This window comes from Anoplopoma fimbria, chromosome 19 (assembly GCF_027596085.1).
Source record: "Anoplopoma fimbria isolate UVic2021 breed Golden Eagle Sablefish chromosome 19, Afim_UVic_2022, whole genome shotgun sequence".
NCBI classification, from domain to species: domain Eukaryota; kingdom Metazoa; phylum Chordata; class Actinopteri; order Perciformes; family Anoplopomatidae; genus Anoplopoma; species Anoplopoma fimbria.
This window is the reverse complement of record NC_072467.1, coordinates 476,135-614,243: the sequence shown is the minus strand read 5'-3', so window position 1 is coordinate 614,243 and position 138,109 is coordinate 476,135. Positions and strand designations below refer to the sequence as shown.

Below are 138,109 nucleotides of genomic sequence, written 5' to 3'. Positions count from 1 at the left end.
AAAAAGAAGAGAAAAATGTAAGCTATTTTTTTCTTTCACTATGGCAGAGAGTAACATTCTTTGACGTCTCAACAGAAAGCCTTGTATTACAGCACTTGCTGCCAGATGCCTTGATAGAATCAACCATGTCAAACAGGAAGAGAAATAAATGCTTCATTGAACTAGAGCTTAGCTTAGTGATGGTGGGAGGGAGGAATGGTGAGAAAGAGAAAGGGAGGGGCGAACAGGCTGCTGTGTGGGTGTCTGTGGGTGTCAGTACACTAACGCAGGGTTATTCTCAACCCTCGGTATAAGCACTTTCTTGGATGTGTAGGGAATAATTAGTGCGCCTGGCCTAGATAGTCTCATCAATGAACATCTAATCTTCTAAAAAATAGGAAAGAATAAAAGCTGCAATCAAGGAAACCAACGATTTTGGTAGCCGACCTGGTGCCAACAGTTGCAGCTGGGTACAAAGCACATGTTTGTGTTTGTCCTCTCAGGCTCATCTTTCGGCGCCAAGTAGAGTATGACAGGATTTACATGCAGGTTTCTAATCTTTGTAAGCGAACCTGTTTCGGGATGTAATTCACATGGTATGTCTTTTGATTCGGATTAGTCTGGGCAATCCTCTTACCCGTGGCTCAGTATAACTTATCACTGACAGGGCCGTCTCGTGGAGCAGTGCAAATCCTCATATCCACCCCTCCCAGACTTCCAACTCTTAATTCTAATCTGTCCAAATCTGATCTGAGACTTTAACTTCCAAATACCTTTTGAAAGCCAGAGCTCAAGTGAAGTTCATGCAAGGGCTTTGGATTACATAAATTGAGGTTAGGGATTTCCAATCTGGCCTTATGTTTGAGAATAGAGCGGGACTTGGATGTAGGTTGTCGTAGCAAATCTCCTGCATTTTTTTTTACCAATTTTCTCTTGAATGTTGAATCTTAAATGAAGGGATCATCACTCATGTTCTAGCCAATATCCTTTGGTAATTGATATTGCACCTTTTTGTATGAATTTACATAAAATAAATCTTATTTTATACCTCAGAATATTCCTTTTTATAGCCCTTATTTTGTTAATTTATATTTAAAAAAAAAAATTGTTCAATAGAAAGTTTTCTTAATGTACTTAAGCATACTTTACGCGATGACGTGCGTTGACGTAAAAATACCATAAAATATTTAAATGTATGAGTCACATTCCCGATCCTTTAAGGTTCTTTATAATTCAATAAACAGGATTTAAAGTAGAGCAGGCATGCTCCACTTTTTCCGCCTCAGCCTGAAGGCCACAAACGGGCTCTTATTAAACGTTGTAAGATTATGCCTTAATCTCACTGAACACATGTTGGGTGGAATAAAAGCAATTTTATTTCTGAAACAGTGCTCCACACAGCTCTCCCTCTCTATAAGCTTATCCCAGCTTCTGCTGTGGAATGAAAAGTCTTGTTGGCATGCCAAAGCCGCTGTGTGTTTTTAAGAAGGCTGCGAGGTCAAGGTCCTAATTGAGAGTTATAACCCGTTAATGTACCTGTGCCCGACTTGGACTGTACCTGCAGCCCAAAGACAAACTTGGTTCCCAGTCGGAGAGGATTTGGGTGCCATGTTTTCTGCTCTTGGTGAGACAGTGGTGTGAAGATGACGATAAGCCAAAGCTCTAAATCCCAGACTCAGCTGTCTTATCTGGAGCTGCTGGGCCGTGTGGCATGCTTTAATGGAGGCGGCTCGCTGTCTGAGCTTTAGCTACAATCGCATTAAGATTCCCCTTCACCTCAACTACGCTTGTTTGTTGTCAGTTTTTGATTGAATCTTGTGAATTAAGGTTTCATCTCTGTTCAAGTCACCCCGCGGTTTATTTCTTCTGACTGCTGTGTTCCCAGGAAGGAACAGTCTAATTTAATCTCTTATCATATGAGAGAATACTACAACTAATAACACACTAATACACTGTGTAAGACGGATTTGCCCTTTCACCCTCTTTGTTTGCTGCAAAGGAGAAAACCTTAAGAACCAAAAAAGTGATCACTTATTTTCTGCACATGAAATGAATTCCACTTTTACATCAAACAAAACACAACTTCTTTTGGCGCCTAATGACAGGAAAATGGCTAGTTAACAAGCTCTTTGAAAACAATACTGGGCTGTTATGTTGAGTGTTTTGCAAAAAAAAGGAATTTGCATATCCGCTCACTTTTTTTTTTTACCTGTCACCTGCAAGTGTGGCATTTTATTCAGAAGAAAAAAAGAATCCTCTTACAAGTTAAATTAAATGTTTATACAGGCAGCACTGAATTCATTAATGTCACATATACACCTTATATTTCAATTCAGAAGATTTTGGAAGTAAATTATAATGTGATCATGTGAATGAACGCTTGAAGGTTAAGATACAGCAATCCATATGAGAAACATACCTTAAATGTACACAAAAAAGTGTTTCTAATCGGAAGCTTCCTTTATAGTCAGATGTTGTCCTGACGGTAACATTAAACAGACATTAAACAAGTGTGTTTAATGAGTTTGTCTATTGTCTATCTTACCCCGTTAAGTTTATTAGTCTTTTTAGCAATAGACTTTTATAATCATTATATTTTGCCGTTGTTACCAGCCCGTATCTCGAGGAAAAGGTTGTACATGAATAATCATAGTAAAGCTGTAAATACTGCCAATATTCTCTACCTATTAAACAATTTGAATAGTATTGTGTTAATCATAAGACTAGGGGGGATAGGGTAGAAATGATTGGTTGATTAATCAATTAGTAGATTGGCAAAACATTTTCTTGACCGGTTACAGCTTTTCAAATGTGAGAATCTGCTGCTTTTCTCTGAGAATATTGTGAATTGAATATCGTTGGGTTTTGGCCTGTATGTCAGACAGAACAAGATATCTGAAGAAATCACGAATGACTGTTATATTGTGATGGTCATTTTTTACCAGCTTCAGGACATAGACTCTGTGTACAGGGTCATCTAGCTGCCCCTCACAGCCATGGGGTCGCATAGAGGCGGGCTGGATTGACCTTGTTTCAAAGTGATAGCCTGGCCTGCCGGTACCGCTGGCATTGTTGTGCTTTTGCTATTATCCTCCCTCTGTTTATCCCCCCCGCCACCAACCCACCCCCACCACACACACACACACACACACACACACACACACACACACACACACGCACATGTGCACGCAGCACACCCATACCCCCAGTGAGTCCCAGTCTGTTTACTCAGGTGCCTACTCGCTCGCTGCAGTGATGAACTCCTGTGCAGACTTTAACACTCCACTGCCTCTCAGGCAAATGCCAAAACAAATCTTGTCATAATTAGCAGTAATCCTGCTCATTACCGGCTGCTTAATTATCCTATTAATAGCACTTCCTGGGAGAGCTTGTTTGCTACGCAGGCAAATGTTTGTTCCTAAATTAGCAGACAAGAAGACAGCTCCATTGTTCAAACAGCAGCTTTGACAAAGCAGAACAGGCAGGATTAACAGCAGACAGAGCGGGCCACAAGCTCATCTCCGCTTGGCGCTGACAGGCAGGGAGGAGGCAGCCTGGGCCAACAACAGCACTCTTATCCTGCAAGCTGCTGTATAATCTACATAGTCAAGTACACACACACAATCAGCACAAGCAACTTGTCATATCAGAGCTGCAGTGTGCTATGAAATAAGCATGAGTGACAGGAATTGCACAAGCTACAGGTGCAGTAGGATTAACGGTAGTAGTGCAGTTAATATGCAATGTTTTTAAATGTGTCTGACGCTTAGTTTTTCATTGCTGTGAACGGAGATAAAGCCACTGTGTTGTCCTTAACAGGATCCAGTCAGATTCCTCCGACCTGAGAGCCAAGAAAGAGCATTACTGGAGCACCCCGCAGACAACCACCCCACTAACCTCATTACCTTGCAGGTAACAAGACACTAATGTGGACTTACAAGGCTGTGTGACTTCCAAAGGGAGAGTTGTGCCTACTCCCAATCTTGTAAGGCGATAGGCTCATCATTGTAAAAATGGAGGTATTAGTGAATTGGATCTGTCTCATCCATCCAGCCTCCCCAAGTTCCCAAACAAGGCTCCGGAGGAAAGCTTTTAAAGTAAATAAGGCGAGTGTTCAGAGGGAGGTGAAGACCAGCCACACAGAGCTATGCACACTAACCTAAGCAGACCCAACACCTCACGCTCCAGCAGGCCTATACATTATAAATGACCCTCTCTCTTCCCCCCACGCACCAACCCCCTGTACTGTATACACAGCGTACCATAGCTGGAATAAGCAGAGCCCGGTCTGTGGAGCCCCGCAGCACTGTCAGCCCATTGATGTACAACACTCTGCCCTTTGTTCCTTGTACACAAACACACTTTCCACATGAATATTTCACAGGAAATGTACTCCGTGCTTGTGATTTAAAGCCTTTTCTTGTTAACAATGCTGTTTTCTCTATTCTGTTGCACTGAATTATGAAGGCAACTTGTCAGAAAGAAGACATGCCCATTAGATTATAATACTACTGGAGATAAACGATTACTGGCAAGGCACATGTGACTTAATCCACTGTGCCACGCTGTGTTCTAGTTCAAACATTTCCCCTAAGGTTGCACTCGCAGCTATTAGTTAAAAGCACGGCGATGTGTTTAACGTGGTGTGCATACAGTACGTGTGAGCGGGCATTTGTAATGTGTGTACACATTATGCACATATGCATATTATACATTGCTTTATTGTTCATGCATTTTTTTCTCAGATCTGTTTGTCGGAGTGTGAGAAAATGTACAGCCAGTGATGTCGCTTGTTTGTTCTTGTTGTCAGAGAAAAGGCAAGGATCAATGGATTTTCCTTGCAAGAGTGAAACATGACAGACATAACGAAAGCCTTTCATGAGAAATGAATGAATAATTCATAAGGCGCTCGCTGTGCTTTGTTGTGTCTCATACAGATGGGATTACAGAAGGCTAGATCTTGGAAACATATGAAAGATTAATTTGTGATCTGGGACACTGCTTGCTTACAAAAGGACTAAATAATGATTTTACTGAGAGTGGCAGGGATCTTGGGATGGGTGTGATATGCACATGGGGCTGGACACAAAGAGGCTGCAGAGAACACGGCACGTGGAATAATGCAACCTGACAGATATTCAAAAACTTTGTGTAAAAAGTGAACTCCAGCTTTCAAATATTTCAAATATTTCTCTCGTTACTTTGATTAGTTTGTTGTGCAATTCAATGAAAAACTGAAAGACGTTAGCGTTGAATCAGCATTGTTAATATTTTTTTGTATTGATCCTGTATTGATTCAGGCAGGTCAGACACATAGAAGTTTCAAAAAAAAAATCCGAGCTGCAGCGATTTGCTGTCTTGCTCAAGGACACTTCAGTCGGCCGGATGCTTTTGAATCCAGGCCGTCCAACTGAGGAACCGACCTCATATTAGCAGCCTGCAGCCGAAGATTTAACAACAGTAAACTGGGTGTTCCCGTCTTCATAGTTGCTGAATGTTGCATTTAAGGGTTGCCTGAAAATAGCGCTTGTCTTTTTCAAAAAGAGCCCTCCAATATTTCACCAGGGAGCACGAGAAGCTGTTGTCTAGTGTCTCCCAGATGGCAGAGACTTGAGGGCGGCACTGCTTGTTGTTTTTGATGTGCTGTGCATATACAAAAACAAAACATCTGGAGCCGCCATGTGGCCTCTCCATTTGGCCAACCCCATACCTCCCCGAGCCAGATGCACCCAAACAACTGTGAGCTAAACAGCATGAATGATTCATAGCAGAGTGAGGCGCAGCTCACACCAGAGACCTGCCTGGAAATCTGAAAAAGCTATGAATATGCACGAGACATTAAGCCTGCTGGGGGGATGATTTGTCAAGTGATCTGTATTTGACCAATATGGAGAAAAGCTCCTGTGGTTTTTCTGATTAAAATATGAGAAATTTAATGTGCAATTGCCAGAATCATTAAATTATTATGACGTGTCAATGGAAAGCAAGGTGCTATGGAGATATAACTGTGGCGTGGAGCTGGATGGCTTCCTGTGTCAAAGATAAGCAGACAGTGTGGAAGGAGAGGGATTCACACCTGCTCCATGACTCAGTTAGATCAAACTAAATTAGATTCTAAATTGGAGACACTTTGCATCTGATATCAGACCATTTATGCAGGAATCTATCTGTGGAAATAAAATCAGTCAGACGGCTGTGGAGAAATAACATGCGGTTGTTGGATAACTAAGTGAAAAAATAAATGTAGCAATTTTCCTTTTTTATATCTGCCAAACACCACCATTTTTGAAATCATATCCAATACAAAATGACTGAATTATTTTTGTAAGATATCAAGAATTGTTACATCCGTTTTATTCAATTTCGTCTTCGGTTGAGGGATTAAGGTAACACAATTGTACTTGTTATTGGAGTAAGTTGTTTCATATATCATTTTTTTTATATTTTAGTTATGAAATATAAATATAAATCAGTTTTCTTCCTCGTTATGACTTTTTAAACTACTTTTAACATATGTTGTTAAATAGGAACATGTTACAATGCTGAGACGTGGGATTCATGTGGAGTGAGATCAACTCAGTTTTGAGCTATTCACTGTCAGAAGATTTCAGGCTGCCTTCTCATGAGGAAAGAATATTCAAAATGTTGAATATATTGTCCTTGCATAGATATGATGTTGTGCCTGTTGTTGTTGTTGTTGTTGTTGTTGTGGATGTCTTTTCATGTATTGCCACTGAGTCTTAATTACTTGTTATCATTGTGCACTTCAAATTCAGTTTTGCTTTGTTGAAAACATTCTTTCCTGTGATTAATATGTTTTTCAACAGAAGGTATTATTTAAATAACCTGAAAGGATTTAAAATATTCCATGATTTGCCTCTAAAAAATATTATTTCGCTTATTCCCATGACCCTCATCTTGTGAAACGTTTTCCAATGTATGGGGCTCGCTACTTACTTATTTCAATTTGTTTGATTTGATTTTAAGGGTTACTTAATGGCATCAATTATGGCTTTGTAGGCTATCTTTCATAGTTTATCATAAAGTAACTGATAAACCAAACCACATTTCCAGATACCCTTTTCAAACCAATAAGGCTGTAAAACAGTATGTCATTCTGCACCGCTTTTCTTTTATTGTTTTCTGTACCTTTGGGGTATTTTCTGTTCCTGCTCCATACGTGTTATTCATGCATTATGATTATTTCCCGAAACTCTTTGGAATATGTTTGCAGTAAAGGGAGAGAAACATTAGCTAGTATCCTGCTGAGGCAGTTTTTCAGCATAATCAGTGTTGAAGTAAGCTGATAAAGCATTAAGGAATATATGAATATTAATTGTTGCAAATTACACATCAAGTCATTTTATAAGTTTACAGTTATAATAGTGCTGTGCGATGTAGACACAGAGATGTAATGATGCGGCGATAAGGTGGTCACCGTCTATAAACAAACCAATAAACCCGGAGAGCTGCTGCAGCAGGTCTGTGGAGGAATGTGTCATCAGAGCTCTGACATGTTGATGCCACTCACTGTCTAATGAGATGAGCTCTCACTGCTAATTAACCCATCCATAACTCCCAGTGCTCCATTCATCATCACACAAAGCTAAGTGAAAACAGACACAGATAAAAACAACAAAATGTTCAGACGAACTTAATGCCTCTGCAGAGATTCAGAGCACATCTCACATTAGTTACATTGAGATGATGTTATGGCAAACACGGCTGTTTATGTTGTTTTGTTAATTGTCATTACTTAAAAAATAGATTGTCTATAAAAAGTTATGGCTGTTCTGATCACAAGTATAAAATCACGTCAAGTTCTATTTGCTTGAATCACATCTGTAAGTAGTCACGTGCACTTATTGTGTATAATGCGATCCATACAGCAGCCCTGCAGTAATGAGGTTAAGTGTTGGCTCAGGTCTGTGGAAAAGAAACTGTGTAACTGGTTACTTTCATGTTCAAAAGGAAAGTTGTAATTTAAGGGATCATTTAGACATATTCTTAATGTGTTGTGCTAGTTTGGCTCACTGACAATCTGGACACAAGACACCACGTCTGCAGAGGGCCACAGATTTGATACTCTACCTTCAAAAAGGCGGTTTATTTTCAAGACTAGTTCTTGTTATTTGCATTTATGAGGAGAGAAAATCACTTTGTGTTTGTCTTACTGACTGTATATGAGAGGCAGTGACAGGTCAGACTTTGTGTCGACTCTGGCTAATCTGTCTAATGGCTTTATCTTTCACTCGTAATCCAGTTAGAAGAACCGGACACCTCTGTTGGAACAGTTTCATGTGTCCTGTGTTTTGCCTCTCTGCAGCTTTCTTCAGTTTACTGATTCGACTCGCAGCCCTCCTATCGCCACAAAAGACAAAGCCCTGCATGTTTCCTGATCCCGTGCACACAAATCACTCCCATGCTCATTAACTTTGAATAATTAGATTAAAGTAATAACTTGATTGAGGCATTAAATCATTAATAGAAATCAGCCTTGCCTGACTGTCTGAGTTCATAGAGTTGTTGGATAGTAAAGTAGATGTCAGGATTGGACGGTTGTGTGGTAGCACACACACTAATAATAGAATTCACAGTGATGTAGCAAAACAGAGTCAAACATCAATATTTTTTTTATAATGACCGAATTTACAATTCTCCAGGACTGATAGTGTTACTTAATAAAGTTTTAAGCGAAGGATCTAAGCCTAACTTAATAAAGAGTGGCCCAGCTGGGTGGAAACTAGCCCAATCTTGCAACAACTGTCTTCCATCTAACACCATGACGTAATCATGGGGTCGCCTGTCAAAGGGTCAATAGGTCACACTACTTCCTGAATTGGCACTTACTGTTGGGATAGGTCTTCGATGATGAAGTGCAGAATCGTCCAACTTTAACATAATTCCTAGGGACACTGGGCCGAATGAAAAGACTGTGGTGTTTATTGTTTTTTATTGAACCCCTAACACAAACCCTTTTAGTCTCATCCCATTGAATTCACTCTATTAACCCAGCTTTGTTAATCAAATCTTACTCTTATCTTAAAGCAAGTACGTTAACATGGTTAAGACGCTGACCTTCCTCTTGTGCTAATTGGATGAAGGTATTAGAGTGCATGTTCACTAACTGAATGATGCAATCACTCCACTGGGCCAAGCTAAACGGCACAGTGGTCTAAATGTAAGGCGCCACATGGAACAGGGAGTTAACTCAAAGAAGTGAAGGGAACTCTTACTAAGGGAAAGTGGAAATATGATGACCTATTGATGGAACCTTTTGGTGGTTTGTGTCTTTGGAAACGTAATATTATTCACAACTCTTCAGAACTGTTTAGAGATCCTGGATTTTTAGTTTCCTCAGCTTGTGTAACAATACATTGCTTTGCAGTGGGGACACACAGATGAACAGCATTAGTGCCCTTGTATGAGAATTAGTTTGTGCCCTTCTGCTTGTATTTGATTCTGGTTTATTGCATTGATGGCAGCTTTCAATTTCCCCCAGTTCCCTTTGGTTTCAGAACTAAGCTGCGTAAAAAAGGATTAAGATTATGCTTTGAACGAGTCATCACTTTAAACTACAGATGGAGTTTACAGTTCAAAAGGGATTATAAATATTAAAGAGGGCATTTTTTTTTTTTTTCATTCAAATGATTGGGTTTTGCTCCAGTGCATTGCTGAATCACAGAGCATACACAAATTCAAAGGATTAAGCAAACATAAATCTTCAAGGTCTCTCTTGTGAGGTGGTATGTATTTGAATTACCTCTGAATAATATCCAATTAAATAATTCATTGTTTCTGAGACAAACAGTCCTGTCACAGAGGCTGAGTGAAAGCACAGGAGGTGACGTCCGCAGATAATTGTTGTGCTTTGATTCGCAGAGAGCTTCATCTGATCAAACGCCTCGAGAGCTTTTTGCTCTTTTTTTGAGAATTGAAGGACAGGCTGTTGAACAAAAGCCTCATTTCAAGTGACATCATCTTAACAGCAGTAAAGTGCCCAGTTAGATATGTTTCTTTTTGTAAACATTGGTAGTGGAAACTCTGGAATGAGGGACTTTTAATTTGACAATGCCATTTTCTGCAATACACCTTTTCCACTGCAGACATTTTGACATTGTGTAACTGGAGAAGTAAAGGTGTGATTAATAACAATAATAATCAATAACTCCACCTGCATAACCATTAGCTTTGTGGGTGTAGCACAGGAGAGATGGCGCCTTTGCATTAGTAGCCCCAAAGCTTTGAACGAGTTGCCTCTGCATGTTGAGTAAGCCCCTACAATGCCTGTCTATAAATCCCATCGTTAAACACATCTTTATTCCCAAACTCGCCCTTATTGCTTTTTTTTGTTTTGTTCTCCTTTTTTCTTTTAAGCTGGTCTTTGTCTGTTTATTGTGTTGTTTTATGGATTAAGTTGTTTTTGATTGAACAGCACTTTGCTGGATTGTTGTTGTTTTTAAATGTGCCTTATAAATGAAATTGGATTGGATAACTCCATGTAAGATCACAACTTGTCTTTTTTAAATTTCAGTTTTTGTATTGATTAAAGAAACAACAAATAATGTTTTTAGTGAGTTTTAGGGGTGCTGGCAGGCAGATTTCTTTCAGCATTGGATAGCGCTAGGCTAGCTGTTCCCCCTGTTCCCAGTCTTTATGCTAGGCTAAGGTAATCACCTGCTTGCTGTGGTGAGATTTCCTCAACAACTGGTAAATACTTACATAAAATCAAAAGGTCCCCTCCCATGGCTGCATGATTCGATGTTGGATCATGGCCTCAGACGTATTTAGATTGTATTGAATCACTGAAACCTCAGCTCTAGGTGAGTTTAACAGAGATACAGGCCATCGTGGAATAGAAACCTCATATCTCAAAATCTGTTTGGGAGCAAATTACTGGCCTGGTCGATGACCAGTAAGCACATGAACGGATCAATATCTTCACTCTGAGGGAACAATCTTCACTTATAATGACAATGTATTGACTTTTTAATAACCGCTCATGTTTCAGCAGTGCTAATCATTTTGCTTTCCCTGAAAATGGATTGTGTGTGTGTGTGTGTGTGTGTGTGTGTGTGTGTGTGTGTGTGTGTGTGTGTGTGTGTGTGTTTGTCATGCATGCGTAACTGGCTGCATGTAGCATTTGTGTGCTGTGTGTCTCGCATCTGTCTGAGGCTGAATGGAAGTACAACTGTGTGTATGTGTGTCAACATGTGTCGGTCCCATTTATGGAATAAGTCGAACGTGAGACGACTAATTGCTCCAGTCCTGCTGTCAAATATCTCACCAGCTGCTTATATTAAACAGTTTTTTTTGCAGCTGTAAAACGAGATGCCTCTAGTAATGAGAGCCACCTGACAGGTCACTTTGACTGTCCAGGTATTATGATCCTTGAACCGGCTGTTCGCTGGTCCTGAGCTGCAGGTTTGGAGGTACAGTGGCCAACATGAGCCATCCTGTTCTGACAGACTGCCCCCTATGAATAAATGATGGACTGTGTGCTCAACGGTCAATGACTGAAATAGCAGCACTGCTGACATGCTGCTGCTTTCATCCCTCGGCCTTGTTTCAACAGCTGGGAGGAGCAGGCTGCTCACACAATTTCACTTAAACAAGATCTTTTGTTAGAAGTTTACATAACGATCAGTACAGCAGTGTGTACTAGTTGGAGGATGTAGGACGTATGTTATCATGTCAAAGTGTAAGGTTATTATTTTCTTTGTCTTACCATTGGTATATATGTGTGGGTTTTAAATGTATCTAAGCATGGCATGTTGTTCTAGCAGAAATTCATCCATAAGTCATTTTTCAGCCATGCTAGCAGTGATGAGAATGTACTGTCAGTCAGCTGGGCAGTTGGTACACCACTCAGACTTAATTATCTCAACAATAACAAGATCAGCATTCGTAGCAATACCCACGTGAAACATTACATAAATATCCCACATAATTATTTTGTTTGTTATCAAAGTTATCTTGAACGAGGAAGTATAAAGACAGCTAAAGCACACATCGTGCGGGCAGGAAGGAAGGTTGATTGTTCCAACAAACAGCCATTTTTTAAGCCAGGAGAAAGTTGTTCCTCATGTGAAAGTAAATGTTGATGTTTTTTTGCATAACTTGCATAATGTAGTTCCTGCACACATGTAGGTTCTTCTCCAAAACGTGGAAGAGTTTCCAGTGAAAACAGATTTTATTTTGAAAATACCGTACGTATGCAAGGAGTGAAAATGTACACGTGTTGCTGGCTTTAGTAGGAATACACACAAAAAATGAGGAGTAACTTTTCATAAGATAACATTCTAACAGTTATATGAGGATATTATTATGATTATGATTATTATCATTATGCAGCCATGGGGGGAAGTGAAGAGGAATTACTAAACCGCAGCCATTCCTTACATTTTGTTCCTCATCATATTAATGGGAGGATAGTTTGTGTCCTGAGGCAATTGTGGTGTTTTTGGCATGAAAATCAAATAATTTTAATTTTGAATGAGGGACATTGATAAGTAATGCTGCTTTGTTAGCTAGCTTTAAGAGCTGTCCATCTGCCACTTACACTGTTGTTTAAGCCTTGAAGGTTGGCACTAAAATAGTGGAGCAGAATTCATAATAAGGATAATGATTTGAAGCCTTCAAATTTGAATGTGACAACAACTAAGCAGGCATTTGTCTGAGAAGCTCTGAAATTTCTAGAAGTATAAACTAAATGTTTATGCCTAACCCTGTGCAGGATTGAAAGTAACTGCCTAATCTCACTTGCAAATTTGAAGAACTCGTTCCTTCTGAAATCTAAAATCATTCCCTCTGTGTATTCATACAGAAAGCATACAACCTTTTGTAATTTAGAAAGTGTTAAACCACTCTCCATGTTATCTTCTAAATGTAACCTGAGTGACAGATGGATTTGTACATATAGGTGAAAAGCAAATATAACCCAAAGTGCAATTTTCCTTCCCACTTGTGTCTACCTCATCGCAGTATTCAGAGAGAGAAGAGGAGCGAGAGGCTCTGTGTTAAGTGTCTTATTAGTGGGAAATGACTGCAGTGTCAGACGAACCCAAGCTGTCACAGTGCAGCCGTCATTAGAATAAGCACGAGAAGCTCTTGTCGTGGATGGAATCGCATTTTAATCCCCTGCACATTATTACTGTGGTGAGGAAGGTCAGCACTCAGGCACATTTAAGCTGGAATAAACCCCCTTGAGAGCTTATGATAATGTCTTCCCTCAATGGGAAATATTGGTCATATTTTAGTTTCAAGCTTTTTGTAGAATACGGCACGGCTAATGAAGAGCCTAATGTAATGCAGCTGTGCGGGCCGCCATGGTAACCATGAATAATTCAGCCTACTTGTTCTTTGGTTTCCTGGTCTCAGGAGGGTTCTGCCTATATTGTCCATTATGACAGGCCATTATCCAGCCTTCAGCCTGCTAGCTCTCAGATGGTGCGCAGAGCCCATTTGTTACCCCTCTTGCCCCTGGTAACCTTCAACCAGCTGGAGAGAATGATTGAGACTATACTGTTATATAAACATGAGAGCAAGAGGTGCAAGAGGCAAGCAAACCAAGAGACCCCTCCACGCCAGGGAATTCAAGGAGGCCTTTCCATTTCATTACAAGTGCATATTACATCTGCCTCCAAAGCCATCAGTTACTCTTTGAATACAAATTGCACCAACAGGCCACTGTGATATATTTATGTGCATTGTGCACGTCTTGTCTTGAGCGGTGGTGGAATAAATATTCAGATGCTTTACATAAGTAAAAGTAGCAATACAACACTGTGAAAATACTCAAACGTGAAAGTCCTGTGTTTAAAATATGACTCAAGTTTGTGACTATTGTCAGGAAAATATACTTAAAGTGTCAAAAGTAAAAATACTCATTGTGAAGGATGGTTTCTGTCAGTGTTAACATTTTTAGATATAACTAATTATTTTTAAATCAGTGCTTGAAATGGTAACTCCACTGATTGTTCACATCAAGGTCTGTTTACAGGTTTGGCAAGTACTACTGCATATGTGTCTTTTGTGGCTCAATAAGGAGCCACACACAATCTCACGGGTTGGGTCTTTGATCGAACTGGCAGTGGTTGTATTGTGGGTAATATAGTCGCCAAGTTTGGACAAGGAAGGAGAATGAACTGCATAGGAAAAAATATCAAAGTAAATAGCAAGGCAAATACTACATGGAAATACTAAAAGATAATACTTAAGTACAAGTACTTCAATATTGACCTAGAGTACATTACTTGCCTCTGGTTTTGAGCTGTTTTTTCTTGCAGCAGTGTCACTGACATTTCATTCATGGAGAATATCAATGATCAAATCACTTCCTATGGATTAAAGTGAAAAAGAAGCAGCGAATAATTCCAGTGGTCGAAAAGGGAATTAGATGTGTGATTGTATTTGGTCTGGGATGTAGTCGGTATTGGACCCGGCCGGTTGAGGAGGTGTGATGCATTTGATCTAGTCATTAAGACGGGCATGGTGCTCTGCACCCCGGTACCTCAGCCATTTCAAATCAATGCCTGTGGCGGGTCTTAAATCAATGAGCGTGTTGCATCTCACAGAGACTCATCAGTGGGCAGTCCCCAGAGAGGTTGGATAGCAATGAGGAAGGAGAGGGAGATAGACATTGGGAACGAGGAGGGAGGGCGGGAGGAAGGGAGGGAGGGGGGACACCCTTAGCCACTGACCTCCGTAATTACCCTGTGCTACTGCCTGAATCCAAATGTGATCCGATTGAGATAATTGCCTTGTGGAAACACAATTGAACCTTACTCCAGTCACAGCTCTCGCTGATCTCTGCCCGGACAATCCTGAACCTGTGTCATGCCGAGGCCGAGCTGCCGCTGTGCTAAGGCCTGATATTTAGCAGAGGGGTAAATTGAGACTGATGTTTGTGTTCTCGTGATTCCAGCCCAGCCATTGTCCCAAGGGCAGGGCAGTGTAATCAGGTCCGTGATAGCATCTCTTGGGGGGGGGAGAGGAGGAAGCAGGGCCTGTGGGCTGATCCAGAGGGCAGATATATTTATCTAGGTAATGAGAGCCCAAACACTGTGGCTCTGTGGGGAGGGCCGGGGACATGGCCTAGTGCGCTGAGAGACCCGCCAATGCCATGGCGGCGCGGTCCCCGTGCTGCTCATTAAACTTCCATCAGCGTGTGGTCACCATGTTCCTGCCAGGCCTCCAAAGTGCCCGTTATTAATTCATGAAAGCACACTGCACATGTGATTGAGTCTGGCGAGCAGTGAAGCATTGAAGCACGAGAGATGGGGGAAATATTGTCTGTGTCTGAACACCCAGCCCTCCACCAAACCCCCCACACTTTCCCTCTGGCAGTGTGCCCTTGATAAAAAAAAAAAAAAAAAAAAAAAAAAAAAAAAAAAAAAACTCAGACGGAGACACAAATACACTATGTTGTGAAACATTAATAGCCACTGCTGCAGTTTGCCTACAGCTGGATAGAGAGCAATGCAGGTTGTGTGTGTGTGTGTGTGTGTGTGTGTGTGTGTGTGTGTGTGTGTGTGTGTGTGTGTGTGTGTGTGTGTGTGTGTGTGTGTGTGTGTGTGTGTGTGAGCACATTTGTGAATGTATATATGCGTCAGGGCGTGCATGCGTGTTTTGAGCCCATTTGCTTCAGTGTTTTATAAATGTGGAGGAGGTGGTTCGTATTGTCAAGATATTCTGTGTGAATATATTATCAACAGACGCAGTGTTGTTATGGGATGGGATGCTTGTATATATGGTGAGCCAGCCGCTTTTATCTTCTCTCCACAGACGCTCTCTCCAAAGCTTGTGTTGGTAGGGCCGCCTTTTAAAAAGGAGACAGTAAATTGGCCTGGATATGGATTGTTGCAATTGAATTTAAAACATTAGCTCCAGGATAATAAGGGCTGCTATAGAGAAAATCTAGGAAATGCATTTGGTCGTTAGAGCATGGAGGGATGGGACTAATGGCGCACGGGGGTGGGCTGGGGGTGGAGGCAAAAAAACCCGATGAGAACCATTTTTAGGATGAATGGGTTATTTCAGGGAGAGAGCGAGAAAGACAAGGAGGGAGAGGAAGGGAAATAGAATAGGGGAGATGAGGGAGACGGGGAGAGAGAGGGGTGCTACATGATTTCAAATTAACCATTATTGTAGGCTGTGACATGTATTATGTCTCCTGAGGCTCCGGATCTTGAGCTCATTTTCACGGAGAAGGAGGGAATAAGAGTCCACTGTCACAGTTTGAACGTGTACAGCTGGCTTGAGCTCTTCATCGTAATGCCAATTATAACTCCTCTTCATCCAAATCCTTACCCCAGCTCTCCAAGGCAAATCTCACCATGCATAGCTTATTGTTAGCCTCACTCGATGTCCAATTAACAGAATGTTCCTCTCGCTTCCTCCCGTCCCCCTGCAGTGGAAAATAAGACACAGCAAAGCTGTGTTAAGCTGCAGCACTCTTTATCAATATAATGATAAGATAATAGCAGGGGGAATTTTTAGATTGTAATATGTCTAAGCAAGGAGGAAAACATTCTAATTGCATTATCATTTCCTGATATAGACATTTTGTTGCTGCCACAAGTGTGAAGTTGTTCTGTTTGCATCATAATTAAAATTCCAGATCAGAGACTCTGATATTATAACTATACCATGCGTCAACACAGGCAGTATGTGAATGAAAATAGTATCTTAATCACTTTTGTATGACTTCTCATAAATCAACAGTTCATATCTGCGTTCTCTGACAGTAATTTGGCTGTTCTCTGTAGTATGAGCCTCAAGTTATGCATCTACTCAAGCTCATCTCATAATTGGCATTGGGAGCGACAGAAGGTTAGACAGAAAATGAAATTGACCTTGTCCTAGCCTGTGAGGAAGACGAAAATACCTCTGCGTCAGCTTACCTTACATGGAGAAAAGACAAAATGGCAACTGTCAGAGAGAAAGAGACCAAGTCACATTGCATTATATAAGCTTGTGTTTCCTATCTTGAATTGTGAAAGGCAGTGGTAATAATGTGCTGCTGTCCAGCCCAGGAGCATCTCTGTCAGAATTCATCAGAGTGCAATTAATAAGAGAGACCGAAGAAGCTCTTCTCGTATTAATAGCTGCATTAAACCCCAGTCTTTATGATATCATTAGACCAGTATGTGGTGTCATTATCAGAAGGGTGGAAAATGTAGCACTACAAAAATACATAGAGATTTAAGTCTTTAACAAGCTATAATTACTACATGAATTCCATTACAGACATAATCAGCTATTCTTAGTTGTTTATGTGATATTAATTAAATGTGGATGTTGTTTAATGTTTAATGCAAGAACATCAGCACCAAGGACCTTGGCCCTTGGTGTCCAATCTGGTTAGCCAGTTGTAGATACAAGAATACAGCGTTGAGGCCAAAACAGTGTGCTGTGATTAGACGTTCATATCTCTTATTTTATGACTCATGTGACCTTCGAATGTGGAAAAGAATGTCAGGGCAAATACTTATAGCAGAACAAGGGTCATGGTTTTATGAATTGATAACTGGGATATCTAATTGTGATCATAGGCTTTTACAATCCTAGATCAAAATGACACCAGCGGGCTAAGGGATGTTTTTCAATCACCTACTGATGTATTTGTTTATTTTTGTTGCAGTATAGTTGAGAGTGAGAAACAGAAGACATTGTGACGCAGTACACACAGAGTGTGGAAGTCTTTCTTACCTTATCTTTGTAAACTGATCGCCCATAAATCTTTGTTGGTAAATCAATGCCAGCATTTCCAAAAGTAAAATTGATAAATGTTTGATTTCTTGCTTAATGTGAGTGTTAAATGCTTGTTCCAAGATCCCGGTATCTTCATGTCCTTACAGCAGACTGAAAAAACTTCTTGCTTCTTTCAAACATTTTTCACTTTCATTAACTTGGAAATTTACACATTTACGTCCGTTCAACAATGATTGACCATTTGCAGTGTGTTGTTGTAAGGTCGACATTGTAGAGAAGGATTGTGGACCCTTGGGGCTGCGACCTCCACAAATTGTTGTAAAATGAAGCTATGATGTACCGAACATAATCCTGGTCTAGAAAATAATCTAAAAAAATATAATTTTGCTTATGTTTCTAACATCTTTCTTGTGGAGTATTATATGACTTTACCTCTTCGGGCATGGGAACATATTCAAATCAAACCAAATGAAATCTCTTAGATTGAACTGCTTCCTCTTAGATTGAACTGCTGTACTTGCAACCCGCGGGGTTGCAAGTACACATGGCTTCATAATAATGGGTCAAAGGAACAAAGATCCCTTATCATAATATTATTTGTGATATTTGGAAGTCAACTTAAGAAGTCAACTTAAGACCCAGAGCCATGCCTGCTGGGTAAAACAACAGAGTTATCTACTTGGCTAAGCTGAGTAAAACACAACAGACAGTGAACAGTAGGGCTGCCCGCCATTACTCGACTAATTCATTGTTTTGGTCTTCGTCAACTAAGATTTCTTTAGTCAATTAGTCGTTTTTTATGTTTGGTTTTTAATTTCTGAATGAATTATTTCTACAAAACTTAGGTTGCACATTTCTGGTAAACACAATATTTAAAGTGATGCTTTTTTGTGATTCTTTGTGGAGAAACTGTGTCGCAGATCTGTCTATTAAATCAACTAATGAGTAAACTCATATGAGTGTTAGTCTACTAATCATTTCTTAGTAAACTGAGACAGGATCAGCGTAGGTTCGCCTCTATTACTGACTGGCGTTTGCATCGTCCCTAAAATGTGCCCATGCATGTGCATACAGCATGCCAATTATATACATCGACACATACGCACACGCAGCAAGGTTGAGTCACATACAGACAGGCACAGACATGAATCCTCTTTTGAACAGATTGCTGGACTCATTCACTCGTTTACATTTCCTACAGCCGAATGTCTGCCCTGTCTATCTGCCACCAGAGCTGCTGCCCAAGAGGAACCTATAGTGGTCCTCTCTGTCTCAGCTCTCAGAAGACATCATGCACGCTTCCTTTAAGGTTAAAGCTCATTAGTAAGTAAGAAATACATATTTATATGTTGCGGTGCTGCACAAGCATTTTGATGGCGGTGAAGCATTATGTTGTTATTTTAGCTTTCAAATTGCTCCTCCAAACAGTCTGCTGAGTCTCCAGGATGCAGGACTTCCTGTAGCAGAAGGACATCTGTGTTATATGTGTCAGAAATGTGTTGGTAATGTAGTTGTCGCAAGAGGCGCTGTGGAGGAACAAGTCCCACTGGGAGACAGATGGCAGTGGCCGCAGAAGTACGAGGCGTGTGCTGGCTCTGCACATTCACTGTAGGGCCACATCTCAACACCTCACCCCTTTCGATTAATCAAGCCTGTCTAGGTTATTTAAGGCCCCTGATTAATCATGCGGGATAACGGAGGTGATAGATTAGGGTTAAAGGAAAGTTTTGGGGGATTTGAAGATAAAAAGGGGTTTATTCAGGGTTAGTCTGGCACTGCAGCCAGCGATCATCTGACCGAGAGGCTGCAATTAGGATATCGAGACCTTTTCGTGCAGTGAGTTTATGTATCCATCACTGAGACAAATTCTCTTTAGCCATCATTAGTAATATGAGAATTTGACTCCGTGAGCTGTGTCAGTGATGTCTGTCAATACGATCAAGGTCACAGACCACATCATTTACTTAAGTTACCTCTCTTTCTTTCTAAAATGGGAATGATACTGCAGGTGGTTATACGGAGGTGTTAATACAGGGAGTGCCCTTTTCGAATTAATGATGAAGAAATTACGTTAACCTTCCTTAAAGGATTTTCTTTCTTCATTTAAATCAGAGGTGACATGAGTGTTAATTCATTCTGTTGGGAAAGTGAGGCAGCAAAGCTTGAGAGCAGTGCTCTTCAGGCCTCTTCACTTGTAATTTAACTGCAGTATGTGAGAGGATATGCATACATCAACACTCAACACCTCAACACTTGCAACTGGCGGGGACCAGGGGTGGGGGGGTATGTGTGTCTTTCTGCAGCTCAGCAGAACTTTGGCATTGAATCTGCACAAGGAGCTCTCAGAATAACATTTCAGTCCCTGACTTTGTGGACGATAGCTGATGTTAAGGATTGAGAAATCAAGTTTGCAATTACTTGAAAATGTGTTTCATGCCTCCGTTCGAGCAGCAGGCCTGTCAGTGTAATCACAGCATTAGGTTGTAGTGAATAATGTCTTCATGAGCAAGCATTCCCCTCCGCACAGCAATAACAAGTCCTTGGTTCGCTAATGAGCGTCTATAGTCTGGTGTGCTGTTAAATGGCAGGGAGAGCTGCGAGGATCTTATTCTAACACTTAAAGCTGACTTTATCTCCTGTCTTTACTCCTGCCAGCTGCTCTTTGCTGACAGACACGAGCACATTCCTTGGAAAGAAGATTCTGGTTGAGCCATTTACATGCCAATCAAAACCAAAGGGGTCACCCCCCCCCCCCGGAGGGATAGCATGCTCTCCCAGCCTCAGCTCGTCATGCACTGTGGGTCTCCAGATGAACCCTGCCGCATGTGTTGATGTAGGATCATTTGAGCATGTCAGCCAGCAGGCCAGCACACAGCGAAGTTTACCACGTCTATAAGGGGCCGCAGTTAAGTTTACACTAATTAATGGGGCTGAACTTTTCAAGGCAATGCATAGCTTTCCAAGCAGCAGGGCCACAATTCTATATATAAATCTTACATGCTGCAAGGTTATTTACAGCGGGGAACATTATCCAACACCTCACTTTGCTGAATCCAAATGAAATCTGCCACCTGAGTGCACAGATTTTATGGGAGACTCTAGGGACGCTGGTTCACAGCAGAACATACTTTTTAGTAGCATGTATAATATTATTATCAATGCATTAACAGGTTTTTAATATTATAGGTGGTAAATATGGTATTGTAACTGCTTAATATACTTATTGGTGGTTAAATATATAACTATTTTTAAGCTGATCATATGTTTTTATGTAAATGTTTCATCTGGAATTTTTATTTTGTAGAACACGACCGATAAACTGTCGTGCTGATATCATCAGCTGATATTAGCTTTTCAAACATTTAGTGATATTAGCACATGACCGTCAAGTGACAAAAAAGTGGTAAACCACTCTGATGTTGTTTTAAGGTGCTATTTAGGTCGTGTCTAGGATGAAATATTTCATGTTATTGTATTTCATTAATGGTTTTATAATCTGATTTCTATTTAATTCTGATTTGGCACAGCTTGTGTTGTTTGTCTCATGCTGTTTGTCTGTAAATCATAGTTATTGCTGCCTGTATTGGAAAGTGCATATCATTTTCCTGTCAGTGAGGCTTTTCCTGGTTAATAAAAGTTAATATTTTTTAAAGTACAGTGCCTGATATATCCTCGCTTTCTTCTCTCTCTCTCTCTCTCTCTATATATATATATATATATATGAATCTGTGACTTTTCACAATAGCAGTCTAATCTGGGCTAACGCTCTTAAACAATGTAGCACCTGATTGTTGGCTTATCCCGGGGCCCTGTGGTTACTGAGGCCTGTCGTCCAGCCGGAGCCCTGCTCTTTGGGGGCTTTAGCGAAACACTACTGCTGGGAAGACGAAGGGGGGGAAAGGCCTGTGAGAGGGGTGAGGTGCAACGCAATGTAGGGGTGCTGAAATGTGTGCTCCCATAAGACTCTCTCCCTCTCCCCTTCTCAGCAGGGCCCTGTTGCCACCTCCCCCTCAGCCTGTGCCCCCCCTGCTCCTCCCACATGACAGAGGAGCCGCCGGAGCAGCTGGGGTTAGAGATACTTGTCAGCAGGGCGATAGTGTGTCCTCTGAGTCTGTCCCCTGTCTGTCCCATAGCCACGTCCACTGACAGCCAGCATCAGCTGATTATCGCCACTGTGGCAGTAAAAGAAACCCACTTTGGCAGTGACAGGCTTATGACCTGCAAGACATGCTCATATTGAGTAACCAACACTTCATCCAGAGGCCCAGGCTGTGTTACCTTAGCCTTGAGAACACACTACTGGGCAGATAGTCTGACACATTAGCAATCTGTTTAAGGTTAAAGGATCAAATCATAGCCACGGTCATAAATTGCATCTGTTACTCGTACAAGATGTTTATGAGTTTGTACTCTGTAATTTAACTTTATTGCTTCTTTGATACACAGAGCAGAGCAAACGACTGGGCTAAATGTGATCCTTATCATATCTACAATGTCTATGTCTAGTTAATGATCAAACCGAAAACATTTACTCATCATTAAACCGATGCGTTTCTATGTTTGAATAAGTTATATTGCTGACCGAAGGCAAGTGTGGAAACGACAGTATATGAGCATGGCATTCAGAAAAGTTATTTTAATCCCCCCTGGCCAGTCATGCTTGGTGTTTGTGTATTTTGAGAATCTCTGAGAGGTTAACACCCCATGTGCTCAGAGGCTCAGACAGACTACTGGTGTCTGGTATCAAGCTGAATTAAAGCTATGTCAACACATTCAGTCAGCCAGGCTTACATGACAGAGGCCCCCATTCGTCTCTTATCTGAGGCACAGACATACAGTCAGCTACATTGAACACACACACACACACACACACACACACACACACACACACACACACACACACACACACACACACACACACACACACAGACACAGACACACAGTGTGTTCCCATGTTTATTCCCCCAAAAAATATTTTTGTTTTGAAATTTAAATGAGTTTGGAAATCTTTCTTATGTCTGCCGTGAGGACAAGTTTGCCTTGTTTACAATGCACAAAGATTGGAAAGCACTGGGAAACATTATTTATTGATGGAATCAAATTAAAAGTCTCATACTTGTACCCAATAGCATCAGCATTGGAATTTAATTATTAAGAATATGTTTTGGGGTTTGTGTGTTGGCTGGAGTATTGTTCTGGATCGGCAGGCGTTTTGACTTCCTTTCCTGACTCAGTGTGTTATTGTGTCACCGGCCTCTTGCCCCCGAGCTGAAGAGTAACAGTAGCTGACTAGCTCTGGCTTATGCTGTTATGTAAAAAAAACAAAAAACATGTCCGATGGGAGACTTCTGCCTGCCCGCCTGGTGAAGGCAGCGCGAATGAGACGGCGTTGATGTTGTCCTCAGACTCCTGCTGTTCTGTTGATTGCCTGTGTGTGCGGCTTGTTAGGCTGCTGAAAGCATTGTGTTTAGCCCCAGAGATGGTGGCTTGAAGGTGACATCTGTCTGGGAAGTGGAGGGTAGAGAGGAGAGAGGGGAGTGCTGCGCCATGCTGCTATAAATACGCAGCGGCCGTGACAGCTCACAGAGGAAGCAGCTGAGAAGAGGAGCTTTGCTATGCTGCATACCTCCCAGTGACCCTGTCACTTCCACAGAGGTCTTAATTATTCTGCATTGGCAGCTCGGCTCTGCTCACCGCTGAAGCTGTGACACGCAGGGGCCTGTCAGAGGAGGCACAATATCAAGCAACTCTAACATGCTGCGCCCACAGAAGATGTAAACAGCAGTTTGGTTCAGTGTATGAACACAGTACTCCCCATACAGATCTGTCATTTAGGTTTGAAATTAGCATGCCCTTGTGTACTCCAGCACGCTTTTTTAGCAGCCTGACGCCATTCATCCTGCGATTATTTTGTACTTACTCCTGAGATTGCGTGCTGCTGGCACACAGAATTTGTCATCTTTTGGCTCACAATTACTTTAGTGGCTTTGTAACTTCAATTAGTCTCTGATGTTGCAATTTCATATTCTTTGTTCCCTCTCTATTTATTTATATACATCCATTATTTATGTTTTATTTACTCTCACAACCTATTTTATTATGCTGTGTTTGTCTTCACATGTCAATACCCAAATTATTCTGTTAGATGTGCAGTTTCTAATCTTGTACTCAGGGTTGCAGTCTATAAAACAAGTTGTATTTTAGCATAGTGTGAGTGACCTCCGTTACCCTGCGAATGACGCTAGTGGCTTTAACGACTGACTGGAATGGAGGTACATCTTTATCAGCTTTGCAGGCTTAATGGCAACTTATAAATGGGGCTAGTGTTTCCACACTCAGGTTTCAGTGTGGTCAAGGTCACAAAGTTCCTGTTAGACATGCAAAAACACAGACAGAATACAATATATGAATGCAAAGTTTTTTGTATTTTTTTAATGTTGTCAGGGAGTCTAGTCTTCTCATAATAAGACAGTTCACACATTTGTACCTAACATGATACCAGACAGTATTTTTGCCCACGACTCACCATGAAATAATTCCTTGCGTTTTTCCTGCTGAGCCATAACCAGAACTCTGCCCTGACAATAACTGATACTGTCTAGTTGCCTTTATCTGGGACCAATTGTGGGCTTATGCATGAGTGTTATGTGTGTGTGTGTGTGTGTGTGTGTGTGTGTGTGTGTGTGTGTGTGTGTGTGTGTGTGTGTGTGTGTGTGTGTGTGTGTGTGTGTGTGTGTGTGTGTGTGTGTGTGTGTGTGTGTGTGTGTGTGTGTTACTAACAGGCACCAGTGGATAGATTACCTAATACAGTCCAAGCCCGTTATTAGACCCCAGGGTGCTGGCTAAGTCACTCTGAGTTCTGTTTCTGGCCTTTTAATTATTCATCAAGGTATTGCCTGGGATGTAACCTCAATTACTGTGGGCTGCGGGGCCAGGTCACGTGTTGTTAACACTGCGCTGTGATCAGAGCCACCACAGGGAAGGCTGCCAACGGGGAAGAAGTGCTCTGTGGCTTGGCACTCCACCCACCACCACTGATTGGCTCACATTTAGCAGGATGCTGGCTGCACTGAGGGCAGAGAGGGGGAGGGGCAGTCCTCAGATTTCCCGTAGCCACAACGGGGACAGGAGGACGGTGTAAATACTGTAAATCAAAGCTTGATTGGTGTGATCAGCGTGGTGCGAGCAGCCGTGTAAGGCTGGAGGAGGAGGGAGGGGGAGGAGGGGGAGGAGGGAAAGGAACAGCTGAAGGTTTTAATGAGCCAAGAGGAGGGTGAGGTGTGAGCGCTCTCTCTTGGGCCCACCTGTAGTGGGCAGACAGCCTGTGCACCTGCAGTCCTGGAGCCCCGAGCACACAGAGCAGAGGGGGAGAGAGGATCTGGCAACCCAGCAACACTTAACAGAAGGACACGGGGATGAGAGGCTCGTCTGATTTGAGTGGCTGGAAGGTGCCACAGGCATTGTCCATCACATGTTTCCTGGTTTTGAAATTATGTTACAATCTCACCTGACTCCTTCGTGTTTAAAAGGGAAAAAGGAAAATAAACTCAACCCAGTGCTTCTTCCTCTTAATTTGCACCTTAATAAGGCATCTGTGTTTCCATTTGTAACGTCCATGAAGTCGAGAAGCCAGAGCTGGATTTCTGAACTTTTATCAGAGTTGGCGAGAGTGATCAGACATCCCATTTGTCGTCTGATTCGTGGCGATCATGTGTGGCAGTCCCCTGTGCCTGCGTCGCTCTGACAACCGTGCCATGCATATTCAGGTAGTGATAATGAGAGCTGCTGTCATGGTGATCTATGACTAACAGCAGTTTCACGCTGTGTTAAATCAGGGCTGCTGCCTTGTTGAAGTCTGCTCCCTCAGGCCACACCTACCTTTACCATCTCATAACGAGGCCTCCAAATCCCACGAATTAGGATATGAAAAGATGTTTATCATAAGGTGACAAATGAACAGATGTTTTTACTGAGAGCGTTAACAACAAACACAAACAAACTCACAATAGTACAAATAATCCGCAGTTCGATGATGTTTCACTGCAGTGATCCAGCATGACAGCTGCTAATTTGTATTAGCTGTTTTTTATGATATTAAATAAATATCATTGGGTTTTTTTTGCCCATTTTGCACACAAAAACAAGCAATTTGAAGATGTTGCCCTGGCTCTAGGAACTTGTGATTGCTGTTTCTCACTCTATCACAACATTTTATTGACCAACTGATTGAACAAGAAAATAATTGAGGATTAATCAATCAATTCAATGTCAATCAAATAATCAAGTTTGACAGTCTTGATCAATGTTAACGAGCAGTGATTGACAGCTGTGTTAGAGATTTCTTGGCTCTGATTGGTTGTTTTACTTTGGGCGCAGTTGATCATGCACTTGCCATTAGGAGAACTAAAAGAAGCAGACGAATCAGATTTTTTTTTACAGATTATCTGTCTCATGAACGACTGTAAGCATAAATGGGACAAAAAAAAGTTATTTTTATTAAATTTACCAATCGTAGCTTTAATTGACTAATCAATCTAGCTGTAGATTTAATGATCAGCAATGAAATAATCAATAGTTGCCGAACTTAATATCATATCAACATGTCTGGACACAAACGGTTTTGTCTGAGCTGAAGCTCCACTGCTGTGAGCGACTGTATTGCATTACACCCAGAGGAGAAGAGCAGATGTCCCAGAGAAGTGCTACTAGAGCTCCAGGCAGCCCGTCCTCGGGGGGGCCAGCAGACAGGAAGCAGCTCCAGATGGGACATTCGTGTCATAAATATTGTGTGAATTGTACTGGCTATAATGGCACATGCCAATTTCTGCTATGCTTCGGTGTAACCTTGACTGCGGATTAACAAGTACGGACATAAATCGCGGTGAACGATTTAGAGGCAGCGAGAGTGTTCAGTGAAACACGTGGACCATGTTTAGAGTTAGGCAGGTGAATGACATTACATTTAATTCCTAAAGTTTTGCTACATAGCTGTATAGTATATCGTAGAAGTTATTTCTCATTATGTTACACAGTAGCTGTAATAACTGGTGTCTACACGAAACAAAAGTGCACATATTAATTTACTACCCTGAAGCTTTTCATTTTTTATCTGGAGGTTTAATTATGTCTTCTCTCTAAAGGTCTTGTTTAGATAATGTAGTAGGTAACCAGCTTGCTCTCCCACTTGTAGCTAAGGTCACGATATTGCTTTGTTCATGTTGATCCAGCAGCTAAGCCGCCGCTCTCTGCTTTCCATTATGCTTAAAACCAGAGAACGCTGAAGTAAACCTACAAAATGAATTCTGGGGGCAAGAAATGCAAACGCTATGCAAGCCGTGTGAGCTGAGTGGATTATCCATAGCTGCAGTCCTGCTGCTTCTCTGGGATAGCGCCTTTTATTATGGAGTGTTTTATTGCTGCCAGGAGTAAAGCTGACAAGGAAGAGGCAGCTATAAAATGAAGCCATCCATTCTTGGTCGTCTGCCACCTCCTGTGAAAGCTGTGCAGTCTGTATGCATGCATGTTCATGTGTACTGTATGTGCATGCAGGGGATTGATGTGCATTGTGAGCTTGTTTGTTTTGTTCAGTTGGTATAAAATGAGTCTCTAGAATAAATAAGGCATCAGCGATTACTCTTGTGTCGCTGTAATCTATGTGGCTGTGAAACCTAATCTGTCCTGTGCTCCGCTGCATACCAGAGTTTATGTGTAGAGCAGCTTCAGTAGGAAGTTTGAGAAAAGATTAATTTTAATGTGCTGCCACATCTGTTTTTAGACTGACAGAGTTTTGGCTATAAATGAAGTGTCCCAAACATATTTCCAGAACCCACAATGAGCTAATGGCCCCATACATAAAAAAAACCTTTATGCAATGCTGTATATCAGTGAAGTGTGTTTGCTTCTCACCTCATATCTCAATTAGTCCAAAACATCAGGATGACTAATTACAGCTTCCCCGGTGGACAGTGGGACACACCCAGGGACATTTTTTTCCAAGCTGTGTGAGTGCGTGCGGATGACCATGTTCACATGCTTTGCAGTGGTCGGGGGGGCAGCAGGGATCAGTGGTAGCACAGCGCTGACAGGTTGACCCATACCAAAGCCCTCTGTCATTACAAGGATCAAACTGTTCAAGGCCACGGACTTTCACTTTTACTCCTCCCACTGAAAAAATGCTGCTCCTGCCCTCCTCACTCATACGAGTATAGTTACATGATCATGCAGTTGGAGGACCACATCGGTGTGTAATTCTGGCCTCTCGACATTACTGTAAATGGTCCCTGTCTTCAGCAAATTGTGTGTGCAGAAGTGTTCACGATGCATGCTTTAGTAGATCTCAGCCTGACTGCCACTCATGTGGAAAACACTCTCTGAGGCTTCGGAGTTGCCCAGCATCCATAATTTTACTCTCATGAAAATAATGAAGATCCTTATTTTTGATGAAATTATCTTATTACTCTGCAACAACCAGTTGAAGTTTTACCGCTGGAAGTTTTTGCATATAATATTAATATGATATTAATTCCATTTTTAGGCCTTTGGCCTAAAACGCCTTTGGCCTGCTCTCATTGTACGTACTATCCAGTAAAAATAAAGACAGATGGTCAGTCCTCCAAATGTCTTCCAAAACAGCAAATACTTGATATCAGTTTCCTGCCCTGTGTCATATAAATTATTTTTATATACTACAGATTTGTTTGGGGAAATATGTTTAGACAGAAACATAATGACTGGCTGGTTTACGGACACAGACAATGTTATTTCCAGTAAAGGAAGTGTACCGGTTTTGTACCGCACAGAAGTCTTAAGGAGGTGGTCTCTTGACATCCTCTTCTACGGTTAGGTTAGACCAGTGGTAACATGAATTAGACCACATACCCCCATTTAATGACATTTTGTCCCAGGGTCGCCCCTCTGATAGGATTATTGCATTTAGATGTTTTATAAAAACATGCCATGACCAAAATACTCATAACTTGATGTCATTGTGTAATGGATGGAAATATACTGAAAATGTATTATTCCCCTTTATGCTCCGTGGAACCCCCTTTAAGGACCAATGGGTGTCCCCAGACCACACTTTGAAAACCACTGGGTTAGACCACTAAAGCTGTTTGTTTAAGGACAGTGAAAGATTGTGGTTTTAGTTGACTACTATAAATGTGACATTTGAAGTTGCACATGTCAACATTGTTTTTTTTCTTTAACCACAGACCACAAGCTTTTCCAAACCTTAACCAAGTGTTCGGAGTGCCTAAACGTAACCATAAACCAGACTCAGAGTCTGCAGAAGTGCTAGCAGCTCTGTCCAGCTGTCCTTAGGCACAGAGGTACTTTAGCTAAATGCTAACATCTGCATGCTAACATGCTCACTAAGACAAGGCTAACATTCTGATGTTTAGCAGGTAATGTTCACCAGTTTTTCAGGTATTAGTCATAAACAAAAACATTGGACAAAGTGAAATTTTGACCTGATGGTAGAGCTAGATGAAAACCAAAGTCAGTGGATTTTATCCTTTGGGGAACCTGTATGTGTTAAAACATTTCACCTCAATCGGTCCACTAGTTTTTGAAATATTTCTGTGTGAACTGAAGTGGTGGACAGACCGACATTGCCATCCCACTAGCATGGTTAAAAATGCAATTCATGCTGTAGAGTTGCTTGATATTGTAGGAATAAAATGAAATGGATTGTCAAGAAATGTTTTGAAGATACATTCAGTGTCAATGTTGTGACTTTGCAGATACGTTAAACCAGTGTTTCACACTTTTTTTCCTCTGGGACCCACTTTTTAATAAAATGAAACACCAAATTCATAATAGACCTTATTTATAAATTGTGAAAAGTAAATGTGCTGTGATTACAGGTAAACCAGTCAGAGATTAAACGTAAACCCAGATTTCATGCATGTGTAATTGAAAACATACGCTCATGTTAAATACCTAATAAATTAGACCAAATAAATGCATTTAGACAGGTTTTTCCTCTCATCAGTAAAACAAACAGAATGTAATCAAGCTCATATTAGATTCAATGTTATAAGGATGTCACAATTACGAATGTTCAGATAATACGAACATTCAGGCTCCCTCATGTGGCTCAAATGTGTACTGCAGATAAGTCTTAAAGGAAAGACATGATTATGTTGTTAAAAAACGTAATTGGGGCGACATTACACTTCGTCCTAAACAATTATTTTGTTGCTAATTACTAGTACATACACTTGAAACAAGAAGACAAGGTTGCCGTTGCATGAGGGTGTTAAGTGTAGCTCAAAATTTCCAAAACTTCACTGAGTGGTATTTTAATCGACGGGACAATCTCCAATAAGGGAGGAAGTGAAAGTTACAGAAGTCTGAAGCAGTTGTTTGAGTCGTATATCAGATGCCATGACAGAGTAAGTTATACGTGTACATATGTGTTTGTCTGTTTATGTTTTCTAAGAGTAGAGGGAAAAGGAAGGTGTCGGTTGCGAGAAAGCATGTTTTCTCTCCCCTCCCCTTCTCTGATTACTGCTGTTTTGGCAGCTGACGCCTAGTAATGGAGACCTGGCTGTCAGGAAAATTTGTAGCTGTCTGCCGTGGTGCAGCTCTTCATTCCAATCAGCAGCTGTCAACCAAGCCCAGGCCGTTATTAATGACGGCCACTAACTGCCTAACAAATTCTCGGCACTATTTGAGAGCCAGCGTGAAATAAGGTTACACTCTCCCAGTGTGCTGCTGTGGGCTAATGGAGAGGTCTCAAATATCAAACAACACTACCAACTACTTCTGAGCCTCCTACTTTGGAGCTCATGCATCATATAAAGCAAAAGTTTAGTGATTGTTGAATGGAAACAATAACAAAACCAACAACTAAGAGTGTTGTCCTTGAGAATAGTTCAGCTGTTGGAACAGTTTGCTCTCTAAGTTATTGTTATCATGCCAATGCGCGCGTCGTCATGTCAGGTTGTGCATGACTGAAGTAGTCTCTCTGCTTGATTGACTGAGATAACGTCGTCATAAAATCTACTTTATATCCTTGTATGGTCGAGGTTGCACTAATAGAATTGTGTGTGAGGCCATAAATGCGACAGTAACAGAAAAAAGCATGTGTTTGTCAGCTGTTTAACATGGGCCACGGGCATTCACGACGGCACACTGGGGAACAGCTGCCATATAAATCACTCACCTTTAAAATGCCGCGATGAGCTCTCCGCCCTCAGCGTCACTCCACGGGTGAACAGAGGAGCGATTCAGGGGCAGGGAGCGGCTGACACCGAGCACGTGACACCGCCTCCGTTTGCCTGGCGGGCAAGGCAGCAGAGAACACCACCTTTTTTCATCAGGTTCATGGCTGCTTCAGCTTGCTGCAACCGTGACTCCTTTTTGCGCCCTGGGAAAAACGTTGTGGTGCGGCAACACCCAGAAATAAACAAAGAATCTTACCACGAGCTACTTCCCTGCGTGGTGGTTGCGTTGACTCACATGGTTTCCTTCTAATCTTTCATCTGCCAGATAACTTATCCACCCTTTTAAGGTTGATGAGTTACACCACAAAGAAGATTGACGCTCTTGGCTATTATGGGCCTTGTAAAAGAGAAGAGAAGATTCTTGTCCTGTGACAGGTAGCAATTAAGCTTAAGAGGTGTAAGGTCGCGGATTATCCTTGTCAGGGGTCATATCAAAGAACAGCATGTCTGCTATTTGTGAGTTGCTTCAGAAGAGTGAAGTAGATGTTTTTGTTTTTTTATCAGACCTTTGGTTCACAGGTAATCCTTATCTCTGGAATCTTGATCCTCAAAGGTGCGGCTGTTTCCTACCCTCATTCACGGGACAATCTTTCCCATCATCATCATCATCCATCCACAGACCGCAAAGGAATGCTCACACCTGTAGCACATAAGGTTGAACCTTATTCTGCTAGCACATGCTGATCACTTCTCAGATAACAAGCTGTTGTTTTGGCAACAGCCAGACTATCTCAGAAATGATAGAGCCAAAGAAGTAATGATAGTTATAATGATAATGATAATAATAATGGTCACTGATATATGAGGTGCTGGCGCCCTACAGTCCTGCGTCAGTTTGTGGTTCATTTAGACATGTTCTCCCCCTGCTTCAGTGTTGAGCAGCATTCCTCGGCGTGTTAAGTTGTGTGTTAGTGGCTGTGTCGGTGCAGAAAGGGATATGTGAGTCCGAAGCACCACTGATCTTGGATTGAGGAAAGAGCTGTGTGACATACAGCTAACCGTTCAACCACCTGTCAATCCACACACACTGTTACCACCCAGCCCTACAGGCACATCACTGGGAAACCGCTGACAATTATGGGATGCTGTAGAAACTATTTCTCGAGAAGGAGGAGCGAACAGTTCTTCAAGTATTCTGTGGTATTTGACCCGCAGTGTCAGGTTTATGATTTAAGTGCTGTTGCGTCAGGCTGATGCTCCTCTGTGGATTCATCTCCCCTCGGCTGGAGAGTGACAGGGCAAGAAAATGCTGGCAGAATATCTCTGAACTTGATGTATTTTCTCCAAGAAGCTTCGGGTTATTAACCCCCTTTCACGTTTTTTTCAAGACAAGCAAAGGCAGAGCAGTCAAACTAAAGAATACAGAAGCCTGGAGGCACAATCGTATTCAAGCATTGTAGGTCTAGTTTTAGTTCAGCTGCATAGTTGTCATGCATTGTCAATCAGTTTGACTAATTGTTTATATATACCATATATAAGCGTGTGAAGTTTGCAGGTTTGCTTCCTCCTTCTTGTTTGTGGTGTAATCACAGTCGGACCTGAAACGCGATCCCACGATGAAAGGAGAGAGTGATGGGACAGAAGGTCACAGAGTCTGAGGCAGCGGCGTGTCACGCCTCACACTCGTACACAGCAAAACAAGTTCATGAATGTGTTCTTTGTTTGTCTTTTTGCCTCCAGTTTTCCTCTGGCCGGTGTCGTAACTAATTGGGATTATTGGTAAAATCCCTTCTTTATTTGTTTTGAAGCACAAATATCTAATTATTACCCATTGATACTCGAATATTAGCATGTATATGAGAAAGATAAAGTCTACAGATACATGAACATGAATGTCTCGAGCAAAGTTCATGGCAGTACATCCAATAATTGTCAAGAGACTTCAAACACCACTTTTTTTCCGATTATAGCTGAAATAACCTTTTGTATTGTTCCATAAAATATACGATAATTCAAATTGCATGCAAAATGTAGAAAGGAGACGTACTTCTTTGTTAATTGACTCACATAATCCATGCAAGAGCAAATATGAGTGACGCTAGGATCTGCTAAATCCATCAGCCTTTGCGAATGTAACACCAGACTGTCAGGGGGAAATGGTAAACCTCACTTTTGTACATGTCAGACATAACATGATGAACAGCCATAAAGTCTCACAGCATTAAAAGTTCACTTTTCCCACGTCGCGCTGCCACAGAGCAAGGCACGTCTGCAGAACCAAAGCACCATAACTCATGCACGCTCTATAAACTAATCACTTCCTGGGTTTCCTCACACTGAGGCGAGACTCTTTCATCTCCGTGTAGATGAAAAATCTGGGGTTGTGAAATTTACACTGAGCTTATTCTTGAATACTCGGTGGACTAAAAAAAGCGCAAAAACTATTTCATAAGGGAGCTGTTACATTTGCAGAGTCACTGTTCTTCTGTGCACTTTCATGGATCTAGTTTCAGATCCATGAAATAAGATTCCTCTCTCTGGGTGAGGCCTAGACACGGCTGTCTGTAGATGGAGAAATTGAACATCTGTGTGGCTGGGAAGTTGTTTCAGCCCAGGTCTGATCGTTCTGAGTAACAACTCCTTCAACTCTCAGTGGATTTCACTCTTCCATTTAAATTCTTGTTTTTTAGAGTACCTCACAAATTGCAGGCCTCATACTATAAGGTTGTTTCCACTGAGGACATTATTTATTGAAGTGGATGTTTCTGACCTTACTTGAAACACTACAAGGTGTCACAGTGACTCATCCTTCATTCACCAGAGCAGCATGTGTGTCATCGATTTATTCAAAGATACACCAGATTGTTCACACTCTTAACATGAATTGATTAATGGAGAATCATGTGGGTCACATCAAGTTTATCACAAGACGAATAGTATTTGTTAATGTACCATGTCAGTGGTTTAATTACTTTTTATAGGAAAAAAATATCACCTCTAGGTCCATATAGTAGCTCTTCTGGAGCTGTCGATCACATCATGTTGAAACTTTGAACACCTGGATGCTCAACTTTAAAGCCGTCATGGATGAGAAATGGCTCAGAAACCAAATGGAAGTATAATCAACAACATCTATAATTTCTTGTTAACTCTGCTGAAAAGATCATGATCGTGATGTGATTGAAATCTCCAGAGCAGCTACTAAATACATCTTCATTTGAGACTGTGTTGTCAAAGTTACAATGTGCTTTTCAGAGGAGAGTTAAGAAAGGTAATGAAATGATGCAATAATTAGACACGAAGCAATAAAAAAACAAAAGCAAAATTGAGGCGTGAAATTTTAGTCGCAGCCAAGAACAATTAAAAAGAGGCAAATAAAAGTAAAGAGTAAAAAGAAGAGTAAAGAAAAAGAAAAGGGTTTAAGGAAGAGATTTAAAATGTGATAAAAAACTGCCATAAGGATTTATCAGACCGTTTCAACATTGTCCTCTCACCTTTCATTTTTAAGGCTGCAGCTGGATCTCTGCCTATGTTTAGGCTCTGAGGGGTTAGAATTAAAAAAGACTTGAGGGTAGAAATATTTTTGCCATAACACTTATCCAGTGAACATGTAATCTATATGTTGCCTCCATGCATTAGCCCCTTGACTGTATATCTCAGGTTTTTTTTTAAAAAGCCGTTATTTTAATCAATTTGTTAACTGCAGATATTACAAATGTGTATCACAAAAGCCTATACGCACAAGACAGTGTATCATTTTTGTAAAACTCCCAATGTCGACGTGTACTCAACTTTCCCTTCAAATCCCCCGTGTCCTATGTAGCCTAAATTGGCTAATGGATTTCTGCCAGATCCTAAACTCAGTTGTAAAATTAACAGGAATCTGGAAAGAGGATAATATGGCAGCTAATATGTCTCCTAATCCTCGTTAAAAGTGTGGTTGTGATTAACCTCATTGTAGCCAAGTCGTTTCATGGATTATATAACATTGTTACAGCCCACATTCTAAGATGGATTCCTGAAATGCTCTCCTGTGTTAGTTTTTAAGAGTCACAGACGCATTTATCAGGCAGGGAGCACTGTGTGTACGGCCTGTTAGGATTTCATGACAGTGTCCATGATGGAGTGTCATGCTGAAACAGGCTTTGGAAAAGAGGCGTCCACAAATATAGCAGCCTGTTTCCCTGACGGAGCGTTTTGAGGTGACAGGGCTGTAAAATGTGGGTATCAAAATGGATCATGTGAGACGCGCTGAGGCCGACAGAGTGATACTGAATATCTGTCCATTTTTATACACTGCGAGAGAGAACACTCAAAACAGCAGAGGAAACCATGGAAATTAACAATTTTGTGGCTAAGCTATTAGTGGCTTTTTGGCTGGCAATGCTAAAGATGGATAGCTTATCTGACTTTAATAGCTGGCACAGCAGCATTAGTGCTGAGCTGGAGCGAGGAGAGGAACAATACGGCACATTAGAGGAGCAGCCAGCACACGCCAGAAACTGCTCCAGACTTCTAATTAGCATTCATTAACAGTAGGGGAAAGAGCGATTATGGTCTTTAAGTAGTGCATTAGCTAATGTTGCTTTTTCTCATGTCAGCAGATTTAGATAGCGAGGAGTGCGCTGCCACATCAGAGCCACTGCTTTGTGCTGACTGGGAGGTTTTGGTTGATGTTTGGGATGACCTTAAAATACACTGCTGCTGTTTGTTTACACTAGTTATTACTGCTAACAAGGCCACAGGCTCAGTCAAACATGACTGACTGCCTTCCACCATCACAGCTGCTGCATGGCTTCTCTGAATGTGGGACATCCATCACAGTTTTATATGTTGCTACTTTACAGACTTGCTAGTAAGATTTACAGAAGATGCAGCTTTATTTGTGATCTATTAGCCTGATTAAAGACCTTTTGAATCGCTGCTTAAATCTCAGATTCAGACAATAAATAATAAAGTGAAATGGTAAATAAGTTTAATTATCTGGCTTGTGATCCACAATATACAATATTTTTCAAAGATTCTTTCTTTTGGCCGTCATGGATATTATACCTAATGTTACTTTCTCTAAATTAAATAAAAATGGCAAGCAAAAAATTACATTCAGGTTGTTAAAGCACCTAAAAACTTGCATTCATTGATTTTTTTTTTTTTAAGGAGCTTGGGGTGGCACAAATAGCTTGAAACACAAAAGTGACATATTGTCAACTTAGAAGTTAATATGGCAAACACAGTTGCTAATTAACATATCGAGTTGGTGTCCACCTGACAAATTTAAGTCCAATATTTAAGCAAAGTCTGATTATACCTTTTAAGTTTATTTATTTGCAATATTTTTACAGGTTTAAAGAGTTCCTCCTCAGCATATTGTATGTCCACTTCTTTTTTCTTGTCACTTTATTGAGATTGTCAGATGCAGAAGCTCAATATTTATATGTTTGTTTTCCAGAATCTCCCGTAGATTAAACTGTGCCGGTGGATGAATCCTGAACAAACAGAAGGTGCTGCTATCTGATGGGTTTATAATTTCCTCTTAATTTATAACTGCAAAAACATTATTCAGCTGCTCTCTGTAATTAAAGCTCTATTCAGCCACAAGTATGCGTTATGCCATTGCATGTTTTATGTGGAGAAATCACAGTTAATGGCCTTTAGAAGTGACTCCACTTTGAGTTCATTCATCCAAATGATGAATGGAAGGTTAAATTTAGTAGTTGAGCAATCTGATAGGGAGAATATCATAATCAGGCTGTTTGTATTGGCAGCAGTTTGACCTTGAACGAACTAAATAAAAAATCTTTCAAGAGTGAAACTATCTGAAGTGCGTTGAGCCGTCCATGTATGACTGTCAGCAAGTCTAAGCTCGGCTGCACAGAGCTTCCTCGGCCAGCAGAGTGAGTGACTCTGACATCTCACAACTACATCCACATAAAAAACACGCGATAAAAAGAAATGTCACTCTCGTCAAACTCGGAAGCCGCTGAGGCAAAGAAAGTAAGCAGGAGTTTGCGTTCTTCCGTTTTCTTATTATCTTTATTATTATTACTGCAGCGGGCGGTCACGGTTCACTGAGAGCACACTTAACCATGTATCCTGTCACACACACACACACACACACACACACACACACACACACACACACACACCTTCCACACACACACATAACTCTCTGTCTCTCTCCTAACACCAGTCCTGCTCTGTGTGCTCAGCTAATATTGACTCTCCTGACTAACACTGCCTCTATTGAGTCAAACACAGAACTGTTTGACTAGAATTAGAACATCATTGAGATAACAGCCGCGGACCTGTCCGGGCTGGAGCTGTGGTGCTAATGTAAAGCAGAGCGGGGGAACCTCAGCTCATGATTGTCGGCGAGTGAGCTGAAGGTGCAGAGGTGGGGCCCGCAATCTGGTCCCTACACAAATGTTTTCTCACTCAGCAAGTTTTATCGGCGGCGCACAATAACAGCCACTTGTGAAATGTCTTCTTGTGAAATCACACACACACCGTTCTTGTTCGGTGTGGGAAAAGCTGTGTTTATGTGTATGCGGTTTTTCTGTCATTAAGATCAGTGAGACCTTGAGGTTGTAAAACTGGCTTGTCACTGGGCCCATTGTGTCGTTTAGTGGCAACACAATGAAAACAAAGTCCCGTCAAACTTGATGGCAGCGTGGAATAAAAGCTTGCATTGTTTGCCAAAGCACGTTTTTAATCTGAATGCAGGTATTCAAATTCTTATCTTCTGTTACACATTGCAGCTATGATGTTAACAGCTCTACCAAACCATAAAACACATACACACAAAGGACACATAGATAAGAAAACCTACTAGACTACTCACTCACTTTATCGCTCTTTATCTCTCTCACTAAAACATTTCCCAAACTCAGGCTGTGTCTGAAATCACTTCTTGTTTACTATATAGTACATGATATTTACACTTCACCATTATATTTGAGTGTGTAATTTGTGTAGTGCCATAAAATTGTCCACCATGCAATGAAAAAAGAAACCTCTATGTAACTTACACTATTTTCTGCAAACAATACCAGAATGCAATGCCTTTTATAGATTTCAAAAATGACAGCTCTGTGAACCAACACCTGTCAGTGATGAAGTAAACCACTGAGAGTCTGTTCACATGGGAGTTACTTTGGACGCTTAATTTTCTCCATTTAGTCTAATGTTAATTTAACTGTTAGTTAAGCCTCGCCCCTGTAGTTACACAGCACTTATACAGTTCACAAAGATAATGGTGGCAGATTTACCACTAAACATTTGTTGTCATTTTAATAAGGATTTTAATGTTGCCCCTTGATTTCACAATTCTAGCTGGTGAAGATGCATTTTGCGTCTTATAACTGCCGTGGCAGATTTAATCAGCTGTGGGTAGCAGGCTAATGCTAAGCTAATGCTAAGCTAATGCGTCTACAATGAGTTGGTTGAAAACGCTGTCTCTGGCTGACTTTTTTATAAAATCCCAGCTGACTTTTTTAAAATTAGAATTTTGTAAAAACTCTTTAACACTTGCACTTGATGCCTACATACATGCCGCTGTGTTAAAAGTTAGCATCCTCTTTAATTGGTCATTAATATGGAAATAGCATTTAGCTGTAGAGCTAGTAAGTCTGAGTATGAAGGACAAAACATGGCAAACATGGATGTAAACTGCAACATGACTTGTCAGGTCCTTTTTCTTGCTGTGATGGGCGACCATGTTTGTCAACCACTTAAAAAGGGGAAGAGCAGAATAAAGCGCTGCTGCAGATGGCAGCGCTGAAATCTTTTCTGCTTATGTGGTTTAATTTTATTCCTCCAGGCCCTCGTGGTATTTTGAATTGCCCTGGGTTATGTATTCACTCGGTCATGTAAGCTAAATGAACCATCCATAATGTAAATGAGAACGAAAGAGAGATTGAGAGAGAGACAGGGATGCAAATGCAGTGGTGCCCCTGGTGTTGGGAGGGAAGAGAAGTCAGCATTTTCCCATATTTCACTTTCAAATGAGCCACAGTTGACTGGAGATTCAAAACCTTTTGCTCTGCATATACCAAATACTGCAATTACTTACCAAAAGATTCAGCAATATTAGAATTTTAAGCTCAAATGCATCACATGTGACTTATTGTGTGAATTTAAAGAAAGGGTTTCTCATCCTCGTCTTGGATTTCCGTGTAGAGAGAGTGTTTCATTTACAGAGTTGCTGAATCTCTCTGATGAGTTATGTGCATTTGTGTTTATTGTGGTTGAACCTCCACCCCCACTTCTGCTATGCCCACTTAGCACACAAAGTCCCAGATGCACTGTTTTCCAATTTAGGAGACGAAAAGCACCTTTTTAAATAGCTAATAGCTTTCCAGGGACACAGGTCGTGTTTTAAGTGCAGAATAATCACTGTTGGAATTTTTTTTTTGTTCCTCCCGTTCAAGCCTCAACACAAGGTAAACCACAGAACAACACTGCTTCAGTCTGCACTCCATCTCATTTCAATCAGTAATTAACCGGCAAATTTGCACTTGGCACTGCGAAACATAATGCAAGTTATTTTGTGTCCTGGATGAGGAATATTTCCTGGCATTTCACTGCTTCCAAAGTGTTACAGCCAATTTGATATTAGATAAATATTTGAGCTGGCATGCAATGAAGCGTATGTCATTTGAGCAAAAAGCTCTGGCACTATGGATGCATTTAGCCGCTCAAAGGGAGGAAAAAAGACAAGGGAGAGGCCTTGTCTGTTCTCCATTAGATTCCACTCAGTTCCTCTACAAACAGAGTGGATGCTAGCCAAACAAGCTTATTCAAGGGGGTTCTGTGTGGACCGTGTTAGCTTGGCAAATCCAGCTCCACAAACATGCTTCAAAGAATCCTGCTATCTCTGCAGAGCCTTTGATGTGGGTATTGATCATGCAGCGGTCTGTGAGAAAGAGGGATGCAGTGGAGGTTTAATATTGTGTTTTGGCTCAGATAGAATAGATAATAGCAAAAACATGCACTCCCGTCACGTTGCGCTGTGCTTCAGTTATGACAGCTGCACAACCATTTTCTGGCTCTGAGGTAGATGCGATTAGGAGTAAAAGACAAGGGAAGAGCAAAATCTGATCGTTTGGCCTCAGGACAGGTCACAGCACATTATGTTAACCACAGCAGAGGAGCCTGAACAGAATACAAATACAGTGAAAACACGAGTTGACAGACACACCTCCAGGTGACAGTATAAACAGTCTGAGATTTGTCCACCCACTTCTAAAAGCATAAACACATTCCCATTTTAGAAGGTCACCTCAGCTCCAGGAGGAAAACATGAACAACAGTGACGCTTTTTCAAAGTTCCTAGTGTCGCACTACTGTGGCAAGAAAAGCAAACGTAAACAAAGCCAACATATTCAGAATCCCGCAGTCGTGTTGTATGCTATAGAAAGACAAACAAAGTCTGTTCTTCCTAGCATGGTAAAACAACCACCCACAGCCTGCTACTGTCTCACACTGAGACCATTAGTCACGATGATTTCTCTGCCAGCTGTCCTGGTGTTTGCTTAAGCTAGCCTCGCAGGCAGGTTGAGCCTCATTTGAATTCTCACTTCAGTTTATTAGGCATGCGCTGGATCATTAGTATCCAGTAAGGCCCATGCAGATGTGTTCCTCAGGTAATGTTCAAATGCAAATTGGAGCGGCCATTAATCACGCGGATAAACACACCATGGAAAAGGCATGCTCTGTGAATTATATGAACCCACATTCATCCAGTGTGTTTTTGCTTTTTTGGGAACAACTGTCCCGTTCACCTTGTAAACAGCAGTCGCAGCCAGCGCTCTAATCTAATTTGTGCACATGGATGCTGTGATCTCAGCTTTAAACTCATACCTGGCCCTGTGAGATAAAAGTTGCAGCTTTATTAGAATGAATGAACTTTGCTTCCTAGCCATATCTAATGAATTAAGCAACAACTCCTTAATGTGCCATGTCAAATTGCCTACCATTTAGAAAGTGCAAAGTGCACAGTACTGGACAAGAACAGCAGTGTGGCGGGCTATTATAAGATAAACAGCTGATGTGAGCTTTCAAAGAGGCTTTTATGTTTGCTTTTGCGTGGGATTTTGTGAGTAGGGACCTGATTGAGCCTTATGCAGATATAAAAATCATGTGTTGCTATTTCCCCCTTGTCCAAATGCCACCTATGATTGTTCACAGATAAGCTGGTTCCAGTGTGAGTAATTTGCATGAAAGCATTGGCAGGACAAATGTTTGAAATACAGTTCTCCTTCTCACTGAAGCAAGCAAGGACTCACAGATATCAGTTTTGTGGGTTAATAAGAGGTGTTTTAACGCTCATTTATTCTCTGTACTTTACAGAACTGAAGCTAGAAGACTCATGGGATGTGAGAAAGTTGAGTCAATCTCCACCACATCCCAAATACCATTTAGTCATCATACATCACCCTGCATTGTGCCATTGTCAGTACAATCATTTCTGGCATCTCCTCTCCTTTCATTTCATCAGTGAAAAGGCTTGGAGCGCTGCTTAAATAATCAGCCAACTGCACGCAAAGCCCGGTTACGCCGCAGCGTTAACTAGATGAGATCAACCACTTGTAAAAAAAAAAGCAGGCGGATTTCTGTGTGAGGGACACATTGTGGTTACAATAAAAGTGAGTCAAAGGGAAATCAGTCATGGCATACTGTCACCACAGTGAGGACACTGCCAGCTGAAAGTGCAGCCAAGCCACATAGACTTGGCTAAGAGAATACACTCAACTGACAGCTGCAAGCACTTAGTCGGCTGCCAAGAACAAAGACAGGGAGGAAAAAACACTATTCAGCCCAATTTGGCTATAATAAGCCTACGCAACAATGGCTTCCAATATTTTTCAATAAGAAATCAGTCATGTCTTGGATTACGTTTGTCAGAGGTCAACTCTCTCAGTGTTGATGTGTAACCACAACAAGAAACACGAGGACAAATGATTGCTTCATTACAAACTCGAAATGATAACGTCAGGAAATGAAACAGACAGTGACAGACTTAACATCTGTTGAAATCATCTTTGGAAAAAAAGGTAATCGACAGCATGATGTAAGAAATCAGAGCAGCTAGTTGTGGACTGTCTCACAGAGTCTGAGTGGAGAAGCTGAGTGACATATCGGACTAAAAAAGCAGAGCAGGAGGAGCAGATGGGATGAGGTGTTCTGAACCACTAACCACATGCACTTAAGGGTCAGAGCGATTCTCATCCAATGTGCTTCTAAACAGCTGAAAAAACAAACTTTCCCTCCGGGAGTCTCTGCGAGTTTGTGACTCTTTGACCCATCTGCTCGTCACAGCCGCACCAGCAGAAAAGAGAGAGCGTGGGAGCTTTTACCTTTTATTAACACTGAACACGGTGCCTCATGCCTCCACTGTGCCTTTTAGTATGCATTAAGGCAGAGGAGCGGGAGGTGAGCAAGCAGTGAAGAGGAGCCCGGCGGGAAAAAAAAAAGAAGCCAGATGAGTCCCGAGAGACTGGGAGATGGGCTGAATGACAATTGACTGGCTGTCAACACTCATCTGCATTCGCATATCTTTTCTGGCCCGACACATTTAGCTGGCAGGCAGCCACGGCCTTGACATATGAAGACGTAGTGTGCAGACTCGCTCAGAGCTTTGGTTTGCAAAGCTCTGCTCTCATGCAGTATTTACTCGTGTTTCCCACTAATTGGCTTTCATTGTCAGGGAATTGTTATCCTCGCCACTGAAAAGAAGGTAGAAAACCTAATGGGTTTAAAGGACAGCTGTGGCTGTGATTTAGGTACGTGCTTCGACATGCCCTTCAAATCAGCCGCCATTCAGTTGTTGTGATACGGCTTTGGGAGCAACCAAAACAGGCATCATACTTTGGATGCTCCGTACAGCCAAGTTTAGAGTGCGACCGGATAGGGTTACACTTTCATCACACCTATTTAAACTCATGCCCACTTTTCACAGGCTGATGCAGTATGGCGTGTTAATCATGGGAGCAGAAAGAGGTCATAAACCTGTTGCTCAAGTCAAATATAGCACAACAAAATAGCTGCTTTGAGGCAGCTATAATCAATATTTTATATTAATAGCTCAAATGACTGCATCATGTGAAACGTGTCCCTCATAGTGACGAACGTACAGGACTACCGAGCTTTAAAGCGACTTTCAGCACATTGTTTTGATTTTTGGGCCCACAGTTTTGGTTCACTCAATCTGTTCTCATAATGATGTTTTAGCTGCCGTTTCCAGTAAAGAAATCTTTAAAAACTCAGTGAACAATACCTGCTCAGAACCAAACAACGGACTGACAAAGTTAGCAACTAACTGATGAATAGTGAGCATTGAACAGCTAAAGAGCCAGGTATTTCCCTCAGGAGTAAGTGTGGAATATAATGGACTAAAATCAAGGGATGAACAGATATATGACTCATCATAAAGGCTACTGTGCTCAGTGTCTGCTGGATGTTTGCTAACAAGTTTGCCAAATCAACTTAAAAGGTGATACTATGTCACTATTAGCATGTTTTTTGCCCCAACATGGCCACACAAATGTCTTTTGCAGGTTTAAATGATATAAAAGTGCTAGCGTTTGAGCTATCAGTTAGTAAAATAAATAGTCATATGACAGGTAAAACAGTGGACAGTGTTTATTTTTAAACCACTGAATTATGAGCAGCCCTCATCGACATCATAGATTGGTGTAAAAAGGATTTCATCAGCTTAATACCTCTTTATCAGAGTCATTCAAGCAAAGAGTCAATAAAACATCGCAATTAGGCTTGCTCTTTTAAAATCCGAGATGGTCTAATTGACTGTGTGTATTCAAGGAGAACATCAGAATCCCCTCCAGCAAGTTTAATAACATTGATAAGCATAATGCGTAATTATAAGCCTGAAGCTCTGAAAAGCGGAGTGACGTATTCTTACCGTGCAGTTGGATGAACAGCGTTTGTCTTTAAGACTCGGGTTCACACAGATTGGAGGCCTCTGTGTGCAGTTTTCATTTATTTTTCCTCAAGTGTCTCTTTGAAACTGGTGATGTTGATCAGGGAGCTCAACAGGAGTTTCATAATAACATCTTTATAATGCGCCACTTGTTGTGGAGGGCTCGCAGTGAGGAGCCGAGGATAACAGCGTGGTGCGGCACACCAAACAGAGCCTGGTCAAAAAGCAGAGCACTCAATATCTCATAGGAGTGAATTTAATGGCCACTGGTTGCTCTGGGCTCTTGACCCTCTCCAAGAGGCTCCATGTTAGTCACTCTCCAGTGCTTTCCAATTGAAAACCAGCCAGACTGGTGGTTGATGAGATTTCAACTGTCTACTCAAAGCCTGGATGACTGTACCACTAGCTTCAGCTGGTCATTACACCAGCGATGCTCGGCTGATAAGAGAGTGAAACTGGACGCTGACATTTTAGCACGTGGGAGTTTGGCTGCAGTTTTGAAGTTCAGGGTTCTGCTGTCTGCTTATAGTGGTTTGTTGTAGATTGTTAATCAGTCAATAATTTACAGTTACTTTTGCTTTTTTTTTTTATCAAATCCAAATACAGCTAAAATACAAATAGAGTAATTCAGTAAATGAATTCCAATACTGTAATTAAAAACAACTTTTAGGTACTTATACTTAACTTGAGTACTTTCATTCTAGGCCTCTTCATATCTCAGAGGGAATTTTTTTTTTACATTTTACTCCACTACATTTATTTGACAGAAATTGTTTCTAGTTAGGTTAAAGATCACAATTTTACATAGAATATAATCAGGATATAGAGTGCGATGCATTGTGATGATTCAATTATTCCTGACAGTTTAAAAAGTAGTTCAAAAAGATAAAATATAATGCTGCTAATATAATTTACCACAGGAGGCTAGTTTGTGAAATAATGAATACTTTTACTTGCATAGTAGCTTAATGGTGTGGTATTGCTACTTTAAGAGGATTTTAATACCAATATATTGGCCCCTGTCCCTTCCTTTGCAGACAAATGTCAACACAGTGAAAAAACCTTGACGTACTGAGGCTTTTTAATACCTGGGACCCAGCTGACTTCACCTGAAGGCAGCCAACCAGACTAATATAATGTGGATTTATATACAAGGTGTCTTGTTTAACATATTGCATATCTAATCAAGCACGTGCACAGGAAAGCAATTTCTGCAAAGTAATTGAAAGCAGACTTTGTTTATATGACCGAGAATATTGCCACGCTCTTGGCAGAGGACCGCCCAGCGCTCTAATGGGACGTTAAATCTCTTTTCAAGCATGATTTTAAAATAAGCAGACAGTCTCTCCTTATTGGCCCATCAGCAGCTCTGCTGACTGCTAATCTGTTTTAAAGCGGCACAACATCGACCCTTGAAACTGCAAAGCTGCTATTATTTTTCACAGATACTTAAACTCTGTGCTTCTCTTCAGTGACATTCATTAAGTCAGCATTTCTTGTCAAACCGTTAACATGGTACAGAATAGAGCGGTGTGAGTCAGGCATCATGTGCCTCCAGTATTACTGCTGTGTTAGACGTGTAATGTACTGCTGTCCTCTGCTGCCATCTAGTGTTCACAGTGTATCCTGCACTAGTTGCATGGAGCCTTATGCACAAAACTGTCAAATTTGCATTGTATTTACTGTGAATTTACAACAAACTGGTGCTTCAAAGGAATTTTATTCCTGAGTGTACAGTGAAAGCAGGAGAGCTCAGTTTCATCAACGGGAGAACCACATTTGATAAAGAAAGGAATTGAAAAAAAGAACTGGATTATTCAAACTCTTCTGTAAAATCAATATAATTCACCCATCAAGAAACAAACAGTATGGAGCAGACGAAAATCAATATTGTGGCAGCGTCACAGAGCCTCCTCATGTGCCAGGTAACAAATGTGATTTATGTTACACACAAACAAACGTGAAAGCAGACTCCTTTCAGCAGCGACGCCACAGTTACTACATATTTGCCAGCCTCCTCGACTGAATCACAGAATACTTGTTATCTATTGGTTCAAACACAACGTATAAAATATTTTTACAAAACAGCTTTGGTGACCCATGTATATACACTTTTGAATATATAAAAGCGTGGAAAATGTTTAAATATCATCACTAGAGCTAAATATAAAAAGTTCAGACTATTGCACAACAGCCAGGCGAGAGAGAGAGAGAGAGAGAGAGAGAGAGAGAGATCACTGGAGCAGCTGTCGGCTGCTTTCAGGGTTTTCTGCGCCTGTAAATGAAGGAAAGTCAATAAATAACTGTACTGTGTATTGCAAAGGATATGCTATTTTCAGATGTGATTTATGGGCAGCTTACTTGGTGATCCCATGATGCTCAAAGCCAGGACCCATGTTTGATCCAGCCCTCATCTCCATGGCAACAGAACACTGCCAACAAAAGACAAATTAGGACCCAAACCTACTCCGACGCTTTGTGTTAACATTAATCTAATTAAACACTACAGACACTTTGATGCTTCTTTAACAAATGTCTCTGCCTAAAATGATTGTATAATGTTACAAGTGTTACAAGAAGTGACCTTGGGTGGAAAATGTACAAAAAAACCCATCATACACATAAGCTTAGATATATATTCTTACTAGTTAAATTAGGTACATCTCTACTGTAACCCAAAACAGAAGTCCTGCAATAAATCAGATATAATGTCCAGTAATGTGAAAGAGCTGTATTGATTGGACTTTACTGTCATTTTTGAGTCTGTAGTTGGAGGGTGTTGTATTTACAGTTCAAATGATGAGTCATCGGACACAAATTAATCGGCAACTATTTAGATGATTAACTGTTAATGTCATTTTTACAGCTTTTCTTGTCATGTGTGATTTATTAGCATTGCAATTGGAATAGCTTTATGGTTTGAGATTGTTGGTGAGTCGTAACAAGCGATTTGATGATATGACCTTTTATTTTATTATAAATGTTCATTGATTAGTTGATAAAATAATCGATGGATAATCAAGAATGAAAGTAATGGTTGTTTGTAGTAAGTTGAAAAATATTCTCTGATCATGACATTTCTAAGTAAAAGAACAAGAGACAGATGTCCAGCCTCTACACACATGCACAGTTAAGTTCATTACATGATCCATCTGCTTTCTAAACCAGCGATAGTGGTAGTTTATTAGACACTAATCAATATAAATCATCCTACCCTCGTCTCCACATCAGTCCAAGCCCCATCTGTTCCATCTCCGTTGGCAGGTGCACCTTCTGATGATTTTCTTTTACGCCTTCAGACACAAATGTAAAGTGACAGAAAGAAAATGTTTAAACGTCATAATAACATTCGGCTAATCTGCCGCTCACGACTGGCGTTCGGCTGCTACCTCGGGACTGTGGTGAGCTCCTGTTTCAGTGTCTCGATGTCCGTGAACTGGACAGACTGTCCTCCTCCTCTGGTTTTAATCACCTCACCCTGCAAAATTAAGAATTAAGTATGACGTTATAAAACAATAGTTTTTGTTTCTATCAAACAAAGTGAGTTAACAAGTGCAGCACATGGTTTTATATTTTAAAACAGTTAGATACATTGTTGCTTTGCCTCATTCCATCAAACTTTTCAAAAGGCCCACTTTAGATATTTACAAAACAGACTCAATATCCTGCTTTCCTAAAAGGCACCTGACACCAGTTTTATTGATCAGGTGCTTTAACCAAAATAAAAGCTGCTTTGAGCAACACACAGGCCACATCATGTGGGATGACATTAAGTAGTTCCTGATTTATGTCGAAGAACATGACCTGCAATTTTGAGAACATTTATCTTGTACAAGGCCTCTTGGCTGAAAATCGATTAAAAAAAGAAAAGAAAAAAAAAAGTAGTAAAAAAAAAAGAAAATCTTTTAAAAGAAGATGTTCTCACTAATTCATAACCAATTAAAAATAAATTTTAAAAAAAGGACAGATATGTAGCCACGGACTTTATGTTGTACAAATAAAACGCTCTGAGATGACGTCGAGTACAAGCTCAGGTTTCCATTTCAACCCTTACCAACAAGTAAGTGGACAAAGATTGGGGGTGTAATCTTTCTCTGTCAACGTTACGAGTGAATTTATAGAAATACCTTTAAAAAAAACATGTAATGCCCCCAAGACCAGCTAAAGCAGCTTCTGCTGTGACTGAAAGTTTACCTGATTCACAAAATAAACCTCTCCAAAAAAGAAAAAACAACCAACATGAACATGCTATCAGACTGATAATCAGAATTAATTGCCATTTGGTTTCACTTCATAGGGTCTAAATTTGCAGCGTACCTACCTTAATAAGTTTGGTCTGTATTTCGCCATCAGAGGCGACCTCCTGGTGTGTCAGCACGTATCTGTCACACTTGGACAGGGCCTTCTCGCTCGGTGTAGACACCTGGATGGCATTGGGGATGACCGGCTGCAAAACTGTACCCAAGTCCAAGCTGGAAGAAGGCTTGTGGTCGACCCACTTCTCTCCGCCAGCAGAGCGAGAGCGACGGTGCAGCGGACGCACCGGCGTCGTCGTCTACAGAGCGGAGAAGCAATTTAAAAAGAATAAGAACATATATAAAAGTATGATCTCGCTCTGACAAAGATATCCATCATGATACTGGTAATTTTTTTAGAGATGACTTCTGTTGTAGGAACTCAACTTTGGGGAAAACTATCAAATATTTTTCCTGAGGATTGGGACACTTAAATCTGATCAGAGACACTTTAAAACCTCAATCTGCTTCCTGTAGCTAACTCACTGACCCTGTAGATCCTCTCATTTAAGTCTAGATCAAATGTAGGGGAGGTGGCCTCGTCCTCCTCTCGAGCACGACACATAGCTCGCCTCCTGGTCCGGCCGGCTGAGGGGCCGGCTGGGGACTGGGTTCTCGTGGGGGTACTAGGGGAACGGTGACTCTGCCTGCTGCTCTGGTCGGACCGCTGCTCCCATGCAGACACGCAGTGATACACAGACAAAGAGCTACTGGTGCTGGGGACAGGGCAGGCGGGCCTCGGGTTCATCTCAACCTCCTCAACTCTAGTGGCACTGACTGGCCCTAGTACTGGTCTGACACTGGGAGAATCAACAGGGCACTGGGAAGCAAAGTGGACAGACTGCACAGTTACATACATGTATGCATGTTTGATACAGTTAGTACAAAGAAATCACATAAGAATAACATGTTAATGGTGGCGAGCTGGTGGGATGGAGTAGCAGCAGACACCTTTGTGAGGGTTAGTTGTTTGACGGTTTGTAATTTTAATCAATTAATCATTTATCTTATTGTTAGAGCAAAGATGCCAAACGTGATGGTTCCAGCTTCTGAAATGGTCAATTTTGTTTCTTTATTTTATCATACATTATATTTAATAGAGTACTTTGAGGTTTTGGTCTGTTGTTCAAACACTTGACATCTCATTATGTCACTGTGGGCTGAAGGATATTGTGATTTTTTTTCATGGTTTGATGTTGTGTAGACCAAATGAGAAATAGTTAGCAGATTAATCCGCAAAAATAAATAAAAAGCATGCCCATTGTATGTAAATGTGGTTACAAAATAATAATACCCTTTAATATATTCCAATGTAGAGCTGAAACCATCAGTTAATCATTTGACATGTTTGCCATGTAAATAATCACAGTTGTTGCCAATTTATTCCAATTTTAAATTTTGGGATTTGCTTCTTTTCTATGTTTAACATCATTGTAAACTGATAATTTGGATTTGGGACTAGAAATTTGAAGATTACATTGGGAAATGGAATGTTCCGATGGACATTTTTCACTTCTTCGGAGTACAAACATTTGAGTAATTGAAAAAAATGGTCCATAGATTAATCAATAATTTTGTTAGTCCGGTGAGGAAAACGGATAAATCAATCTGGAGCATCATCAACACAACATACAGGGACGGGCGAGGGCGAGGCTGATCTCTTCGCAGGGAGGCGTTCCTCCCTTGAAGGCCGCTGAGGCTGCGTCTGACGGGGTGGAGGTTCGGGGCGACCTGGAGCCTTGCTCTCCGTCACGATGGCCTTGAGCTGCTTCAGCTTCTCGTCTTTCACCCACAGCTTGTTCTGCATCTCGAGCTGCATCGCATTCACGCGTCGGTCCTAAAAAGGTCAATCATTGGGAAAGTTGGGGCATGACAAACAAAATAATTCACGACATGCTACTCTAACAAGCTATAGCAAACACAAGGCTACCTCATTTATCAGTCTGTGTTGTATCAGAGGGGCAACTCACACATTCTTTCTCCCACTTGTACTGGGTGTCTGTGACCACGCCGTGCATGCGCTGCTCCATGCGTCTCTTGTCATTCAGCTCCCTCTGCAGCTTCTGCTCTCTGGTTTCCAGTTCATACTTCAGAGAGCGCTTGTCGTCCTCATAGATTTTAGTCGTTTTCTGCAGGATGTCAATCTGGAACAGGACCATGTTGGACGTTTAAGAAACTGAGAAGCATATCCACTAAACAAAACCAGCAATCTCTGAGAGGTTTGGACGGTTGAATGTTACCTTGTGTTCTTGCATCCTGTTTTTTTTCTCCAGGCGTTCGATCTCTGCCTTGATGTTCTGGATGATTCTGTCCTTATCCCCCAGTTTGCCATTTTGTTCGTGAATGAAATTGTCTTTGGAAATGAGGGCGTTGTCCAGCTCCTGAAGCATGGACTTCATCTTGTTGGCTAAAATGACACAAAGGAGAGAACATAAGAGCAGAGTTAGGATACTTTTCAAGTAACCTGAAAATCAAAACAGTGTGCTGAGGGTTGAGCTTGGATGTCAGCAGGCACCTGCATTGTTGTATTCGTCAATCATCATCTGCCTGATCCTGTGTCTGTTCTGCAGAGCTTCAATCAGCCTGGGCAGGGTGATGTCATCGTGGGGGTCGGTCAGCTCAGAGGAAGGCAGAGGAGGGAGGCTGTGCACCAGGTGGTTTATAGCAGAGGGCACGTCTAAAAGAAACAGAGAATTAACACAACTCCTCTTTTCTATTATACAATTGCGTACAAATGCAACATTGGTCCAAATATGAAAACACTGGTCTCTTTTTTTTCTATTTATAGTAAATTAGTGCTTTCTTAAATTGAAGGACTAATGTCATTATACATAATTTAACCAGAAGGTTCATATATGAGCTTGAGAGGAGTGTGAGCTTAATGGAATTGTTGGACACATTTGCCATTTCATTTAAATTACTCAATTTAATGTTTAAATTTGATATTTTCCCTTTTTTCAATTGACACTCCATTTAATGTTTTTTTTATTTAAATTATTCCTTGTCTTACATTTGTTCCAACATGACAGTCTATGAAAGATTCATTATCAACCACGTACAGTTATTTTGCAGATTTAGCTTATACAGTGCGTAACTTACCTCTATCTATCGGACCGCCACGCTCGTCCAGCTTGCGAGACAGTTCCTCTTTGAAGGCCTGGTTTCTATGGCGACGGCCCGGGGTGAAGCCACAGATGGGCCTGTCCACTGGCCGAGCCACTTCCACCTCCTGGGTCATCTCTGCAAACCGCATCACCAGCTGGACAAACAGAGACGTCGTTTGTGCGTCAGACGGGAAAAAAAGGACACGTTCATCCAAACAACAAAAGGGACACAGTGAAGGTCCAGGATGAACTTACCAAGGTTTCCTCATAGTCGTCAGTTTTGGGATTGACACAGACAACCATTCTGACTTTTCCCTCTCCGTCAAAGTAGTTCTTGAACAGATGGGTTACTTTGGAGTCTCTGTAGGGGACCATCTGTATGAGAAGACTTGCATTACCTACATGGTTCATCAGTAAATGTAATGACAGTATTCAGGTTCGGTCTGGTGAGTCATACCCTGTTTGTTCCACACATCTGGTTTTCCCGAAGTACCTCCATGCACGTCCGCAGATTCAGCAGGGACTGATTAATGTTACCTGTCAGGCAAGTATATAATTTAATCTCACGCAATTTCAGCTACAATTATAACTTAATTTTGACATTTTAGTAACAAACCTGCTTCTCGTATCCGTGTGCCTTCCGCCCCCGTCCTGCCGGTGCGCTCACTTCCTGCCAGGTCCACCAGGCAGAGCTGACTAACATTCACCTGGTTTTTATCCTGACAAACAGGAGCAGAAAACACACAAAATAATGCTTATAATTCATCCAAATATGAATCTGGGAGCAGACATTTGGTTTCAGTTCGACTGACCTGGAGAATGTTGTCGCCATCTGCATCAAGAGGGGCCTGGGCCAATTTAACGATGAGCACACTGTGGGAGCGACTGGACTCTCTGTTCAGGCGGGTGTTAGCAACCTTCCTCTTCTTCTGACCTAAAACATCATGATATAGGGGACCTTTCAAAACACATTTATTCACAGGTAGTATATTCACATCCAGTTTTAACTGCTCTAAACTCTTAAAAAGCACAAAGCTCTTATATGACCTGCTCAGCGAGAAGATTAACTGAAGTCATATCCTGGCCAGAGCTGACCCGTAGGCCAGCAATGCCAGGTCAGTCACATCTACTATCATCAGTGCAACATTTTTCCCTTATTATTATTATAAAAAAAAAAAAATCATTAACGCGACTCTTTTGACTTCTTAACGCAGATCTTGTACCACTTACCTCTCCAGAATACTTGAAATGCCTCCTCAGCAGACTTGACTTCGACCTCCATACACCCGGACACATACATGTTGTGATTCTGATCCTCTCTGAGGATTCTGGATTGAGGTGGTCTACGTTGAGAACATAAAAGTGTTAGTCACTGACAACAGATGTGGTGGGGTATCAAACATGTGGGGGGAGGGGGGAAGATTCATTTTGCTTGATTGCAGCCATGAAAAAAAATAATAATCAGTGACAATCATTAAGCGCCATACAAAGCCACAAACAGCAGGTCTACATTCAGGAGCTTTGACATAAAGACTACAAGCAGCCGGGGGGTGGTGCAATGATTTTTAGTACTAAAATGAACACTTAAACACTGGAGACGTCACCTGGAGCAGCTTGCAATCAATGATCTGATCAACTTTTTGGTAGGGCTGAGTTGCAAACCGCCATATTGTATGGCAACCGAATTACCAAAACCCTAAGGACCAAAATCTGGCATTGAATGCCTGCAGATCATCTGATTTAAACTTAAATTTTGCCATTATTTTATCAAGTTTTTCATACAACTGCATGCGTTTTAACATTCTAGAACTTTGGTTTCAGGGCCGCAATTGATGATTTTCATTATTGATTCCATTTTTCGTCGTTGTATAAAATGAAAAAAAGGCCTGGGTGTCCTAGGCGACATCTTCAAACAGCCTCTTCTCTCCAGTCCAAAACTTTAAAATGTTCAGTTTACTATCAAACAAAACAGAGAAAAAACAGGGAATGCTCTTGGTGCTGGAACTAAAGAATATTTGGCTCGATTGTTTTTTTTTTTTTGTTTTTTTTTTAAAAATGGAGTATCATTTTTGGTTTCGGCCCTTAAACCCAGCCTTACTTTGGGGTATTTGTAAGTATGAAAATGTCTCCAGTGTTTATGAGGTTCTATTTACAATCTAGACTGTAGATTTTTATGTCACAGGGAGAGTAATCTTAATTATGCTACTAGTCTGATGATGTACGAGTATTCACTGGTCACATACATGAACTCAGTGTTCTGGCGTACAGGTGTGCCTCCACCATTCCACCTAGTAAAAAGAAAGGACGATAATTGTCTTCCAGCTACTTTATAAAAAATAAAATATAAGATAATCACCTCTACAAACCACTACACTTGAAATAAACACTTGAATATATCTGAAGAGTTAAAACATTATGCTGATTAAACAGTCTTTAAATAAATGTTTTTATATCTGAATTATGTTTCTTTTACTTTAGATTTCCTGGACTCACTTCGGTTTGATTGCGTCCTCCTGATTTTCCTCCAGGAGGTCATAGATGTAGTTGTTGTAGATTTCTATGTAGGAGACGAAGACACTGTAGCTGCTGTCTTCGTCCACAGCATCAGTTTTATAAGCCTCCTCTGACTTAATCATGTCAGCAATTTCAGGATCGAGCTTTTGTCTGAAATCAAAGTAGTATGTTATTTATCAGTTAAAGTGTAGCAGAACACGGATTGTGTTTAACAGGCCTCAGACTCACCTGGAGGAGGACTGTTTAGGAAAAGACATGTTTTCCCGCTTTTGGCGCTCAAGCAAAGCATCGACTTCATTCTGGACCTCCAGCCCATTTTTGTCATCAGGCTTGAAAACCTGAAAAAAAACAAAAAGAACAGGAGGAATGAAATTATATAAATAAATGTCCCAATTTCACAACACATTAAACTGTGTGGGTACAAGCGATGATCAACACCGTTCTTGATTGTTTACTCTCTTACATATCTTTTGGCCTGGTATGGTCCTATACTGTTGAAGATCATGTCCAGAGAGCGAGGTAGAAGTCCACCCTGGCCTGGAGAGCCAGTCATGGTGAACGTCTTCCCACTTCCTGTGACTCCATACGTGAAGAGCAGACCTGCAACAACGAAGGAAATTTTGTGGAAGATAACGCAGAAGAATGACTGATATTTAGTTGGGATAAATAGAAAGATTACTTTGGTTAAACTGTTGTTATTTGAAAAAAGTGGCTATTTTCTGGGGTTGGCCAGTGCTCTTACCATTTTTTCCATGGATGAGGTCGTCGACAAGAGGTTTGGCCACATGCTCAAACAGCTCCATCTGAGATATTGACACTCCAAATACTTTTTTGAAGGAATACTGTGTCTAAAAAGTGAAAAAGATTCATTGGAATATTTTAGGGGTAATATATTACATTTAAGAATAAGTCTGGCTTAATCATATTTTGTTTGTCAACAAATCCCATAAAAACTCTAAAGACAAACAAAAACACACATTCAAAAAATGATGGATGGATACAAAAGTAATTTCCAAAATCAGGTGTAGACTGTAGTTTTGAGAAAACTTTGATAAATCAAGAGCAAACAGTGCATTTGTCAACTATGGATAATACAATTCAAATTTGGTACTCTACTTCTATTTACAGCAGCAGGCTCGTGTATTGAACTAAGGAACATTTCACATACCATTGATGTGTTTTTAATATTTTTGGATCAGCGGTTAAGCTATATCAGACTTTGGCTACACAAACGATACTTGTGTAAATATAAACCATGTATTGTTTTTCTTTTCTTTTTTGGGGGGGGGGATTTGTTTACAAAAAGCAAAAATGCAGACTACCTTTCTGTATGTTTGAATTTAATTAGACAGTCACATGATCATTATGTAAAGGGTTGACAAATACCTTTGCTATTACCCTTAAGTACTAGAACAAAGGGGTGAGAAAAAACTAAACTACTCCTGGTTCACTAGATAGATAGATAGATAGATAGATAGATAGATAGATATATTACCTCTTTGTACTCTCCATTGCGGTTAGTCTTAAAGCCTTCAGGTGCGTGCAGCTGGATGGTGGAGCTGCTGATCACCTCGATGCAGCACTCCTCGTCCTCCACACCCAGAGGACGCACGCGGCAGTACACCTGAGCAGGAGTAAGACACGTTACAGGAGTAAGACACGTTACAGGGTTACAGGAGGAGGACGTGTTACAGGAGTAAGACGTGTTACAGGAGTAAGACACGTTACAGGGTTACAGGAGTAAGACACGTTACAGGGTTACAGGAGTAAGACACGTTACAGGGTTACAGGAGTAAGACACGTTACAGGGTTACAGGAGGAGGACGTGTTACAGGAGGAGGACGTGTTACAGGAGTAAGACACGTTACAGGGTTACAGGAGTAAGACACGTTACAGGGTTACAGGAGTAAGGTTACAGGAGTAAGACACGTTACAGGGTTACAGGAGGAGGTGTTGGTTCACTGCTCTGAGGTCTCTTTGGTTCTTGGGGGGATATCAACCAATTTTAGAAACCACATGACACTAAAAACCTCTGCAATACAAATACACTGTGCAATACAATAGTTATAATAGTTTATGTCTATATATATATATATATATATATATATATATATATATATATATATATAATATTTAAGTTACTGTGGATTCTTCACTGTTTTTTGTATTACTCATTTGCTTATTTCTAATACTTATTTTTGACCTTGTGTAATCCTGTAAATGTAATAAAAGTAAAGACTAATAAAAGGATTATCTTATCTTAAATGATCTTAAACAAGGCACACATTTGCCCCCAGCAGTCACGTGTGTCGTGACGTCACAGAGGTAATGAAAGGTGACCGTTGATCAGATGTGTGGTTTTAGAGCCACTCACCCCGACCGGGTCCTTCTGGGTGCTGGACGGCTTCTTAGGAGGCCTGCGGGGGGTCCGACCCTTCCTGTGAACAAAGGACCACATGTGACAGCGTTATAGCGGGAGGACGTGTTAACAAGGCCGCCGGCTAGACGGCTCATTAGCCCGAAGCTAACAGCTAAGCTAACGGCTAAGCTAACGGCTAACAGCTGGGTTGTTTGTATTCAGTCGACTAACGACACGACATCACGTCCATACATTACATTTGGAGTCCGTGTGCTTTACAGGCAGTTGTTTAGAATAAGTAAACTCTACTCACGCTTGTCTGATCATCGTGGCTCTTCTTCTTCTTGAGTTCTGTGTTTATCGGTCCTGTTCTGGATGATTTTGAACTTTCCCTCCGCCTCAAATCACAGGACTGTGTTTTTCAAACCGAGCCGGCAGCAGCCAATGAGATCGCAGCATGAGCAATCACGTGTTTCCGCCCTCACCTCCGAGCCTTTTATGGAAACGAGAGAAATGTGAACTATGTAAGCAGTCATCAGATAAACCGACACTAGAAGAAAAGCCTGAGAGACCATGAAACGAAAATAAACAGCAACAAGGAGAACTGGAATTATTTATTTGTGTTTTAGATAATGAGAGAGTTTGAATGAATGATTCTGACTGAATGAGAAGGTTTATTTCAGATTGTTGTACAGTACCAGTCAAAAGTTTGGACACACCTTCTCATTCAATGGTTTTTCTTTATTTTTTATTTTTTTCTACATTGTAGATTAATATTGAAGACATCCAAACTATGAAGGAACACATATGGAATTATGTGGTAAACAAACAAATGCTCAACAAACCAGAATATGTTTTATATTTTAGATTCTTCAAAGTAGTTGAATGAGAAGGTGTGTCCACACTTTTGACTTTTGCTGTACACAAGTACATATTTGAGATACTTGTTCTTAATTAGTTTTAAGTATTTCCACAAAAATCTGCTTTTAAGAGGGAAATATTGATCTTTTTTTTTTTTAAATACAGTACCAGTCAAAAGTTTGGACACACCTTCTCATTCAATGGTTTTTCTTTATTTTTTTTTTTTTACATTGTAGATTAATATTAAAGACATCCAAACTATGAAGGAACACATATGGAATTATGTGGTAAACAAACCAGAATATGTTTTATATTTTAGATTCTTCAAAGTAGTTGAATGAGAAGGTGTGTCCACACTTTTGACTGGTACTGCAGGTATAAGTGAATTGCATTGTATCCATTATGTAAATACAGAGTACAATAATAAATATGCAGAAGCTACAGGTGCTGGTTTTCATGGATAGACAGAAATAAACTTAAACTAAAAGCTAGGACCGTGTATCTCTAAATACATGCAATAGTTTATACCATAGTCGTATAGGATTTCCAACAATATATTTACAAAAATTTCAAGCAGTATTTCCAAAATATATTTTGCATATGATACAAATGCGAATGAAAAGAACATCTGTGCTAGTTCACCATTACAACTCGTTTTTTATCCATTAAACACACTGTGCAATTGAATAGTTATAACAGTTTCTGTCTGTATATATACTATTTCAGTTACTGTGGATTCTTTACTGTTTTTTTTACTGTTTTTCTATTGCTCATTTGCTTATTTATAATACTTATTTTTGATCTTGTTTCTTTTACTATGTCTCTTGTTTGCACTATCCTCTCTGCTGCTGTAATCCTGTACATTTCCCCGCTGCGGGACTAATAAAGGATTATCTTATCTTATCTTATCTTAATATGTCATGTATTTATGTTTTGTAAGCTGTGCAAATAAACTTTCTTACATACAGTCCATGCTTATCATCTATAATAATAATAATAATAATAATAATACTTACCAGTACTATTATTGCTATTATTATTATTATTATTATTATTATTATTATTATTATTATTATTATTATTATTATTATTATTATTATTATTATAGGTAATATGTTTCTTAATCAACACAGGAGTATTTTGTATAATATTTTAATATGCAATTATTCTTTTTTTTCTTTGTTTTTTCTTTCATTCTACAGACTTTGTTAAACTAGATCCCTCAGTACAGTAGGTGGCGGTAGGCAGCTATTCATATGTATGGAAATCCTACAATAAAGTGAAAGAAGAAACCCCTCCAGCTGGAACCACAAACGTTATGAAACACAGTCCACGGCTGCGTTATGCAAACACACCTTCTGCTCCCAACCTGCGGTAATAAACACTGAACCTCACAGGTATGCACTCTGGGTTCAACACCACTGTTGCTGCTAAATGAGTAAGTGTTGTTGTGCAGTAATATAAGAAATTATTTTTTTAAGGGGGAAAAATGAAAACAAGACCGACGAAGTCCGCAGATGCATCTGAATCAAAGGCTAAACTGAGGAAAAGAACCGGGGAAAGTTCTGCTCCAACTCTCTCCAAGAAACTCCGAACCAGAAAAGATGGAGAAACATCCAAACAAGGTGTGCAGAAGTGGCAGACAGGACAGCTTCAGGTACTTTGCAGGTGAAAATGTTCTTGCCATGACAGTTGATTGGTCTTGCAGGGCCTCCTGTTAAGTCTGCAGGAGTTCAGAGGAGAGGAGCGTATGGGAGCATCCTGCACTACATCTACAGGAGCACTCTGGGACAGAGTCTCCACTCACAGATGAGACAGGTGAGACCGGTGAACATGCATGACATGGCTGTATGTGGATGTATAGTTCTCCAAATGTATTGACATCATTTTCTTTGGAGTAGAAACATATAGATTACCTCTCCAGGATGCAGTTGCTCATTTAACTCTGTTGTCTCTTCCAGTGTCTGCAGGAACCTTTTGTTCGCTCGCTGTCGTCCTATCATTTCCAAGGAGCTACCAGCCCCTTCAACCGGAGGATCACCTGTCTGGAGTGGCATCCCACTCATCCCACCACTCTGGCTGTTGGCTCTAAGGGCGGTGACATATATCTGTGGGATTTTGAGGCACCCGCAAAAAAAGTATTTCTTCAAGGGGTGAGTTCCTGCACCAGATGCTCGAATGACCTGTGTGGGGTCGTGCAATTAAAAAAAATAAAAATGCTCCTTTTTAAATGATGCAACACTTTGAGGACATCTAGAGGCTGTGATTTATTCTCTAAACTGTGGAAATAAGATTTACATGACGACACCCTTTTTATTGGTTCTCTGCCTAGATGGGGATCGGAGACTCAGTAACAGACATGAAGTTTAACAAGTTAAATCCCACTCAGCTGTTCACCTCGTCTATGCGGGGTGTGACAGCACTGCGAGATTTCAATGGGACGACTTTAACAGTGTTTGCCAACACAGACATTCTGAAGTAAGACATGGTCTGTTTCCTCTAAGCTACAACTGAAGAGAGTTATAGACCTGAGCATCAGTCTTCTTATCAGGTGGCCTTTATTGGTTTAATGCTAAACATCTGTGTGGTGCTGATAACTGCCCTGTGATAGGCCTGCGTTTGTGTTCCTGTGCACAGAACGGAGCAGGAGACTTTATTGGAGGGATGAAATTTTGCCCGACGGACCTTTCCAAAGTCTACGTGGCTTCTGGTGAGGGCACATTGACCGTGCAGAGCTTTGAGGGCCGCACGCCCACCGTTCTGTCCAGAACTCAAGACTGTGGCCACGAGCACCACAATGTTTGGTGAGAAACCTGCAAAGAAGACTGATGCTCAGCTCAAAGAGATGCTGTGTGTTAATGCTGTTATGCTGAAGTGTAATGTTTGCATCTCCAACATTTAAACTTTTCATGAAATCAGAAAAAAACCACAGTTACAACTCTTAAATAGTATTAACACTGCATCCCTTAGATAGTTTGTGTTTTTTGGAGTGAAAAATTTAAATTCACCAATTAAGGAAATAGATTTCACTGGACAGCAAGGAATATTACATTTATTCATGTATTCTGCTTGTGATATTTAATTAGTTTACATCCTGTGAATATAAACACATTTGTAATCATTAATTTAGACATTTAAAAAAAATCATAAATCATACATTTATTGTTGCACTATGGGATCTTTAGCTTCATCCCTGTTTACTTTTTCATCTGTTCTATCCAGTGACCTCACCTTTTTCTCTGTTTCTTACAGTTACTGGTTCTGCTGTGTGGATGTGTCTGTAAGTCGACAGATGCTTGTGACCGGAGACAATGTGGGACAACTTACACTCCTGGGTTTGGACGGCCAAAAGGTTTGAGTCCATTTCCCAATGAAGTATATCATTTAAGTCATTCTAATGTATTTTGTTTGTTGTGTTCTGGCCAATAAAGAGAATCAGTGTTTATCAAACAAGCCAATATAATGAAGGTAGATGCTAGCACCTAGGTGTCAGAAGCCAGCAATGCTAGCAACACCCGACCCGGACATCATTTAACACTGTTTATTTAGCCTGACAGCTATGTATATTTTTAATAAACATAACCAAGTAGTTTTGTAGTCTAATCCTTATATGTAAAAATAGACTTCTCTCAGGACTCAAACCCTAGTTTCCTGTGTGACAGCACCAAATTTGACCGATTCATTCAGCTCAATGTACTCATTCAACATACTTTGTCGCTCTTTATACCACTACTACTCAATTTGTCAGAAATCCTTTCAGCTAGCTAACTTTTGCTTAATTAGGTAAAGTAAAATTGTAAATAGCCAAATATCTGCCATGTGACTCTTCTCACCTTAGTGCAAATAGACACTGTATAAGGAATTTGAAAGGTTTGTATTTTTATTGTTAATGCATTTTTTATTCTCTTTTGATGTTGTAGATTTTCAGTGACAAGCTGCACAAAGCCAAAGTGACCCATGCAGAGTTCAACTCCTGCTGTGATTGGTTGTTGGCGACGGCCTCAGTCGACCACACCGTGAAACTTTGGGACCTGAGAAACATCAAAGACAAGAAGAGCTTCCTCCACGAGATGCCTCATGAGAAAGCCGTCAACTCCGGTAACACTCTCATGCTAACAACTCTTTCGTACTTATTCAGTATCAGCTTGCCTTCTTTGCCACATACATTGGATTATTAAAATATTCTGCAACATTTGTACAATATTCCTAGTATAAAGATAGTTGTGAAGTAGCACAGTTGTTATGGGCAGGTAGTAAAGAAAATCTATATTATTTTGTAAAGCTGGTCCTGTTGTCTCCTCACAGCCTATTTCAACCCGTTGGACTGCTCCAAGTTGCTCACCACCGATCAGTACGACCAGATCCGGGTCTACTCCTCTCCCGATTGGTCGAAGCCTCAACATATCATCCAACATCCACACAGACAGTTCCAGCATCTCACACCCATCAAGGTTTGTTTACTCCCTAGATGTGTATGTTCCCTTCTGTAACTTAATCTGAGGAATCATGACAACCAAAAAAACAAACTAGCAAACAGTGTAGTTGCACAAATGATCGATGCATGGACACAAACGGCATAAAAAAGCAAGACACGGACATCATAACATTTGTATTTAATAATGGGTCAGGTGGTATTTGAAGAGACATGCCGGGGAGAATCAATATGTAGTGTTAGGATAACATTTGTGAAAGCTGTTATTATTGTTCTGTAGGCCACATGGCACCCTGTCTATGACCTCATCGTGGCGGGCCGCTACCCCGATGACCGGGTTTGCCCTGGAGATCAGAGGACCATCGACGTCTTTGACTCCAACACAGCCGAGCTTGTGTGTCAGCTGCAAGATCCCAGTGCCTCAGGAATCAAATCTGTAAGTGTGTGCTTTTAAAACACCGGAAAAAACATTTTGACTTGAATACTTTAGTTATTAACACGGATATCTATTTATTTCCAGATCAACAAATTCAACCCGATGGGTGACATCATTGGATCTGGAATGGGTGAGTATTTCAAAAGCACATTTTTGGATAGATTGTACAATTTGATCCAACCAGTTCAGTGAATAAAGGTCAAAGTGTGTCACTCAAGCTGCTTATTGTTTACTCACAGGTTTGACGGTGCTGGTGTGGGATAGAGACAAGTCACTGAACGATGATCGGCCCAGAGCGGAGGAGGAGACCTCGACCTCGTCGGACAGTTTAAGAGGCCAGCAGAGGAGTCGGCAGCGCTCCAGCAGGGACAGGAGAGCTCCTGCTATGGACGCAAAGCTCAAGAAGAAACTGGCTTCTCTGGAAGAATTGGAGACCAAGACTGTTCATACCAAACAAAAACAAACGCAGACGAGGAAGAAGTAAACTGTGGATTTTAAAAGCTTGTTTGTAAAGTGTTTTTCTACTGTACTTTAATAAAAATGTTCATGTTTCATACACGGTTGGCTTCTTATTTCACCAATCTTCAACCACGAGCATTATTATGAATACACATCACAGGAAGATTCAGGGCAAGTGATTTATTGCATATATGTTTATCTCATAAACGGTCATCTCATACAGAATGACAGTTTGTGAATCATGCATAACTGAAGAGATGGCTTCCACGTAGTTCATAGACTGTGATGTTTGCCAGCTGGAGGAACACTTCACTCCAGTCCTTTTGTTCCTCGTTTCTCTCCTGATGCCAGGCTTGCTGGGCAGAGTACACCATGCTCAGGACCAGACTGTCAAACTGATCCTGAGCCAGCGGACGTCCCCTCCTTTCACCCTCTAGTGTGGTCACCATGTGCAGCATGGAGCTCACACTTCTGGGAATGTCGTCATTGATCTGAGAAAGAAAAGCCCGCCCATGCCTCATCGATGCCAGCTCTGCGTCGAGCAGGACAATGTTGTTGTCCCGGTCGATCTCTACTCCGCCCAGCAAGATCTGCATACAGGATGGAAAAATGTAAATACATCACTAACTGCGGTTAGAATATGGCACAATATTTGATTTAGCTGCATGTAGACTTCTGTTAACTCTAAATTAAAATACCTCAAACATCAGGTTTGCATCAGAGACAGATGAGACAGTTTTTTCAGCAGTTGGTCTTGTGCCTGCAGCTGCATCTAAAGAATAAGATACTGAAGTTCAACTGTAACATAATTAAAATGCAAAGAAACTGTAAGTGGCTATAAACATTGACACCTGTTGACCAGTGCATGCAGTATCATAATTTAACAACCCAAAAATGTCTTTCCTCATCACAGTCCTGTTAAAAGATCGTCTGTCTACTCACCTTGCAGCACAAACAAAAGCCACAAAATGACCCAAAGGCAGTTTTGAAGTCGTATTTTCATAATCATTATTCTTTTATTATTGCTGAAAGATAGAACACTGCATCCTCCTCCCTCACGCACTTTTGTGAATGCAGGCAGGAGCAGCTCAGCCTGAATACCACTCATTTTTCCACTTTGGAAAAATGGGACCAAAAGCCAGATGGCTGTGATTCAGTACGAAGAGCCATACCTTTTAAATCCTGGATTTTCTTTAATATCAGTGTGCAGAACTTTGAGCAGGCAGGACTTGAAGTTCCCAGAGGCAGCTAACCTTTTCAGCCTTTATTCTGCCTGAAGTTAACTGCAAACATATAAGTTTTTCTTTAATGACGCATTTCCCAGTATATTCACAAAACAAAAGACATATACAGAAAGTGAGTACCAGTTAAGGTAAGGGTCCTTCTCACTATTAATAAGTCCATTTTTTGGTTGTTGTTTTTATTTAACCTTATTTAACTAGTTGTGTTCCACTAAGACCAAATATCTTTTTTACAAGGGAGACCTGGCCAAGAGTAGCAGCAATGCAGAGTTTCAACAATTAACATAAAAGCACACGGATTTAACATTAAAATGATCAGATAAAACATTTGCACACTGACAGCTTCATGCTGTTGGTGAAGATTATATACAGTGCATGCTGTAAGAAAGGCATTATTTTGTCCAGGATTAACTAATTATGTAACTAATTAAGTATCAACCATACATAGCTGACTACTCTCATTTGAAATAACTTATTTCGTGTAATTTACCAATTATATCTTGTGAATTTCTTGTCTTATTTTTTTTCTTTAACAGTTTTTCCTAAATCACAGTTGTAGTAACGCGGCTCCACCACACGGGGGCAGCAGCTCCGGTTGACACCAGAGACTCGCCTCACATCTGACCGACGAAGCAGTTTATTTACATCCGGGGAATATCAGCTTCTCCTGAATGATAAAGTAGTGGAAACAAAGGTAACCACGATTTATTACCAGTCATTTTAAAGCGTCAAGACTGCTGTGTGTCATTTGCAGAGATAGTTATAACTCTACCTTCAGTGTGACTCGGGGGAAGGTTAGCCTGCTAGCTAGCTGCTGTGGATGCTAACCATGCTGCAGCTAACACAACAAAGCTAACGTTAGCTCAGCAGGCTCTGCTCCCTCCTCTGTGTAGGAATCACTGACAACAACAACCTGTCACCTCATTTAATGGAAGTATAAGCAAGCTTTGGATCAGCTATTTCTGTGTTATATCATAACTATAATTATTATTAAAAATATAATTATATTAAATGCAATATTGACTCATCATCAATTAAAACTAATGCCATCTAAAATAACGGTCCTGCTGTTATTCCTACCTTTATGATGGTTTATGTTTTTATTTTATTGTGTTTTAAACTGTAGTAAGAGGTGTTTGATGAACATAAAGGTGGGTTTGGAGGCTGCTTTGCTTTGTGTTGTGTTGTACTGTTAGGTGTGTAATGATTTGTCTCTTTAAGTTGAAATAAATGGGGTTTATAAATGATTAGAAACACCTTTCAGGATAATTTAAGAACACTACACACTACAGACACAAACATTTTCATAAAACCAATCAACAGCAAAGCTTCACTTCACTCAAGATCACCAACAAGTTTATTTGTTCAGTACATAACATAGTCACTATCTATCTTATCTGTTTCTGTAAAAATATATATTATTGGCCATCAATAAAAAAGGTCTAGAAAATGTACACACATTATAACCTTAACGGATGAAGGGCTTTGTTTTTGATTAGATAAACTTGAATTTTTTTCAATGGATGCTTTGCTGTTTGTTTACTTTATCAGGTGAGCAGCAAAGATGGAGTCCAGCGAGGAGGGGGGCCTCAGTGTCGGGGGCTCTGTGGGAGAGGAGAACTACTTCCTGGGATACACCTTCACTGATCGCTCCCACTCCAGCCGTGTGGTGAAGAGCATCATGGACCTGTGTCTGGAAGACGGCCTGTTCGCTGATGTCACCATCGCCGTGGACGGCAAAGAGTTTAACCTGCACCGGCTGGTGCTTTCTGCACAGAGCAGCTTCTTCCGCTCCATGTTCACCTCCAATCTCAAAGAGTCCCACAACCGCTCTATTGAACTGAAGGATGTCAGCGCCACTGTCTTTCAGCTGCTGATTGACTACATCTATCACGGCACAATTAAGTTGAGGGTGGAGGAGCTTCAGGACACCTATGAGATGGCAGATATGTACCATCTCACTGCTCTGTTTGAGGAATGTTCCCGCTTCCTCTCACGGACAGTAGAGGTCAAGAACTGCCTGCAGGTGACTCACTGTTTTCACAAATCACTGCAACTTAAGCACGATTGTGGAGTATCAGTTTATTGATTAACCCGTTTTTGTCCAGGTGATGTGGCTTGCAGACAGACACAGTGACCAGGAGTTGTATACTGCAGCAAAGCATTGTGCTAAAATCCACCTGGCGCAGCTGCATCTGACTGATGAATTTCTTAATCTGCCTCTCTGTCTGCTCCTGGACATCATCAAAGGTATCACCCATCGCTGTCTTATCACTATGTATTGGACATCTGAAACTATTTACTACAATGTGCTGCATTATTGACATTACTGCTATCCAAATCATGATAGCTAGCAGTGATAAAACATGCAAGAACAGTTACAGAAAACATATTTTATAAATGTGACTCACTAGGCCTTGTGTTTGTGTTCAGATGGAGTTCCGAGCTCCCAAAATCCAACGGTGGCCATTGATTTGTGGATAAATCACAACAAGGTGGAGAGAGAGGAGTTTTCGTGTATCCTCCAAGAAAATCTCAAGGTAACATTTACTTACATCTGACAGTGCTCTCATTTTATTTCTGTTGCAGTTATTGATATGTCTGATTATCTTACTTTTTTTTATGACTACAGGAAATCGGTGAGAATGTCCACATTTACCTGATTGGTAAAGAGGAGGCGCGGACTCACTCCCTGGCTGTGTCGCTTCACTGCGACGAGGACGATGCGATCAGCGTGAGCGGCCAGAACAGTTTATGCCATCAGATTACTGCAGCCTGTAAACACGGAGGTGACCTGTATGTGGTGGGGGGGTCCATTCCTCGACGCATGTGGAAGTGCAACATGCACACCATGGACTGGGAGCGCTGCGCCCCGCTGCCCAGAGACCGCCTCCATCATACCATGGTCTCTGTCTCTACTGAGGACGCTATATACTCACTAGGAGGTAAGACACTGCAGGACACCCTCTCCAACGCCGTCATCTACTACACAGTGAAGGACAACATGTGGACAGAGACCAGCCAGCTGGACACTGCCGTGTCCGGGGCTGCTGGTGTAAACCTGGGAGGTACCATCTACCTGCTCGGAGGGGAGGAGAATGACATGGACTTTTTCACTAAGCCATCTCGACTGATTCAGTGTTTTGACACCGCCTCCCAGAAGTGCCAGCTCAAACCGTACATGCTGCCGTTCGCGGGCTGCATGCACGCTGCGGTCCACATGGACGTGATCTTCATCGTAGCCGAGGGAGACTCCCTGGTGTGCTACAACCCTCTGCTGGAGAGCTTCACCCGCCTGCGTTTCCCCGAGGTGTGGAGCTGCATTCCCTCACTGTGGAAGGTGGCCAGCTGTAACGGCTGCATATACGTCTTCAGGGACAAATGTAAGAAAGGTGACGCAAACACGTTAAAGTTTAACCCGGCCACATCTGTCGTCTCCGTTATCAGAGGTATAAAAATCCTCCTCACAAACTGGCAGTTTGTTTTGGCCTAAGCTGTCCTCTGGATGTTCACAATGTGGTCGCCGCCACGGACAATCAGGGAAGACTCTTGGGTAACTTACCATGACTTCACTGCTCAGACATCCGGTGAGGAGATCTGCTCTAAATGTATTTACTCAGCTGGTTTCTGTGTCACTCATTCCATTCTGACTTCACCATCAGACCAGTAGAAATAGTTCAACGTTTGTGACGCTTGCTTGTATTATTCCAGTGAGTCTCATCGTTGATCCCTTTAGCTAAGAAGTCACATGATTTGTAGTGATGCTGTAACGAGTGATGTACTAATTGACATTGTTTCCTGTGCACTGATTGATTGTTGACACGCATGAACAACTTCAGCCTAAACCTTTACTGAACATAAAAACATTCTTCGGTATATTGTGCATCATTAAGTGTATCATAATGTTGTGGATTAAATATCCTCAGATGTGAAGTTTGAAGTCAATCGTGCATAAAAATGATAACGCAGGATGTTTTCTAACTTTTCAATTTTTCACAGTTTCTTGTCTTGAAATTGTATTTTTTGATGTACAAGGTACATGTACCGTTTACAGAAATGTCAAATATATCACTGTACCAACAATCTGTCACTGATTGTTCTTAAATTTATGGCCCTTTAGCAATAACTATCACTCACTATTAATACTATGTTTATTACCAAGGATTTAGGATCTTTCATTCTTGCAATTACACAGCGATGCATTTAGAAATGGTGCACTTTGCAGCTATTGAAAGCTTTGCCTCAACAAAGACATAACTCCTAACAGTATTTATCTTTGGATTGGTTATGCATCTTGTGAATGGCGAGGTGGTAAAGGTGCCTGTTTTGTCCTTGGGGGGGGGAGTTGAAGGAGAGAAAGCTACTACAGAGGGGGCCAAACTTTGATCCCATTGATGTGTTGCAGGAGGCTGTGCAGCTGAAACCCAAGCCCAGTAACATGTCAGACTTTTTGAACTATTCTAAGCATCAGTTGCTGACGCCAAGATGAGGGGTGGGGGTTTCTGGGGGCACATAAGCGCCTCCATAAGAACTCCCAATAGGAACTGACGGCCACTACGAGCACCATCTGACTTGCAGTCCCTTATTCATTTTGGGCAATAACGCTGTTAATAGCTCCCATATCACAGTTCACAGTCCCACATGTGAGTCCGGTGAGATCAATGTGTGGATGTGTATTTAAAGCTCCAGAGGGCTGTAATGTAGTAATGTTTTGTCCAGTGTTCGGTCAGTGAGTGAGGTTTAGTGCGAAGGTAGATCGCTAGGAGCTGCGGTGACCTTGGGGCTGCTTGCTGAGGGCAGGACAGAATTCCTGAAGGGACACATGGTCTAGAGTGACAAGGCCATCTGCTGTAGCGCCAGCAGTAGGAGGAAGGTGGAGGGGGTTGGACACGGGGGGGTGTTGAGAATTCCTTTCGCTGGGGTGTGGAGGGAGCAGATATTCTGGGATATCGCTGCTAGCACTCCGTCTGGAAACGTGTTTCTTTGGCATTTTTCAAGAGCAAATCCGACGGAGAATTTTTGAACACTTGATGGTGAGAGGGGATCATTGCAGGGTTAAATGGGGAAGGTACTTTTCTGGCTCTGCAGATCTCCTAGAAGCGACTGGTGATAATGGTCTTGGTGTGTTGCCGTTTTACTTCGGTGGATTCAGTTTCCTCTCCATCTCAGCACAGCCGGAGCTGAGAGAGCGGGATCTGGTAGGCCTTCTGGCAGCAACCTCTCGGAGGATCATCTTCAAGGGATCTTCTTCGGAGTTGTTCTCTGCATGGCAAGGATCTACTTTCTTGCTGCCTTACTGAAGTTGCATGGCCTAAACGAATGAATATTTTTATGAGGCGCCTTGCACCAGAGATGGGCCAGGACCAAACCAAGCAGCAGATAGAGAAGGGCCTGAGGTTGTATCAGTCCAATCAGACGGACAAAGCCCTGCATGTCTGGACAAAAGTGCTGGAGAAGACCTCAGATCCCGGGGGGAAGTTTCGGGTGTTAGGGTGCCTGATAACGGCTCACTCAGAAATGGGAAAATATAAAGATATGCTCAAGGTAAGCCTTCCAAAGAACAGTATGCTACTTACAATTAATGTACTTAACCAAACACACACACACACATATATATATATATATATATATATATATATATATATATATATATATATATGGTCAGTGTCCTGCTCTAAATATCAGTGTTGTCATTTGGTTTGGATAATTCACGTCAAGACAATCTCACATTTTCACTACAGTGTGATCATATTTTGTGTTATGCAAACAGCGCTGTATGTGTGTGCCACCGACCATCCTATCGATTTTATATGTCATCATGTCCACTCAGAACTGGTACGGTTCGGGCTGTAGTACATTTCTACAACCATTACGTGACTATTGAACGAGATGAGGTCAAAGGTCACCCTCTTGGTTCCATTTACAGTGATCTTGAGAAGCATGGGTTAATTTGTGGCTTCCACATGATGCAGAGTAAATAAGTGTCCTGCAACCCGAGTATCAGTGTGGGGTGTCTTGTTGACATAACCGTCTTTACTTTAGCAGCGCTCACTCTCTTTCACATCGCTTTAATGAGGACTTTGTAAAGTCGAGGCCCAATGCCTTTGAATAAATGCACCATATAATTGAGCTTTTATTCAGTATCTTTTAAAAATGTAACCACAATTTGCCTACAAGTTTTCCATCATCTCATTCTCTCTTTGCAGTATGCTCTAGATCAAATAGACACAGCCAGAGAAATGGAGGACCCAGACTACCTGACCGAAGGCTACCTGAACTTGGCGCGCAGCAATGAGAAGCTGTGCGACTTCCAGAAAACGGTGTCCTACTGTAAGACCTGCTTAAACATGCAGGGCACCACGGTCAGCCTGCAGCTCAACGGCCAGGTATGTCTCAGCATGGGCAACGCTTTCCTGGGCCTCAGTGTCTTCCAGAAAGCTTTGGAGAGCTACGAGAAGGCCCTGCGCTACGCACACAACAACGATGACAAGATGCTGGAGTGCAGAGTCTGCTGCAGTCTGGGAAACATCTATGTCCACCTTAAGGTACTTTTTTATAGAATTAACTGGATAGTTCTGAAAGCTGATTGTGTTCATTTTCATTTGTGCTGCACTGCAAATACTACACCATAGTCTTTGCTTAGCATTACCTTTTCACCAAATGTCTTGAAAAATAATATTATAGACAAGATGTCTGAATAAGAACTTTTCTTTTTTTGTAAAACGTATTTTGATTGCAGCAGACTTTCTCAGGTTTTTTGTTTGAGTAAAAAACATTCATTGGATTGCATGTGTGACTTGATTGCGCAACCAATACTGAGGTTGCCAATGTATTTGCATAGTATGGTAACACTGCAGGGCATCCAAGCAAACGTCATCAATGGTTAGCTCATGCGGTACTGGGCATTGTGAAACAAGGGTGGAGTGAGTAGGCTTTCTGGGGGGGGCATCAGAGATTTGTAAGAGTAATCCTTTGGCTTCCTAGGGAGGATTGGTTTCAATGGGATTGAGAGACAGCAGTGTTTGAAAAATTGCACTCATGTGTCACATTATTTTATGAAAGATAACATAATTTGCCTTTTAATAATACTGGAGAGACATATATCAAAACTACTCTTCTTAAAAGAAACTTTCTTTTAATACTGTCAAAGGCTGAATTGTCATAATAACAAACCTATTAGACATTTCACTAAGACACTGCCATTTGGGATATCGGAGGTCTTACTCATCACTAATTTCTGCCAACAGGACTATGAGAAAGCCCTGTTCTTCCCGTGTAAAGCAGCTGAGCTTGTCAATGACTACGGCAAGGGTTGGAGCCTCAAGTATCGAGCCATGAGCCAGTACCACATGTCTGTCGCCTACAGGAAACTAGATCGCCTGCCGGACGCCATGGAGTGCTGCGAGGTATTGTTTTATAGCTGTCCAACACTCAATAACTGTCCCAACTGTCCCCAGAGTCCTGACTCACCCCCACAAAGACAAACTTGCATAGCCTGTGGAGAATGTCTCAGTGTTTGTTTCCTTACAAAGTCCCCCGATGTCTTTGGCTGTTTGGATGTCGGAGTTGCAGATACTGTAGATGTTGTGCTGACAGGTGCAAGCGCCAGTTGTTCTGTTGTACCAGGCCTCAGACCTCGACCAAAATATGCTCACAGAGGGGCTGGTTTAAAGTGTTAATGAAGCTTTAGTCTTCACTCTGTTCTAATTATGTACTGAGGGTGAGAAATAGATTGATGTCATTGCCTTGGAGTGCAGAAGTAAAGTAACAAGACAGCAGGATGCATTTCAGATTTATTACTTTAGCCAAACACATTTAGACAAACAATTTACACATGTGGTCATATTTAGAATACCAGAGTACAAGAGGAGCCCTTAAGGTGAAACAACAATGCCTCACGTTTTGCATCACTTCTCAGCCTGGTTTATTTGAAAATATACCGGAAGTGCTAAATTAAATATCTGCATGAAAAATGTAAAAGTAGTTTGATAAAAATGTGGCCGTCAGTTTCAGGATTCACAAGTTTTCATTATAAACAACTAAATGCTGTCAATCAAAGAATGTCTTAGTTAAATGTACCGTGTAAATATTTTCATTCATAATAAGACTTCATTTAAAAAGCATGTTATACATTATGGTACCACTAAGTTTAATTGTGCCATTTCATTTTAATATAGATGCTGTCAATGAACCTGACTAACTTGAAAGTCACATTTCCAAACCATCCAAAATGATGTTTGATAATTTCCCATCATTAGATTTCAGAAGAGCTTTGGTATCACAGTTTAGGGGGTCAGACCAATTCATTTATATATATTTAATACCTCTGTCTTTCACTTCAACAGGAATCGATGAAGATTGCTCTGCAGCACGGTGACCGTCCTCTGCAGGCTCTGTGCTTACTGAACTTTGCAGACATACACCGCTGCAGGCGTGACGTTGATGTAAGATGCCACCCTTTGTGCAGACTTGTTGGGTTAAAGATTTTGTCTTTTGGTGTATATATCATTTAGCTTTCTCACAGAAAGTTGTTGCTCAGTTTTTTTCCTTAACTGTTTGTTGAACTGGCATCTATATGGTGAGCTTTATTTTGGTAATTCTCTTCACCCTTCTAGAAAGCATTCCCTCGCTACGAGTCTGCACTGGGTATCATGACTGAGATTGGAAACCGTCTCGGACAATCATACGTCTATCTGGGAGTTGCAAAGTGTTGGCTTCTGCAGAAAGAATTTGACAAGGTGCATATAATTATATGTAAATTTCCCTTCAAATTTCACAGTCTTATGACTGACATAATTGTTTTATTGTTTCTCATAATAACTGCCTGCCTCACTTTTATTTTACAGGCTCTTGATTCTTTGCAGCGAGCACAGGAATTGGCAGATGGAATGGGAAACAAGGTAATTGACTGGACACAAGTATAGTAGAGCTGAATCGATCAGTCCGTTATTCAATAAGTTGTTTGCAGAAATTATCAGCAAGTAGTTTAATGATTCAATAATGGTATTAGTCATTTTTTAAGCAATAATGAAACACGTATGCATAAATGACAGAGTTACATACTGGACACAGGACTTTCTACGCAGTAGGAAACATATAGTTAGTTAATTAGATAGTTAAAAAGAAAAAAAGGTACAGAGAAGAGCTACCAAACTAAATCCAATTTTAGATTATGATGCTTATTTGTGATTATTTGTGAAATGTTACATACACTTCCAAAAGTATATGGTATTATTTTGTTGTATTCTTTGTGTTTCTCAACTATTGGTTGGACAAAACAATACATATCAAAGAAGTCAACTTTGAGGGAATGTTTTGCTATTTTTCGCATTTCATAGACAAAACAATTTACCTTTTCTTTTGTCCCATTAACCATAACCTGATCTTGCAGCTCTTCACTCAAGTTGTATAAATCATACATACAATCTACAGGTCTCATTCACAGTCTTTTTCTGTTTTTTGTCTTTAGCTGTGTACGCTGAAGGTGCACTGCCTGAGTGAAGGGATTCATCGAACCCGGGGGCAGCAGGAGGAGCTCAGAGAGCAGGTGGTGAAGTTCCTGCAGTGTGTCGAGGAGCTGGAGCTCTACTGCGGCATGTGTGGAGAGTCCATCGGGGACAGGGACCAAAAACTGCAGGCCTTACCCTGTTCCCACATTTTCCATCTAAAGTGGGTTTTTCTTTTTATTATTTTTGACACATATATTTAATAGATAATATAAATAAATTAGTGTGATTTGTATTGAATACAGTAGGATCTGGTTTCAACAAGAAATCTGCTCGCATTTATATGTGTATTTCGTGATTTTTACACGTCTAAAGGCAGAAGCTGTTGACACTTAGCTGTTTTATCTTCCAGGTGTCTGCAGACAAACGGCACGAAAGGTTGTCCTAAATGCTTCAAGTCCTCAATGAAGCCTGGATTTGTGTGATTGTGAGACTGTGTTTGAGCGTTGGATCTGCAGACACGGCGTGAAGCCTCACAGGCTCCTGACTGATCTGAGAGAAGCAGGCAGCCTCGGGATGAGCTGAAGATGTTTGAGGAGCAATAATTCACTGCTCTGTGAAGAGGATGCTGAACTGAACCCAGAGTGTTGCAGAGTTCGGCTCTGAGGACACGATCGAGGCATCCATCTTATTAACAGACATCAGTCTGTGAGTTACAGCTGACGGTGGAGGTATAACTGAATGATTTCAATATAAACTGAAGAAGATTATGACCCTCTTTTTGTTGCAGGATTTAAATCTAGAGGAATATGGACCGCCGAATGAGCATTTATAACTTGTATTTGCTATTTTATGCATTAGAATTATTTTGTGAAATGATCTTCAGTGATCTTATAAGCAGGGTTTGTCGTTCAAATTCTGATAATACCTTTTACACAACATCCACTTTTTCTTTAATCAACAGTTTTCAGATGTTTTTTTATTTACCAGAGCACAGAGCCATTTCTGAATATAACTGATTTCATACATGGTATATTTATTATTGTATTCATGTACATACTATTCTCATGTTAATTTGTTTTAATGGTTTGATTTATTTAAGGTGTTATGTAAAACCTTAACCATTCAAAAACTAGTATGTCTTTACAGAACAGGTTCACGCAGCTGTTGTTTTCCCTCATTTGTCGAGATTAAGGAGCCACATCAACACACATTGTGTTCATAGAAATTCCTCTTCTGTCCATGTTGTACTCTTAAGACTGACATCAACATATTATTGTTGCAGTTTAAGGACAAATATTGTTCAGAAGGAAACCTATTGGAAAAAGATCTTCTTTGACCAATCACACACTTGTCAGATTAGCATTTAGAGAAGATTAATGCAGTATGTTTTAATGTAGTGCTTTCATATTTGTAGTCATATGTAAATATTTATTAACTGGTACAATGTATTGAGATTATTTTCTTGCAGAGGCATTGTAATCTTAAGGTGGTTTTCAGGGAGAAAGCCAAAAAAACTGAGCTATCACATCAAATAATGTTGCATGTTTTATTTACAATGCCAAGAAACTAAGGATTTCATGAAATTATGAATCCTTGTAACTGCATTTACTTATTTCGGAATTGTTTATTATAGTATTTCTTAATATTCAGTGGCTTTTACCATTAATATTCCTCATATATTTGTGCAATATATTGTTCAGTATATTCAAGTAATATTGTGATTTTGTGGAAAGAAGTCTGTCAATTAAAACCATTGTGACTTAAACAAGGTTTTTCATACTGTAGGTTTTCCCTAAAAAACTGTAAACTCCCCTTAAATTTATTTTTATTAAGACTGTAGTTGTAGTTTACAAAAATACATATACATTGATTCAATTCAATTCAATGAAGTGGTCAAAATAGGATAAATAATTTCAACAATTACTATTAACCCTTTTTGAGCAAAGAGGTGACAAACTTTTCTCATCAAACTTGAGGTATACACACAATACTGTTGCTTTAAAACGTTTAAAAAAGTATTTAGTTTTCTCTCAATAAAACGCAAGTAGGGTGACAGCATGAGAAGAGAGAGACCAACACATTTATTTTTACAGCTCAAGCACATTTCTCACGCATCACTACTAGCACCTGTTTGTTTTTTTATGTTGTGCATCCAAAATAATGTCGATTAACTGTCTGTTCACCTGTAGTACAGTCTATGTAAAACTTGTAAAGCATGGATATCATCTACACTTTTTGTTCTTGGTTCTGGGGTTTAAATAAGATTTCACTGACAGCACTGCCACTCATCCGCCAACGATTTAAACTACCTCTGTTTCTGCCTCTAAGCTTTGCCCTCCCGAGAGGATTTAATGCAGTAATACCACAACATTTAAATACATGTAGTAGAATTCTTATGTTTTTCTAGACATCGTGTTGATACAACCATGGTTTAAATGATTTAGAGGCTGACTAGAATGCATTGTTAATATATTTATGCATTGAGTCAAATCATGTTACTGTGTCAAATATGGAATCATTTCATAATGGAAAATAAAGTGCACTGAAAGTGAGTATAAGTCTATTCTGTGATCTTGGTGCTGCTATTGACTATTGTTTTATACATATATACATATATATATAATGTATTTATTACTCATGGTCAGCCTGCTACCATCATTAAACAACAACATATTTGAATGTATTGTATGAGGAACACTTGATTAAACCAGTCGCACTAGTTTGCCAACATTTTCTGGGTTGTACCACCTTCAGTCAAAACACCTGAAGAGCAGGAAGGAAGCATCCTGTAACCTCACTTTACAGGAACACTTCAGCCAGATGGCAGGGATTTCTTTCCTTGACAAGGACTTACTTTGTCCTCAATGCTCTGATATTTATTACCTTCCTGTTCTTCTAAATTGTGGCCACAATATTTGCAGAGTTTGTTTACAGAAATTCTGGGAATGTAAACGATGCAGAGAATGTCCTGTGTGTCGCGCTGTGTCCGTCCTTGGGAGGCCTCCTATCAATTTGGCGCTAAAGATAGCTGCGGAAGCATATCAAGTGCAAAGAACCAGCAGGAATCAAGACGTTTGTTTTCTTCACAATGAGAAGCTAAAGATTTTTTGTCATAATGATCTGGAGCCCATCTGTCTTGTTTGCCACACGTCAAAACAGCATAAAGTTCATGAGTGCAGCCCATTGGAGGAGGCAGCCTCACAGAAAAAGGTAAAGTAAAAATAGAATCTGGGAAAATGACAGTGGGATTAACGGCAAATACACTCCATCACAAGAAACACGGTGAGTGATCTGTGAGAGCAAAGATTTGTTGCTACTCGGGGTGGAATACATTTTTTAGGTGCATAGGGGATACCTTTGGCTGCAAATAATATCTTAATTGGAATTGTTTTCTCAATCAATTGATTAATCATTGAGTCTATACAAGGTGTACATCACAGTTTCTGAGACCAACCAGTCTAAAACTAAATGAAATTTAGTTTACATTGATTTAACACACAGGAAAAAACAACAAATTGATTATTGACATAGTTGCAAATAAATACTTTGTCTATTGACTTATAGAGCTCGAGATTTGAACAATCCTTTTTTAAATATTTCAGACAGAAATTTCAGCGAAGCTGGAGTGTCTGAGGAAAAATCTCAGAACACTGAACAAGACCAAGGTTGACTGGGAGGAAACCAAAAACTATATACAGGTACAAGTTATTAATTGTTATATGTCTTGTACCTCTATTTTGAGTTATATTTCACTACTTATGGAGGTTATCTTTTGTTAACAGGTTAATTCTGAATCTCTAGTTTCACTTGTTATATTCACTTTCGGTCCACAGAGTTAAAACTCTGAGCATGGCACACAAACATTCCTTTGGTTTACTGCCAAAAATAACCAGTTTTCTCAACATGACAGAGCCAAGCATATGAAATTGAAGAAGCGATTAAGGAGGAGTTTGAGAAGCTACACCAATTCCTTTGGGAGGAGGAAAACAGTAGACTGAAGGTGCTCAAACAGGAAAAGGAAATTAAGACACAGGTGATGTGTGAGAAACTGGAAAACATCAAGGACCAGATCAAAACCCTCTCTTCCACCATCAGTGATATTGAGGCATATCTCACAGCAAATGACTTACCATTTCTACAGGTACATTTACTGTTTTGTTCACACAACTGCATGGCAATTTAAACCGTAAAACGAGAAGAGTACCGTCTCCATACTGACTCCAAACTATAACTGTATTTAATTGACAACATGTTAATTCCAGTTGGCTCTTCTTATGGTCAAAATGTTTAAAAATGGTCACCAAACCCTAATAAATGCACCAATAGACTGATGGGCTCTGTAAAGATGTGATTAACAATCCAACACGGCAACAAAAGATTACAAGGTATGAGTAATGTAAGAAGTACATGATGAAAACTCTGTACGATCATGGCATAAGATTTCTTTAAAAAGTCATAAAAAAGCCATACTATAGTATATCATGAAAAAATATCATGATATAGTATGTCCTAAAAAGTGACGTGAGAAATGTCATAAAAGTCACATTAAAGTAAGCCATAAAAAATTAGATAACATGTTATAGGATGCTATTTTATAAATCAGTCAGAAAAGGAGTATACTAGTACACTAGAATACTAGTATACTATACTAGTATACTGCTACTTTAATAGTATTATGTCATTAAAACATTAAAGGATATAGTATGTCATAGAAAGTCCTAGTATAGTTTGTCAGAAAAAGTAATCCAAAAATGTATTAAAGGAGTAATATTAGGGTATGTCATGAAAAGATTGTTATAAAAAAGTAATATTAAAGGCAAAAAAGTCTTAGTTTTTTTATGACAAACTATAACAAGAAACTATACTATACTTCTATAGTATGTATAGAAACTGTCAGAAAAAAATAATAGTATAACAGAAAAAAAAAAAAAAAGAAAAGATATATAGTATAGTATGTCTTAAAAATGACCAAAAGGTCATATTATAGTAGTTAAAGCAATTGTCACTCAAATTATGGTTTGTTTTAAAAAAGTGTCATGATTTTTTTTTTTAAACGCATAGTATAGTATGCACTGAAAAAAAATCTGAAATGAGGTAACAATACAGTTTGTAATAGAAAAGTAGTTAAAGTACTTAAAATGACTTAGTATAATATCCAATAATACAAAACATAAAAAAGTTGATTATAGTATGTTAAAAAATAACAAAAAGTTTTGTTTACTATGCCATAATTAATGTAATTAACGCGTCTTAGTATAGTACGTCACAAAAAGTCATAGTATAGTATCTCAAAATGTCATACTCACATAATGTAGACCTTTGTAAGTGTAGATTTTTTTGATTAAATACTTGCATGTATTATTTCAATGTTTCTTTTCATGTTTGTACTTGATATATTTAATCTATTATTATTTTTAACCTAAAGAAGATCCGACTGGGATCAAAACTTTGCCCATTTAAAGTTGTGTGTTTGGAGTTGTGTACAGGCGTTACTCTTTTTATCAATGCTGATTTCAAAAAAGCCTTTCACCTACATGTGATTGCCATATAAATACAAATCTAACATTTTGTAAATGAGACGTATTTCTTTACTTTCTTTTTTAAATTTAGGACTACAAGGATATGAAGAAAAGGTATGTATAACTCACCATCTGCCATAATTAGCACAATTTCCATTAGACAATGTTGTAATTATTTGAACATGTTTCAGGGCCAAATGCACTATTCGAGAGCCAGAATGTATCAGAGATATCCTGGTCAACTCCGCAAAGCATCTTGGATCACTTGGGTTTGAGATTTGGAAGAAGATGGCCAACATCGTCACTTATGGTGGGTGAGCAGACAATGGCTTTAAGGTAAAGTTTATTATGAGGTATTTTCAATATACTGAATTTTGTTAATACTTCCAGTTCCCGTCACACTGGATCCCAACACGGCCCAGTCCAACTTAAAGTTCTCCAAAGAGTTGACCAGTGTACAATACAGCAGTAAGCAAGTCCTACCTGACAACCCTGAGCGCTGCACCAGTCGTGTGTCTGTGCTGGGAGCGACAGGCTTCACATCTGGGAAGCACAGCTGGACTGTGGATGTGGGCCAGGGCAAAGAGTGGTGCATCGGAGTAGCACAAGAGTCCATCCAAAGGAAGAGTACCGTCTTCCTCAACCGGAATGAGGGTTTCTGGGTGATCGGCCTGTGCAAAGGGGACTCATTCTGGGCTCAGACTTCGCCTCGCTCCAAGCTGGTGTTGAAGCATAAGCCTGAGAAGATAACGGTACAGCTGGACTACGACAAAGGAAAGGTGGTTTTCATCAACGCTGCTGATTCGACAACAATACACTCATTCAAAGACAGATTTACTGAGAGGATTTTTCCATACTTCTCTCCTGGATTGGATGAAGATTGGAAAAACTCCTTCCCACTGACAATCTGTCCTCAGACAATAACAGTGAATGTGGAGTAGACTCACATACAGCAGAAATGTTTTTGAGTGTGTTATAGCTGCTACAGGTGATACAAATAAGGAACAAGTTGCATAGTTTCAATACATTTCAGGGAATTTAGCAGCAAATTGTATAAAACCTTAATGTATACTAGGAATGTTAAAAGGCAACAAACTGTATATTTGATCAAAGGAGACGTTTTCAAACATTTGTATTGTTTAATTCAAGTTTAATTAAACTTTTTCAGAACAAAGTCTCTAGTTTTGTTAATTTACAGAGTTCATTTGCAATCATTAACTGTCATTCTCTTTGTTTTTTGGTTTCCTCTGTGATGACATATCTTTCAACTTAGAGTCCAGTTTCCTTTGCAGATAGGCTTTCTTATTGGGGTCCATGGATTTGTCTTTCTTCCCACTCCCTGCGTACAGAATGCCTTCTTTGCTTATTCTCATCCGAGCATGAGACTTGGCTTTATCTCCACAGCCGTGAACCTAAACAGGGTTTACAACATGACAATTAGATCAGAAAAACACTATTTTTTTATACATTTAATAGGGATAGTTCACTTCTACAATCTAAAATCCATATTCTTTCTCTTTCATGTGGTGTATTTATCAATCTAGATCGTTTTGGTGCGAGTTGCCATAAAGATGTCTGCATTCTCTTGAATATAATGACACTATAAGGCACTCAGCTTGTAGTGCGCAAAACACCAAAAACGTACATTAGAAAAAACCCAACAGCAATGTCTCTTTACAGAAATCATGACCCAATCATGGCTACACACATTTAAAATGTCGTAATATTGCAAAAATATCACAAAAATCTGAAAATAAATAAATCGTCAAAGTATAGTATGTCATTAAAAATATCATTACATTTTTTTCTCAGCTAGTAGTGCACAAAACGCCAAAATCCTGCATTGGAAACTCAACAGCAATGTCTCTTTCCAGAAATCATGACATGGTTACACAGATAATCAACAGACCGTGTTGTGAGCAGTTTCATGTAGGAACTATTTTCTTTCAAACATAGTTGAATAGCCCCACAAGACTGGCGCCATACAGTCCAATGAGAAGGCAGACATCTCTACGACTGATAACTCCAAAACTAGATCATCTGTGTAACCGGGTCAGAATCTGGAAGGGACATTGCTGTTTGAGTTTTACCAATGTATGTGTTTTGCGTTTTGTGCACGAGAAGCCGAATGCTCATTCATTAAATACATTATATTCTTGATAAGACAGACATCTCTACGGCTGATATCTCCAAAACTAGGCTACTCACACCAAAACAATCTAGGTTGACAAGAAGCACTACAGGTAAGAGGAAAAAATATGTATGTTAGATTTTTTGGGTGAACTGTCCCATTAAACTGTAACTTAAGGTGAACTCAATACACAGCCTTTTAAAAAGATTTCTTCGCATTGTTCATGCATTTTTAATACAGCAACATGGTCATATAAACACAAAATCCAAAACAACTACTCATTCTTTGGGGTCTGTTCTTGTCTTACCTCTGGTATATGATGACTGAGACAATACTGCCTGTTGCAGAACTGGCAAAGCTGTCCGAGTGTCAGAACAGAAACCTTACACTTGACAAAGCTGCACACTCTTTCAGCCTTTATGACAGCGTTGATGAGCGTGTCAAAGTCATCATCTGGAGCCGCGGCAGCAGCGATGCCACAAGCGCCCGCCTTCATCCGGTTCTTTCCTGGGAGAGAAATGGTAAGAGTTTAATCATTGCATACATCGGAGCAAAGAGTTTAAAATAACACTTACAATGAGGTGTTTTCTATTACAAACCTTTGGCAGACTTGGGCTTCTTTGATGACGTGGCCTGAGCTGGTGGGATGCTGCTCTGTTGCTTTTTTTGTTGAGCTTGTTCTTCCCTCTTCTGCTGCTCCCTCTTCATTCGCTCCAAATGTAAACTTTTCAGGTCTACTTGAGGTTGACACAGCGACTCTCTTTGGGGATTTGGGAGTGTTTCTTCTTCCTGAGCTTCTTCTTCATCTTCTTCTTCTTCGTCTTCTTCTTGTGTTGGCTTCTCCGCTTGTGTTGACAACAGGGGCCTGGCAACCGTGATACACCTGTCCTTACCTTCACCTTGACTCTCATGCACGAGGCCCAGCTCCTCAGCGATCTGGTGGACCAGCAGGCGGTCATGAGAGTTAAGCGACGATGGGAACTGTAGTTTTTTCTGACTTAAGTCCTTTAGAAAGTTCTCCACCTGTGCTCTGATCTCAGCACATCTGTTCTTCTTCTGCTCTTCCTCTGTCAGGGATGTCAGGCAGGACTTTGTGTGCTTCTCTGTACCAGCAGTATTTTCATTACTGCTGCTACCAGTGGATTTAGTTTGTTGTTGCTTCGCCCTGCTCGGAGGCTGATCTTTAACCTTCTGTTTGGTGGATTTGGAGCTGCTGGCAGACGTATCAGCCTTTGTGTCTTTGTGGTCACGGGTGTAGTTCTGTGGCACGATGTCTTGGATGTACTCAAATGCTGTTCTGACCTCGCCAAACTCAGTCATATGATTGATCAGGGACTTCAGGAAAGCATGAGTCTGGACGGTCTGGGTGTCGCACACAACAGCGATGTGACGTCTTGCACGTGTAACAGCCACATTAATCCTTCTGTCCTCTGACAGAAATCCAACTTCACCTAAAATAAAGGAATGAATAAATATATCAATGAATGCTCGCAAACGTTCATGGTGTGGCAGAAACAGCTAAATAAGTTACCCTTTCTGTTGGAGCGAACTAACGACAAAACCACAGCCTCTTTCTCTCTGCCCTGAAATCCATCCACGGACTTTATCTCCAGCTCTGGATGCCTCGCAGAAAGTTTCTGACGCAGAAGATCGACCTTCACAGAGATAACACATTAAAATACAAGTCGATTAGCCTTTTTGAGGAACAACTGTAAGACCTTTTGATTTAACTTTATTCCCTAGTTAACATTACATTTTAGATTTTGGGCATTTTATTTTCATTACTGTGAAAGTGTAGATCTCTTATATCACAAAAAATGGAAATAAAAGTTTGGCATTATTGCTATGACAAAGAACAGTAGTATAAGTTGAGTTAGGAAACATTTTACACTACATTACCTTCAATCAGTGACTTACTTGTAGATTGTATGGAGCAATAACAGCGATGTCTTTAGCTTTAACCCCGGCTCCAGTCAAGGCCTTTATGTGCAGTTCAACAATGTCGACCTCACCTGAGGAAAGAATCCACTGTGTTAGATCCACAACACACTAACTGTAATAACATTTTATTTCTTGCAATAAAAATGACTAACCCTGGTTGCCTTTGGACTGCTCATCTGTGACCTCCATCTCACTCAGACCGCAGCCAGCAGTGTCGATAAGAAGAAGTGGCGTGCTGGTCTCTTCAACACAGGTGACTCCCGGTAAATCTCTTTAGCATCAAAGATATAATTTTTTTTACATTTGAATGATTTATCATTCACTGAAATACAACTGTGAAATACTCTCCATCATTTAGCTTGCACTCACTTTAACAAGTGCCTCTCCACAGAGCTGTGAGCGGTTAGTCTGCCCTGGTACATCTCTTTGGAGGCCCACGTCATGATGGCACTGTTCATGCGGTACTGAACTGTTAGCATACGGACCACGGAGTCCCCATACATCTGGATAAGTCTCTCCATGAGACTCAGAGAGAGGCCTTTGGATGCAGCCCTGTGGAGCACAAAGAAAAACAATGTGCAGCAAACTATAAAAATCTGTAACAAGATCTTATAAAAAGGCCCTAAAAACAATCAGCTTCTTACTTTGGTCGATGGGGTCCTGCAAGAACACACATTTTCTGCCAAAGTTAGAAAAGGTTTTTTATATTTTATATGAGAGACTTCTGTGTTTGTTTTTTTGTCTGTGATGTGTCAGTGGTTTGAGTGCAGGGCTCAACTGGAAGGGGATGATGTCACATATTTCAGTGCATCAATCAGAATTTTGCTTTTGAACAAAATTGGATGAGTGTTGTTGACAGTTGCACATATTAAAGTCCAACCACACCACACCCAAAACAGTAAAGTTCAGAAAGCTAAAAAGAACAGCCCATGTTGCTATTTAAGAGCTTAACTCAGATTTTTTTGTCATAAATGAAGAAATATTCTGATATGTTTACAGGATCTCTTATGAAAATGTTTCAAATGTTGCCACAGGACAAATACAAAAGCTTGAGTGTTATTTACATACGAATGAAAAAAGAAGAAAGCCAGTTTCTTTACTTTTGTGATTTGATAGTAGGTGGTAACTGCTTGTAGTCTCCAGCCAGAACGCACTTGCGTGCCTTCAGCAGGGCGATCCAGCAGCTGCTCTCCAGCGCCTGAGCGCACTCGTCTATCACAACCCAATCAAAATGCTCTGCTGGCAGGAACTTCAGAGGCCCGTCGCCACTAGCACCTGCAGATGGAGACAAGTGCTGTGTGATTTCCTTTAATCATCACTGCAACGACTGAATTACATTTTCTTCACTCAAAGGACAGCACTGACCTGTGTTGGTTGATAACACAACATCAGCACTTTTTAGGATCTGGGCTATGGCTGTTGCTTCCCTTGATTTCAGCTCTTTTCTAAGCTCCCCTATTTCTCTTTTGAAGTTCCCCCGGTCTCCTTTTTCACGCATCTTCTTCATTCCAATCTTGAAAAAAAAAAAGGAAAAGAAAAGAATAATAATAAATACAACAAATCAGTCTAGATTGCCCACATACCAGTAGGAGCAAACACTAAACTACTTACAAATGCTTTATCGATGTCTTTACGGATGTCAGCGATGATGTTCGCGTTGTCACTCTGTGCGAGGATGGCGTCCAGTGAGTGTTTCTGTATGGACTCCAGAAGTCTGGCAGGGTGACCCAGCCTCAGCACCTTTGCTTTGCACCGAGCTAACCTCTCCACTAAATTATCCACGGCCACGTTAGAGGGCGCACAGCAGAGGACCTGCACAAACACGGAATCCAAATGTGAAAATGACCCTGTCTAGACTGAGGTGCTGCAAAGATACAACTGACAATGACAGAACACAGTACATGTAACTGAATTAATCAGTAGGAGAAAAACATATATAACATAACATTCACATATACACTGAATAAAATAGACTTTCTGCACCTTCTGGCCTTGTTTTACTGCTTGCAGGATTATCTCCACCACTGTGGTGGTCTTCCCAGTGCCCGGTGGTCCATGAATCACAGCCAGTTCTCTCTGCCGCAGAGTAAAGGACACAGCTTCTCTCTGAGAATCATCCAGGTTCGAATTAAAGAATTCAACTTCATCTGATGAAACATAATAGGATACCCAGGATTAGTCTGTGGATTGTATGATTAATGCAATGTTTTGAGATTAGTGTAGAGTATGTCGCATACTTGTTTAAAAGCTACCAACAAGCACAATTTCACAGAGCAACACTCTTTTGATTATATTTGCTCTGTAAAGTGCGACTTACTAGGCTGTGATTGATTAGACGGTTTTGAGTCTCCAAAAAGAACATTTATCAGATTGGCAGCTGGTCCATTGCTGTATCCATTTAATGCATTCAAGGCACTGAAAGCAAAAAGCACGTAGAGAAAATAAGTTGTTTCAAGTTTTCATAATTCACTTGTATCTGCCTTACATAAAAGAATCTCACCCACTATTTCATCCGTTTGTAGGTGACGTCATTTGCCAACTTTAAGAGGTTGTGAAGAGCATCCGTATCAAAGCTGAGGCCGTCCTTTGAGTCGTCGAAGGCCACACTTATAGAAGCTTGGCTGACCCTCGTCACTATTCCTGTGCCGATCTGTGAGGCCTGGGTGCATCCACCAGTGTCATACAAGCCAACTATGTCCCCTGTAACGAAATACACATATGTCACATTAAGCAAAATATGAAACTAAAGTCACAAAGAAACCCACATGTTTTATTCCTCCATCTCACCAGGTCCAAAGCTGTTGCTTGGCAGAGACAAGAAACCAAGATGCTTTCTTGGCTCAAGGACGAGGACTGTGCGTCCGTACAGGCCTGTGGACTGACTTCCTATCTGCAGTTTCAGCAGGCAAACTCCTTTATTTTGAAGATCCTTGAGAGAGATGTTCTCCCGCCATAACCTGACAGCAAAAAACAAGACAGTCATTTTATAGTGCCATTACGGGAAGTGCAGGAATCCTGTTTTTGTTTTGTTTTTTTAGCATGATACATGTCTTTCATTGAAGTGCACAGCAAAATAGCTGAATATTGCCTTAATTAAGTAAAGTATCACAGTCCGGATGTTATTTTACATACCTGGTCTCCTCTATTTCAGCCTCCCTCTCCTCCTGTAGAAGCTCGAGTGTCTTTGACACAAACTGTTCAACCGCCATCACTCACTAAAAAGAACCAAAAGATGATCAGTGTTACAGAACAGATCAGAAATACTTCAGTTAAGATAGAGAAAAAAAAAACCCCAGAAGAGGTCCTACTAACTATCTGCTGTTACATTTTAATGTTATTAGACAAGCTCACATTTGTCTGATAAAACCTGTTGTTGTCATTTATGGATGGGTTAGTTAGTTCTCCCATTAATGAGCATTTATTGTATTCGTATTAGTTGTTGCACTTACTGTATTCATATTCGTTTACTGCACTTATCCTATTCGTAGTAGTTTGTAGCACTTATTATATTCGTATTAGTCTGTTGCAATTATTGTTTTCGTAGTAATTTGCCTCTGCACTATACTTTTGCTCTGGTTTATGCTTTAAGATGCTTGTTTAAGAAAGGAGATGCACTGATGACTTCTGGTGACTAGTAGTTCTCTTGAATACCTATGTTGAATACACTTCCTGTAAGTCGCTTTGGATAAAAGCGTCTGCTAAATGACTGTAATGTAATGTAATGTAATGTAATATGTAATGTACTGTAATGTAATATAATAATGTAATGTAATGTAATGTAATGTAATGTAATGTAATGTAATATAATGTAATGTAATGTAATGAGGGTGAATGTCACATACTACATTTATTCAAGCACTATACTTAAATCCAGCTCTGAGGTATTTCTACTTTAATTGAGTGTATCTTTTTCTATGCTACTACATTTCAGAGGCAAAGATTGCAGTTTACACTTTATTTATTTGATATATTACCTATGAAGGGCTGATTTAAATGTCCCTTTGACCATGCAGCTGCAACACAGCACCCTGCATCCTATCAAACAGCAGTATAACGTTGCATTACACTGTAATATTTAGTTATATTACTTCTTCCACCATGAGTATCTCAGCCCATACAGTAATGTATTACAGCCTCTTCCTGGTCATACAGTTGAGAATAACACTCACCTGTTTATGAGGATCTGAATAAAGGAGAGCCGAGGACAGAAGAGCTGAAGTTAAGCTGAACAACCCGGAAGTGTCCTGCTGGTTCACTCCCCTGTCTTCTTCTCTCACTGTCCCTGCTGCACTGTCTCCTACCTGCTCGGAGGACTTCTCTCTCCACCACACACGCGTTTTATTTTGAAAAACGCTCAACGCGGAAGTGAGCCAGCTTCCGTTGACGCTCCAGAAACACGTTGAGCTCAGCTGTCAATCAAGCTGGCACAAACCCAGGTTGTTGATTGTACATGTTGTGTTTCTGTGTGACTGCAGAGAGAGGAGGACTCAGGCTGCGTGTTTAATCTTCCTGTCAGGAAGGAAGCAGAACCTGCAGACTGTGACTGAGTTAACACATTTATCTTTATCTGCTTCACTACTCCTTTGTTTTTGGAAATGAGAACGACATTCTTCCTGCTGCACGCCATCTCATGCTGCTTGTTGGTCAGTGCCACTCTTTCAAAAACTGATGCAAAGAAGTCGCACAAAGCTGAGGCTGAGGTGAGTTTCATTAATATGTTATAACTTCAGACTTGTACCTTCAGATGGGTGTGAGCTGAGTTATGCTGTCAGTTCAGGTCAAACAAGTCTTCCTCTGTCTGCCTGGCATGTTGCTGGAGCTGTGAGGCCACTATCCTCACTAAATCTAAATCATATGTCCAGTCATCATCTGTCACTGAAATCTGCTGTTTTCATTGGATCCCACTGTTCAGACATCTCTAGCTGAGCTGTCTGTGTTGGAGAGAGGCCTCGTTGTGTCAGATCCGCCCTGGAAAGACATAGTGAAGGAGGAAAAGAGACACTGGGCTCAGATCAAGAGAACCTTTCAAGGACCGGTGCTCGGATATGTCACCCCTGTAAGTCACCGACACGTTTGCTTTCCCCCTTGTTGCTGTTCAACATTTGACAACACAGCATTAAAGGGAAGGTTCAGATCATTTCAAGTCTGTTTTAATGCAACACTCACATGCTCGTATGTACATTGGAAGTGCTTTGTCCCTGTGGGTTTCTTTTTTATCTCTGACATCAATGTAAGAGATGACACAATCTACAGTCCATTACAGTTCAGCTGAAGCTAACATGGCTTCATGAGTCTCTCAGTCTGAGTTAGTCAAATGAAGTATCTCCCAGAGATAATCTTTTTATTGCAAAGCGTGCATTGTGTTTTATCAGACTGTGTTACTTTGCAAAGTTTCTACACTAGTAAAAGTAATTAAACTAAAAAGAGCTGACTGTGAAGGCCCGGGCACAACGTCAAGTTCTTTGAGACAAACTAAAAAGACTAACTTTGGTCGAGCCGAAACTAATAGTTGATCAATGGATTCACAGATAAATTAATTGGTAACTGCATTGATGATTTATTCATCATTTAACTTCCTTTCCTAGCACAAATGCCAAATATTTCCTATTGCCAGGTTCTCTACAATAAAGATTTAATGCCTTCATTTGTTTTTTTATGATGGTAAATTTAGCGTCTGTGAATGTTTTTTTTTTCTTCTATGTTCTGAGGTGATGAAGCTGAACAATGCAAATGATTTCAACTTCTGGCCCTTAACTTTAGAAGTAACCCTCTAACACTGCCTATGTATGAGGACGTTATCGCTTTACTGCGAGTGTAGAAAAGAAGAAAGATTGCAGTGACCGATAATTCTTTCAACATATAATTAGACATGTAGGTGTTGAATTAAAACAGTCTTGAAACTATCCTGTAATGTGAACCTATCGTTTGTGTGTACAGTAGGTTGTTTTGACTAAATATCTCTTAATAATTACATGCCTTATCTTTCTCATCCTCCAGTGGAATTCCCACGGTTATGATGTTGCCAAAATATTTGGGGCCAAACTAACCTCATTGTGTCCAGTTTGGCTTCAGCTGCGCCGGCGGGGACCTGAAACCTTTGACGTTACAGGACTCCACGATCATGACCCAGGTACAGGACCCACATCCCTGACAGTCAAAAGGAAGTCGTTTTCTAGTGATTAATGTACATAAAGGTGTCTTTTTGTCTGTCCAGGCTGGGTCAAAGCTGTACGCAAGTCTAACAAAAAAATCAGGATGGGTGAGTAGATCTGTTAATGTGTGCATGTGCTTTCAGATGAGACTGTTGTTTGGTTATTCATTTTAGATGCTTCATTTTCTTTACCCTCAGTGCCTCGGCTGTTATTTGACGGCTGGTCTTACCAGGACTACATGAGTGTGCTGGGGAGTGAAGATGAAATCGAAGAGCTGGGGAGTGAGCTGGTGGATGTCGCAAAGGTAATTAAGTGTTATGTTTAGCTTTCACTCCCTTGACAACAGTGTTTGTCCTGCGTCTGACTAATGAAGCTGTGGCCTTGCAGACTGAAGGGTTCGATGGTTTCACGTTGGAGTTGTGGAGCCAGCTGGGAGGTAACAAAAGAAAGTGAGTTTTTCTGCTGACACATCTGTATCTGACCATCATATTAATTTGTCTGAGGGGATGACGCAAATACTAATAATCAAATATGTAAAATCTTTTCTGTGTACAGGGAGCTGGTCCATTTGGTGAAACACATATGTGAGGCTTTGAAGGCAAAAAGATTAGACTGCATTCTGGTCATCCCACCTGCTGTGACGAGGTGAATGAAATGAGTTTGCTCTCAGCGCCTATAAAAGCTAAACATTTTTAAAGGTATACTTAAATTGGTGCTGACTTTCCTTCGCCTTCTTTTCTTTTCCATAACTATCAGTGAAGGGCAGCCGGGTATGTTTGGCAGGGAGGAGTTTGAGGAGTTGGCCCCTGTAGTTGATGGATTCAGCCTCATGACATACGACTACTCCAGTGGTGCCAGGTGAGCGTCACAGACAAGTGATGTCCACAGATTCATTGTGGCAGAAATGGAAATGTTTCGGGTAGTGACATGAATAGAGTAACTGAGAGAGAAAAGACTATGCACAGCATTAATGCAGGCAATGTTCTGAGTTATCTGGCTTTTAATTATAATTTTTTTCCTAATAGACCGGGCCCGAGCTCCCCCCTGCCCTGGGTGAGAGACTGTGTTCTCCAGCTTGCTCCCGACACTCACTGGAGGCAAAAGATCCTGCTTGGACTCAATTTGTATGGCCTTGATTTTGCGGGTCAGGGAACAGAGCCAATCCTGGGAGGAAGGTAAGATAGTACTGTGACTACTGCTGGAATACTTTATGTACATTTTAGCAATTACATCATAATATGTTTCAAACTGGTCTAGCATTGTGGTAAACTTTGTCGGACTCACGGTGGATGTTTTTCAAAAAATTATCTAAAACGATTGAAGAGATATCCTCTTTTGTTTTCGCTTCCTTCTTCCTCCTTGACAAAACCTGGTGCCTACATTACCCATAATGCAATGGGAACCGCTGACAGATCAGTTGTAGAGTTGTGTGTGTTATGCAAATAGCAGCTTCACATCAACCAGTGATGTGGAGCATGCAACAAAGGTCTGGTGAACTTCTTCTAACTCCACACCCCCAGATGTTAAAGTCTGAAAAATCTGTGCAGTTCCCATTTAAAGCCCCTGTAAGCAAATTTGAGTTTGACAAGTACAATAGCAAGAAGCCACGATATCATAGTAAAAGGCTGAATAAAAAGAAAAGGTCCTTGAACATGGTCTTAAATTTCTCTCTGATTTCCTGAAGGTACATTGAGATTTTGCGAGAAAACAGGCCAAAACTTCTCTGGGACGAATATTCTGCAGAGCATCATTTCAGCTACAAGAGGTACTGATTTAATTACACTTAAAGTCAACAAATTATGGCTTAAATCTTAAATTTCTCACAGCATCTTTTAACAATATCTGTGACATTCATTTCAGGAGCAATGCAGTTAAGCATGTGGTGTACTATCCGTCATTGAAGGTAAGTCTTTAGCACATTTTAAGATCATTGAAGAATATCTTCCTTTCACTTTATCAACCAAAAGGGTTTTCATTGTGTTTACTGCTACATGGGGAGATTAACATTTTTTTTTTTTACTATTTTTCAGTCCATCTACCTGAGGATCTCTTTAGCTAACGAACTGGGAACAGGAATTTCCTTATGGGAATTAGGACAAGGACTGGACTATTTCTATGATCTCCTATGAGAGTTGGACTTGATAGTGAATAATGTGGACTTTGGACCAGCAGCACATGGATTTTACTCTCTCTTTTTTTTTAACACGGAGCACCAAAAATTCAGGAGCCGTATGCAGGTATTATTTTCGTTTTACAGGTTAGGCTTACATGACCTCTGAAACCAGCCGTGGACAGGATTCAGTTAATACTCAACTTGTTTGAGGTTCATGAAAGTGTTGCGAAATCTTCTCTACATGAACAAATCCCGGATTTGTTGACTCAAACGATACTAGCAGCAGACACAAGGTACTTCAGAATGTTTTATTCCTCATCATTGATGATACACTGGAAAACAATTAAACTTGTACAGTTTAGTCAAAGTTCAGTGATTTGTCTCCCTTCAACAACAGAGGGTGCATGATCATCAATATGTAGAACGTTTGAAATCGGGTTATATTCTTCTCTTGTTCACATACCAGACATCAGCAGCCTCTTTTCAGTCTAAATCCAGAACCATCTGCTGGTTTTTCTCTCCATTGCCCACAAACATGTCTGCTCTTTTATGCAGCTCTGCTTGCTGTCAAGAGGCATCCTTCTCTGGCTTTGAACATCCTCAAAACTGTATCTGCTTTTGTATTTTCGAATCATGGCATTTGATTGTGTGGCATTTATTGTGTTTATAAGAACAGCATTGAGAAGTAATAAAGTTGTATTTACAGTGTTGCCAAACATCTGTTTTGACCCAGCAGCTTCCATTATTTGTCTGAGATGAACGTTTGTTTATTTACATGAATATAAATGTGGAACAACTAAGCAGTTGAATTTGAGTGCTCCTGATGTTAACCATTCCTGTTTTTATTTGGCACCAGAGAGCAGGATTAGATTATTTACAACAAGTGAGGTTGACTGCATATTCTGGCCGGTTATTAGGTGTCTGTCTATTACTACATGCACAGCATCTTCTTGACTGGCTGAAAAACAAAAAAGAGATACACATTAGCGGATTTTTAGAAACGCTGATTTTGTATTTACCAATTGATTGTCTGTGCTCTGCAGGTTTAGCTCACCTGTGTATGATCCACCATTGTCTTTCACAAAGTCTTCCACGACCAAGGGCAGGTTGGCAAAGTCAGGCCTCCGCACCAGTTCAAACACTGATGGCTTTCAGCAGAAACAGTTACTGTTATTACAAACATTAACATATAAGGATATTTGGGTACAATGTTTATTTGATGAAGAACTAACCCCTGTTAAGCTGTAGCCATTGAAGATCCACTTCTGTCCCTCAGTGGAACAGCACAGAGCCGACACTCCTTGTCCCACTGCACAAACAGGCTCTGCATACAGAGACACAAACAAATCTCTACACCGGACACATTGTTTACACACTGACGTCTTTAAAAAAAATAAAAAAAAATAGCCTCACACTTACTTTGGTGAGAAATGAAGTGTGTGAGAATGCGGTGCAGTGAGCCGCTGTGTGCCAGGTCGTTCGGCGCTCCGGGACAGTCCGGGATGAGCAGCACCTGGTATCGAGCACCTGGAGAGGGTCATCATGACACGACTGAGCAGAATCCAACCAACAGCACACATTAAAAAACTGCAAAAAATGACCAGGAAATAAATATCCTCACCATCTATGGATTCAAGTTTGGCTGGTGTTGCGTAGGGTTTCAGGTTGAAGTCCTGCACCCATCTAGCAGTGCTTTCATCAACTCCAACAAAGTCTATTGGCTTCCCCTGGAGTTAAAACAAACACTCTATGAGGCCAATCTCATCCCTCTGTTACTCTTTCATAACGCTGCCTATGCCAACATTAGGATAAAGACAAATCTAAGTGGTAGTTTTATTTACAGTACCAGTCAAAAGTGTGGACACACCTTCTCATTCAACTACTTTGAAGAATCTAAAATATAAAACATATTCTGGTTTGTTGAGCATTTGTTTGTTTACCACATAATTCCATATGTGTTCCTTCATAGTTTGAATGTCTTCAATATTAATCTACAATGTAGAAATAAAAATAAAATAAAGAAAAACCATTGAATGAGAAGGTGTGTCCAAACTTTTGACTGGTACTGTACATTACAGCAGTATTTATAGATCACGGTGTTAGTAAAGGGTGTAACTGTTGTGGTAAAGTGTGGGATGCTGGGTTAACACATGAACCTTTCAAACACTGTATAAATCCTTTTTGCTGTGTATTTGTCAGTCTTACCCCGGGAGTGGCTGTCTGGAGATTAAACACTGAGGTGCACAGGCTGAAGGACTGCTGGAAAGACGCTGCTGACACCCCTGAAGACACAACACCAGCCAGTTAAACGTCATGTATATATATAGAATGCTTCTATATATATACAGAAGCAGTTAAACGTCATATACAGAAGCAGTTAAACGTATATATATATATACATATATAGAATGCTTCTATATGCTTCTATAAATACAGAAGCAGTCTATATATATATATATATATATATATATATATAGAAGCAGTCTATATATATATATATATATATATAGAAGCAGTCTATATATATATATATATATATAGACTGCTTCTATATATATATATATATATATATATATATATAGACTGCTTCTATATATATATATATATATAGACTGCTCTATATATATATATATATATATAGCATATATATATATATATATATATATATATATAGACTGCTTCTATATATATATATATATATATATATATATATATATATATAGACTGCTTCTATATGCTTCTGTATATACAGAAGCAGTCTATGTGATGACGTCATATACATATATAGAATGCTTCTATATATATATATATATATATATATATATATATATATATATATATATATATATAGTATATATATGACGTCATATACATATATACAGTCTATATATGACGTCATATACATATACATATAGTCTATATGATGACGTCACGTCGACGGACCCACCTTGAGGAGACGCGCTGGCGACGATCAGACACGTTGGTTTTGCAGACATTTTGTTTATTTTCTTTAGTTTGTCTGGTTTGATGAATAAGAAGGTAAATGTGGCGGAAATCATTCAAGAGGAACCTGCGATGCGGAAGTAGTCAGCTGACAACAACATCCGGGGAAAGATTTCAGAATAAAAGTTCACTGTCACAGAAATACGACACCAGAAGTCAGTGGGAAAATAGATGCATGTTTTATTTGCATTTTTAGCAAAAAATACATATTTATTTTTATATACAGTACCAGTCAAAAGTTTGGACACACCTTCTCATTCAATGGTTTTAATTTATTTTATTTTTTCTACATTGTAGATTAATATTGAAGACATCCAAACTATGAAGGAACACATATGGAATTATGTGGTAAACAAACAAATGCTCAACAAACCAGAATATGTTTTATATTTTAGATTCTTCAAAGTAGTTGAATGAGAAGGTGTGTCCACACTTTTGACTGCTACTGTATTCATTATTTAATTACATTTTGGTTACTGTGATACATAAAAAAAAAAAAGATAAACAACAAAAACCATCACTTATTGCAAACGATGCAAATGTAGCCACAGCATTGATATATTTCTCTGCTCTGTAACATGTGTGTTTGGATTAAAAGTTCATCCAAGCATCATAACCTTAATATAAAAGGGACGATATTTAAAGCATGCAATGCTCTTTTGCAGAAAAAGAACATTGCTGCTCAGCATCAATGCAGCATCTCTAGTGTGTGTATTTAAAAAAACATCATGTCATCATTTTAAGTTACCAGCTTCACAGCATCCAGAACTCTATGAATAACTGGGCTACTAAAATACCTACCAAATGTTTTATAATTCATGATGTGACACATTTTGCGATATTAAAAAAAAGTATTGAATCAGTATGGATCTTCTTTCAAATTTTGATAAAGGCAGCAAGTAAACATCATCCCCACAAGCTGAAATAAAAAAAGACACAATGAACTTGTTAGTTCCACACTGCACATAAAAACAGTTATTATGCATTTTGTACAACATTAACAGAGATGTTGGTATCAACTTATACTATACTCAGTGGTTAGTGCTTTACCTGTAGAAATGCAATCCCAAGGCCCACTGCACCGATAATATACAACTGACTCAGGATGAACTCCTCTAATTTCATAATGCAGCCTCCCTGGGAGCATGAGAGAGGAAATAAATTAAGATACTGATATATTTAAACATCTATCCACAACCAAACAGACATGTCTCCCTACCTCCACCTTGTAGATGTTGGAGGGATGGTCCCTGCGCCCGCAGAGGTTGCTGGGAGTTTTACAGCAGCTATCAGGAACAAGCCGCTCATTCTCTGCTGACTGTATCCACACACAGTCTCTCCAGTCGGTGGAGTTATGACTGCCACAACACTTAAACTGAGAGGAAGACAGTGCAGAGAGGAACAAAAGAAAATAATTGATGTGACAATGGTGTTTACCACTGAATTGTATTCACATGCAGGCTACAGGGGCCAAACTGTCATTCCAAATATAACATGATCTGATCAAACTGACACTTGACACTCAAGTAATGTAAGTAGTATTACTTTTTATCAGTCTGGCAGTTAACTCAGCTGTGATTTAAACATGTAGTATCACTTCCAAACCTCCTGCTGAAGTTTATCCACAGCCTCTGTGACGCTCTCCTCCCCCGGCTGCTGGTATTTCTGCTGCATTGTCACCTTCAGATTCTGTCTGAGCTCTTCGTCCAGCTGTGAGACAGAAAGCGGCACTTAAGTGGTTACTCAGGAGAAAATCTGTTATCTGTTAATCTCCTCCCATCAATAAAAATAGCCCCTGGTCAAGTTTCTTTCCCCCCTTGTAACATTCCTCTGTACCTGTGCATGCCCTCACATAACTCATAAGATATATATAAGTATAGCTCCTCTGACCCACCTCCCTGCTCTTCAAAATCATTTTACAAGTAAAGATTGACTGACAAAGTGCAATCAAGCCATTCATATCAACCTGTTAGAGAGACAGTTTGATATCAAATGGAAACAGGTGGCAGCAGATTACCTGATAGCAGAAAGGGAAACACTGGAGCAAGAAAAGGGGGGAAGAAAGAGAGGTGTGAGAAGGATGGATAACAGGATAAATGAAGAACATGCACAGAAAGGCATGCAGAGAATAATTTACAACAGAGATTTCATGGCTGGTAAAAAAAAAGATTTAAATAGAAATACTGGTAAACAAGGGATGGTGTTTGACATCACATTACGGGGTTGTGGAATGACAAAAATACACATTAAGTACATACAGGAAAAAAAAGGGAGTGTCAGATTTGAAGTTGCTGCAGTGAAATTGAAAATAGATTGTAGGAAGAGTACAAAAAAAAATCAGCTTTCAATCACACGCAGTAAAATAATTTACAACAAAATATAGATATAAAAAATGATATTGTATTGGACTAATATCTGTCACTATCCTCAAATATTTACAGACACACATTAACAGAATGTGAAGCAATTCACCTCTTGGTAGGTAATGTAAGCCAGCAAACCAGCAATGATTTCCAGCAGGAAGATAAAGAGCAACAAGACCAAATACTGTCGTGGCGGGACATGAAATAAAAAGAACACATGTGAATAAACTGAGGGTGAAAAATATTAATCCTGCATTTTTCAAACGTTTTATTAGTATATTTCTGAGCTAAAATATGAAATGATTTTAGATATGATAGAAGCATTGAAAATCACTGTGCATGACAAAAAAACAACAAAATAAGATGGTTACTCAAGAGGATAACAAGGATTAAACTGTGGTAAAAGAAGTTACTCATTAAAAAGGTTGCGTTAAATATTTGAAATAAACTCAACGTCACAGAGTTGTGCAGTTTTGCCTCTGTATTAAATCCTCTCACTTGCGTCTGGCTCTCTAGCACACTCTTCAGTCCAGATGCTTGTGATGCCCTTCATTCCTCGAGCATGAGCCGCACTCTAAATCTAAACTCTTAAAGACACACTCTGCATGGCTTCGTCTGTTATATTTGACAGTCATGCCCGTCTGACATACTGTGCTGCACTGAACGCAGGCAGACGAGACAGAAGGTCACGAAGGATTAACTTACAAGACCAGGTTGTGTGTGTATAAACAGGATCTGAAAGGTGGCATTACTTGGTTTCTCATGCCACCTTAATTGAATGTGGTTAATGCTTTAGTGGAGTGAAACAAACATTTCTCTGTCACATGGCAGTGTTTTGTGTCTGATCCATCCTACCACAATCAAAAGACTCCTCATCTCCTTCAGAGTGGCACAGCATCCGATGATCCCGGTCACTATCACAATGACCCCGGCAGCAATCAGGATATAAGCTGAGACCGAGTAGAAGCTGGAGTTCAATAAACTGATGTAGTCGCTCTTTTCCATCAGAGTCCACACTCCCACTGCCAGCACAGCCCCTCCTGCCAGCTGAAAGAACGCACTGTTATCAGCTCAACTCAAACCAGATGTTCATATCAAGAATGCACCACATTATTTTTTTGCAGGCTCCTAAAATGTGCAAGTGATGCAAACAAGACAACGCCTTACTGTTCCACTTTAAGCCTCATGAGACATTCTTGCATCCGAGTGCATACTTGGTTGTACAAGATGGTTAAAGCATAACTGATTAAAACCTTAAGTTAATACAATTAAAGTTAAGAAAGTGAAAATTTTAATTTGAAAGTTCTGATATGTAGAAATATTGTAGGAGTATCTGATGTAACTTTTTGTGCACTGCAGTAACAAAATATACTGTAAATTAAGTCTATAGAAACTGTATGACACATAATATTACATATTTCTTTCATAGAATATACATAAGGAATAAGTTGTTTGTCCAACCATGAGAAACAGTAGAAATAGTGCAAGCTGTGAAGTGATTCCATGTTGTAAATCTCTGTGGCAAAGAAAAAGTTTAACGAGAGAGTAAAGTTAATTATTACTACTAATGTTAGTAATACTTATCACAGTAGTCAGTAGAGCTCTGAGCAGAGAAACCGCTGTCCTAAATACAGATACAATGTACCAATACTTAACTTACCCAAAAAAGAATATTAAAGAGAAAAAGTAGATATTTCAGACAAATTGTCCCACAGCTGAGTGGTTTTTCACCCTGAGCTTCCATTCTGAAATAAAAAAAATGTACATGTAAGTGAACTGAATGTTTGTGTACAAACAGGGGGAGCTTTAGCAAAATTAAATATTTCTGGAGAAGATTAGACACCACAGCTGAATCCCCACCTATAGAGAATGAACACAAGATGCTCAAAGAGCAGGGAATACCCTCAAACACGGATTTCATACTATAGTGAAGATTACGATCATACAATTTACCATCTTTATACTCTCATGATGGCGTGCTAAATTCTGTTAGTGCTCTATCTGATTGAGACTTGTCCATAGCGTTAGGAATTTCCTCTTTCAGTCTGCTTTAATTCCACGTTTGGTGTGAAAAGGTCATTTACTGGATGGAGTTCTAACACACAACTACGGCATACATGTCATTTTCTGACATGTTTTTAAAGTTTTATATTTCTTAGCTTTGAGTGACAATAAACAGTGACCAATAATGAAATGTGGTGCATTTTAAACTTTCAAACAGGTGATTTAACAGAGCATGGAAAGAGCTAAAAGATTAACCAAATGTGTTGTTGGGAAAACATACTCAAGAACTTGTGTCACATGTCATCCAGCAGTCAGAAAAACATGTCCCTTATCCCAGTAACTTAACCTGATCTTTTTACATGCAAGTGATATACTGTTGACTTTTAACTCCCTACATTATGACTTTAAAGTCTATGTCTGTTTTTATCCTAACCTGAACTGAACTTTCCTCTGATTCTATTTTAAGAAACATTGGGACACTGAGCATCATGAGAGATGGTGGTTTTAGGGGTCAGTGAACACCCATTTTATACATAAAAAAACCAAATGAAGAAAGAGTTAAGAGTCAATAACTACAAAACATTAAGCAATTTAACTCATGAAAAATGTATGGCTTTTTTCCAGCCATGAGACCAAATACTGCCTGTGTAAATGTGATTGTCCAGAGTTATTTTTAACTCATTGTGTCATGGAAAAACTGCTCTCCCCTTCCGCTGACACTGAAATACTCCTACCTGATTTTAGACGGTGGGCCCCGAAGGATGTAGATTATCGGTGTAATGTCTTCCCAGATCCCACCAACCCCAGTGTCAATGTGCTGCTGTCTTTGAAGGTTAACTGCGACAGCGTTAGTTCTCAGTTGACACTCAGACCAGAGCCTCCTACTCAAGCGTCTGAGTGTCTGTCCTCTTTTGGCACAACAGCAAGCTCACCCCTCTGCGAGCTATATCGAGTGCGTGGCTGCCCCCGAGTGGTTTCTCACACATATGAGCTCTAAAACTATAATACAGCTTTTAAGATGTTGTTCAAAGAATAAAAAAAAAAAAAGACGATGACAACAAAAGGTGTTATCAAAAATGTGTTTTATTTGATGGATTACAAACATACATAACAACATAAGCAAACATTTTGAATTTGTTCCTAGAGAAATGCTGCTGTTTGTGTCTTGATGAAATGATTTACGTGACCTTTGGACTTGGGCCTGGGAGCTTATAGTTAAAAGTCTTTTCAAAAGCCTTTCATCCTCTGTTTATGTGCAGCAGCCTCTTTTGGCGATGCCCTGAGTCAGTAAAAGTGCATCTTCACATTGTCGATCATCCTGGGAGACTAACATCCTGAAAGGAAGAAAAGTATTGAATCATTGCGCAGCAGAAGCCACAACATTTGTCGTTTACACCAATAATCCTGCAGCCGGGCTTCATCTCAGGTTTAATGTTTAAAATAATACGAGTTTATCAGGTACATCCCTTTTATATCCATGACAGTAGACTAATGCTGAGACAATAAGTCGATAAATGAATTGTGAAAAAACATTTTCAGATTTGAGCTTCTCAATTGTAATGATGCTACTTCTCTATGTTTTATATCACTTTAAACTGAATATCCTTCATATTTTTTTAGTGCTTGTCAGAAAACATAAGCTACCTGAAGACTGAGGCTCTGGAAAAACAGATTTTATGGACTTTACAAATAATCGATTAGTCAAAGATCAGCAGATTATTCAATAACTGCTTCCCTTTTTAGACACACTTCTTCTTATAACGCAATACAATTCAAAAGCATCACAAACTACAACCCTAAAAAATGTCTATAAAGTTGAATCCAAACATCTCAAATCACTATAACATTAATGAAGGTACAATTTTCTACAACTGCTGTATTAGACTCCAAACCTATAAACTGGTTACTGAGTGTATTTTGGCTACAGTGACAAATTGTGCCGACAAAATGCCATCTAGTTTGAAGGATCCAGATGATGTGTTTGACATATATAGTCATTTCATTTCATAATTTGAAACCATACCCAGCAAGATGAGTCATCAGCTCCTCCACATTACATCCAGTTTTGGCACTGCATTCGTAAAACAAAGCTTGGTGCTCCTGTATAAACCAGGAAGTAAAAAAACAAACATTTCATTTAAGGACATAGTGAGTAAATCACTGTGGAAAGTAGTTTGAATATTCAAATGTGCCTCACATCTGCTAGTCTCTGCCCTTCCCCTGTTTTCACTTCTCTGCTGTCTTCCAGGTCCAGCTTGTTCGCCAGCAGCATCAGAACCGCATCTTCACACATCTTTTCCTGTGACAGAACCTTTGATTAGTGTTGAAAACTGAAGCAAAGAAGGTGAGAAAAGCTATTATACTATTCACACAGACATCAGACAAAAAATAATCTTGAAAATAAAAATCTAAATTAAGATTAATCAATCAGTTAGCGTTAGTGTCTATAGATTACTGGATCGTCAATCAGCTGCATGTGAATTCAAATTCTGACAAATGGTTTTGCACGTTGTTTTCCATCCATTACATCAGCTCCACCTGGTCACCTTCACAGAGTCCATCCATGATCTCACAGCAGTGAGGGAGGAGGATTGAGTTATGTCATACATTGCAAGGATACCATCAGCCTTGCGGTAGTACTGCTCGGTGATGCTGCGAAACCTGAACAGGAATAAGAAAAGGAATAAGAAAATTACACCTAAAAAAAAGGTGGCAAGCAAAAAGATCCTGCAGCTCAGATCAGACGGTATAATTTTAAATATTAAAAAGCCACAAATGCACACGGCTGGTAAGCATGTGAATAAACTGTGATACGTCTGACCTCTCCTGTCCTGCAGTATCCCACAGCTGCAGGGTGATGATGGTGGAGCCCAGAGTTAAAGTCTTCATCTGGAAATCGATACCTAGAGAGCAGCAGAGACCAATGCTGTCATAATTTACTTATATATATATATTTATATATACTGAGGAGCATGTTAATCATTGTGAAAGAGTGATAATAAGAGAAGAGCTCACCGACAGTAGCGTTCATTTTACTGTAGAAGTTTCCTGTGCAGTAGTGCTGGATGAAGGAGCTCTTACCAACGCCTGAGTTACCCAGGAATACCACCTTGAACACTCGCTGAGGACTCACAATTGTTGTCTAAAATTCAGGTAAAGTGACCAAATTTAATATAATGACATCAGAGTCATGTTCATGTTCTTTGCGTTTAAGGATGCACCTTCAATCTGTGCTCCGTCTTTGCTGTGCAGACTACAAAAGCCTCATAATATATATCTTCATTATTGAAAGTTCCTCAGCTGTTGCAACTGCATATTAAAATTAAAGAATTTGGGAATTAATGTATTTGTAAATTGAATATGTTCCCTACCTGAGTTTGTACCTGTTCAACATTTTCACCACTGACTCTACATGAAGGTTGGTGTCTCTTTGATGAGTTTGTGATCTCTGTGTCTTTGTCCTGCTCCAACTCATCAGATGAGCTCAGCTGTCTTCAGAATTAATGAATACACAGACAAATTAGTTGCTTCCTCTGGCAAACTGCCTTGCATTAATGCAAAAAAAGGATTAATGTTATATCAGATGCTGTAAGTCATACAAACCTTTTCAGTAGCTTGTCTTGCAGTAAGTAGTTACCTATAATTGACCCTTTCTTCTGCAAACGCTTTGTGACATTTGGATTCTACAAGGTTTTTGTGGGAAGTGAGGCAGAAAAAATGAGTAGCATTAAGATGTTAATAATAACCGTTTAATATACTATAAATATATGGACATGATGACAAGTTTCGAGGGACCTTAACTGTATTCTTTATAGAAATACAAATTGCTTCACAAGGTGAAATGAAAAATGTTAAAAAGGCAAAAATCTTGTCCAATAGTGACATTTATTCTGCTACAAAGTAGTTAAATATCACAACCATTTATCAGCAATATCCTCGTTTGATTATAAATGATATGGCAAGACAAAATGTACAAGAAATAATCAACAGGTGTTTACCGTGCAACGGTCAATGCGGTTTCTTGAAAGACTATTTGGTATTCTTTGTATATTACTTGTTCAGAAACTTTGATCAAGAGAGATTATTGTTAGTGCAAATAAAAAAACATAGCCAATAATAAAGCATAACACAATGCTTTATTGGTTTGGTATATACTGACACTCTTTAGTTCATAAATAGTGCTTTCTACAAGTGTCATTAATAAACATATAAAACAATCTTTTCTTTAAATTGGCACAGATAGAATAAATGTCTATTCAACAAAATATTTCACTTCACTGACTACTTCTACAAAACAAAACAGAAAAACATTGCTGACATCGCAAAATCCCAAACGGGGTCAATGACCACACGATCAATCTATAACCAAACAATAACAGCTGCCCATATAAATAATCATTGTCCACAGGAAGGAGTAAAGTGTGAAGCCATTCCAAGACTTAGCTTAGGTTGGATAAATCTGCTGTGTCCACGGGGTACAAAGGTCTTCACTGAGATAGTAAGTTAAAGGCAGAGGAGGAAGGACAGAGCGTACGTGACTAACCCTCTTCTGAGACTGTTGGGCATCCTTCTCATCTCGCAGCCTTTTGTTCATATCCCTAAAATAAAGAGAGATAATCATTTAGGACAAACATCACACTGGCTGATGTAAGGTGGTAGTGGTCGAATCAAAAAAAGGACAAGTACACACACTGGAATTACATTCATTGTTTTACAGACACCTATACATTTTTCAGGAATTTTTCTTTAAACTTCACAACAAATGAACTTGATTGAAACAGCAGTCGGCAGCTGTTTAGACGTACCTCAATAGCTCCAGCTGTCTAAAGAGACTGTCCTTCTCTTTCTGCATATTCCTTGACACCTTCATCACGTTTCTACAGTGAAGCACACAAACGGTTGTTAAAAATTGCTCTTTATTCTTCTTATCGTCCACAAATCCCAGGAAAAGACTAAAACCAACAATAAATTGATTCTTCAAAGTGCTGCCTATGTAACCAAAGCCTGATATAATCAATATGCGCCGTAAACTATTAAAATACATAAATGAGCCAAATGGTTGTTTTTATTATATGTTAAGCACTCTTAACTGCCTGTGTATGATATGGTGCTATCCAAACACATTGGAATTGAATTGAATTTTCAAGATATAAGTCTTCAGTAGGGACAAAAGTGGCTTGATCTTAGTGCCACAGACATGGTAGCAAAGTCTTGAAATTGTTGAGAGATAGACTTAAACATTGTTGGTTTTGTCATTTAATGGGATTCATGATGCCAGCCCTTCCCATAACTCCTGGTATGCTTGCAAATAAAATCAGACCAGCTGGCAGGGACGTAGGAGTCATTTTCTTGTTTAACTCTGGTTCCTGTGCGTTTAGCCCCTCACCTCTGTCTGGCCACTTGTTCCTGGGCAGCGCTGACCTGCAGCAGGCTGAGCTGACCCAGAGCGGCCTGCAGCTGCTCTCTGCTGCGCTCCACCTGCTCCTGTAGCTGGATGTTGAGGCTCTGCAGCTGCTGGTTCTGCTCCTTGATGTTTGCCTGTTCACAGCTTAGCTGCCGGATTCTGATTTCCAGCTTAGGACAAAGACAGGTCCTGTTGATTCATCCACGTAACTAAAAGTATTCAGAAATACGCTCAAACAGCAGGACTATTTGAATGTATACCTCTCTCTGTTTGGTCTGTGTATTCTCCAACTCTTGCTCACGCATCTTCAGCTCCTCCTCGAGTTGTCGTCCTCTCTGCTTCTGTCCAATAAGGTCCTTGATTTCACAATAAATGTATTAAAAGATATTACGATGATAACATTTGTTAAATGGCACAAAGGTTGGACAAAATGGCACAAGTATGTACCTCAGCCAGCCGTTTCTCTCTTTCCTCTCTGATTTGGTTTTCCATTTCTTCATATATGGATCGAACAACCTCATCGTGTTCAGTCTCCCGTCTGAAACACACAAGAATGACATTTGAATGATTTCAGAAAACTCAACACTTGAATAGGGCACAATGAGTTGTTCCATATGCAGAGGCCAGCGGGAGGAAGCAGTGACCTGCGTAGAGCTTGTTCCAGACTGTCTCTCTCTCTGATGGAGTCCTGTAATTGCGACACTGCGTGGATCATGACGCTGTCCAGGACACTCAGCAGCTCTGGTCTGTCCCTCTGGAGTTCACACCACAGAGAAGAGAGCTCCTGCTGACTGACACACAACACACAACTATTAAAGAGACGGAGGACATCGAACCTAAACAGCACAGAATCATTCACTCACATCACAAAAAGTTTTTAATAACAAACTGTTAATATACAGTATCTTTTTTTTACTTGGTTCCTGTTAAAGTTATCCAGCTCAAAAGATTTGCATTGTTTGCTTAATAAGCTAATAGTTTGCATTTTTGTTTAAGAGAGAAGAAAAATAAAATAGCTACAATATAAAACATATGGGATTGTATATGAAAAGTTGTATCAAAGTGGCCAATAATTATGCTAAAATAAAGAAAACTGTTTAATATTTGCATATGGAACTGCCAGGAAAATGTACTGTTACCGTAACTGCGGATATTTCCCAAGAAATGTTATAGTTGTCATTTTAACAACAGCGCATTGTAGAGAAAATGCATCATGTAGTGTTTATTCATTTATTTAAGATCGCTTCCTTACCTATTCATCCATTTAAAACTTGCCTTACACATCCACCTCACTATCCTTCAGCTTCTAGTAAAAATGCAAATATTTCTAGATAACATGTGAAACCTAAAGCAAACGTGCTATAGTAGTATTTATACCATCTTAACACCCCTTGTGCTAACATTTTGAGTCTAATACAACAGTCCTGCAATGAATCCTGCCTTCGGGAACGGTTATAATGTTGTGTTTTTAGGGAGATTTCGATTTAATTTTATGGTAACATCTGAGGCCACCTGTTATAGACTGCATCAGCTTTAGCTAGTCGTGCCTAACAAACTGGTTAATGAGTGTAGATATTTCTCATGGGGAAATATTTAGTGTACAGTCTGATGGGAATGAATTTATGTCTCCTTACTCCTTGAAGAGTTTGTCCGCTCCCAGCTCCATCAGTATGTTTACAAATCTAACAGCAGGGGGTTCCTGGGAGCAGTCCACCTGGTCCGTATCCTCGTCTGATTCATTATGACTTGGCTCAGTCAAGTCCTCCAGCCCCACTAACTCACCTGCACCACAGATACAGAGAGGCACATAGGGTTTGGTTTATACAGCGGCTTTCCTCATAGAGGCCATAGTGAATTGTGGTTTCCAAAACACAACACTTACCGAGTCCTGTGTTGAACTCGACAGGAGTAAGGAATCCATTGCTCTCTCGGTCCAGACTCTCAAACACCGTCTCCAGCTGTTCAGGAGACAGCGGCAACTCCAGCTGCAGCCTCTGAACAGAAGAAGATGGAAAGTTCAAGACTCTACAATCAGCCTAAATGTTTTTTTATTCTACCACGTCAGCTGCTCACCTGCATATCCAACTTTGTGATGAAGCCTTTCCCCTCTTTGTCACACAGCACAAACAGCTCCTTGGCCTTGCCCATGGTCTTTGCCTGCGGGCTTCCTGGCACTGCCTCTCTGGCTCTGGGTGAAGCCAGAGGACTAAAAGCACCCCGGCCCGGCCTGGGGCTCCCCGGTGGAAGGCCTCGCAGTCTGGGGCTCACTGGTGCTGCCTCACCACTGCCTTGACCCACCAGCACTTCACCATCATTCAGCCACTTAGACATTACTGCACACAGGCAAACAACTATGGGTGGGGAGTGGGCGTATATTTTCTTAGGTATTATGTACTTGTTGGAGCTCTTAGTTTGTCATTTGGCATTGAATGCTTAACTTTATCTGTCTGGGACTCATGAGAAGTAGAGCTGAACCGTGAACAGAACAAATAATCTGCAACTATTTTGATAAGCGATTAATTCAGAATTGTTCAGACATAAATAGTCAAAAAATAAATACCAATCATTCTGTGGTTAAAACTTCTCAAATGAGATTGTTTCCTGATTTTCTTTGTCAGATATCATAGTGAACTAAATATCTTTGAATTTTGGACTTTTGGTAGAATCTAGGAGGCTATGGTGGACATTTCCCCCTATTTATGACATTTCATAGACTAAACTAATTGAAAGAGTGATAATGACAACTCTTTCAATTACATAACATTATTAGTCCTAATGACAGTGTGTCAGTATTTAGACAGTGTTGTCTATTTCTGGATACCACCAGTCTGAGACATTCACTTTTACTTTCTTGATGAACCATTAGGAACTGAAAGACCTTTTTGGATCTTGTCTCTTAGTGCTAGAAGATATTGTGAGAAGCTGGCCCTACAGTCCTCCCTTGTCAAACATGAGGTGCAGAACAACTACGCTGTGACCGTACACATTATCTACAGCTGCTGTGATCAGGTGGCTGACACGGCAACACTCAATAAGATTTTAAAACTGTCTGAGGTAACCAATATGATGGCATGTTATTTAACATTTTTATACAAAATGTAAATATTCCGAGGCACGGTAGAACAGGAATGCTTAGCTTTAGCTGCACAATCATTTGCCCCAAGTGTTTACTTAGAGGAGGGCTTAGTAGAGCCTGACTGAGCACCAGGATGTGCAGGAAAAAACAGGATGATATCATGTGAGAAGAGTTTCTGTGTACTCGAAGGGGAGGAGAGGAGATGCAAATAAAACATTTGCAGTTGTTTGCATTGTCAGAAATCCCACAATTGCAAACAAATTTTTACTCTTAAAGACTACAGGGAAAGTATGGCTCGGTTTCTCCATTAAACATCATTAAACTGTGATTTATGACAGATACCAGCAGCACACGTTATCAGTTTCTATTGCACAGGGAGACCATATCAGCATAAATCATCAAATGTTTTAATGTAATTAGAATTAGAAACACAGATATTTCTGGAGGTTTCAGACCCTATCTCTCCTCCATAGCTCTCTGGTCTTGCAATCTATGATCATAAAACCAAAACCTTAAAAAGAAATGATACTAATGACAGATAGTAAAAGCTTCTTGTCGATGATCTATGAAGGCATCTTTATATCATGAGAGATATGGTGGAATCCCAGATAAGAGTCTGTTAACATTACATGTTGAGGATCTTTTGTCATTTAGCCAACAGCCTCGCCAAAGGTCAAATAAACTTACACACCTATCACATATTCAACACGGTGTGTGTGAAGCAAGCTGAGTCCACATTCAGGGGAAGTGAATTCACACAGTGTAAAACTGTCACTCAAACTTACACTGCACTTCACAGAAAGAATACACTTAATAACCACAATCAGTCATATTTTAATAACATATGAGCTTGAAAACACTCCGATAATAACAGCAGGTTAAACAGACAGTGTGTTTGTGGAAATGCAGATAAGAGTTTGTGACTGTACCAAAACTTCAGCCTTCAGCTCAGAATGAACACTGCGGCCAACCCAAGAGAATCAAGTAATGTAAGCATTATTAAAGAAGAAAACACACAAACCCTTCAGTCCTGAATGCATCTCAGCGTATAAAGTGAACATAAACGTCCATATGACTTACATTATTTGTATTTCATATCAATTCATCGAAGTTGTAGAAGCTTGAAGCACTCACCCTCAGTGCACTGGAGGCAGGTGTCCACTACCTTTGATCAGCTCGCAGTGCTTCAGTCGTGTGCTGCTGCCGCTGGCCGCTAGGGGGCAGTAAGCGTGTCATGTGATGAAGCTTTACCGTAATGTCTGATGTAGCCCTCAAACATTACGGTAACAGCCCCCCCAAATAACATGTTCACTAGTTGTTTTCACATGCACGCAGCACTTTTAGTCACGTTGAGGAAATAATACAGTGATTGCCAGAAACACAACAGCTAAATATACCTTTAACTCCATATATTCTTTTTTAGGAATATTCATATTCACCTATACGTCTGGTATTACGGTAATAAGCAGCGTTACCATGGAATTCACGGAAACACATCCTGCAGAGAAGCCAGTGTGTCTCTGGAGCTGTAAGCCAACACAAGCAGACAATGTAGCAATGTAGAGGTTCTTTGTTTCTTTATCTCTCTGGTAAGTACATGTAATGTGGTGTTTGTGAAGCTCACACACCAGTGAGCTCTGCAGAGTCGATGCTGTGATGTTTACTGAGCACACGTGTTTCTTAGAGTGATTTGTTGTGGAGATGAGGTTGCTAGACAGTCAGGAGTAACTCTACCATCTACAGGATCATCTGCAGTAACATTAGGCAACCAGGTGGAAGGAAAGAAACAACAAAGAGATGACGTCAACGTAAGAGGTGTTGCTGAGATGAATCTGTAATCCCAGATTTGACCTTTCCTTGCTTGCCTGTGTAACAGTCTTGAGTATTTTAGGTGTACTGCTAGTTTAGCACTCATCCGCAGAGATGACACACAATGTTTTACCTTCTACTCCACACAACAGCTTCTCTGTTTAACAGCTTCTCTGTTCTTCCTCACAGGACATGCAGCAGACAAGAAGACTCTCTACATAACAAAAGGACAAGATCTCAAACATCTAATCTTGTATCTTGGACTGGACAACAAGAAAACATGTTTCTAAACCCAACCTGGAGTGAAGAAAGCAAAGAGCAATAGAACATTTAAGGGGAAAGTCACCAGTTTCTTACTATGCGGATGGACACGTTGTGAAGTCAGCCTGCCTACTCTGCCTACTGCTTCTTTACTTAAGTATGTAGGGGCTGAATCCAGACCAAATAGACTTGTCTCACCATCAAGTACCTGTGTTGAGCAAGTGTGAAGAAAAGCAACCAGAAGCAAGGAGGTGAACAGACGGTGAAGTGTGGTGGTTTGCAGCATCAGCCCCTGAAGATGCTGCAGGCTGGTAACTACTCACTGGTGCTGCTGGTCCAGCTGACACTGTTGGCCTACGACCTCTTCGTCAACTCCTTCAGTGAACTCCTGAGGGGAGCGCCTGTCATCCAACTTGTGCTTTTCATGTAAGTCGTTGAACTACATCGAGTCGACTTTGTCCAAGTCGTTATCATTCATTAATATTGAACACTCTGTAAACATCTTCTTACATGTGCAGGCTGTCTTTTCTTCACTTCATTATTTATAACATAGTTGATACTATGTATTATATATGGCTTGAATCTTTTTATAATTAGTTGTGGCTTTTATTTGAGAGATTGACAAATCTCAAATAAAAGCCACAACTGTACTGAAATAACAGTTATTTATGATTAATAAACTAATCCCCCAATTCAATAAAAAAAAAACTGCCAACCAGGCATTTAGAAAAATTCATATACTCACTAACAATTTTACTTTACTAAGACAGTCTTTGCACTTGTTTGTGGTTTACCAGCCTTGAGGCTATACATTGAAATGGATTTGCTTTTCTACTCTTTCAGTAACTGGTAATCTCTTAACTCCTTTACTGCACTTTGTTTAATGCGTCTGCAGGTCTGATGTCTTTAATATATTAATTATAGCCCAACCATTTATATCCCATTAACTGTGTCCTTACAGAATGTCTAAGTCAGTGAATGAAGCCTTGTAATAACTAGAGCAAATTTGTGTGAGTTGTCAGTAACCATACAGGGACTAAATGCATTAATTGTAAATAGAAGACCTTTTTTATAAACCTGGTAACATAAAAGTCTTGCACAATATCCTTCTCTCTGACAAGGTCACATGATTATTTTTTTTATGCGTTGTTCACACACTGCTCAACCCATCAGAAACCACTATTACAAATAAACCAGTACCCTTTGTGTCTACAGCATCCAGGACGTTGCCATCTTGTTCAACGTGATCATCATCCTGCTGATGATGTTCAACACCTACGTGTTCCAGGTCGGCCTGTTGTCGCTGCTCCTGGAGAGGTTCAGGGCTCTGCTGATATTATCCGCTCTTTACCTGACGCTCAGCATCTGCTTCCACTGCTGGGTGTTGGTAAGCTGCGTCACACCAACACCTGCATGTCAAAACGGTCTCATTTTTACATCTAAGTGAAATATTGATAACCAATCTAACTATCTAACTAATCTTATATCAGAGAAATTCGATCCATACAAACTATAACTGACAAGTATAATCTTTTTCCTAGAACCTTAGATGGTTCGAGTCAAACAGTTTCGTTTGGACAGATGGTCTTCAAGCCCTGTTTGTTTTCCAGAGAACAGGTAATTGGTGGATTAATTCCATGAGGTGCATTTACCATCGCAACTAATCTATTTTATGTAGTCAGTGAGTAACTGTACTTCTTTCTGTTAACAGCGGCAGTGATGTATTACTACTTGTACAAACGAACAGCAGAGTATATGGGAGACCCGAGGCTGTATGAGGACTCTCTGTGGCTTCGAGACGCCTTTGCCAAAGCTTGTCAGTGAAAAAGAGTCTTTGAGAGAGACAGAAGGATCTGTGGAGAAAGGCTCTTCTGACATTGTAACATCATCATCAGCTATTCTGAATTTTGGACTATTTTCACGTTTAAAAAAAACAAGCTACGGATGAAGCAACGTCTCAACCAGTTTGTGTTTACTGGCTTTTCGTTGCCAATCAAGCAATTGGTTAAATGGTTTACAGTGGCAGGTAAGCCAACCGTGGTAGTATTGCATTAAGCAGGATTGTGTCTGTTAATCTATGTGGCCTTTGTTAATCAATTTGAATTACAGACAAAATGCAAAACATTGGAAGAATGTTAGGAGTTGCTAATGTACCATTTGTAAAACAACATGTAGTAATACTTTTGTAGGAATAGTTCCCCCGCAAAGGAGGAAACATGTTGATTTATTATGCCTTATGTAAATTTAGTATGCTGTTTACATGGTAAATGTTTTTTTAATAAGCCATTTTCATGTGAATACAGTTGTCTTTTAGGGGCGATCTTTGAATAGTGTTTCCGCTGTTTTTATTAAATAATCCTTCTCTAATCCCGGCGTAATCCTTCATCACTTGGATAGTCTGTATTATCCCGCAGACGAGGTGAAACAGACTGCTCTATTTTTAACACAAAGATTAATCAGGGATTTGGGTTTTAGGCGCCACTTGTGAAACACACCAAAAAATAGTCTTCAGTGAGTAAAAATAACCTAATCTCAACAACAGGTCAAGTTCCAGTGAACTTCAGGTCTCATCTCAATAATATTGTTTATCAACATTTTATACAATTGTTCAAATCTATGTGATCCATGGATTATTACAATTGTTTCAGATATCATGTTGAACACAGACAAGACACTAAACGTTTAACAAATCCCCTTTACTTGTGAAAAGAAAACCAGAGTCCATAAGATACCAAAATGTCAGTGCAGTCCAATTAAATCGAGTCCATGTTGTGTCTGTGATGTTCTTCGTTCCGATGGAATGTGTTGTGTTGTTTTAAGTCAGTCACATGATACTGCAGGAAACAAGAGGAAACAAAGTTAACCACTACATAATGGTTTCAGTGATTACAAATAACAACTAAACCTAAATAAGACTTTAAATGTACCTTTATACATAGATGCCAACCCAGAGTAGTAAGAACAGCACGCCAAAGCCCATGAAAAGGGAAGCCACCAGGGAGATCAGCAGCTCTTTGTAGACGTCCCTGGTGTATTTTGTTGATGTCACCTCGTAGCTGATGAGAAGTTAAGGGCCAGCTCATAAAAAAAGTACAACCGACAGTCAAGTACTGAGCCAATTCTAATGCCACCTGCTGTGTGGCTTATTCTGATAGTAGTAATAATATCATTGTCCATTATGTTAGCGTATCATATGTATCCTGTATTCTTTAATGACATTTACATTAAAACACTGTTGAAAAAGACAGTGTTAATTGAATGAGATGAACAATTTGTGAAAAATCAAACATCTTCAATTCAAACATGGGGCTTCTCTACACCAGTTTTTACTGACATAACCAATAAAAACAAACATTTTACAGCATCTGAAAAAATTACAAACTTTGTTTAAATCTCTGGCTTAGTACCAATTGTGCCTTTTATTGTTCTTTAGTTTACCTTTGCTAACTTTGTTTTGATCAGTGATTGTGACTTAAATATGTTTAATATATGTGCATCAGCATGTACTGCATTATGATGTAAAAGTTTAGTCTCAATCCCTTATCTAGAAATCACTTTGAGAGAAAATTAACTTTGCAGTGTTAATTGAGAAAACAATTGAATGTGGTGAATATTTCTTCAACAATTTGTACATTATTTGCAACAACTTTATATGAAAATACGACTGCGAGTGAAAACACTTAATAACCCCCTAATTTACAGGAAAGACTGCGTGGACACCCCAAGTTCAAGAGGCCAAAGCTGAAGCAGGAAGTTACCCTTTAAATTAACACGTTTGGATGCCTTTCCTTAACGGGTCTGTAAATCCCTAGTAATGTCAAAGGAGGTTCCCTGTAAAGAGACATGTCATTTGGCACTAAGTATCTGTTAAATAGAGACAAGCTTTAATATGTATTATTTTATAAATATTTATTTAAATTTGTTTTAATTCATTTCTGAACTAGCTTTACCAAACCTCCGCTGAAGATGCAGAAAAGTGCATTTGACTTTTCCCTAACAATTTTAATCATTCTGCCTGTGCATATCTCTTGCCTTAAATCTTTTTACTATCTCAGCTATTAATTAAGTGCTGTGTTATTGATAGCAATTGAAAAGTCTCAATTGTTTACTGCACTTATCCTATTCCTAGTAGTTTGTAGCACTTATTATATTCGTATTAGTCTGTTGCAATTATTGTTTTCGTAGTAATTTGCCTCTGCACTATACTTTTGCTCTGGTTTATGCTTTAAGATGCTTGTTTAAGAAAGGAGATGCACTGATGACTTCTGGTGACTAGTAGTTCTCTTGAATACCTATGTTGAATACACTTATTGTAAGTCTCTTTGGATAAAAGCGTCTGCTACATGACTGTAATGTAATGTAATGTAATGTATCATACCTGTTTAATGGTTAAAATGTCTTAAAACCTATTGCATGCTTTGCTTACAGCATGTATATGACCCTTAACTCCATCATGTATTCTGTATGACCCCCTTTCCCATAACGACGACAGACACAGTGCTATATCCTTGCGGTTCCCCGGACAAAGCTGGCTACCATGGGAGATGGTGCCTTCTCTTCACTGGGGCCACGCCTGTGGAATGAGCTCCCGGAGAAGATCAGGGCCTCAGACTCCATCACCGCCTTTAAATCAAGTCTTAAAACTCACCTGTTCCTCTCTGCCTTCCCCTGAGGTCTTGATAATTTGGATTGCTTGTGTTTGGGTGGTTGTTCGGTTTTAATAGATATTCTTAGATTTCATTATGATTAAATTAATTAATTAATTTAAATTTTTATTTTTTGTTTGTTTTTAGTGTTTTATTATTATATTTGATTATTGTGATTGTTCTACCCTGTGCAGCACCTTGAGATTTCTTTGTATTTTAAAGTGTGCTATATAAATAAAATCCATTATTATTATTATTATTATTATTATTATTATTGAAGGATACACGAAGAACCAGGCGGTGAAGAACATGCCGATGGCCAGCAGCACCACGGTGAGGTGGGGGAACACGGCCGGGTTCACCGGGCTGGTGTATCTGGTCATAGCCTCGAGTTCCTGCAGGAGTTTAGACACAACCAGGTTAGACAAGCTCACAGTTCATCACCGACATACAGCGTTTCATTCGTGTGTAAAACATGTGTATCTGTCTTAAACAGAACATCTTGTATCATGAAGCTAACGTTGCTCTGCTAGTCTGCAAACCACAGTCACATCCACATAACACGCTGGTTTTGCAGGTGAAGTTGTGAATAAGGTGTACAGATAACCGGTGTATCATTGTATGTTACGGTCTGAAGTTATACACAGGAAAGATATGAGCAAGTTTACCATTTTTGCAATGAAGCGGAGCTCCTCTGTCTTTGCTCCAAGATGATAAGGCCACGTACTGACTGTCACTTCCTGGTTCTTTCGTGACGTACAGGTCACATGGGTAATTCAGGCCAATCGCATCAAAGACATGTTACTTGTACCAATTCTAATAAAACCTTGATTATGTTCTTACCGTTTACAAACTATATACAGTACCAGTCAAAGGTTTGGACACACCTTCTCATTCAATGGTTTTCTTTATTTTTATTTTTTCTACATTGTAGATTAATATTGAAGACATCCAAACTATGAAGGAACACATATGGAATTATGTGGTAAACAAACAAATGCTCAACAAACCAGAATATGTTTTATATTTTAGATTCTTCAAAGTAGTTGAATGAGAAGGTGTGTCCAAACTTTTGACTGGTACTGTACACAAGTACATATTTGAGATACTTGTTCTTAATTAGTTTTAAGTATTTCCACAAAAATCTGCTTTTAAGAGGGAAATATTGATCTTTTTTTTTTTTTAAATACAGTACCAGTCAAAAGTTTGGACACACCTTCTCATTCAATGGTTTTTCTTTATTTTTATTTTTTTCTACATTGTAGATTAATATTGAAGACATCCAAACTATGAAGGAACACATATGGAATTATGTGGTAAACAAACAAATGCTCAACAAACCAGAATATGTTTTATATTTTAGATTCTTCAAAGTAGTTGAATGAGAAGGTGTGTCCAAACTTTTGACTGGTACTGTAGACTAATATAATTTATCATAATTGATGAGCCACAAAATAATCTTTTTTAATTGTTTTTAATCTGTACTTTGTCCTAAAAATCTTTAGCCTGTGACAGTTTTTCCCTTTACTCCAGCGAGGTGCACGCATATCTTCGCTGCTCTAACTCAAAGGCAAACTTCATGGCTGAATGTTTACCTCTATTCTCATCTGACTGTTAATACATCTTTGGCTGCCATCTCATGGATAGAATGAGCAATCTGGTTTCAGCTCATGAAGCAGTTTGGCAAACACAACAGAAAGTTCAATCACAAATTTATTTACTACATGCATTTACATATTATTACAGGGCTTTTTTTATATTTTGACATAAAGCTTTGACAATGTAATGATAAAATGGGCAAAAAAGATAAAGTAGTGATATTTAAGTACTCAAGTCGTAGTGTTATGGCATTTTCTCATGACAAATAGTGCTAAAATTAGAAATGTATTGGTGTATGTGTGTGTGTTTACTTGCTTGTCAATCATTTCCAGACTCCATTAGCTAAAAGTTAATATATTATTGATAATACAACAACCCACAAAAATATCAACTATAAAAAACAATATGATAAAACATATCAGATAAAAAGGAGCATTGGTAGTAACACAATGAAGCTATACAGTTACATGTAATGCAGTTCTACCAGAGTATATGAACAGAGTCTGGTGCACTGGACAGAGCAAAAGCAGTTCATATATACAGTGCAAAAAGTGCTACAGTGGTTTCATTATGCTAGCTGGTGCGTTATAAATAAGCTAAAATAGTACACTTTACCCACTGAAGTCATCATTATTATACTGAAAGCATTGTATAGTGTCTTAATATTATTATAAATTCCATAAACTTTTGTCTGATGGCTGTTTCCTATTTAATATTGATTTTACATTTAAGATATACTAGTATGGTCTTTCTTTGTGAAGACAGACACATATGGAATATGGATTTGACAACAAATTTTAACAAACATAAAAAGAGCATGGTGGTGAGAGTGAGTGGAGAATGACATTAAAACGAGAAAAGATAATAAAAAAGGAAACATCATACAATTCAGTTATACACAAGGTGTTATCACTGCATATTCTTAATTGTAAAGGCACAGGAAAAGTATTCAAAACATACAGAGAAATACACAAAACAGTCCAGTGTATAATATCCATTTCTAACTCTGCAGTGTGCGTAAATAAATGCAACTCCCTCTCAGCTTTATCGAGCCATTAAAATAGAATTTCCATAGCTGAAGCAGCATTTGAGTTGCCTCTGAAGTGAGATGTATCATTTTAAAGAAATGATTGGGCAGCACCTGTAATGATTTATGCCATTTATTGCCTTGCCAGCATTCTGTCCAGTAAGCAAAATACAGTGTAAGCTATTACAGTGTTTCTTGAAATATTGTCAGTGTTGGACTTGTTGCATTTCCACTATCAGATGCCAAGAGCTGTCAGTGTTTCTACATTTTTATTTCCAGTGATTTGTTTACTTATCCAGTCTTATCACATTTCTTCCAGTGAATCTGCTGAAATTAGTATGACTTCATTTTAGGAACAATAATAAGGCTTTTTTTGTGTGATAGTATGCATATGCATGAACAGTTAATGTAACAGTTTGATGTTTAATTCAAAGTCACACTTGAGAAAGAAACCCTGCACAGCATTTCCTTCTCCGTGCAGTGTTTAGTCAGATTTTGCATGAGGAGACAGTGGACAGTCTAGTCGACTGCAGCAGCCTCAAACACAATGCTCCACTGTAGAGACCCAGGATTTGCCAGTGTGCACTACCGAGGTATATTTTCAGTGCGAGTTGCAACCATTCACTGAAGCCTTCAGCAGAAGTCAATGATATTCTCTCCAGTGTATAAAAAGTGTTTTTGTTTTCAGTTGACACTGGTTTCATTGTAGATACAGATTCATTGAATTTTAAAAAAGCGACAAAAATGTGTGCAGAGTCATCTTAAGTATCTTAGCCTGGGCTTCATTTAAAAACTTCCTGTTAAAAAGAAATGATGGCTTGTATTGAGTCTACACTTTGTGATCATCAATTAAATGAGTTTAAAACTAATGGACTCAGTTAACAGGGATCCAGTGATCACAGCAAAAAGAGATGGCCTAATGCATAGACATATGGAGAGGATTGCAGTAGGGACAGTGGTAAATAGCTTGTTCTGGATGAATATCTTAAAAAACAATGCACAATAATGAGACAAAACCTTATCCCATCACACCAGCGTACAAATGGAACCACAAAGGGAAAATATGGCATATTGTAACGGCCCTAGGACACATTGTCTGCCTTCTCACACACAGCTGCTCTGAATGAGAAAATGGTAGTCGGAGTATGACGAGGTTTCTCCTTCAGAGGCACAGCTCACTTCACTCTGTCAACGAAAAGCAAGTGGAGAAAAAAAGTCAGTGAATTTATTCAAACTAAGTACAACAATAATTGAATCAAATACAACACAGAGGAACCATGCGGTTTCTACAGCGACAGAATGCTTCTCATATTTACTCACAGACAGAGAGACACGGAAGTGATAGGTGATGTCCTGGAAGGACAACAAGGGCACTGACCACAGGTGATGAGTCCCCTTAGAGGAAAGTATAAAGAATCCAATGAGTGCCAAAGTAATTTGCAGAATAAGTCACTCTTGGGAAAATAAGTTTTGATGAATAATAATTCTACTTTCACATACTTGTAGTTGTACAAAATGACAAAAGAATGAAATATGTTTTGATTAAAGGATGGATCAGATCAACGTTATGTACCTTTGTTGATGATCTCTGTCCACCATGGAGCTCTGTCTCTTTGTGGTTGGGGCATAAACGTCCCTTGGTGGCTCCACATTGTCGTACCCACACGCTTTTCTTGGACCTGAAATAATTAATTATTGTTTATGTGGGGGCCACAGTTGAAAGGTTTTTTTTTAGTTGGTTTTTTTTATCTGTTATTTCCTGACAATTTTGCTAATATTCTTTGGAACTTATTTTAGAGAAAAGTCAAATGCACTTTTCTGCATCTTCAGCTGAGGTTTGGTAAAGCTAGTTCAGAAATTAATTAAAACAAATTTATTTGGAAGTGTACCAATTAAAGCTTGTCTCTATTTAACAGATACTTAGTGCCAAATGACATGGCTCTTTACAGGGAACCTCCTTTGACATTACTAGGGATTTACAGACCCGTTAAGGAAAGGCATTGCATGTAGATAGTGTGATGTTCGTATACTCACATCATGTGCAAAGTGATTTGGGATTTGGAGGAATTTCTGTTTCCATGGAGTGATACTGTGAAGCTAGACACGACATAAATAGAATCAGCATTAAGCATCAAGACTTGAATTCAAAGTGTTATTGTGTAGGCAAACATAAAGAGAAGTGACATATCAATTTAAGGAAAACTACTTTTTTTAATTTGTCACCCATAATGTCAACTCAAGACTAGTGCAACTTTTAATCATATACCTGCAGCTTTCAGGTGTGGAGCAATTTCGTGCTGAGATCTCTTGGTTTGTCTCCACGATATGTAGACTAGTCAGAGAGGGAGCTGACCTTCCTCCTGCAAAAGGAAGAAAAGCTGCACTATGAGCGCCGAACCCATACTTTAGCATTCCGTTGTACAGTATGTAGATAAGCTTTGTTTGCTGTTGTCAAACACCTGGCTTCACTGTGTTTGCATACTGCATATTATATGGGCGAAGAAAGTGCCGAGTCTGGGCTGTGTTTGTGGATTTACCCTTTGTGTGTAGGCTGCGCTGTCTGCGTGGTAGCGGCTGCTGACCTGGAGGCAGACGATTGGTAGCTCCCATTTCACCCTGGTCTGTGGTTGCTGGCCTTTTGGACTTGGCAAAGTACAAAGGTGCTGAGGTGTGACTCAGACGGTATTTATTGCGGCTGTCTTTGTCCATTGGTCTGGACTTGGCCTTCTTATTAATGGGTCCTGGTGTTGGAACCGGGCTGCCTAAATCTAGAGAAGTAAGACAATTAATCTGCATTGAAGACAACTGTACACTACAGGAAAACATCTCATATTTATTTACTTACCTGGTGTGGATTGGTTGTTACTCAATGTCACAACTGTAGCTGATTGGTTGTTTATGGCTGTAGTTGAACAGCAAGCTGCAGGATTTGTGAGAAATTAAAGAAAAGGATCAGATCTATGTAAAATGTGCTTACCTTCTCTATGCCCTAAGGGAGCTTGGTGATTACTGTGCTATTCAAAACTACCAAACTTAATTATGTGGTCAGTCAATCCACTCACCTGGTGCAGGCGTGGTGGACAATGGAGTATATGAACCACTGCGTGAGGATCCCAGTGCAGCTCTGGACCTGCACCAAGCAGATGGCAGTACAGGTCAAGTCAAGAGCATGCTTTGGGTAAATAATGAGACATTCAAAATCAAGTTGATTTTATAGTGTTTGGATACGTGACTCATGATCTCCTTTAAGACAAAAAAGACAAACCCAACTAAGCAATCAAAGATAAGACAGAAAGAATAGATCAGAAAATGAAACAATGAAGTAGCAAGAAAGGCAGGTGTTGAACGCGTACCATGGGCAGACAGGTGGACAGAAAGTTACAGTGGCAGTGAAGATTGGCATCCAAGAGATGTAGAGAACACAGGAAGGAACATAGCTACAGAAAGCAGGAACAGATTATATGGAAAGAAGTTAAGGGAGAAGAGGAAATTTGATTTATTTCACTTTAAAGCTTAAGTGTCTTTCTCCTTCAAAAGCACATACCCATCTTTCTCTGTTACGACTCCTCTGTGGTGAAGAGTCAACACATAAAGGACGGACATGGAAATAACACTGTGGGGGGGCAAATAAAGATCATGTCACTACTGCACGCAGATGAAGTTGATTCTTTCATTTACCCACCAATCCCTCCCGAAACACATTTTGTTCAGTCTAACCTGAAGGCCATGACGATGACCAGTGCCAGGATGGTTCCCTGCATGAACCTCTGGCTAATGCAGCCTTGATCCGAAACCGAATTCTGCAATAAAAAAATAACACAGATTACATTAAAGTTGTAAACCTGCCGGTACCTTATAACACTGGTAAAATACATAATTATCATCACAGACCTTGCTTCCAGGTTTGACAGGCTTCTTCCTGAGTGGGCCACTTCCTGTTCTGCTGAAATAACTCCCTGATTGGCTACATGGACAACAAAAACATAAGTAATTTATAAATGATTTTATAATCACACAAGATTATCTTGTCCATGTGTAACACCTGCCTTGAAGCCCAAATTTGAGGCGACTTCTGCTCATTGCCCTCACCTGACAGTGCTTCCACTCACAGTGCTCTTCATGCTGTCAAGACGACGCAGCTTGGCCAGTTTGCGGCTCCAGCGCTCCAGTTCGTCTATACGAGTCTCCAGGTTGTCTGTCAGTTTACACAGCTCCTTCACCGCTCCCACGTTCTCCATGAAGATACGGTCCTTTGAAATAAGAGGGAGAGCTGTGAGTGTGTATGGAAGTGATGTCTGTGTGTGCTGTTTGTTTTCTGTGTTTTCATTACCTTGTTGACAACTAACAATTTGGGGATAGTTTCTCCATTGGCAAACACCACATCACCCCCCTCCTTCACTGCTTCAGGCAAGATTTTCTGAACCTCTTGAGCGATCACTCCTGCAGGAGGATATAACAGAGGCTGAAGTGAATAAGAGCAGCTAAAGCATGACGGGTACACAGATACAAGACACATCTGGAGCAAATATTAAAGCAATCATCTTGTAGATTTTTCATTTAAATGAATGTATTTTAAGTCACAATCTTATCCTGAATGAGGTAACACAACTGAGCCTATGACCCACTGATGAAGGGCCCTGCATTTGCAGTATTAAGAACTGTATGTCAATAGCGACAGTCCCAGGAAAAGTCACAAGTCGCAATCTCTGGGAAATAAAATCCAGAAAGAATCTGCAATTACCGCTTATCATCAAAGAGATCTCTGAGCATTACGGTGATAACATGATGTGCAGTTCACAAAGAAATGGAGATGATGGAGGCAAACATTTAATGTGTTATTTATGAAGTTGTTACCAGTTTCTGCAGTGTTCTCTATGCCCACGCAGGCAGCAAACTCAGGCTTGTATTGATAATGGACCAGCCTCATCTGAGAAATCCGTTTCAAATTGTCTGTAGTGTCGACCTACACACAGACAGAATGACAATGACGACCACGCAGATGGTATGATAACACAATGTCCATGTTGCAGATGAAAATGCTTGGATCAAGTACAATGAAAAGACAAAACTCAGAGTTAAACTGCACAGTCAGCTGTGCTGAGCACGGGCATTTGGATGATGATACATGATGACAAGCACACAAGTCACACAATGACACACTGACAGTTTGGAAACACACGCACACGCACTACATGCCCAAACACACACCCATATACATACACACTGAGTGTCATCCTGACCTCCTGGACATTTTCTTTGGCCCTGATGTCAGACGGGTGTACCACTGAGCCCATGACCTTCAGGTTGCCATGGACAACAAGGGCTTCGTCCGGCCGGTCGGTGTTGATGCCAACTCTCCCGTGGTGGTAGACTGAGTCTGGCAGTTGGCCACGCTGCCACAGCACCTCGTTGTCACTTTCAAACTGGCCTGGGTTGGATGCCTGTAACAAGGAGACAAAGGAGACGGTGCACAGACAAATAGTAGTTCAGATGTTTCTAAAATATGTGCCAAAAAAAGATCAAAATATTTATAATGTCAAAATATTATAGTTATTAAGAATTGTTTTAAAATTCTAGAGAATACATTTTCTTGCCGAGAGGTAAATGAGAAGATCAATACTATTTTCTGCTCTCTGAGACAAGCAGTAGATACTCCAGGAGGTGCTCTGCACACACCCAGTTAAGAATTAGTCTAACACATAACACCCCGTAAAACAAGTTAGCATTACAGGTGCTGTTAAGCAGAATTTGTTGATTTTGTTTTGTTGGTCAGAGACGGATATAAGACAAGAAAGTAAACAGGGATATTACCCAAAATATGGACCTTAAAGCTTAGTCATGTATAATTTACAAAATAAACAAAATAATTTACTAAAATGTGGTCTCAGCCCATTGGCTAAAGGTGTATAACTGCGTAGCTTTCAAATATCTCTAATACTTCTTTAGCTTATGCAGTTAACTTTACACTGTAAATCCATGTTTTACACATCTGGAGTAAGAGTAAAACCATTGCTGTCCAGTGAAAACCATTTATCTCCATCTTTCTTTCTTTTGATCAACTGTTAGGTCAGATGTTGATTTATGGGGTTAAGATAATTATCATAATTAAACAAGGTTGTTTTTCCTCGCTCGCAAAAGGTTGAAGTTTGGAAGAGACATGGTTTTCACAGCACAGCTTACAGTGTATATTGGAGCATACAGTAACAGTAGGTGTGCTGGGAATTACAGCCACACAGATAAAAGGAGGAAAAGACAGTCATTGGAGAAGATGTTGAGATTCACAGTGATTTTAAAGTACAGAAAGTTATGTAAAGTAGACCAAAGGTGTCACATTCAGAAGGGATATGATTGTTGTAGGAGGCAGACAGACATGGCCAGACGTTACCCTGACGATGATCCTCTCAGACGCTTGAGCAGCCACAGTGTAGCTCTGACTGTGGGACTGAGCTTGCAGCGCAACAACCAACATGAAATACCTGCACGCACAAAAACATCAGGAGTATGTGAGTACTGGAGCTTTGACCGGATCACAGTGAATCATATATTTACATATGACGGCAAGTCTTTCACCTCTGGTCAGGGTTTGGTTTGCCCTTCTTCCTCATATTATTTGCTGTGGTCTCACTGAAGTGGAGCCGCCCCACTGTGACCTTTGTGACCTGCTCTGAGGGCAGGGTGACCCTGGGAGAAAAAAACAACAATTATTTAAAAAATCCTACTACTGACGGTTTATACTGATTCGAGAATCTGTCCGTTAAAGTGATTAAACTCACAGCACTGGCTTAAATGGTCTCTTGCTGCGGTCAGACTGTGACTGCTCCACGCTGATAGACTGATTCACTGCCTCCACCTGCCAATGAAGAGAGAAATCAAATAAAACTAAATACTGTAGGGCTAATTATCTGTCAAGTTGAATGTCATGTTCATACTTTTCCTCTGCGCACCTTTACTCCGTTGAGTTTGAGATAGAAGCAGTCGATGGGCTGCAGGCCGTCACTTGTCTTGATGTACTTGGGATCTCCCAGCATGCCTACATACACTGTGACCTGGAAATGATTCTTCTTCTGGCAAACAAAAGCATCATCGGCCAAGGAGAAGTTGAAGCCCTTGTCAGCATCAACACGGTAGGTCGGCATTGGACTAAAGACAAGGAAAGAGATTGTGACACATGAATAATGTGAAAAGAAAGCTCACTTTCTTCGTGTTAGAAAAGTGGAAAAACTGCTGCACAATGCAGAGTTCTGAGCCATCACCAGGGGGAGACTCTTGACTATATAACAGGGGGCTTTCATATGAATTTAGGTCCAAGCCCTCAGAGAAATACATATGTGGACAGAACATATTCAATACATGTTATTTGGTAAAGAAATGGACAATATTTCACAATCTATGTGGGGAGCTAAAATGGAGATTGTGACTGACACTCCAACTATTTTCTTGTGATGCTAACATAAAAGTCACTTTTAAACGTTTCCTCATTGTTAGAGGCCCCTGCGCCCCTGCATCTGAGTTACGCCTTTTGTTTTGCCATTACTTTCTGACACTGATGACTGAGATCGTCTGAAAGACTTAATAAATCTTATTTAAAACAAATGAAAACCTGCTGGGCCTTTACGTAGGTGTAGTGTGATACAAGTTGTGATGGGCAACCAGTTGGTTTTGATATCATATCTGAAAGGTCGTGTGAGTTCATTTTAACCTTCCTCCCTATCTAAACCTTTTTATTTTTTTATTTTGGCATTGCAAAAGTAGGTGTACACTAATTTCTCCCTTTACCCCCTCCTAACGCTGTTCACTCCCTCGTTCACTCCCCCGCGCAGCTCACCTCTGAGGAATTTGTAGACCTTTGCAACCCTGCTATTCCTTTGCCACTCCCGCTGTATACTTTGTTGAATTATTCATTTCACCAATTATAAAATTTTTGGCTCTCAGCAGAGTGCTTCCAGCTCAAGATGTACAGACATGCCAAAATAAATTCCACCCACAGCTCTTTGCAGTTTGCGTCATACAGTGGTGTCCACTTGTTCTGCTGGTGAGGCTGCCACTTGATGCACTGATAGTTTGGGTCCATGTAGGAGTTGTCTGCATCTTGCATTAAACCTGTGAAAAACAGATTGGCAATTAAAACGAGACAGTGGAAGGCTAAGAATGTCTGCAACTGTGCTGTAAAAGTGTTAATCTGTGCAAAAGTTAAAGGGGAGGTAAGAGCAGGTGAGCATCAGGTAGAGGAGGTGAGCAAGAAAAGAAAGATGCCTGCCTACCTGGTTCTTGTTTGATGATACCTGTGAGGATTTGGGAATTGAGGGTGCTGTTGGGAGACTCGGAGTGCTTCCTCTTCTTGGCCTGGTGAACGGGGATGTTGCTGTGTGAAGAAATGGTAACACTATTAAAGGTTGAGCATATTTGTTCTCCTTCCCATCATTCCAGTACAACTCACTCCTGGCCCTGAGGATGCTGCAGCAGCTGATGGAGCATCTGAGTCTGCTGCATGTCTCCACTTCCGCTTGTAGCTGGGCCGATGGGATACTGTGATATCATGGGCTCAGGCTTCAGGTACATGTCCCGATGCATGCTGGGATAGTGCCCGTGTGGTGGGAGGGGTGGCGTTGGAGTCATGTGACACATGTTCTCTGGTGTCATGGTCCTGATCATGTGAGGATCTAAAAGACACAACGAGGAAGGAGCATAATATCTACACGATTTTTCCAAATAAACTCGATCACACACAGGCTGCAGCTTTCTCTCCTTAAGATTGATCCGTTAGTCTGCATTTCAGACTGCAGTTTATTCTACCTCCCTCTAAACTTAGCTAAAGGTATTCTCCATTGTTTCAAACTGGAGAACTGGAGGGATGCCCATCAGATAACACTCTTCCACACCTTTTTACTAATGGGCGAGAACAACACAGGTGTGTGAGTGGCAAGAAGTACGTAATGACTTTGAGTACTGTTGGTGTTTAACTTGTATGTTGAAACAAACCAAACATACGCTGGTTCATTCTGTGTAGAAACACTTGAAATTAAAGCTTATAAAGCTGAGTTCATAAAATTTGATGTAGTTCATAAAATCGATTTTCCAGACAAATTGTTTAAACTGTGGATTAATAAATGACAGATACACGCTGCATTCAATATATTGATTGGTTTACACATGAACTTTTTTTTGTCTTACCCTCTGTTCAAATACAACAAAGTGATAAGTAACATATATTGATTTGAATGTAACCCACATACACCTTGGATGAATCAGTGGCTTCCTCTGACTCTGTGTCTGCAGTCTACAGATTAAAGCACAGTATCTGTCTGTTATATGTTCTCTTTTGTTGGCTGTTTGTCACATTCTTTCCACACATTGTTGAGGAAATGAGGAGGTTCACAAAATAAATATGTGTCACTTACCATTCACCTGCTGAGGAGAGTACGGCTCTGAGCTGGAGTCTGGAGGGGACTCAGGTAGTGTCCTAAAAAAAAGGGCGAAGATGTTATATTTACAAAAACAGTAATATTTTACATTCAAATCATAAAAATCCTTAAAGTAATACCATGCTTGAAGTTGGGAAGCCTTCCTCGTATTTCCTTCTTATTTTCTAAACTGCCATTATATTAAAGGGAGAAACTCTCCTTTGGGATCAGAGTAAGTGTACACGTTCTTTACACAAGATTGTGCGCGTCAGGATTTTTTTTTGCAGGATGTAATTTGACTCTTGCTCTCCTTCTGTTATCAGTCTCCCTCCCCCTCTTGACCAGCTAGTGTTTTACTTGTACGAATGATGCTAAATCAAGTATGTGATTGCATAATGGGCCCCTTAGTAGGGTGTGTGTGGTTTCATTGCATGCAAAAAAATGTCATTTGCTGCCTGATTTCATGTTTAAACTGAGAGTTGTGGGAGAATCTTGACCATCTCTTGAACATACCTAGGTATCAGCTCATTCTATACTTTATCATTTTTGTACCTTTATCCATCTTCCTCTGTGGTGTTGTGCTTACCCTGGAGCGTAATGGCCCCTGTGCTCAGGCTTGACGTGTGCCTGCTGTTGCTGGTGGTGTTGGTGTGCTGCTGCTGCTGCTGCTGCTGCTGCTGTCCCAGGCAGAGGTAGTTGTGTCGGAGGCCCAGGGATGGACCTGGGGGGTAGGCGTTCTGACAGTTAGGAGGCCCAGGCGGAGGGGCTCCTTGGCGCAGTGGAATAGGAGGGCTCACACCACACACCAACCCCCCAGCGGAGGACACTCCTGCCTGGGGAGATGAGTAATTTGGTCCCGGGGTGCTGTGGACCTCTGAGAAACAGCTGGGAGAAAGAAGACGAAAAAGGGATTAGCCTTATCAGAAAAAACAAATTCCTTTGTAACGACATGATCTGATTCGGTTGGTGCATGTTGTTTTGACGTTGCTGGGTCGGTTTGGAGTCCCTACTGACATGTCAGTGCTATCGTCCTCCTTGCTGATGTACTCTTCCAGGATACTGGTGTCAATGTTGGCTGGCTCCAGAGAGCTGATAATATCATGACCTGTGATGAAGGGAGGGTCGGGAACACAGACGGGAGATGGAGAGCATCTGGGAATTAGCAATGGGAATCTCTTGGCAACTCCATACACTGCTACAATAGCTCTAGTTTACACACAAGCATATGTTGAAAGACAATCTATCTATCAAACGACATAATATTAACTCAGTTTGTTTATCGTTTATAGCTTTTTTTGTATACTTCAAATAACCTGATTACATTTTGTCAATGTATTTATATCAGAAAAAATCACAATATTTTGCTGAACATATAATTAAGATTATGTAAAAAAAAAAAAAGAGCTGATTTCTGATCATTTAAAGATAAAGGTTACAGGAGTGACCAACAGTCTAAATATGTTAGTAGTCAACATTACAGATCACACACTGATGATTCAGTGTCTCTAATATCTTACACATACATACTGGAATGCCTCTGGTAAAAAGTTACTGTTTTGTACCTTAGCTACCAACGTAAACATTTTTAATAATAATCATAAATGACTAAAAGATACGAAACTTATACAAAACCTTTTTCTCCGTTTTCTTTGTTCACTACAATTGACATTTATCATAAAGATGAATGAAATCTAAAAGATCATCATGTGTGGCGTGATTTAAAATATTTTTATATAATGATATAGCATATATATTAGTTATTTCATAATTGTACCCTAATGCTCCCCTTACTTCACCCCAGGGTCATTTTCACCCTTTGATAGCCAAAGCCTCACAAATCCCAAACACATGACCCCACTTAATCTTTAAAACACCAACATGCAGAACAAGGACTTGCTTATTCATTTATTAAAAAAATAATACATCCCTTTATATAAACTGACTTTCCCTATAACTTCCATTCAACGTAAATGTTACATGAGAGAAAGATGCATTTTCTTTAAAACTGTCACAGGTTGTCCCAGCCTGCAGATGCTGAAACAGAGTGAGGGAGGAGAGGGGGAGCATGACGGGGGGTGTAGCAGAGGGTAAGGACCTGGTATATAGTGGGTGGGCAGGCAACCCCAGTCTTTCTCTTTTTTTTTTATTCCTTTCTCTCTCTCACGCACACACACACACACACACACACACACACACACACACACACACACACACACACACACACACACACACACACACACACACACGTTCTCTGATAGATTAAGCAGCTACTCAGTTGGGAATGCAAAGAATTTTTGTGTTAGCAATGGAAAAGATTCTCCTTTTCCCTCTTTTTTGTATTGCACTAATGCTCTACTTTTCATCAAAAGTGCAACTGAATTGTCACAGTTCCTCAACTATTCCTCTCCACCCACTGCTACTGATCACCACAAACGATTAAATGGACCATATCATCTCGGGACTAATATTTGCTTTGTCACATCGGCACAGAGTTGATCAACATTTTACAACTTAAATCATTAAATCCACAAACCAAACTACTTGTCCCTGACTAATTAGAACAAGAACACCCCAAATGATATTGCTTAACATTGTACATTCCCACATTACCAATGTTTTTGGAGAAAACTAGCATATTTACACTGACTGGTTTTCTTCTCTGTAAAGAAGCAGATGGTTAATGTCTCTTAAAATGTGCCAGTGCAAGGGGAGAAAAGCAGGATGGTTCCCCTTAAATAAGATCCAGATGTGCACCCCACCCAAATAGGCAGTAAATTTAAGCTGGCAGGCCTGATAACGAAAAATAGAGAGATGATGGGAGAGGGGAGGGTAGATAGATGGAGGTTGAGGAAAGCGGGGGGAAAAAGGACAGAATACAAGTTTGATGTTCAAGGATGGAATAAGAGAGGGAAAAACCTACAGGCAGTATATGAAACAGGACTGTAATCAGGTTTCCTAAAGAAGTCCAAGACCAGGCAGTTCAGTTTAAGTAAAAAAATGGCAGTACTCAAAACTTTGATCGAAAATCAAGTCTCTTATTCTCTCTTGTAATAGTTTCTCATTTTCACATCCAGCAGTTAGGGAGGAATATCTTCATTCATTTGGAGGTGTGTCTCTGTCCGCCTGATGCCTTTATTTCAGCTCTGTCTTTGGTCTCTACCAACCCCTGATGGAAATATGTGGCTCTTTAACTGCTGTTTGCCGGACAGATAAACAATGAGCTGAACCTCGCTATAACGATCTGCCTATATTCATACTAGTTATATTACTGAAAAATAGTCAACTGATAAAAACAAAGTTAGTTTAGTTGATACCTATGTGGAAACAAAGCTAACACTGAAAGGAGAAAATGATTTGGTATATTCATAGGGTGAGTGAATGTCAGACTACACCGTGGAAGTGCGATTTGATTGGTGAGTTAAAATCACATGTATTCTGGACAGATGTGTTACAAAAAACAAATAACAATGTAAAATAAAATACATGGCCTTCCAAACTCTCGAAGCCAAGGCCCTACAATAAAAATAAAACATCAGCATAGCATCAATCCAATACGATGTTGAAATTTGGGCTGATACTTACTCAAACAGCTGTATCGGATATTGATGACAAAAGGGCCGATCTAATTAATTCATTTATATGTTTGTGTTGTTATGGATAACAATTCAGTAAATTTAGATGTATTTCTTGTTACATTTTGTTTTACAAAGTGAGGAAAGCAATGTTTAAGTCAAGCCTGATCCCAGTCACCGTTATCGGATCGGTACTCGGTATCAGAAGTTACCTAAAGCTGCCAGTTACAGGTATTGGGACTGAAGTTGGATCAGTGTATTACTACTTTCCCCTTTTTTTTAAACTTCTACAAACAAGTGAGTTTTTGCCTTTACAGTGTGACATGTCACATTTGTAATGATTAAAGGAAAGCTATGGGTCATGCTGTCATTAAATGCTATTCCATTCGGTGTGGGTAAAGAATAAAAGAAACATAAATTAAGTAAGTGTAACCTCCAAATCACGGAATCAGTTAAGTTTAAGTTGCTGTGATCTGGATGTGTAAATTCCCCACCCTCTTTGTGTTTCTCTGTCCAGCTGTGTTCAACAAGGAACAGTGAAATGATTGTCAGTCCAACTTCGATACAGACTGGCCTTTTGAGAGATTAGGCTGAGAGGGGAGTGTGTGTGTGTGTGTGTGTGTGTGTGTGTGTGTGTGTGTGTGTGTGTGTGCGCGTGTGTGTATGCCTGTTAGCATAAGTGTGTTTGTTTGTGTGTGTGTGTGTGTATGAGCGTGTTATGCCACCATTTCAATGCCTGGGTTGTCAGCAGAGTAATAATCTAAAATCAACTCACACACAGGACCAAGAGTGTTGAGTGCCCATTAAACATGATTTGACTGATATCGTCAATCAGACGCACAGCATTTCATTTTCCTTTCATAGTTATTTTACAAAAATTTGTGTATAATGTAATTATCCTAGTGTAGAGTTGTGATAACTATTATTAAGGCCACATACAGGCAAAAAAACAGATTTGGGGGAACATAAAAACTGAACAAAACTAAATTTTACACAGATGTTTTGCCTCAGATGAGATTTGTAAGCACTAACATATGTGTGTTAATAATTAAACACCTTCAGAAGAGGAACAAAGTCCATCTGATTTTCAAACATTAGACCTGAATGAACTTGGCTGCACACCAACAACACATATACACACATATAGTACCACAAGTGAATACACTTTCTAAGAGATTTAACATCAATTTATATACTGAACTATTAATAATAATTCAAAGTTTTGCAACCACATTAAAACAGATGTTTATAGAATCATTCAAGGTATAGTATAAAAGGTAGATATTTAAAGTAAATTAACAGTTATGTCCTTTATCTCAATATACTTTTGGAGATAATTAGCACGAAAATCAACTAAGAATAACTTGACGGATCTTAGTGATGTCATTATAATCAATGTAAACGAGCAAACAATCTCTCAGTTGTTCTACAAGATGCACACACTACATGTATTGTCCTACAATGTACAATTTAACACACATACACACACAAATAGTAAATGAAAGGAAAGGAAATGTGTCAAATCTACCCTAGAAAGTGAAAGAGATCTCTGACTTATAGCCTGAGAGTTACAGACCTTCTCCATTTGTTTACAAGACAGGGTTACTGGTGAAAGAGTAAAGAGCATCACTATGACGCAGACATTATTCAAGAAGTGAATACAAATAGAAAGCCCCTCATCAGGCAGGGAATAAATCACAGCTACAGAGAAGCAGAGCGGACAGAGCGGCAGAGTACCTGCGCGTAGCCAAAGCATGTTGATGTCCTTGAGATGAAAGCACCTGAAACAGAAGATGAGAAGAACAATTCCTCTCTAATTTTTCACATGTTTCCCGACTCGGGCTGAAAGACTTTCTTCTCTAGACCTGAGAGCCACAGATTAGAGTAACAAATGTGTGTGTGTGTGTGTCTGCGCGTGCATGCCTATGTCTAAAAGCATATGTGTGCAAGTGTGTGTGTGTGTGAGAGGCACGGCGAGTGTTATAATGAGGATTATTCCCCAGTCATGAGAAAAGGCTGTACCAGGCTACCACACACAGCCTTGTCGCACACAAGCACTGGTCACACCGGCGGACCTGGCTCAGGAGATTACAGCAGTGACAAGGCTGAGACCCGGACACGAAGAGAGGCTGGAAAAAAACCTAACGCTGCCTATGTGGGTTCTCCACAGAATTACAGAGCATGGTGGGAGAGAGAGAGAGAGAGAGACAATGTAAGAAGGTGAAGAAGACATCAAGGATGAAAAAGAAGAGGAGGGAATAAAGGAAGAAGAGGCAAAAAGTAGAATAGATACAAGAAAAAAAATGTTGAGCCACACGAAGAAGCAGAAGAAGAGGAACATTTGGCTAATAACCTCAAAATGATAATGCTCAGAATTCAGAATTGAGGCAGCCAAATGAACAGTCCATCTAAATGAATAAAAAATGTTTTTTTTGTTTAAAACTATCAAATTTTAGACAGCAACTCTGACAAACACCTGCAGTTATCGTGACTGTGTTTGGGTTACATATGTCTGGTTACACAAACATCCCTTTGCATGTTTTCCTCTTAACAGCCTTTCTCAAAGTTATTACACACAAACACACACACACACACACACACACACAAACACACACACACACACACACACACACAAACACAAAAAAGTGAATTAATCTCCTGAAGTCCAGGTCAACCACAAACAACGTGCACCAGTTGAGGATTACTCAGTTGGCATTGAGTACTGATGGGAGTGAGGCACAACAATGAATAATGAAACCTATGCGTAAGCACTGTAAGCCTGGCTGCTCAAAAACAATACATACCTCCAGCTGCAGTTCACTGCTAAACCTGTAAATCAGAGGAACTGTCCAAACTTCGCTCCGTTTTCCAAGATGGAAGACAGCCTTCCCATCCGTGATTCACAACTACTGTGGGAGTGCAGCAGGACTTAATAGGAATTTTTATATAGTAACACGTGTGATGCGTTGTTCATCTTTTAAGGGCAATCTGCAGTAAGAATGTGTGAATCAGATGAAGACACGTTAGAGTTAAAGTATTTGCACCAAAGGCTGCAAATCAATCAGTGTGCTCCGGATCCTTTTTCCCCCTTGGAATATGTTGACAACTATTGGATTGATTGCCGTGAAATTTGGCACAAACATTCATGTTCCCCAGAGGACGAATCCTAATGACTTTGGTGATTCCCTGACGTTTACACACCTAGAGCCACCACGAGGTAAATACTTTGGAGGCTACTGGATGAATTGTCGTAAAATCAAACATTCATGCCCTCCTCAATATTAAGTTAAACAGCCTAAGTGATCCTCTAGCGCCAACATCAGGTCAATACTTCATTCAATACTTTGGTTAACGTTCCCTCAGCCTCAGTTGTACTTTCTTAGCAAATGTTATTATGCCAACATACTTAACTAAGATGGTGAACATGGTAAACATTATAGCATTTTAGAAAAATGTCATTGTAAGCATGTTAGCATTCTGACTACAGCAAAATACAAATAACTAATCATTCATCAGCAAGTTGAACAGCAGCTACTTGGACAATGGTTAAGAGTAATTTTTTGTAGCAAAACTGCAAAATTCCATTGGTTCCAGTTTCTCAATTGTGAGGATGTACTGGTATCTTTGTCTTATATGGTTTTTATCTGCATATTTTTGGCATTTGGACTGTTTAGTGGACAAATTTAGGACAATTTTGATGGAAATTTTTACAGACCAAAAAATGAATCAAGAAATGGTACGCAGATAAATTGAAAGTGAAAGTAATTGTCAGTTGCAGCCCTATTTCTGATGTTAGCGTTTACCTCAAAGCTCGGCTAAGTACAGCCTTACTGAGACACTGCACTGGCTGTAGATGCTTATTCTAGTTTATATACTAGTTTATATACATATATATATATATATATATATATATATATATATATATATATATATATATATGCAGTCTTATGTCTGCTGGATCCACATTTATTGCAGTGGAAAAAACGTATTGTCTGCATATGTAATCTGGAGAACATGGCACATGAATGTTTCAATTACAATGAGTTTGTCTTCAAGATGTGCTGAAAATGTATCATTGGCAGTGTGGGTCACCGTTTAATCAAGAGCTTTAGGACGGGGCATTACTTTAGATTAACACAACACAACAGCAATGAATGTCATGATTCTTTTATGTGCAAACACGGCTCTGTGCTCGTGTGAGCGACTGTTGTCTAAGTGAGTCAGAGAGGAGAAGGTCAAGTTTTGGGGGAGGTTTGTGGTTTAACTGGGTTTCTCTCAACAGGTCAGTCCCTCTCCACCCTGAGTCTGCACTATCTCACCTCCTCACCCTGTCTGCTCACTGTCACTCTAATGGAGTCAGAGAGAGCGAGCGCTGGGGAAGGCCAAATACTTGAGGAGAAACACCAGTCTCACCTCATTGTGTTTTAACAGCCACTAGGGCTATGCCAGGAATGTACACTGTGCATTAGCGTGAATGTATACATATTTCACTAATCCTATAAAAACATAGTTCACCAGTGCCAAAATCCATTATTCGGTGCATGTGTGTGCTTCTGTGTGAGCGTGTGTCTCTTTCAGATAAAGGGCGATATGAACACGGACACTAATTATCAATTATATAAAACTGAAGGCTCATGATCTTACTTTTTGTCACAAATTCAAGGTCTTTTACCAAAAGGCCTGAGTCTGAGATCTGAGAGAGATATAATGAGTTCGATATCACTCGGGTTAGTTAAGAGAAGGAGTAAGTTTAATAGAAAACTTAGCATCTGAGGCGGCATCTACTGTATACTTCTCATGGACAAGTTGACATTTTAGTCCAAGCAAAAGTGGCTGAAATAAGGCCAAAGTAAGAACATCGCCCTTACTCCCAAAGCAAGAATGTAAACACACTAAATTCCTGTCCAAGTGGCAAGGAACATCTGACAGTCATAGATGGCTGTGTATATTTAAGTCAACACTTTGCGTAGACTATAATCAAGTGTTAAGTCTCTCTTCAGATAACTTATTATACATAAACCACAGTATGTGTTTTATGTGCACTTGACTTCTGGAACATTTGACATTAAGTTTTTTTAAGAAAAACAAATTAGTAAGAAGTGAATTATGTGGTGAGCTGTAAATCACAGAGCAAAGTTTAAAAAAATCTCTTCAAACAAATGTGAGAAAATGCAATTGTTTTGCCCGAAAAAGATGAAACTTACTGCAAGAATACGATTGAGAGAATAATGTTCACAATGTCATGAATATTCTCCAATTGTGACAGATTATCTGAACGCAATTCAGTCAATATCTTTAAGTCACACAACAACAGGTTGGTAAACTAGGATGTATTAGAGAAGAAACCAACAAACTCTTTTAGTATATGTTGAAAAAAGATTGGTAACTAAAATGTAAATAATTTAAAGTCATAGCATGTAATAATCAGCCTGATTGTTTGCTTATGATGAGCAACACTACATCCCACTGCTCACGTCTGTCTCTGAGGCACATTGAGCCACAGCACCCAAAACACACCATTTATCTTCACTTGAATTCCTGCACCACCCTCAACCCCACCCTCCTCCACCCTCAACCCCACCCTCCACCCTCAACCCTCAACCCCACCCTCAAACCTCCACCCTCAACACCACCCTCAACCCCACCCTAACCCCACCCTCCTCCAGCTCGCTTTCTTAGGATTCCCCGTTTAACTGGATCTGTTACCCATCAGCAGCACTGTTGCTCCTCTCACCAGTTAAACCTCCTGCTTTCTTTTTCTTTTTCTTTTTCTTTTTTTTAAAGATGGACAGCCGAGAAAAAAAGTTGAAGTGAAAAACAGTGAAGTGGACTTTATGTTTTGGAAACTTTTACCAAACAGCCTATAAGATCACTCAACATCAGAGCTACTATTATGGGATGTTAACCACCTTATACGTGTTGTGCATCTGAAAAGCACTGAACTATATTTAACATTATTATACATTAACTACACTGACGTTATCAAATGTTTAAGTGATAATAAAGTAATGTTCTATGTATTTCATCACTTAAACAAATCATTTAGAGGTCAAAGTGGTTGTAAAAGTCACATAAATTACACCTTTTTCGTTTTAGTATCATTTTTCTGCACATTGATTTAATATGAAATGTATTAATAATATAAATAAGACTTTCCTACCTTCAAAGAACCTCTGTAACGCTTCTGTCTCATCTACCACGTCCATCCTAGCAGGTCCCGCATAAAAGATCCATCCGTTAACGTTCCCCTGTCCGAACCAGATCTATTCGGATCGGGGAAACCTTCAGATACACATGTCTGACTCCAGGTTCTGTTCTGTTGTTTCACTTAAATCCAACTTCTGTCTCCTGAAGTCTCTCAGCTCCTATAACTATATAGGACTATATATGTAACTATATATCCTCTGAGGTGTTTAGTTCATTAAGGAGCCGACAGGAACAACGGAGAACACAACGAGCTCTCACTGCTGTCAGCCAGCAGCTTCATAATAAACTAAACTAACTAAACTAAACTAAACTAAACCAAAAACAACAAAGTCTGAAGGAAAAAGCGAAAGAAAAATACGCGTCTTAAGAAATACAACAAAAAAAAGTGTGCGTGAAAGAAGGATTAACTCAACCAGAAGTCCTTCTGTTGATTCTCTACCTCTCTCTCTCTCTCTCTCTCTCTCTCTCTCTCTCTCTCTCTCTCTCTCTCTCTCTCTCTCTCTCTCTCTCTCTCTCTCTCTCTCTCTCTCTCTCTCTCTCTCTCTCTCTCTCTCTCTCTCTCTCTCTCTCTCTCTCTCTCTCTCTCTCTCTCTCTCTCTCTCTCTCTCTCTCTCTCTCTCTCTCTCTCTCTCTCTCTCTCTCTCTCTCTCTCTCTCTCTCTCTCTCTCTCTCTCTCTCTCTCTCTCTCTCTCTCTCTCTCTCTCTCTCTCTCTCTCTCTCTCTCTCTCTCTCTCTCTCTCTCTCTCTCTCTCTCTCTCTCTCTCTCTCTCTCTCTCTCTCTCTCTCTCTCTCTCTCTCTCTCTCTCTCTCTCTCTCTCTCTCTCTCCCTCTCTCTCTCTCTCTCTCTCTCTCTCTCTCTCTCTCTCTCTCTCTCTCTCTCTCTCTCTCTCTCTCTCTCTCTCTCTCTCTCTCTCTCTCTCTCTCTCTCTCTCTCTCTCTCTCTCTCTCTCTCTCTCTCTCTCTCTCTCTCTCTCCTCTCTCTCTCTCTCTCTCTCTCTCTCTCTCTCTCTCTCTCTCTCTCTCTCTCTCTCTCTCTCTCTCTCTCTGTCTCTCTCTCTCTCTCTCTCTCTCTCTCTCTCTCTCTCTCTGTCTCTCTCTCTCTCTCTGTCTCTCTCTCTCTCTCTCTCTCTCTCTCTCTCTCTCTCTCTCTCTCTCTCTCTCTCTCTCTCTCTCTCTCTCTCTCTCTCTCTCTCTCTCTCTCTCTCTCTCTCTCTCTCTCTCTCTCTCTCTCTCTCTCTCTCTCTCTCTCTCTCTCTCTCTCTCTCTCTCTCTCTCTCTCTCTCTCTCTCTCTCTCTCTCTCTCTCTCTCTCTCTCTCTCTCTCTCTCTCTCTCTCTGTCTCTCTCTCTCTCTCTCTCTCTCTCTCTCTCTCTGTCTCTCTCTCTCTCTCTCTCTCCTCTCTCTCTCTCTCTCTGTCTCTCTCTCTCTCTCTCTCTCTCTCTCTCTCTCTCTCTCTCTCTCTCTCTCTCTCTCTCTCTCTCTCTCTCTCTCTCTCTCTCTCTCTCTCTCTCTCTCTCTCTCTCTCTCTCTCTCTCTCTCTCTCTCTCTCTCTCTCTCTCTCTCTCTCTCTCTCTCTCTCTCTCTCTCTCTCTCTCTCTCTGTCTCTCTCTGTCTCTCTCTCTCTCTCTCTCTCTCACAGTCGGAGGAGAGGCTCACAGTCGGAGGAGAGGAGCAGAGCAGGTGAGGGATGTGAAGCTGCTGCAAATATCCCAACACAAAAAAACAACTTGGTTTAGTAACCTTTACTCAAATTGTATCTTTAACTTTTTGAACACTGTTATTAAACTCATATAAAGAGCTCTATGAAAAGCTGCGGTGATTAGTCGATTGATTGGTCATCCAAAGACAAATTGATCGTCAAGGATTATGATAATCATATCATAATTTGCTGGTTCATGTTTTTTAAAGTGTAAGAACTTGCTGCTTGTCTTTGTCATTTCAAAGCTAATGTTATTAAATTACATTTCAAACACCACTTTGGGGTCTGTGATGGGCATTTCTAATAATCAGCAATAGATAATCTCATCCATGATTAAATGAATATTGCATGAGAGGTATGGCTTGATCATTTAAATAAACACATTTTTCCTAAAAGCCGGGAATGTTTTTTGAAAATGTGTAATTGAGCTCAAATACACTTTGTGAGGACAAAATCTAAACAGACTAATTGCCTATTGTCATTTTACTACTTCGGTCTATTCTTTAGATGACACATATTCACATCTCTCCTCTGTTGCTCCTCCTGAGGTTCTCCCTTTTTCTCTAAGTTTTTGTATATTGATTTTTAAAAACAATATTCTAATAGAGGCTATGGATTTTAAAGCCTTCTGATGCAAATTTGCTATACTAAAAAAAAGGAAATGAATGTGACATTGGGTTAACTTTATGAAAACACTTTAGTTCAACACAAACAGCATTAGGTCACAGGCCTGATGATGCTTTGAAAAAAACTCCCAACACACTTGATCTAATGGGCTGTAACATATAGTTTTAACACTACCTGATTCAAACATTTCCCTCTCCCTGATCTAGCAGCGTAAAAACATTTGATCTAAAGTATGTTTAAGTGATCTAAAAACTTCTGTGCAGCCTTTTTAAATTCCATCTTAAACAAACATACAGTAACAGGAGTGTTTTGTGTCGAGGCTTCCCGGGGGGAGGATTTGAGGGAATGATCCATTTCTCTCAACCTTATCAGCTGCATCCCACCCCCCCATAACAATGCCACTGTGTGCAGCCCCCTTCACCCACATGTGAGATGCTGTTGTGTTGTCTTGTTCCCCCACAGCTGGAGCATCTCCCTCTCCACCCCCTCCACCCCTCTGCTTTTCCTCCATTCAGCCCAGACAACGCCTCCGTTCTTTTGGCCACACTATGCAGATTGTTTTAGAGGACAAGCAAGAAAGACAAACAGACAGAGGCTGCA

At 40.1% G+C, this 138,109-nt stretch overlaps 15 protein-coding genes and 1 non-coding gene across 21 annotated transcripts; 6 read left to right on the top strand and 10 right to left on the bottom strand.

Annotated features, from left to right (window-relative positions):
* Positions 1-45,488: 45,488 nt before the first annotated feature.
* On the bottom strand, positions 45,489-56,502 carry kif23 (kinesin family member 23). Of its 2 annotated transcripts, XM_054619431.1 has the most exons (23): positions 56,392-56,502; positions 56,094-56,157; positions 55,215-55,343; positions 54,462-54,567; positions 54,183-54,319; positions 53,948-54,057; positions 53,699-53,869; positions 52,436-52,548; positions 52,018-52,139; positions 51,822-51,924; positions 51,663-51,742; positions 51,461-51,580; positions 51,201-51,360; positions 50,617-50,778; positions 50,342-50,508; positions 50,072-50,245; positions 49,735-49,938; positions 48,592-48,921; positions 48,128-48,361; positions 47,196-47,284; positions 47,021-47,099; positions 46,168-46,238; positions 45,489-46,081 (listed from the first exon to the last, which is right to left on the bottom strand). In XM_054619431.1, the coding sequence occupies exons 1-23, from the start codon at positions 56,403-56,405 to the stop codon at positions 46,066-46,068; spliced, it is 2,955 nt and encodes a 984-aa protein (XP_054475406.1). In that variant the 5' UTR covers positions 56,406-56,502; the 3' UTR covers positions 45,489-46,065. The 2 variants fall into 2 exon arrangements, with proteins under 2 accessions (XP_054475406.1, XP_054475405.1); XM_054619430.1 differs by lacking the exon at positions 48,592-48,921.
* On the bottom strand, positions 52,253-52,349 carry LOC129108943 (Z30 small nucleolar RNA). Its single transcript, XR_008531957.1, has one exon. It is a non-coding gene; the product is annotated as a Z30 small nucleolar RNA (small nucleolar RNA).
* Positions 56,503-58,214: 1,712 nt separating the features above from the next.
* ddb2 (damage-specific DNA binding protein 2) lies at positions 58,215-62,365 on the top strand. 2 transcript variants are annotated; one of them, XM_054620453.1, is made up of 11 exons: positions 58,215-58,336; positions 58,421-58,564; positions 58,648-58,757; positions 58,901-59,092; positions 59,577-59,743; positions 60,192-60,291; positions 60,860-61,037; positions 61,245-61,390; positions 61,652-61,807; positions 61,892-61,937; positions 62,047-62,365. In XM_054620453.1, exons 2-11 carry the CDS (start codon positions 58,429-58,431, stop codon positions 62,289-62,291), a joined length of 1,476 nt encoding a protein of 491 aa, XP_054476428.1. In that variant the 5' UTR covers positions 58,215-58,336; positions 58,421-58,428; the 3' UTR covers positions 62,292-62,365. The 2 variants fall into 2 exon arrangements, with proteins under 2 accessions (XP_054476428.1, XP_054476429.1); XM_054620454.1 differs by lacking the exon at positions 59,577-59,743 and adding an exon at positions 59,272-59,417.
* Positions 62,366-62,505: 140 nt separating this feature from the next.
* LOC129108914 (protein FAM180B) lies at positions 62,506-63,275 on the bottom strand. The gene is made up of 3 exons (XM_054620838.1): positions 63,209-63,275; positions 62,965-63,038; positions 62,506-62,856 (listed from the first exon to the last, which is right to left on the bottom strand). The coding sequence occupies exons 1-3, from the start codon at positions 63,273-63,275 to the stop codon at positions 62,506-62,508; spliced, it is 492 nt and encodes a 163-aa protein (XP_054476813.1).
* An 866-nt stretch (positions 63,276-64,141) lies between these two features.
* kbtbd4 (kelch repeat and BTB (POZ) domain containing 4) lies at positions 64,142-67,582 on the top strand. Its single transcript, XM_054620446.1, has 5 exons — positions 64,142-64,201; positions 65,059-65,533; positions 65,616-65,757; positions 65,941-66,047; positions 66,140-67,582. Exons 2-5 carry the CDS (start codon positions 65,072-65,074, stop codon positions 66,998-67,000), a joined length of 1,572 nt encoding a protein of 523 aa, XP_054476421.1. The 5' UTR covers positions 64,142-64,201; positions 65,059-65,071; the 3' UTR covers positions 67,001-67,582.
* A 1,244-nt stretch (positions 67,583-68,826) lies between these two features.
* Positions 68,827-73,474, top strand: rapsn (receptor-associated protein of the synapse, 43kD). 2 transcript variants are annotated; one of them, XM_054620774.1, is made up of 8 exons: positions 68,827-69,051; positions 69,714-70,052; positions 70,755-70,913; positions 71,853-71,951; positions 72,123-72,245; positions 72,354-72,407; positions 72,977-73,176; positions 73,366-73,474. In XM_054620774.1, the coding sequence occupies exons 1-8, from the start codon at positions 68,827-68,829 to the stop codon at positions 73,436-73,438; spliced, it is 1,272 nt and encodes a 423-aa protein (XP_054476749.1). In that variant the 3' UTR covers positions 73,439-73,474. The 2 variants fall into 2 exon arrangements, with proteins under 2 accessions (XP_054476749.1, XP_054476750.1); XM_054620775.1 differs by lacking the exons at positions 72,123-72,245; positions 72,354-72,407 and having other exon boundaries at positions 68,860-69,051.
* Positions 73,475-75,776: 2,302 nt separating this feature from the next.
* Positions 75,777-79,643, top strand: LOC129108341 (zinc-binding protein A33-like). Its single transcript, XM_054620116.1, has 6 exons — positions 75,777-76,166; positions 76,559-76,654; positions 76,867-77,097; positions 78,567-78,589; positions 78,667-78,785; positions 78,866-79,643. Exons 1-6 carry the CDS (start codon positions 75,777-75,779, stop codon positions 79,414-79,416), a joined length of 1,410 nt encoding a protein of 469 aa, XP_054476091.1. The 3' UTR covers positions 79,417-79,643.
* Positions 79,607-86,834, bottom strand: ighmbp2 (immunoglobulin mu DNA binding protein 2). The gene is made up of 16 exons (XM_054620114.1): positions 86,717-86,834; positions 85,680-85,762; positions 85,335-85,504; positions 85,052-85,247; positions 84,865-84,962; positions 84,531-84,694; positions 84,159-84,359; positions 83,913-84,060; positions 83,648-83,822; positions 82,917-83,099; positions 82,700-82,818; positions 82,524-82,618; positions 82,138-82,261; positions 81,206-82,057; positions 80,914-81,113; positions 79,607-79,887 (listed from the first exon to the last, which is right to left on the bottom strand). The coding sequence occupies exons 2-16, from the start codon at positions 85,754-85,756 to the stop codon at positions 79,690-79,692; spliced, it is 3,000 nt and encodes a 999-aa protein (XP_054476089.1). The 5' UTR covers positions 85,757-85,762; positions 86,717-86,834; the 3' UTR covers positions 79,607-79,689.
* A 110-nt stretch (positions 86,835-86,944) lies between these two features.
* chid1 (chitinase domain containing 1) lies at positions 86,945-90,841 on the top strand. Its single transcript, XM_054619883.1, has 12 exons — positions 86,945-87,247; positions 87,460-87,603; positions 88,545-88,677; positions 88,762-88,806; positions 88,897-89,003; positions 89,087-89,148; positions 89,255-89,344; positions 89,456-89,557; positions 89,725-89,874; positions 90,384-90,464; positions 90,560-90,602; positions 90,730-90,841. The coding sequence occupies exons 1-12, from the start codon at positions 87,143-87,145 to the stop codon at positions 90,826-90,828; spliced, it is 1,161 nt and encodes a 386-aa protein (XP_054475858.1). The 5' UTR covers positions 86,945-87,142; the 3' UTR covers positions 90,829-90,841.
* Positions 90,842-91,654: 813 nt separating this feature from the next.
* On the bottom strand, positions 91,655-93,898 carry gatd1 (glutamine amidotransferase class 1 domain containing 1). Its single transcript, XM_054619884.1, has 7 exons — positions 93,760-93,898; positions 93,018-93,094; positions 92,434-92,539; positions 92,232-92,339; positions 92,045-92,136; positions 91,867-91,960; positions 91,655-91,770 (listed from the first exon to the last, which is right to left on the bottom strand). The coding sequence occupies exons 1-7, from the start codon at positions 93,869-93,871 to the stop codon at positions 91,655-91,657; spliced, it is 705 nt and encodes a 234-aa protein (XP_054475859.1). The 5' UTR covers positions 93,872-93,898.
* Positions 93,899-94,168: 270 nt separating this feature from the next.
* Positions 94,169-99,071, bottom strand: cd151 (CD151 molecule). The gene is made up of 8 exons (XM_054620401.1): positions 98,917-99,071; positions 97,839-97,923; positions 97,034-97,225; positions 96,288-96,362; positions 95,421-95,525; positions 95,035-95,190; positions 94,866-94,952; positions 94,169-94,734 (listed from the first exon to the last, which is right to left on the bottom strand). The coding sequence occupies exons 2-8, from the start codon at positions 97,920-97,922 to the stop codon at positions 94,675-94,677; spliced, it is 759 nt and encodes a 252-aa protein (XP_054476376.1). The 5' UTR covers position 97,923; positions 98,917-99,071; the 3' UTR covers positions 94,169-94,674.
* A 258-nt stretch (positions 99,072-99,329) lies between these two features.
* LOC129108824 (EF-hand calcium-binding domain-containing protein 4B-like) lies at positions 99,330-101,846 on the bottom strand. Its single transcript, XM_054620742.1, has 8 exons — positions 101,786-101,846; positions 101,554-101,674; positions 101,198-101,324; positions 101,004-101,085; positions 100,729-100,843; positions 100,380-100,481; positions 100,206-100,282; positions 99,330-99,516 (listed from the first exon to the last, which is right to left on the bottom strand). Exons 3-8 carry the CDS (start codon positions 101,211-101,213, stop codon positions 99,432-99,434), a joined length of 477 nt encoding a protein of 158 aa, XP_054476717.1. The 5' UTR covers positions 101,214-101,324; positions 101,554-101,674; positions 101,786-101,846; the 3' UTR covers positions 99,330-99,431.
* A 123-nt stretch (positions 101,847-101,969) lies between these two features.
* LOC129108594 (EF-hand calcium-binding domain-containing protein 4A-like) lies at positions 101,970-107,862 on the bottom strand. 3 transcript variants are annotated; one of them, XM_054620463.1, is made up of 10 exons: positions 107,797-107,862; positions 105,660-105,919; positions 105,469-105,580; positions 105,221-105,368; positions 104,231-104,377; positions 104,034-104,124; positions 103,847-103,942; positions 103,569-103,756; positions 102,988-103,059; positions 101,970-102,780 (listed from the first exon to the last, which is right to left on the bottom strand). In XM_054620463.1, exons 2-10 carry the CDS (start codon positions 105,915-105,917, stop codon positions 102,627-102,629), a joined length of 1,266 nt encoding a protein of 421 aa, XP_054476438.1. In that variant the 5' UTR covers positions 105,918-105,919; positions 107,797-107,862; the 3' UTR covers positions 101,970-102,626. The 3 variants fall into 3 exon arrangements, with proteins under 3 accessions (XP_054476438.1, XP_054476439.1, XP_054476440.1); XM_054620464.1 differs by having other exon boundaries at positions 107,743-107,840; XM_054620465.1 differs by lacking the exon at positions 107,797-107,862 and having other exon boundaries at positions 105,660-106,815.
* A 277-nt stretch (positions 107,863-108,139) lies between these two features.
* Positions 108,140-111,304, top strand: tmem138 (transmembrane protein 138). Its single transcript, XM_054619903.1, has 5 exons — positions 108,140-108,251; positions 108,661-109,158; positions 109,948-110,119; positions 110,274-110,349; positions 110,444-111,304. The coding sequence occupies exons 2-5, from the start codon at positions 109,031-109,033 to the stop codon at positions 110,554-110,556; spliced, it is 489 nt and encodes a 162-aa protein (XP_054475878.1). The 5' UTR covers positions 108,140-108,251; positions 108,661-109,030; the 3' UTR covers positions 110,557-111,304.
* A 103-nt stretch (positions 111,305-111,407) lies between these two features.
* tmem258 (transmembrane protein 258) lies at positions 111,408-114,137 on the bottom strand. Its single transcript, XM_054619904.1, has 4 exons — positions 114,047-114,137; positions 113,664-113,773; positions 111,660-111,788; positions 111,408-111,566 (listed from the first exon to the last, which is right to left on the bottom strand). Exons 1-3 carry the CDS (start codon positions 114,047-114,049, stop codon positions 111,662-111,664), a joined length of 240 nt encoding a protein of 79 aa, XP_054475879.1. The 5' UTR covers positions 114,050-114,137; the 3' UTR covers positions 111,408-111,566; positions 111,660-111,661.
* A 970-nt stretch (positions 114,138-115,107) lies between these two features.
* Positions 115,108-135,183, bottom strand: myrf (myelin regulatory factor). The gene is given in 27 exon segments (XM_054619463.1): positions 115,108-117,189; positions 117,325-117,399; positions 117,578-117,683; positions 118,039-118,101; positions 118,271-118,364; positions 118,542-118,772; positions 118,850-118,924; positions 119,067-119,134; positions 119,549-119,617; positions 119,722-119,804; positions 119,896-119,968; positions 120,094-120,254; positions 120,335-120,444; positions 120,859-120,967; positions 121,245-121,445; positions 122,390-122,480; positions 122,575-122,685; positions 122,778-122,854; positions 122,949-123,144; positions 123,990-124,104; positions 124,266-124,366; positions 124,442-124,664; positions 125,403-125,464; positions 125,992-126,058; positions 126,061-126,290; positions 126,420-126,510; positions 135,138-135,183. Coding segments are annotated over 27 exon segments (3,009 nt in total). The 3' UTR covers positions 115,108-117,108.
* Positions 135,184-138,109: the final 2,926 nt, after the last annotated feature.

What these genes read in the sequence shown, in the direction of transcription:
- kbtbd4 (XM_054620446.1), top strand. Translation starts at nt 65,072, where the DNA reads ATGGAGTCCAGCGAGGAGGGGGGCCTCAGTGTCGGGGGCTCTGTGGGA. An exon ending in GCTCCTGGACATCATCAAAG is followed by an intron (nt 65,758 to 65,940) that starts GTATCACCCATC and finishes GTTTGTGTTCAG; the next exon opens with ATGGAGTTCCGAGCTCCCAA. An exon ending in TCCTCCAAGAAAATCTCAAG is followed by an intron (nt 66,048 to 66,139) that starts GTAACATTTACT and finishes TTATGACTACAG; the next exon opens with GAAATCGGTGAGAATGTCCA.
- chid1 (XM_054619883.1), top strand. Translation starts at nt 87,143, where the DNA reads ATGAGAACGACATTCTTCCTGCTGCACGCCATCTCATGCTGCTTGTTG. An exon ending in TGCTCGGATATGTCACCCCT is followed by an intron (nt 87,604 to 88,544) that starts GTAAGTCACCGA and finishes CTCATCCTCCAG; the next exon opens with TGGAATTCCCACGGTTATGA. An exon ending in ACTCCACGATCATGACCCAG is followed by an intron (nt 88,678 to 88,761) that starts GTACAGGACCCA and finishes TTGTCTGTCCAG; the next exon opens with GCTGGGTCAAAGCTGTACGC.
- LOC129108594 (XM_054620463.1), bottom strand. Translation starts at nt 105,917, where the DNA reads ATGTCTAAGTGGCTGAATGATGGTGAAGTGCTGGTGGGTCAAGGCAGT. An exon ending in CTGGAACAAGCTCTACGCAG is followed by an intron (nt 104,125 to 104,230) that starts GTCACTGCTTCC and finishes TGTGTGTTTCAG; the next exon opens with ACGGGAGACTGAACACGATG. An exon ending in GAACAAGTGGCCAGACAGAG is followed by an intron (nt 103,060 to 103,568) that starts GTGAGGGGCTAA and finishes GCTTCACTGTAG; the next exon opens with AAACGTGATGAAGGTGTCAA.
- kif23 (XM_054619431.1), bottom strand. An exon ending in ACGACTATGAGGAAACCTTG is followed by an intron (nt 51,361 to 51,460) that starts GTAAGTTCATCC and finishes CTGTTTGTCCAG; the next exon opens with CTGGTGATGCGGTTTGCAGA. An exon ending in GGACTGATGTGGAGACGAGG is followed by an intron (nt 46,239 to 47,020) that starts GTAGGATGATTT and finishes TTTTGTTGGCAG; the next exon opens with TGTTCTGTTGCCATGGAGAT.
- ighmbp2 (XM_054620114.1), bottom strand. Translation starts at nt 85,756, where the DNA reads ATGGCGGTTGAACAGTTTGTGTCAAAGACACTCGAGCTTCTACAGGAG. An exon ending in GTGGAGAGGCACTTGTTAAA is followed by an intron (nt 82,819 to 82,916) that starts GTGAGTGCAAGC and finishes TTGATGCTAAAG; the next exon opens with AGATTTACCGGGAGTCACCT. An exon ending in AGTTCGCTCCAACAGAAAGG is followed by an intron (nt 82,058 to 82,137) that starts GTAACTTATTTA and finishes CCTTTATTTTAG; the next exon opens with GTGAAGTTGGATTTCTGTCA.
- LOC129108824 (XM_054620742.1), bottom strand. An exon ending in GATACTGCAGGACAGGAGAG is followed by an intron (nt 100,844 to 101,003) that starts GTCAGACGTATC and finishes ATTCCTGTTCAG; the next exon opens with GTTTCGCAGCATCACCGAGC. An exon ending in AAGGGCAGAGACTAGCAGAT is followed by an intron (nt 100,283 to 100,379) that starts GTGAGGCACATT and finishes TGGTTTATACAG; the next exon opens with GAGCACCAAGCTTTGTTTTA.
- tmem138 (XM_054619903.1), top strand. Translation starts at nt 109,031, where the DNA reads ATGCTGCAGGCTGGTAACTACTCACTGGTGCTGCTGGTCCAGCTGACA. An exon ending in ATCCAACTTGTGCTTTTCAT is followed by an intron (nt 109,159 to 109,947) that starts GTAAGTCGTTGA and finishes TTGTGTCTACAG; the next exon opens with CATCCAGGACGTTGCCATCT. An exon ending in GCTTCCACTGCTGGGTGTTG is followed by an intron (nt 110,120 to 110,273) that starts GTAAGCTGCGTC and finishes TCTTTTTCCTAG; the next exon opens with AACCTTAGATGGTTCGAGTC.
- LOC129108914 (XM_054620838.1), bottom strand. Translation starts at nt 63,275, where the DNA reads ATGATTATGAAAATACGACTTCAAAACTGCCTTTGGGTCATTTTGTGG. An exon ending in GCTTTTGTTTGTGCTGCAAG is followed by an intron (nt 63,039 to 63,208) that starts GTGAGTAGACAG and finishes CTTATTCTTTAG; the next exon opens with ATGCAGCTGCAGGCACAAGA. An exon ending in ATGCAAACCTGATGTTTGAG is followed by an intron (nt 62,857 to 62,964) that starts GTATTTTAATTT and finishes TCCTGTATGCAG; the next exon opens with ATCTTGCTGGGCGGAGTAGA.
- ddb2 (XM_054620453.1), top strand. Translation starts at nt 58,429, where the DNA reads ATGAAAACAAGACCGACGAAGTCCGCAGATGCATCTGAATCAAAGGCT. An exon ending in CACGAGCACCACAATGTTTG is followed by an intron (nt 59,744 to 60,191) that starts GTGAGAAACCTG and finishes TGTTTCTTACAG; the next exon opens with TTACTGGTTCTGCTGTGTGG. An exon ending in CATCATTGGATCTGGAATGG is followed by an intron (nt 61,938 to 62,046) that starts GTGAGTATTTCA and finishes GTTTACTCACAG; the next exon opens with GTTTGACGGTGCTGGTGTGG.
- tmem258 (XM_054619904.1), bottom strand. An exon ending in TTCACCGCCTGGTTCTTCGT is followed by an intron (nt 111,789 to 113,663) that starts GTATCCTTCAAT and finishes ACTTCTCATCAG; the next exon opens with CTACGAGGTGACATCAACAA.
- LOC129108341 (XM_054620116.1), top strand. Translation starts at nt 75,777, where the DNA reads ATGGCAGGGATTTCTTTCCTTGACAAGGACTTACTTTGTCCTCAATGC. An exon ending in AGGCAGCCTCACAGAAAAAG is followed by an intron (nt 76,167 to 76,558) that starts GTAAAGTAAAAA and finishes TAAATATTTCAG; the next exon opens with ACAGAAATTTCAGCGAAGCT. An exon ending in GGCCAACATCGTCACTTATG is followed by an intron (nt 78,786 to 78,865) that starts GTGGGTGAGCAG and finishes TAATACTTCCAG; the next exon opens with TTCCCGTCACACTGGATCCC.
- cd151 (XM_054620401.1), bottom strand. Translation starts at nt 97,922, where the DNA reads ATGGAAGCTCAGGGTGAAAAACCACTCAGCTGTGGGACAATTTGTCTG. An exon ending in TGAGGAGTCTTTTGATTGTG is followed by an intron (nt 96,363 to 97,033) that starts GTAGGATGGATC and finishes CCGCCACGACAG; the next exon opens with TATTTGGTCTTGTTGCTCTT. An exon ending in CTTACATTACCTACCAAGAG is followed by an intron (nt 95,526 to 96,287) that starts GTGAATTGCTTC and finishes TCTGTCTCACAG; the next exon opens with CTGGACGAAGAGCTCAGACA.
- gatd1 (XM_054619884.1), bottom strand. Translation starts at nt 93,871, where the DNA reads ATGATTTCCGCCACATTTACCTTCTTATTCATCAAACCAGACAAACTA. An exon ending in TCCAGACAGCCACTCCCGGG is followed by an intron (nt 92,540 to 93,017) that starts GTAAGACTGACA and finishes TTTTAACTCCAG; the next exon opens with GGGAAGCCAATAGACTTTGT. An exon ending in CAATGGTGGATCATACACAG is followed by an intron (nt 91,771 to 91,866) that starts GTGAGCTAAACC and finishes TTTGTTTTTCAG; the next exon opens with CCAGTCAAGAAGATGCTGTG.
- rapsn (XM_054620774.1), top strand. Translation starts at nt 68,827, where the DNA reads ATGAATATTTTTATGAGGCGCCTTGCACCAGAGATGGGCCAGGACCAA. An exon ending in AATATAAAGATATGCTCAAG is followed by an intron (nt 69,052 to 69,713) that starts GTAAGCCTTCCA and finishes CTCTCTTTGCAG; the next exon opens with TATGCTCTAGATCAAATAGA. An exon ending in ACATCTATGTCCACCTTAAG is followed by an intron (nt 70,053 to 70,754) that starts GTACTTTTTTAT and finishes TTCTGCCAACAG; the next exon opens with GACTATGAGAAAGCCCTGTT.